The sequence below is a fragment of the Notothenia rossii genome, assembly GCF_949606895.1.
Source record: "Notothenia rossii genome assembly, chromosome: 10".
In the NCBI taxonomy this organism is placed as follows: domain Eukaryota; kingdom Metazoa; phylum Chordata; class Actinopteri; order Perciformes; family Nototheniidae; genus Notothenia; species Notothenia rossii.
In genome coordinates this window covers 10,822,537-10,966,715 of record NC_136908.1, presented here as the reverse complement: position 1 = coordinate 10,966,715, position 144,179 = coordinate 10,822,537, and the positions used below count along the sequence as shown (strand labels likewise).

The window sequence follows — 144,179 nt, the reverse complement described above, 5'->3', positions numbered from 1 at the left end:
TTCACGATCGGACTTTGTTGGAGGATTAACGACCCCCAAAGATTCAAAACAACTTTTAAGGATTGTACACAGAAAATCCTTTTTTTTAAACTTGGTCTGATAAGTTGAAACTCAAAGTTGAAACTTTCTTCTAAATCATATGTTCTTCTAGGAGAAAATATGAAATATGAAATTGTGTTCCCATAGAATCATGATTTCCTAATGAGACGTGCAGAAGAACGGAGACAACATTTAAATTGACTAAGGAAGAGGGTCTTTCTCTTGTGGATTTTTCTGAGAAGCTGTCAGAGAGGGGTATCCTATGGTGGAGGAGGAGAAGATCCCTCCTGTCCCTGCAGGCTATAGAGGGATGAAGGATGGAAAGACGAAGGGATGCACAGTTTCGTTTGGAGAAGATTATGTCAGGGCAGAAGAGGAAGAGCCTTGACTAATTATAGTCATCTATTACAGACACAATTAAAATCGGGCTAATTTACTGCAGCCCGACGCTCGCGCACCCAGCTGATTTATCCCAGAGCTCAATGACACCCGGAGGACACACACGCACGCACACATCGACACACACACGCACACACACAGAGATATGCTGGAACTTGCATGAACGACAAAGGGAAGATATAATAGATGTTTTTTTGTTGCATTTTTTAAATCCATAGGCCTTGTTTTGAAACTTGTATGACCAACTTTTTCGTGCAGGATATTTTGACTGGATCAAAAACAGCATTTAAACAGCGACATTTCATGAGGGAACTACTTCATTTGAGATGCAATTGTCGCAATTAGTGGATTTGCTTGTGAGCCAAAGCAACTCTCTCCATTCACCAGAGGCAGTGCAGACCTTTGAGGGAACAGAAAGCCCAAATGGAGGTAGCTATCATAAATGAACAGCTATGTTGCACCAACAATTTGTATTTAACCCTCATTTCTCATTGTAACCTGTTCCACAAAAGAAGGAGGCTTTCCAGACGAGGTTCATCATATGAATATATTTAGAATACATTGTGATTGGTATTGCTTCTGTTAGTATACGAGTGAACCCAGTATTTAGCAAACATCGTAGCTCTGAGAGCTACATTCCTTCCGGTTAAACTCTTAATCAGAAAAAACCATACCATCTTGAGGATTAAATGCAAGGGGCAATAAACAACACAGTGCAGCCAACAGTATCAACTTACGCTAGCATCTTCCATCTGTATGGTGTCAAATCAATTAGCTACTAGCAACAGTAGTTTGCCAAGCACCACGTCAGGCTGTGCAGGACAAGCACAGGTGTAACTCTCGAAATTAACAATGGTAGCATGCACAAAACCAGGACCTTGCAGATGGCATTGTTAATTTTATAAGTTACACCTTTGATTTGTGATGACATGTCAAAATAAGCTCCTAAAAAAGATCTGTGATGTATGATCTCCTGTATGTAATGGGTGACCTTTTGTGTCAACTACCCCTAAAACACAGCTAGGTCAGATCAAAATACAGTGTGTGTGTGTGTGTGTGTGTGTGTGTGTGTGTGTGTGTGTGTGTGTGTGTGTGTGTGTGTGTGTGTGTGTGTGTGTGTGCTTGTTTGAGCGTGTGAGAGGGAGAAAGAGGGATACAAATAGAGAGAGGGGCAAAAAGAGATACTGAAAAGGGGAAATGAGGATGTAAGGGGAGTAAAGAAGAAGAACAAGAGCAATATGTCAGCAATTGTCTGTCCTCCAATAGGTAATCAAGGTGTGGGGTTGCTGCGGCAACCAGGCTCCACCTCCTGCCAGGATAGGCCATGTCAGTCTGCATTAGCTCCTCCCTTAAATTTACCAATCAAGGGGAAATTCTGACAAGAGACCCACCTATCTGGGTGGCTCTGCCAATAGAAATATCTCTCTCTCATTCTCCCTCTCTCACTCTCTCTCTCCCTCTCTCTCTCCCTCTCACTCTCAATCTCTCAGATAGCAGCCCTCAGGTGATGCAGTGCTTTAAGGGTTAAGTCGGCTGCATGCTGGATCTCTGCAGAGGTGACAGATGCTTCCTATCCCACCCAGCACCACAGGGGAACCGGAGACACTCAGCATACCAATGAGCCACCGTCTGACACACACACATGCACACAGAGGCATAAATATGCATATGTGAACACACAGAGACCTCAAACGTATCCAAACACATACACCCCACATGCATATGCTCAGATGCTACCTGCTGGGGTATATAAAAGATGTCATGGTTGCATATTTATGATAATCATCTATATGGGCATCATTTGAACATCTTTCTGCTTTGTACGACCGGCTCTAAAACAAATAGATGGGCATGGCTTTTTTCCAGGGGGAGTCAGGCAGAGGAGACCCTTTGTCTCAACACATGACCTGCTACAGAAGGCCACTGCACACAGCTTTACAGTAGCAGTTACACACACTCACATAAAGGCCCACATGCTTGCAGATACATTCAAACATATGGTACAAACACAGTATATGCACACAAGCAGACGCATACACAGGCTATAAAATTGACAGCTGTCGTTATGATGGAGCACTCGGAGAAGGGGAAGTGAAGGCTTATCCACCGCTCAACATGGTGTCGAGAAGACCTGCTATTCATTTTCAGCTTAATATGTTCCAGCCCATTGGAAAAACATTGCAGCATATAATGTAAGCAATTTCATATGCGCACACCACCTCTCACAGCTTTCTCTCCGAAGCGCCCGGCAAAATGAAGAGACCAGATTTAGCTGATGGTTGACTGGTTTTCAAAATAACACAGCCTGGGAGTGTGTAGATGTCTGCTTGGTTTGTGTATGTGTGGGTGCGTAAAAGCATTGGGGTTTATCTGGCCATGTGCGTGGGTTTGAATATGTGTGTGTTAATTAATCAAATGCCATTCATGTCTCTGTTATGCATCTCTGCACATTCACTCTCAATCGCAGCATCACTTGATTGTGATGTTTATCCACCAAAGCAGCACAGATGATCAGCAGAGTGACACTGGATGAATGTCTCTACCATCACAGATGCAAATGTAATATAAACATACAACACACACAAAAACATTTGCATACACATCCACACATCAAGCATCGCCATTTGAGGGACCAAAGTAGTCATTCTCTCTTTTTGAAAAACAAAACATTACTTTACACGTGCACGTAAACACATTCCCATGTGATGAATACAATTATTTTTCTCGCTCGACAAAAATGCTCACACACACATACACAAACAAGCACAGTGAGCCCCAGCCGGTCCCCTAGCATCTTTATATGGGTAAATAAATGGTGTGCTTGGCAGTGGGTAAATGCATGTGCTCTCAGCCTGCGGGCCCAGATGGCAGCACAGTCGTTTGCTTTACCTTGTTTTGTTTAATTACTACAATCAACTCTCTATTTCTTCAATTAATCACCACCAACCTGTTCCATTAGTCTCTCCCTCTCTCTCTCTCTCTCCCTATCTCCCTCACATGCACACACACACAAACAGTGTTATGCACACATCAAATATAGAAGCATGGCAAACACACAAAGACATGTTAATATTAACAGAATCCACAAGGAAGGCATTGATATAAATGACACACACACGCACACACGCACACAAACACACACAGCTGTGCCCCTTGACAAGTTATTAACAGTTTAATGATTCAACTTTATATGAACCTTATGAAGGGAAAGACAAAACAGGCAGCCGGATGAAACAGTGATGGAGAGATGGAGTGGAGAGGGGGAGGAGTGGAGCATCAAGGCGGCGTGGAGGTGGCTGACAGCGGCCGGGCACACGAGAATAACGGGGCGGAAAGCACTTCATTACGTCCTTTTATTCCGTTATAATCACCGCACGGCCATCACTCCTCGGCGACACCGTGGCCCAGGCACTGACACGAGGATTGATGCACCGGAAACGCAGGGCTCCTGCAACACAATAAACAACACCATTAAGCAACGTGGCCCCGTCGACGCAGTAAACAGTTCATATTAATTATAGTCTGCCCGAAGCGCGCCTCCACGTTGCATTTAACCCGCCCTAATATGAAGATTGTCAATTATGGTTTTATGTGTAGATGATCTCGGATGCAGGTTTAGCAGCTTGTAATAGAATTAGATGGAATCAATTTGAAACACAAAGCGGGGCAGAGATGAATTGATATACAAGCAGACCTGTAATGTGATAATCAAACAACGATACATTTAGCCTTCTCCAAGTAAACACTTAATACTCACTTCAGAAATTGGCTTTCTTGAGTAGAGAGCACTTTTGTGAGTGTCCCTATGTGTTTGGATAATGAGGTGTACATGAGAACTCGCTGATGCATCCCTTTAAAAGCAGACCTAATCAGTTTTTTCTCGATTATCAAAACGTTACAGTGTTCGTTTAGTGTAGAAACTTTAGAAATGTGATCTCTGAGTCTGTGTGTTGGGTTTAAGCAACCAAAATGTGAAATGAGGGCACCATTACCTCGTGTTAGGAGGTTGATCACTACGCCACCTTGCTGTCAGGTTGATACGTGAAGCAGCCGCTGGTTGTCTTCTACTGCCATCTATAGGACGAACTACAATACCCTCCCTGCAGATGCTCAAAATTCAGGTAATTTAACCATGCCTCTGTAAAAATCTGCATCTATATCTTCTCATGACATATTATATTGCCAACCTATTAAACTGTAGTTGCTTTGACAGTTATTTTGGTCATAGATAAAAAAACAGGATCATTTTTATTTCAGACGTTTCAGATGTTTCTGATTTTCATGTACAACTTATTAGAATATTATTCAATCTGTTCTTTGTCATTTGTTTTTATTGGTTTTTCTTTTTCACATAAAAAGCACAGGTGCATTATAACAATGTCCTGTTTCCATTTAGATCGGTCAGTTTAAGGGGCCTGGTGTTGTGCATGCTGACTCACTCCCTTAGAGCATAAGTGTTACTGGGACACTTGAATAAAACAGAGCTAACATTAATGGTAATATTAACAACTGTGCTTTTCCTACTCCAACAAATCAAGATGTTTGATGTGAATAAAGTGTATAGTGAAGCACCTACTACGTTCTAATATTCATTAAATAATATAAGTAGTAGTGGTAGTAAGAAGAAGAATAAATCAGTACCTCTACCACAATCATCAACACAGTAATCCCCAGCACAAAAAAGGTGGTTACTTGAATACATCATCTTCTTTGCATGTTGCACTTATTATTTAGAGGATAGTTTACATGTTAAATTGTTAGGAAATACATACAATAACCTTTGCATGTGACCAACTAACACAGAAATCATGTGAGGGCTTGATGTAAAGAAATGCATTTGAAATATGCTTAATTTAGCTTTCTTTCATTTGCCCTGATAAAAAGGGAAACATAAATGAGCGATTCCTACAGTTTGTTGACATCAATCAAACTTCAGCTTTAAGGGTTTTGACACTCCGGTGTTTGCTTTCTATGTAAACTATCCCAGAGGAAGAAGCCTCTGTAAACAATGATCAGCAGCATGCATATCTCTGCAAACCCGACACGCTGTTCAGTTGGTTTTGCGGCTGCAAACATGAAACACAAAACCTCAAAGCTAAAATATAGTGAGACTTTTTGGTTGTAATGATTTACAACCACCTCTCCACCAAGCTCAGTGCAAAGGTATTTCCCGTGTGCTCTTTGACCTCTTGAAAGCAGCAATATTCAGAGAAAATATAGGCAGAGGATTGACCTACTGAAACCCCTAGATTTACATTTGCAAAACCATAAAAAGTTTCAAATCCATTCAAAAGGAATGTAAAAGATAACAAATGGCCATTAGAGAGCATTAAAACTCTAGCTCATGTTTACTCAGCAATTCCCAAAGGCTATGCAGAGTACAAACTCGGCACCACTCCCTGCTTACACAACTTTCATTACTGCAGAGCCATATCAGGATGAAACAATGCAATGATTTTCTGTAACTCTATCTCCAAAGTGATTGTATCCTTTCTCATAGGGATTCAATAACCTGATAGGAATCTTTTGTTTGCTTGCATTATAAACAAACTGTAAAATGATCCAGCCAAAGATGCATCTGAGGCCATCTGGGAAACACTTTCCCTCACACTATTAACAGGATCTGTACATATTGTGATGTTGGAGCTGGTGGAAAAACTCATGTCAAACATTTTGGGATGGTGATGGCGGCTTATATTATGAGCTGTGAGTTATTTCCTCATCTGTTATATATTCCCTTTGGTGATTTCAGCCTTCTAATTTCCATTGTATCAAAGTTTGAAACTGCTTTATGCGGCATTAAAAGTGAGGAATTACAGATAACTGTGATTTTCAACATCAATATAGAGTGAAATACTGGCACAAAATAAACTGTTATCGCCCTCCTCTTATCACATTAGGAAGACAGTAACACAATCTCTAGCAACATTACTGCTTTCAATTCAGTCCAACGATATGGCCTTGGCCTACATGTGCAACCCTCAGTTATAGGCAATAACCCCCGCCGCTCTCTCACACACACGCACACACACACACACACATACACACACACACACACACACACACACACACACACACACACACACACACACACACACACACACACACACACACACACACACACACACACACACACACACACACACACACACACACACACACACACACACACACACCACACACACTTAAAACCTTTTGCCTTTAGCCCTGTTAAACTCAGGATATGAGTCCTGAGTGAGAGCAATAAAACCAGTCCAATAAAACAGCCCTCTGTTTCTACTACTCATGCAGCTCCTTCTGTTTGTTACGTACACTATATTTATATATATATATATATATATATATATATATATATATATATGTTAGTGTGTCTATCTATCTATCTCTCTACTGTATCTATCCATCTATTAAATTGTATTGTACAGAGTAGTCTAACACTGAAGTAATCCGAATGTTTGGCTATTCAAATAATAAAACAGCAGTACTTTCAGCGACCACTATGTATATATCATATCTCCTATAGTCCCTTTTTAGAAATTTGAAATATACAGTATCTCTTTTCCAAAATAACCTGACTCACTGTTGGCTTAAGTGTTTTTGCCTAATGCAACAGGACACATTTGAGGAATCTTGCCTTACATATACTTGCTGCAATTTAAAGATTTAAAAACACATCTTTATGTACTCTTTAAAAGGAAATGTACCAACATTTTAGCCGAGGACACCAACATACCAACATGAATATAATGATATTCTTAAAGGAATATTTCGAATATACAAAATACTTAGCCTATACTCACCCCTATTGCTGTAAAAGTAAATACTTATGGGATAACATCAGAAGATTATGCTGTAAGGATGTTATGGGGATACCGTCATATAATAAAAAATACACTGAGTTTGAAAACGTTATCCATCCACTTTGGTCTATCTATGGTATAGTATCTCTATTTTGTGGATAAATACAGACTCTCAAGACTCACATCTAATGGTGTAATTGCGTTTTTACCGTCGGTAGATGGCAGACTTGAATGAGTAATTGTTGCAGGAGCAGAGGAGCGCGCCTGGAGCCGCAGGGAGCGCGCAGCCACAGACCGCCTGCCTGCTGTGCCTGCCTTCCTGCTTGGATATTCAGCCTCCGTGCGTCGTCTCGCCGCCGTGCCTTGCCCGGGTGAAGAGTTCATTGTGCGGACTCGTCGGCGGATGATGCGGGGCCCATGTCAGAGTCTAATCTCATTCTGCAGCGCGGTGAGACAGCGACATGTTATATTACTGGAATCAGAGAGGGGACCTAAAGATGCATGCCAATAAACAAAAGTAACGGGCAGCCTCTCATTTATAACTATTAGGAACACTTAACCTTATAGTCAGGTTATGGTTACAGATAAATCTACGAGCCATTTACTGCAGCGTTTTATTGAGAGGCTACATACTGAATCATCGATATTAGATTTAAAAAATAACACATATTTTATTGAGCCTATTTGCATCTTTTAGTGTCCACTGCAACTTATGATGAAATAGACTCAGCTCTCACACATGATCCACACACACACACACACACACACAGAGGAACAGACACTTACCCACAGCAACAAACACACACACACACACACACACACACACACACACACACACACACACACACACACACACACACACACACACACACACACACACACACACACACACACACACACACACACACACACACACACACACACACACACACACACACACACACACACACACACACACACACACACACACACACACACACACACACACACACACACACACACACACTCAGATGCATTGAATGATTCCACTTTTACTCACAGTTGATCAGACTGTCCTTAACAAGTCAAATGCAATATTTTGTGCACCTGCTCACTGTTTATTCCAAACGTGAAGTTGTTTCTCCATCACACACACTCACACACGCACACTCACACACAGCCACAAATTGTACCATGGTGTCAGAGCCAAACAGGGTTTGCAGTGTCCTTCAGTGTAAAGATGCACTTGAATGATAATGGCCAGCAGAGAGCACTCTGTGTAATCATAATGACCTATCTCCTATGAGTTATATTAGTATTTGTCCATATGAATCATGTTTCTGCATCATATACATACATTTGGGATGACAAAGTCGACTTTTTGGTTTCATCAGAGGTGTGTTGTTGTGCAGTGGAAATAGGCGAAATTGCTTCAGATAAGATAATAGCAATGGTCATTCTGTTTGTTTGGTTAGCATGCATAAAACAAGATATAGTTTGATTGTATTGTCCTATATTCAGATATACATATTGGATTTTGATGCAATATGTTTCGGCAAAAAACATCAAACTATGACACAACAAATTGAGGCTTAAGTGCAAAAAGTCAAATTTAAAAAACTGTATTATAAGTCACTCTTATCGGCAAACTCAAAAGGAAATATTTGCATTATTTAAAAACATGTGGGTACAAAACAAAAGACTAGAATCTCTCAATCTTGGACGGAAGTGCATTCAGCAATAGCTTTAGATTTCTGAAAATTAAACTTTCGTATAGTGTAACAAGTTGTATTTAATATAGCAAAATAAGATTTTTAGAAAACTTTGTGAATTTAGAGGAAACAGTTGCTGCTTCTTTGCCTTTAAATCCTTGATAAATGGTCCTACTATCAGCGCTGATGCTTTATGTCTGGATTTAATCCAAGACTAATAAGAACTAAAGCTGTTTTGCAACGTGGACCATCTTTGTACATTGCATTTGAAATTCTTAGATAGCTTTTTTTTACCAAGGGTACTGCATAATACACTCATGTTGTATACACAGTGCTTAGGTTTTACTAAGAGGGAGTGAGAAGAGGCTCTTCATATTCAGTGTGAGTTTCTGCTGTTCCAATTGTCCACCAATAGTTGGCAGCAGAGGACTAAAGCTGTGGATCATGGCCTCATCCAGAAACTCACTCACACTTCCTCTGCCGCTAACATTGTTGCATCTTCATCACTTTTTGCACCTTTTACATGCTGCTAACTTACATATTTTGCTTATGCAACTAATATATTCAAGACTTTGTGCATATTATTCTAAGAAGGGATTTTAGTGTTACTGTTTTAACACTTTAGCAACACTGTTAATGAGACATTAGAAGTAGATGTGAAGAAGGCTGAATTGAAGGCTACATTAACTTCTATTCCTCTTCTACTGCAGGGATGGGATTAATGTTCTTTCCCACATATAACAAACACGCACTAACACACATGCATATACAGACACACACATGCACATGCAGACCCACACACACACACACACACACACACACACACACACACACACACACACACACACACACACACACACACACACACACACACACACACACACACACACACACACACACACACACACACACACACACACACACACACACACTACAAGAGAATAATAGAATTAGGCAGCAGGCTGTGCTGCATGTGTCACCGGTTTGACCCAGACTGCACTTCCTGCTCACCAGACAACCATTGCCCAGCAGTGACACACACACACACACACACACACACACACACACACACACACACACACACACACACACACACACACACACACACACACACACACACACACACACACACACACACACACACACGCACACACGCACACACGCACACACGCACGCACGCTCGACGCACGCACGCACGAACGCACGCACGCACGCACACACACACACACACACACACACACACACACACACATACACATGTACACACACACACACACACAGAAACACACACACACACTGACTAGAGCCTACACCAGATGGAAGTGCTGACATAGACAGAGCTGATAACGGGGTTACCCTCATCATTCCCACTTACACCCTGACGACTAAGGGCCTCACACAAGAAAACACACACACACACACACACACACACACACACACACACACACACACACACACACACACACACACGCACAAACACACACGTCAGTGTGTTATCTTTGGTCATCGGCCCCTGCTCACGTCACACCCCTGTCCCCTTATCAGCTCCTCCTTGCCCTGAGCTGTATTACTCGTCCTCCTGAGAGAGACAGTGAGACAGAGCGAGTGTGTGTGTGTGTGTGTGTGTGTGTGTGAGTGCATACAGTATGTGTGTGTTGTGGAGAAAGGGGTAGACGTGTGGATGCCGGGCGAAGTGATGGAGGGAGGAAGTGTGAGAGATAGGGTGGGTGCAGAGGCCAGCAGACAGACACCCAGCCTGGCAAGAGAGACGTTGTGAGGGAGGACGGCGAGTGAAACTGGAGAGGATGTGTGGTCTGATTACTGAGGCGACTGTGTTGACGGCCAGATGTGCTACACCTCTGTACGTCTCCCTCGCAGCTCCCCTGCAATTCTGTCTCTCCGCAGCAGTCGGTACTTTCTCACTGACTTTGACTCCTGGCCTTTTGCTAGGCTCGGTATCCTTCCTGCTGCAGGGCCCCTTCTGCCTTCATTCTTTCCCACAGCCGCTTTCACTCATCTGTTGTGTCCTCTCCCCCTTTTTTGCTGTAACTATCTCAGAAAAGGAAAGGAAAGCAAAGCATTAGGGAGTAGATCATTATGTGCTGTTTTTATTTTTAAACTGTGAAAAAGGAAGTTACAAGCAGCTCAGGCATGTTCTGTCTAAATCTGAGTTTTTTTCCACCTCAGAGATCCCCTCGTCTCTCACCTTCCTCTTCCATCCCCCACCTCTCTCTGACCATTTAGCTCGAACAAGTGCTCTCATAGTTAATGAAATGTCCCTGTCTTTGCTCAAATTTCTGCGATTAATCTTACTGTCCCTTCTCCCACTTCTCATCCTCTCACCTCTTAATAAAATCCCACCTCCTCTCCTCAGAGAAACTCCTGCCTTCCTCTCTCATCTCTTCTCTATCCCTCTCCTCTCCCTCCCCATCTTAATGTGCTTGTGTGTAATCATATGCACAGAAGAAGAGGATGAGGAGGAAGAGGAGGAAGAGGAGGACGGCTCTGCCAACATTTGCCTAAGGCTCCGCAGCCTGGATCGATAAGTGGTCTTAAGTTTATCTGATTTTTATCAACGGAGCCGACAGGGGGGCAGGTCGATGGGCTGTGCCCGCGTCAAGTTGACCTTTTCAGGGACGACGGCAAGAGAGCTCCCCCCGGGACCCCCACGGTCCCCTGTCACCGTCTGACTGGCACAAGTCTGTTGCGCTGCACGACAAAGTCTGCAGAGACGTCTATATCAACGCCCGGTGCGGCTGACAGGGCCTGGCTGTTGTATTTATAAACTGTCCTTTGGCCATGACACTTTGCCAATGATCAGGCCCTAATTTATGCAGGCAAATCTCCTCGGTGCAAAAATGAAAGCTAATAGAGTCATTAGCTGCTAATTCGAGCCGGGATACCTTGTATAAATTGGCTTACTTTGTAAAGCCCTCCCTCGATAATACCCTCCCTCCTCACTCCACCACTCTCCCCCTGTCTCTCTTTTATCTCTCACCCGGACCACAGCATAACATCATCTGAGCACACACATTATTTTAGTGGCTAAATGGTTGATGGTGTGTGTTTGTTTAATGGTGTGTGAGGCAAGATATCTATGTGTGTGCTTGTGAATGTGTGTGGTGCAGAGCAGAGGTTGTTTCCACCTCCATATCAAATATACATACTTAATGTACCAGAGATGTAACACTAAAGAAGTGCCTGTGCATGCATGTGTGTATGACCATGTTGCCATCCGGCCGTCCGAGACCGAGAGCTGTTAGTGCTGATGTGTTATTGTCTCGCCTGATGGCTGATTATGACATTAAATGTTTATGAGCATTGATCAGCGATAGCCCCAAAGTGAGAGCCATTTCATATCCTCACTGGCCACTGCTTAACGGCATACTGATGGATGCACAATAATCTCCAATACGACAGAGACTTGCACACGCTGCATATAAACACATGCACACACAAGCACATCATCAAACACATACACAGCCTCATAATCAAACACTCACACAAAGGCTCATAATCAAACACACACACAGAATCATACTCAAACACACACAGGCTCATAGACACATACAAAGACTTGAACACCCATGATAAAAGTTACTTAAAGTTACATTCACTGTCTTCCTGCAGGGTTCGATACTGGTGTGTGTGAATGTTAGCTTACTTGAGTAAATAGCCCATTGCTTTGTATGAATTAGGTGTGAAAGGGTGAATTATGACTTATGACTATGACTATGACTATAAATGACAGACACCATTCAGTTACATTATTTGTTTGTGAGAACGCACAAAACGGTGCTGCATGTGGCGACTAAGTGGTATGTTTGTGAATATTTTCAAAATTTCCCATAGAGAAAGTAACTTTTCATGAAGTTAGTATAAACAGTAAGTGTGAAAGTCTGGTTGGTTAGGCATGTGGCTTGTCATTAACCTGTTTATTTACCTTGATTATAATCTTTCAGTATAACCATAACCAGGCATTTTAGTTGGTTTACCTTAAAGGCAGAATGAGAAGGAGTGTCTTAAAAACTAAACAATGCATTAATTAAACGCGTGCATGCCAGATCCTAAGAATGCATCCAAGAGGAAGCTATAACATGGCAGAAATCCACTGGCAAGCACCATAAACTTAACCACCGCCCAAACAACCACAATATAAGCGTATTTATGATGTGAGTAATTGCACATTTGAAAACGCTTTCCATTAGAGTCAATGTAAAGTTACAGCTCTAATGCCAGCTATGACATAAGCAGAAGCTCATGGAGGAAGCGGACGCCAGCTTCTGAAAAGAAGATCCAAAATTCCTGCTTGTTTTCCCTGGAAAAGCTTTCAGTCCTGACAGCAGGTCCAGGAAACATCCCACACACCCCGAAACAGCAGGCAGCAGATGGAAAAAGGCAACGTGGAATCACAAAATCTATTTCCAGACGCATTGGGATTCACATATGGGAATAGGATTACCGACTTAACTCTTCATTAAGATAGTTAATCATCCGTATTATTAACAATATGAAAAAGTGAAACAATTGTGTTTGGCTCAAATTGGAGAGCTCATGGGACGGGCTGTCCAGATGTTCATTAATGTGATTATCTAAATAACAAATCATCCCCAAACTTTGGAAACCACTTTCACTTTGTCATGTGCAGGGATCTGCTTCTAAACGTCCCTAAAATGTACAGAAAGAAAGTAAAATATCAGGGGTTTATTTGGCTAAATGAATGATACATATACTCGATGCTTTTGATTTGTATACATGAGCAACACTGACTAAGAATCAAAAAGCAGAGCACAGCTCACCTCATTGCACCCCCTAATTTGAATATGCAATCAAACTTTTCTCTGACTACAAGGATTGAGAAATAAATAATTAAGTCAATCCAATTACTTAATTAATTATTTCATTAATCATGTGCTCACACATTTCCTTCCCCTCCATTCGTCATGCTGCTCAATGGCTTCATTACGGATCAATGTGGAGCCGTCCACATCAAGAGTCGCACTGTCATCGTCAAGATTAATCAGGATGTTGCCTGCATGCAAAATGGGCATCCGAGCCATTTCTATGGTAACCAGCGTGTAACACAGATGACAAATTGATTGAATATTTGCATGAACTTACCAGTGTTAAATTCCTATTATGGTTTTGTGTTTGTCTGGCAGAATAAATGGTAGACTATTATATTTGTTATTAGTTTAGGATTAGAAAACTCATCAGTTGTTATAATCAATGCAACACAAGCAATGTACATTGAATATAATATGTTAACGTAATTCATTTCAGTTGCTGTCAGTGCATCTGTCCTGTACAAAGTATTTTTGAGGTCACTTGCAAACCAATATAAAAAATACACACAATGGAAGCCACATTATAAAAAATAGGAAAAAGTGTGATTAAGTAGCCAATAAAAAAAGCTCCATCTAATGCACAGAGAAAATGTAAAGGAAGGCAAGCTGGCTGCAACAAATGTTTGCAAATATAACTTGGATTTCCCTCTGCCAAGATTGTGAAGAGGATATTGTTCAAAGATTGAAGAATAATAGAAAAATCCAAATTTCACCACTTATGTTATCACAGATTGGTAAGGGTGTATAGTTTGGTCGTCTAAAAACAGCCAAATGCTACATCTTTACATCAAGAGATCAGTTTGTTCAATATCAGTCTGTTTTTAGCCATTTACAGCAACTGGGGATTTGAAGTTCCGTAAAGATCAGAGGGAAAAAAGGAAATATTTGTATGCATTTCAAATGCCTAATGCGCAGGCAGTCTCAGCCTCACTCCAGCTAACACGACTACTAAGCTTTATGCAAGTGTCCTTGTAATGATATGGCCAATATACAGGGCCGTCTCTCCCTATAGGCCGATCATGCAGACTGCGCGGAGCCTCACCTTGCAGAGGGGCCTCACCTCGTGGAGGGGGCCTCATCTTGCGGGGGGTGCCTCAACTGAGCATCTAGCACCCCCCACCCCGTCGACGACGACGCTTGCAAAACAGAGGGCCTCATCATATTTTTATCTTTGCGTGGGGCCTCCAGTTGGCCAGGGACGGCCCTGCCAATGTGCAAATGATTGAATGCTTTCATCTGGCTACTTTTGGAGCAAGTGCTATACCTACTTTCATTAGAAAATAGATTGCAGCCTTGCAGAGGACACTGGCCATAAAGCAACCCTTCATTTTCTCAGAATAGCATGAACTAGTGGCAGACAGGATTGTATTGTAAAAGTGAGGCTTTTAGGGAACCAATGTTAACACCATACTGTAGTTGTCAGGGAATAATTTCACCCACATGTTTACCTTTTGCCCTCTGATGCAGATGCCCAACTTTGGGCAGCCGCTATCTCCCTTAAGGAGCGGCAGCCCAAGCATTTTGTTGTTGTTACCAGTTTATGACCGGGCAACTCTCGGTCAGAGATAGTTATTGTTGTGGGACACCTGGAACACATCCTTCTTGGGGTGTAGATGACCCCGAGCCATAAGCGACAACAAATGTGATTCAGTGTCCTCAGCTGTTTAGTCTATCTATTGAAGAATGTCGATTATTACACTCTGAACTAGTTAAAACCTGGAACTACAGGAGGGTTCTTCAGAATTTATTGTGGCATCTCATCCGTGTGGTCAGATCGTGGCCCTATAACTTGTCTTGTGAATTCTCCGGCCGAAGCTCCAAATAAACCATCAGTGTTTGCCATCAAAGCTCCAGCTCTCAGTCGTGTCTCTCTTTGAGTCCTGACTCCAATTGCTTCAGAAGTTTCCCCCACAGTAGTTGCTAGTCTTACATTGTGCAATCAACATCTACTAACTCAGAGAGGGAAATTATTTGAATGTATAGGACTCTAATACCAAAAGGAATCATCAATACTCTCAACATGTTCAGAGGCTTTGTATTCAACCAATCACTTTAGAAAGTTTAGATACTCCCTCTTGTGACTGCCTCCACTGTACACAGAAAAAAATACAGCCTCTGGAGCAATCATTATCACATTGATACAAAATAGCATGCTATGGAGCATACCATAACATGAACAGCAAGATCATCAGTGATGCTACAGTTGTCATGCCTGTTAGCATTTCAATGTCAAAGGTCTTACCATTTTACAATCTGTTGACAGAGTAGGAATTGAAATGTGTAGTTTGACCAGACTCATAGGAATTTTTTTTTGCTTGAGTAAAATGTGGATGGAAACCTTTAAGTAAGACATTTGAGTGCCAGCAGCAACCCACATTTGGTCAGGAGTAAAAAATGGATTGACTGAATAGTGACAGCCCAAACTAAAAAAGTAAATGAATAGAAAAAAGGTTTGATAGCTGCTTCTGAGGTCCTTGCTGCCTTCCCTGTTACCTTGCAGGAGTTATACGTTCATGAATGCGTTCAGTGCATGTTAGTGTGTTTCAATCTGCTAGTTTGTGTGTGTCAGAGTGAAGCAAGAACAAACGCAGGAGCTGTGAGACGAGAGAATAGACGATAGAGGAGGGAAGGGAGGCAGAGAGCTTCCCTGTTTATGTCTAAATTCCTCGTTTATTTGTTTGATTAATTTGCGCAACGGCACACTGTAACCCCGTTCTGTCACATGCTTCCTTCACTGGGGTTTATTTTAGCAGGGCGGTAAGTGGCCCCATAATGTCACTGTAATACTGGGTCAGGCTTTTCCGAATGGAGGCATGGGATTAGGGGGAAAGAGAGAAGAAGGCATGAGAATGTGTGAGATGGGAGGAGGAGGAAAACGTCCCTCGTTCATCTTCTGAAAGTGAGTGTTAAAATAACACCTGGCCTGACTGGATTCACTGTGGGTGTGCTGGATGGATCTGCACAGCAGGCTAACAGGAACTGTCAGTGGAGATGCACACACACTCACTAAGAGAGAGGCCGAAGTTGATGCTGGATATTTAAAGTCACAATTTGTGTTGCTCATACAAATACGAGGGACCTGAACCTGCAAGCCTTCATCCGTCAGTATCCTCAGAGGTCAAAACCTCTCGGTGATAATGCAAATGGTTAAAAGTAGCATTCACAGGGTTGTGTGTGTGTATGCATACATCAGTGAGCGCATGTGTGTGTCTCTGAGGTAGATGTTGGAGTTTAGAGGGAAAGAAGGAGAGACATCTTGCATATTCAACGCTCTGTCGCCTGGCTGTCATCGGCCAACTGAGCGGTGAGGAGATAGGGAACTAGTCAAATTACCGGCCATGCTCGATTCTGTCTCCTGCTGTGACAAGTGTGTCAGAGATGGGATTTAATCTCTTAATAACGAACAGGGCTTGGGATGTTTTTTTTCCCTACATCTCTTCCTCCTCCTCCTCTCACTCTTTTTACTTTGAATGTCTTCTGATCACATCTGGTCATGTCGGCAAATCACCCGCATCTCGGAAAGAGAAATATCCATGTCTGAATATCTTATATTCCCCACTCTCTTCCTCTGTATCTCTCCATCCCTCCATCTCTCCGTCTCTAATACAAGCTGTCGTGCTAGATCATGATTGATCAGGGCCTTAGTGGCCAACGCCAGCTCTCCCTCTCCCTGCTGCGGAAATGAATGGGGATCAGATGCGCTCTAGCTATGAAGTTGGACGCTGAGTTATTGGCGACGCGAGCTTGTGAGAGGAATAGAAGGAGAGAGGAAAATGAGGAGGAGGCAGATGAAACAAGATGAAAATCTACGGTCTGGGATGTATCTCTTGAAGTTTTGTGATTTCCGGGAGGACTTTGGAAACACTTGAATTCTTAATGTCAAGTCCTTGTGACTGTGATATAAGAAAAAGCTCTATCTCTCTGCATTTTAGTTTGAGCTTACACTAAAAACACATTCCTTTGCACACGATCCTGATGACAGACACTATACTTAATGGAGTTCGATGTCTTTTTGATAATGATAATCAACTGAAGCACTATTGCAACAAGCAAACCAAATATATACATTGTCCATAAGTAATCCTCCAATTGCTGTACAGTGGACCACAATTATTTGCTGACCTCACAAAGATCTGGTCTTTGCCATTAGTCACTGATAAAAATCTTATTGCTTTATTTGCATCAAATGGAGTGCTTGTCAGATCGTATAACTGGAACTGAAAACCCTATTTTTCGATGGTGCAGGTGTGTGGAGCTGTGAGAGTTAGCAATGATCGAATGCGGAAACTGTCTTTATCATTCTTCACTCCACTACTTTCATAGCATTTTTCATTTTCATCCGATTGAGGAATCATGAATGTCTTGGAGGAGAGAAGGTTTGAGAGTTTGCACTAACTATTTTTTGCAGGTCACCCAAAATGTAAAGCCAAGGGAACTTCAAACCACCTCCTCCTTACAGGAAACCTGCTCTGTAAAACAACTCAGATTTAGCTTTTGTATTTCGTGTTACTATCTGCAATCCACACAAATGGTCCGATGATCAGAAAGAAGATACAAACAATTCAAATGAAAGTTACCGTTAGGTCTTTAAACTGTGATGGATGCTTACAGCTTCAGTTTTGATAATATCTTTACTGTTCATTTTCAGGATTGATTGCTCGTGTTTGTTGCTCCTTTCCAAGACACCAACATACTTCAGTTACCACCATGTATCACCATTGCCTACAGACACGATGAACAGAGCAGAGAACATTAAACCAAACTTAAACTAAATCCTACATTTCCGCAGCCAATATGTGTGACAGGTTAAGGTTATTAATTTATGAATATATCAGACAGAGGTTTGTTATACAATAACAGCTTTATTGCTAGCTGTTTGATAATATAAATGTTGACACACTTCCAATTCTCAAACCACCCCTTCCCACTCCTACCTGCTGGCTGTGAACTCAGAATCATATTGTTCCAATTCCCCCAGAGCTCACATATGTATGGTCTACACCTCTCACCCTCAGGGATACAATTTACCCCCCCTCCAATCCCTCCATTCCCGTATGGAAGTAACTATGGCGACAGTTGTTACTCTGGTGATTAATGCCCCAGGAAATGAAAGTGTTGCCAGGGACAATGTGGGAACATTGTAACTTCCTGTGTTCCACGGGGGCTCGAATGCTTTGGTGTCCGACATCAAGCTTTTAGCTAATTAGCTAAATCAGCTCGCTGGGGCTTAATTAGAAGCAGCTCGCAGACACACCCGTGTCCAGGGGCTCTTTAATTACCCTCAGGTTCATTAGGAGAGAAGGGCCTCGAGCTCTAATTAACTGGCTCTGTGCACTTATCAGTGTGTGTGTGTGTGTGTGTGTGTGTGTGTGTGTGTGTGTGTGTGTGTGTGTGTGTGTGTGTGTGTGTGTGAAAGCATGCTTGCCACCCTTATGAAAACTAAAATGAAGTGTTCCACTAAACTGTGCTGCAATATGGTAAACATATCACAACTTTTCATTAACACTCAGGAGGGAAGAGGATATGCAGTGTGGATAAAAGAGGGAGAGGGATAGAGGGGGAGCGAAAGAGAGAGTAGTGAAGGACAGGGTAAATAACTGGATAAGAGATTGTAATAGAGATTTCTGCAGCCAGTGAACGACAGCTTGGTAGAGGGCTAGAAAGGGGATGGAGAGACAGAGTGAAGGAGTGCAACAGAGTGTGTGAGAGGAAGTGATGAAGATGGAAGGAGAGAGATGCTGCCAGTCTTGTGTAAAGGAGGAGTGTGTTATCTGTCCTTTCATGGTGGTTGTCAGCGAGAGAGGCCAAATGCCTTCATGTTGTCTCACCATAGACAAACAGCAGTAATTGGAGAGACAGGCTGATGGAGTGACAACACACTCACACTACAGTGAACTACATTATATACACAGAGAGCTGTGAAATAATATGTGTACATACATGATCATCTGGTTTGGAATTGCTTATTAACCACGGAAGATAATTGAGAATAGTCCTTTTTCAGAGTGGAAAAATGCACCTTTTGTTAGCAATACAATTTACAATGGCTTTCCTTGGTCAAACTTACTAGGGAGGAGGTCACACACAAAAGTAACTAGGCAGGAGATACAGCAAACACCACAGTATGGTTATTTAAAGTTATTAACACTTATGTAGAAGTCACTCCCAGCACTTCCTACTGCCATGCCCTCAATAACTCACTGCACTGCCACAAAGAGCAGCTTTTTATAGCCCTCCCCTTAGATCCATATACCAAAACAGGGGAGCTATAGTAATACCTGTGTTACATAGACAACCAAAACACAAGTCACACATGAATAAACAAGACATAACATACTTAACAATGACCTATACAATTAATACATACAAAATTACAACAATTACAACAAAGCTACCGACCAAAAATCTGACACATTTATGTTGCACCCATACAGTCCTATTGATTTTCACACCCCCCCCCCCAGGAACAATATAGCCCATAGGTTTTAGTTTCCCCGGGAGGCTTTTCTTCGCACACCATGGGAATTGGAGGGAACCAGGGAACACTGTGGCCGTTTCTCAATCGCAAGGATGCTTGCTTGGTAGCACATGTCTTCCGAGTCACTTCCTTCAGAAGCTAGGCAAGAATCCTTCCTGGCATTCTGAAAACGAAGAGTGGAACAGGCTAGCAAGTGTGCAGGTGTGCGTCACATGAGAGGCCCCGCCTTACATTTTCCGCCCCAGATTTGGGGAAATTGGTCCGTGCGCAAAGCCTTGTGGGGATTTGAAGGACGCGAAGTCTACCCATGTGCAGCCTCGAAATTACCCCCAAACCAAGGACGCGGCCTCGGTGGGATTCCAAGTATGCTGGAGATTGGAACAGTCCTTCGGCGACACTCAATGACGTAGTATCCTTGAAATATTGGCTTGGAAGCCAGTTTCCTCGCGATTGAGAAACGACCTGAGGCCGTTGTCCCTACCCGATCTGCAGCTCTGCCCGATTTGCAGTGCGCATGTGCGAGGTGGTCCGCCATATTGGACAACTCCGGACGGCAACCCAAGAAGGACACTTGACACAGTGGCTTTTGGCAAAGCTGAAAAATAAAACTCGAGAGAGATGAGTTATTGTTATTACAACGTGACTTCACTATTATTTAACAACTCTTTTTATTGGGTTCTTTTATTTGGGGTTAAGTACATTGTCAGAATAAGTGAGAAATGGATTTAACTTATGTTAGACAGCTATCATACTGAATAAATATTTACCGTGAATGTATGCAAAAATGTATGGCATATGGCTGTCTAACAGAAGTTAAATCCATTTATTCTGACAATGTACTTAACCCCAAATAAAAGAACCCAATAAAAAGAGTTGTTAAATAATAGTGAAGTCACGTTGTAATAACAATAACTCATCTCTCTCGAGTTTTCCTTTTGAGCTTCAAAAGCCACTGTGTCAATGTTGTCCTACTTGGGTTGCCGTCTGGAGTTGTCCAATATGGCGGACCATCTCGCACATGCGCACTGCAGATCGGGCAGAGCTGCAGATCGGGTAGTGAAGGTAGTGACAGCCGTTTCTCAGGCCCAATCCCAAACCACTCGCTCGACCCTACCCCTCCGTGACGGAGTGAACTCCTTCTGTAGCCACACTCGCAGCTCAAAGAGGCTCCCTCCTGTCAGATGGAGGGAGTAAATACAGCGGCAAGCTTTGAGACGGCCTCCCCTCTCTCCGGCAGAAACAGGAAATGCCGTAACGGTTTCAAATCAGCATCTCTTAGACAAAAAGTTTAAATTAATAACTCAAATAAAACTCCAAACATCTTTCATTGTGTTTCAAAGCTCTTTTAGTTTTAAACCTGATGTTTATAAGCTTCTTAGTTTTTGCAACAGTCTGTAAATATACACAACTTTATAATAAAATGCACACATTTACCCAGTGTTCGAATTACCCATTTGCTTTCGGGGTAGCGCTATTTTTCAGAGCACATCCTGCTACTAAATATATCACACGCACGTTCTGTTGACTGGCGCAGCAGCGCAGATTCGATCAATTGCTATAAAATCACTCTGCTACTACTACAGACGGTGTCACTACGCCGGCGGCTGTGACCGTTGTTGAAGCCTCTTCAGGCTCCGCATCGGCAGGCCTCTCCCTCGGTGTGGAAGTTGAGTAAAGTTATAACGATATTGGCAGATTCAGATTTCACGGATCAATAACTCATGAACAAAACGTTATTCAGACACAAATTACGTCTCCTAAGTACCGTGGTAAGGTTGACAACGAATTACAATCACATGCTGATAAAAAAAAAGCCAATATATACGTGCTGTCCTCCAAATTGGACTCATTAAATTGGTCTCTTTCCGCAGCCGGAGAAGAAACGAGTGCTCAGGGACCGTCTGCAAAGTGCAACACCGAAAAAAGAGAATACAATAATATTCAATCACTTCACTATTATACAGTATATTACTACCAAACTCACTCCACACATCAATAGTCTCCTGATGCTCATACTACAGCAGAGAGTTTGTAAGAATTTGCTTTTGAATAATTTTGGGGAATATTTCTAATGTAAAATCTTCAATAAATATGGTATAATCTTGATTTGAAACCGTTATTACATACAGTTACGGCATTTCCTGTTTCTGCCGGAGAGAGGGGAGGCCGTCCCAAAGGGTTATGGCTAGAAAGGATCCGTCTTGTGTAAATATGACGTCACGTTCTCGTTGTAACTCTCGTTGGAGCGGCTCGGAAACACATCTACAGCAGTAACATGATGCAACATACACATTAATGCAGCAGGATAATAGTAAAACAATGAAAGGGAACATTTGATTGCACCAGGAGCTATCTTGGGACTTTTACTGTGACAACGTTGACTTGCCTGTGAATAAAAAATAAACCATAGAGTTGGTGATCTAAAGTGTTGTCATTCTTCTTTGAACAGCAAGACCGCTAACACCCTATTTCAACAATCACACTCCCTGATATTGACATAATTAATAGATAGTTTAGCTTCTCACGATCATTTGCTGTGGCCCACTGATGTTAACGATCGTAACTGAAAGGCTGCCTGCCAAACGTAAACATTCAGCCACGTGACTTGCAAACTCTCGCGAGAGTTTTACACTCGAGGGATCCTTTCTAGTCCCAAAGCTTGCCGCTGTATTTACTCCCTCCATCTGACAGGAGGGAGCCTCATTCAGCTGCGAGTGTGGCTACAGACGGAGTTCACTCCGTCACGGAGGGGTAGGGTCGAGGGAGTGGTTTGGGATTGGGCCTTAGTTTTCCGAATGCCAGGAAGGATTCTTGCCTAGCTTCTGAAGCAAGTGACTCGGAAGACATGTGCTACCAAGCAAGCCTCCTTGAAATTGAGAAACGGCCTGTAAGTGTTAAATTCATGATACACTGTTTACTTTATCTTTACCTTTACATAAACGTTTATATACTGCATACAAGACACGTGTGTTGTTTGATTGACTGAGCCACAGAAAAATCGCTCTTAGATCCAATAATCACATTACGTAATTATACAGTATCTAACAGGTGTGCCGCGGAGAAGTTAGTTTCAGGTTGGATATCCAAAGAACATTAAAAAGCATCTTGCAGGTTTTTTTTTAATACATTTATGCTTAAACTTGCTTGAAAATTAAAATTAAAAAAGTGAATCTAGGATTTGATATGTTTTACGAGACATAAGGGCAGGAATTCAGAGGGAAAGGAGCAATTTTGAGCTCTGCTCTTAAAAAGGGCTTTTTTTTAAGGTCATACGTCAAACGCGTCATATTACATCACAAAGGGTAAACATCTCCGCTCTCTGACCGCGGGTATAGTTAGTAGTTGCGTTGAGTTGAGCGGTTGTGTTTTAGTGAGCTGGTATTTTTCGGTAGTTTTACATTGTATTTCACCATTTGTAATCATGGTGCAGTATTGTGTTTGTGCAGGTTGCACAAATACCAGCCTGTCAGGACATCGAGTCCACAGTTTCCCTCACGGGAAAAGGACCGGAGCTAGCGTTCGTTCCTGGGTGCGTTGTGCATCCACCTCCCTGCAGCACATACTATCCACAGCTTTATCAGGAAACCGTATTACATCTCTCTCCCCCCCCCCCCCCCCTTCGCTGCTCTCTCTCTCTCTCCCCTCCGGTACACGGCACCGTAAGACGTAGTGTGGAGTTGCATTAGGTAACGCTGTGGTGGCTGTACTGCTCCAGCCGTCTCCTTTGTGTTTGTTTGTTTCCCCCTGTCTGTGTTGTTTGTGTGTGCTGGCTGTCACTCCTGGCTCCCGGCTCAACCTCCACTCACCTGCTACAATCAGCTGTGCACCCTCCCCGACTACACACCTGCTTTCCATCAAGCCATTTCCAACGGCATATCAACGGAGGCTCCACAACCTTTCTCCGCCAGATCGTCAAGTATCAGCCGTATCTCGCGTCTCCCCTCCGGTACACAGCACCGTAGTGTGGAATTGCATTAGGTAACGCGAGATACGGCTGATACTTGCGCATTAGTTTCTGTTATGGATCAGTATCAACAGTCCTGCCAGTAACGTTACTATATTATCAATGCTACTTTAGTTATAGCCTGATATATGATAGCTAACTTCACAATGTTGTGATGTGACGTTAGCTAACATTCTGTAGCTAACGCCGGTCACTCACCAAGATAGCTGCCCAGTTCTCCACTGGTTCTCCTCACACCACAGCTCAATTTCTCTCGATGGCCGTTATTTCTTCTAATCCTTGGCTGCTCATGGTCTCTTGGACGCCTAGAAGGCTCATAATTATAAGGTTGTGGTCCGTCATATGCATTTGAATATTCATGTTCAACTTCCTCTGTGTTTTCTGTATCGAATCTAGCATTGGGATCCATGTTTATTAATATGTTACACCGGCCGCTCTCCCCCTTGTTTCCCCCATGTTACGTCACACGCGGGAGGTCACGTGCCGAGGCTTTTTTATGCGGAAGTGGACATTTCTTACAAAAACGACGCCAGATGTCACTGTAATGTATATTTCTGTATATTTTTTTGAAAATCTAGTGTATTCATCATTTTCCTACACATTTATTCACAGGTGTCTTTAACCTAGAAGTTGCTCTTTAAAGGTGGGGTAGGTAATTTCGGAGAAACCAGCTCGAGTGCGCTAGAATTTGAAAATACACAGCCGGAAGAAATCTGCTACTTCCTTACAGAGCCCCTCCTCCAACACACACGAACGCGCACATGACCAATGAGGGCACGAGATAAGTTTGTGCACAGATGGAAGGCTGACAGGCAGGTAGGCCATCAAGTTATTTTAGTCAGGCCGGCTAAAATGATTGGTCTTGCTTTTTACAGTACTACGGCTTCCACAGATGAAATGTTTGTATGGATTTTTTGTCAAAGCACTTAAGATATTCATTGCTATTGGGATGTTAAGAGCATTACATTTCTTAACTCAGTTTTACAGACTGTTGTATAATGTTGCAAACCTTTTTTGATTGTTGGTGTGTCATGAATTGAGTTTAGATAAATACAATATCTTAAAAGATAGTTTCGGGTTGTTTTCCATATTCTCCATGTCTTGTGATCCAGGGACTCCCAATCCATACCAATGATTATGAGTACACCGAACTAATAAGACACATCTCTTCTTTTATTGGATTTTAGTCCAGCTTTAATTATAATGTATGTTCAGCTTCTTTTTTTTTTTAAATATCGCTTTTTCTCTCAATAGCCTCCATGTTGTTTGACCGATTGACTGCCAATCCACACCAACTATATCACTACACTGTGGTAAGTTCTTTATGACACACAACTTATAATTGGAGTTTAAGGTTTCTGCTTTATAATGTTTTAATACAATTCAGCTCTTTTATTTTTCTGAATTGAAGTCTCACATTGTTTTAATAGCTTCTGTCATGCCCAATACCTTCAAATCAATACAGCATTATTTTTACTAAACTAGACAAGAAGGGCATAACTGTTTTATTAGATTTGAGTTAATCTCCTATCAAATATGAATTTTCATTATGAATAACCATTTCCTGTTATTGAAAACTCTTGGTTCTTTTAATATAACTTCCATATCATGTGATTGTATGACTTCAAATCAATGCAGGATTATATTATATACTGAACAAGTATGACACCCTTTTTCTATTGATGTTAGTGCTTTTGCTATTTCATTAGAATATTGTTATTCAGCTATTTCTTTTTAGAAAAGTGCATCCAAATTCACCTTTGGAGAGTAAGCTGGCTAAATCTGATGAAATGGCATCCGCACTGAAAAGTCTGTATAATCGAAAATCTGAAAATTCACTTTTTCCTACTCTTTTGATCAGCAAACATAATTTAGCCTCATACACCAAATATTAGGATCTAATGGCGCATTTCCACTGCAGCGGGTAGCCCCGTTTAAGCGTCCTCAAGCGGCCAGGCCAGTATTTGGTGGCCTTTCCATATAGCGTAGCAACGGCTAGCGGTTACTTTTTCCCTCTTTTTCCGGCCCCATAAAATCGTGGTTCTATCAGGCCAGGGCCAGGGCTGAACTAGTGAGGTCAACACTCTCGACTGCTGATTGGTCAGAGAGAATCGTCACAAGATCCCGCGCGAGATCATCCCTAACGTCGCATATATATCTAGAAGCAAGCTTGCAGCATTTTTATACACAGCATTTTTGTAAACGGAGGAGCTACAAAAAAGGCAACGTCAAAGAAAAGCACACCGTGGTCGACCGAGGAGGTGACGACGTTCCTACATCTCATTGGGGATGATAAAATCCAGCGGGAGCTTTACGGAACCACTCAAAATGTGAAAGTGTTCCACGATGTCTCTGCACAGATGCCCCGCCTACACTGCGTTGCTACCCCAGGTCCTAAACTAATGGAAATGCGCCACGGCCTCGGACGGCCAGCGAGGCAGCCTGAGGCCTGAGCGAGGACGCTTAGGGACACTTAAACGGGGCTACCCCGCTGCAGTGGAAATGTGCCATAAGTAGTAGTGGTACCTTGTTACTTGGGTTCCTGGTGCTGACTCTGTTTGCACATCATCCATTTTAACTCTACACTGTTTTTTTTAACTGAACTCCTTGATGTTGTTGTCTTTGTTGACATATTTTCTGATTCTGTTGTCAAAACGTAACCACCATGAAATAGTGTTGTGATTATAGCTCATAAATGCTGCCTGTTAAAGACAAACAGTGATACCTGCGGTGCTCCAGGAGAAATCGGAGAAATCTCCATTTCATCATTGCGGAGTCACAGCTCTTTGATAACGGAGAGATGACGAAGAAACAGAAAGTTCTCGTCTTAACTTTACAGCCCCATTGCATATATCCATACCAGGCTGGCGTTTTGGGTCTTTTAAATGCTTTTAAAAAGCTCCATTCTTAGGTATTAAAATAGCAGGCTCAGTGCGTACTGGGGACCAAAACAGAGAGTGAATCTGTTTCAACAGTTTTGGAAACCCCTGCTCTCAGTGTCTAGCAGATATGTTGTGAGACTCAGAGAAACTATTGCTTCTACACTGTGGTAGGTCCCTGAAAGGAAAAACAACTGGATTTATTGGCCGAGGTAGCAACAGTAACCAAGTGTCGAGGCTTTGGAGGATCCACATGTTTAACGTCTCGTTGTGTTAGCCAGTAGTGGGAAAGAAATAAAGGAACTCTTCGTAGGTGAGTTTGGGTCACTAAAGTAATTGTAAATGCTGTGATCCGAGCTGACCAGAGGGAACTAAGTCAAACTTCAACATCATAGTCTGTGCCATTGTTGTGCGTGTGAAAGGTGTATCCATGTGTTTTTGTGCTCTTCAAAAAGTGCTGTGCCATACTGTGTCAGGCCCGGGTGAGACACGCCTGGTATGGATTCATTGATTGACAAGATGACTGGAAGCTGCCAGGATTGAAGCATTGAGTTAGTTCAGTCGATTTGTCCTTGGCTGACAGAGAGGACTGTGATGACACACAGAAAGAGCGCGTTATCAAAACACAGACTCAGGGTAATAGAGTACAGCAACACAGAGAGTGATGGGAATGCATACAAGGGGTGGAGAGGGAGGTCAGAGGTTTGATAGTATTGATGATTGTTGTAATGGTGATGAGGGTGAGATTGAAGCAATGATTTTAATGATGATGAAGTTATTGAGGATATTAATGTTATCATAATAATTCAATGTGTCTACTTCCAGCTCCAGTCATTAAATCATAGTGAGCAAATAGTGTCCATGCAGTGAGGTATGCAGATTTTATATTTCACGAAAACAGAGTATTGTATTGGTTGGGGTATCATTAGAGAAAAAGTTAGATCATTAGGGTCCACCTTTGACAATGGTAATGTCAATGATGTTGAAATAATGATGCTGCGTTGGTTATGACAGTAATGATGATGATTGAGTTAGTTATGATCTTGGTGATGATTGTGATGGTAAAGTTAATGCCAATGATTTGGATTTTGGTGTCTTACGTAAAGATGAAGATGTTAGTGACGCTGCTTTAAATGAATATTGTAATGATAGTCATAAATATTGAGAATCACATTGATGATGACGAAGTTATGATGCTGGTGATGATGAATGATGATTATGATATTGTAAACAACAATACGATAGTGCGGATGGGGAGCACGAAGATGATTATAAAAGTATTGGCGATGATGATGATGATGATGATGATGATGATGAAGACGCATGTTGCTACAAGGATGTTAATGGTCATGATCACGGTGATGTTTAGGGGGACGAAGATTAGAATAGAGTTGTCAACAAAGAGGATAATGTAGATAATCAGGTGATGACGATAACTTGTTGACCATAAAACTAATGCTAATGATGATTATAAAGATGTTGATGATGCAGATAGGACAAAAGCCATGATTCTAGTAATGATAATGACGATGGTGGTCATGATAAGCAGAGTGTTTTCTCGGCTAGGATCCACTCGCTCTTTGCAAAGAGTATGGTAATGCTGGTATATTTGATGGTGATGCTATTTCGTATGGTAATTCTGTATGCATATTGTGGATCTAAGTGATCCTTAGAGTGCTAGTGATCACACACACACACACACACACACACACACACACACACACACACACACACACACACACACACACACACACACACACACATATATACACACACACACACACACACACACACACACACACACACACACACACACACACACACACACACACACTCAGCGCACCGTAGCAGCCTGACAGTCCTCCCTCTCCTACCGACTGTAGAGAACGCACCTTCAGCCATTCATCAGTGTCACCCTGTCGCCGTCGGTTACAGCCTGGGGCCCGTCGCGTCTTCATTACGGTCCGAATAAATCTGAAATAAAACCACAGATGATTTATTAGCTTCCGATGGCGTCGCGCTGGTTAGCATGGTCTGCCGCCACTCGGGCCTAGAGAGACAGTCCTCAGAGTTGAGCAGCAGAAATCCGATGTGACAGGGAGACGTTTGTGTGATGATATCAGTCTGTGATCACAAGTTCTGCCTGATGAGAGGAGGAGGGCATCCGGGAAACTGTCACACACCAGCAGCGTTTATTTGCTGCATGTACAGTGGGATATGTTGTCAGTAATGCTCAGACCACAAGGTGCCTTTCAGAGGAAACAGAGCTTTCGATTAATATCTTGGCCTGTGTTTATGCCTAGACACCCATCAGTTTTTTCTTTTTTTTTTAGAAATGACTGATTGATATCCTGTTTATTAATTATTAATTTAACATTTGAACAGGGAAACGTGTAAGAAGTTGCTACTTGCTAATGCTAAAAAGGGACTTTTCTTGAGCCATGAGAAAATCCGATGGTCAACAGATTTATCTCACGATCCCAAAATTGAATCAAAAAAATAGCTGTTAGAGCCAAAGATATTTCTCGCATTCAGACGGTTCACTCGCATATCAATTTAGCTTGACTTAGCCTGCTAGTTTTCTTCATTTGATGTTATCAAAGAGTAAAACTTACGGAGCTAACTTACTGACGGAGCGCTAGTGCATAACTCGTGGCTCAGCCCACTCTCTGTAGTCTGCGTACAAATGACACGACTTTGCAAAGGCGTGCAATAGATACGCAGAAGTCCGATTTTGCGTGCATATGATACTCCCACGTTACGTTTGTTATGAACGTATCTTAAATGCGTTTATTTTCTACATATCTTTGCCATTTATTTAACCCTAACCCTAACATATATCCCAATAAGCTGCTGTGTCGTTTATTGCACCGCAAACATTAAAACTGTCATTGGAACGGCGATCAAGCCTGAAGCCACAGAGCAATATCAGCGTATCACGCAAAATCGGACTTCTGCGTATCTATTGCACGCCTTTGCAAAGTCGTGTCATTTGTACGCAGACTCTGAGAGTGTGTTGCGTGGCTGGTAACTCAAACCTTAATTCTAAATAAAGGCAGATTATTACAGATCGGATAATTAAATCAAAAGTTATTCGAAAAAGCGGTTCAAATATACAAAAAGTTAAAGCGTTTTTTTGCTAAGTTAAGTAAAAACATGTAAATCCAAAATATCCAACAACATTGCGGCCACAATAATCTTCTTGTGCATCTTTTCAACATAATTTTTGTTGTACTCCACTTTATTATATTTAAGTATGCATGGGATTGAGTGTGGAAAGTAGCTGCTCTTAATTGCCACAGTTATTTATAGTATGAAGTGTATGTCACATCATCACTTGTTCTGTCCTGTGTCGTGGCTTGTGTCCAGCTAAAAGACAAAAGGTTAGTATTTTGACTGATATTTGTGTTGTGCGCAGTGGAGCCTCTAACCCTGGATCAGTCCCAGAATGGCCATTTCATCTGCGGCCAGTCCAGATGACAGAGCTCCTGCTGACTCCAGGCCAGTTCAGCGGGGAGAGACACAGCTGAGACCTGCAGGTGTCACATTGTCCTGGTTGTCACTAACCCAATTACACCTGGATCGCCAGGGACTCACTTGCTCCAGTGTGCAACGTGAGAGCACAGACGCATAAACACACGGCATACATGGGGAAGGCATCCATGTGCAGAGTGTGGGGAAAGATGAGGTAAGCCTACACCTGACATCTAGGAAATTAATGTATTACGTGTCGTTAATTAATTATGCATTAGAAAAAAGGCAAATAGAATAGATGATGTCAAGAGAAAGAGACGTTAAGGAAGCGTAGATTTTTTGTAATACCCTTCCAACCTCCTCTATATCTTCATCCGTCCTTTACATCATTGTTCTTCTCTTTCTACCGTTGCTCTTTTACCTTCAGCTCCAACCAAACCTTCTGGCAGTCACTCTCCTGCACTCTCTGGTCTAATGGTGTGTGTGTGTGTGTGTATACGTGTGTGTGTATACGTGTGTGCGTGTATACGTGTGTGTGCGCGCGCTCTAATGGTGTTTAATGCCCAGACTAATGGTTTCAGCAGGGAATCCTTGTGCGGAGCTTGAGTCCAGGCTCGGGCTGATCGCTGGCAGGACCATCCCTCATCCTGATACCGCATGGAGGTGAGAGTCAGGGGAACACGCACACACACATTCATGCACACACACACTCTCCCACAAACTGTCTCTGCTTCTCTCCAGCTTGCTTGCTCACACTCTCAGATTTGCTTCCTTTGTTTGCCTCTCATTCTGAACCTGCATCTATCGCTTCCTCTTCCTTTTACACTCTTTTTCAAATCGCTCAATCTATTCTATGTTCAGAAGATATTATTATATTTTTAACGTTCTTAATTATTAGTTTTTGACACGAAAAAAACGAGAGCTAAATCAAATACACATCACACCAACACACCTTTCAGTAAAATTAGCTGAAAATTGTCATTGCTTTGGTTTGCTTTTTTCCAGCACCTATCCTTTAGGATATTAAAATGTATATCGTTAGCCTAATAATATAATAATAATTAATCATTGGGGATGAATGAAACCCTCTTTAATGGTCACACATGCAGAGCACAGCACACACAGTGAAATGTGTTCTCTGCTTTTAACCCATCCTAGTACCAGGAGTCTAGTACTAGGAGCAGAGGGCTGCTATTGTAGCATAATTGCCTCAGTCTTATAACTTACTATTAAAGTATAAATTAAAAATTCTTACATGTTTGCTTAAAACCTTAAAATATGACTTAGGCAATTATGCTATGAGGCAAACGATATGTGGCACTAATTTGATTTCACTTGGTAATGTGTTCCAGAGTTGCAGCCTTTTTTGAAAATAGCTGATGTTCCAATCAGGATCAACGTTATGATATTTTACTTTCACCATGAGCCTAGTTACTCTTCTAATAAGTATGTGTAGCTACAGCCTGATATAACTTAATCCCTCTGCTCTCATCTGTGAGAAACACAGAACTTTGTTAATAAGAGCATGGCTTTATTTTTTTGTCGTTTACACACAATATGTATTCATCCACATTTGAAAAAACTTCTTATCAAATACACTGTTAACTTTTGAGCAAAAAAACAACAATTCCCCGCAGTTTTATGAGATTATTTCGTTTTTTTCATAGTATAGAGTTTAAAGATTTACATTAGGGACACGAGAGTCACAGACAGGATAGTTAAGTCTGACGATGACAATCTTTTCATGACATGTGCAAAATATAATATAATAATATTGAATAAAACAAGAATATTTTTTATATACTGTATCTTGGAAAAATGTATGCTTAATATTGCTCATATTGTTTACTTATTTCACTACACTACAAACACTGATTAATACAAAGAAAAACACGACTCCGTGACCCTCGCCCAAAGTATACCTGCAGAGAACTAGAGAAATGTCCTGGTTGAAAAATAAGCCTCAAGGTTGCTTGCTTGTAAGATTAAGGGTTGCTTTAGACCTCGGGGACTTGGATCACATGACCTCAGCTGGCAGGTGGAGAGGGCTAAAGATCCTTTTAGATGCTGGAGCTGAAGTACAGAAGAAGCTTTTGGCTTGGCAAGTGTGATTCCTTGTGTGTGCGTGAGGGAGTGAAGAAGATACATTTGGAGGCGAGCTGAATCAGATTAGGAGAAAGGGTTAGTGTGGCTGGTGTATACAGAAGAGGGATTGGAGGGGTCATAGCTTGTGGGAAAGAAGAAAAACAGCGAGGCTAAAGGTGATAAGATCAAAACAGTAAGGCTGCACAGAATGGATTGAAAAGGAAAGGTTAGGGGAAAGGAGCAAGATGAGGGAGTGTGGAGGGGAGTGCAATGGAAAGATATACGGTGGTGCTGGAGTTTGGGGACAGGGGGAATAGGAGTGGGAGGGTTGGGCCAAGATAAAACAGGAGGCGGTGGAGTACAAGGGAGGCAAGACTGGTGAGGAAGCAAAAAGGTAAGGTGTGTTGTTGGGGGCGAGAGAAGGGCAGAAGGTAATGGACTGCAGGGGGAGGAAGTGAGGGGAAGGTAGGGGGTATATTGGTGTGTGTGTGTGTGTGTGTAGGGGTGTATACGGTATGGGGGTACGCTGGAGCAGGGCAGTGGGGCTAGGGGGGTGTGTCAGTACAGATGCTCTGTGACCGGGTGTCACAACTCGGGCCAGGAAGCTGAATCCAGCGATTAATCACCGGGCCCCTCCGCTTGTAATCAAACGGGCTCTAGCCATGATGTATGAGCCATGTCACAATTACTGACTCACACTCGCACGCTTGCACACACACACACACTGCACTCAGAGTTGATCATGTGCACACATGTATGAGGATGAATACACACACACCCACACACTGCACGTTGAACAACCTCTGGCGGCTCACTGGGATTATGGCTGTCTTCCAAAAGGCCACTAGGGCAGACTTCAAAGACACAAACATAAACATCCTACAAAGCCAACACATTATAATCTTAGTCAGCAACACAGGGGGAGCAGAGGAGAGACTGTCAGCATGGAGAAAGAGAGGAAGAGGAACAAATAGAGAAAGAAAGTGAAGAAGTGAGTCAATGTGAGTTCAAGCCTAATGAGGAAGACAGATATACTGAATAATGGGAGTAGAAGAAAGACGGATGAAAAGATAGGAGAAGTAAGGAAGACTGGAAGCGGGAGTGAGGGCGAGAGGCTGTACATGAACGAATCAGGTGAGAGATAATGAGGGGAGGAAGTGAGGGCCGAGGAGGGGATGAAGAGGTGAATCCGTGGGGATGAGGGTAAAGCTCTTGGTCAGCGGTTTCCACAGCGATGGTGGACAGGCCAGCTGACAGGATGAATAATTTAGGACGAGGTGTGGACATCGATCCCACAATGCACTTCTGCCTGACCACATTGTCCCAAGCAGACACACTGGATGTACGCACGCATACACACAAATCATCCTCAGCAGATCCTCAGATCAGAGCTGACCTCTATCAGGCCGACATCCAGACAAATGATTGCTCTGTTGCACACCTTGCCTTAGACACCAGCATTCAAAAAGGTTATTTGAGCAGAGATGGAAGAAGTACTCACATCTTGTACTGAAGTAAAAGTAGAACTACCAGAGAGTAGGTTCAAAATCTTACTCAAGTAAAAGTACTAGCATTAATATATACTTAAACTACCAAAAGTAAAGTACTCAATATGCAGATTGGCCCATTTCAAAAAGGATTTATATCATATGTTTTGATTATTAATATGTTTTTCAGAGCTGGTAAAGGTGGAACTAATTCTTTGTATTTTATTTACTGCTGGGTAGTTTGTGAATTTAGTCCGGCGGATAAAGTATTATTTAAGTCTTGATTATGTTTTATATCATTAATCTATATGTGCAAAGCAACTAAAGATATTAAATACATGTAGTGGAGTAGAAATACAATATTTACCTCTGAACAGTAGTGGGATAAAAGTACAAAATAACAGTAAATTGAGATACTAATGTAAAGTACAAGTACTTCTACTTAAGTACAGTACTTAAATTAACTTAGTTACTTTACACCCCTCGATTTGAATTGTTTTTTTTTTTGTAAAGATTTGATAACACATTTAAATCATTTGAAATTAGACGAAATCCAGGTTTTAAGTATAGTTATAATGTTAAAACATACATCAATATGTAGATATTTAAGATATAAGGTAACACATAATCTAACCACACACACACACATACACACACACACACACACACACACACACACACACACACACACACACACACACACACACACACACACACACACACACACACACACACACACACACACACACACACACACACACACACACACACACACACACACACACACACACACACACACACACACACACACACACATACATACATACATTCTATTTTCTGTCCCGTGCTGACAGACACTGATGGCTGTGAATGCTGCTGGCTTTCAGTAGCCTCCTCTGCGTAAAGTCCTTCCTGTTTGAGACACAGACTTCCTGTCTATTGCAACATGATACTTCCTGGTTGAGTCAAATGTCTTTGACCCCACCGGCCTGCCGTCCAAACCAAACAGAGCCACTTCCACCCTCACTTCTCCTGTAGGAAAAAAGATAATGGACATAGAGAGGGAGCACATGTTGTATTCTTCGTTTAATTGCAAAATCTCTCACTGGGCAAATCTGCACAATGGAATGGCTAATGTTAATATTTTATGAGTTTATTACTTTGCCGAGGTTGATTTTCAACACAGAATATGATGAACATCCGTTTGAGTTGCAGCCTTACATTTTTTTTGTAACATTCCCTCAGCCTCTGGCACAACACAAGACCATTTTTAACCCTGTGGAACAATGTTTCTCCCAAATCTCTCCGGCTTTGCAGGCACCTCTCCTCTTCATTCATCACACAGCCTGAACGAGTGACCGGGGAATGACCTCGCCTGCGCGCAGACACACACACGTTAACACAAACACACACACACGAACGCACACAACCCTATACACACACGAATCCACAAACATGGTATCAGCTCACACAAAAGCATGATTCATTAATCACAAACGATGGATACCTTGGAACACATGCTCAAACACGCGTGTGCCTACACACACACACAAGCGTACACACACACACCTAAATGCACGCACACTCACACGCGGCGGTTTCTATCACATCCGTTACAGATGGGTTCTCCTCCTCCTCAGTCCTAAATGAATATAAATATGTCTGTTTGACATCATTCATCTGCCAGAGAGGAACACATTTACCACATCCAGCCAAGAGAGGCAGTGTTACTCTGCTTTGCTGGGGAAGGATGCAGATGTAGAAGAGAAACTGAAGAGAAAAGAGGAAAGGCAAATGGAAGCAGGGATGAAAAACACTTGCAGAGATAAGAATGATCTAATAACATTTAAAAAGTAGTATATTTGGCTTAATAGACTAATTTAGTTTCCCTTTTTCTTTCTTTCACATGCACACATACATGCCGCGAGACAATATTCCCTCTCTTTTTAAATACACTTTATTCTGCCTCTGTCGTCCCCTAATCAAATCTGATCCTATCTCTCCTCTCTTGACAGGTTGCATTCACAATAAAGCATTTGAAAGCCCATTAGCTCCACTTTCCAGTGGCGTGAAGCCAACGGCAATCCGATATCATCAGTAACAGTCCACCAGAAGATGACGGCCAGACGACAAGTGAGATGTGGACGGGCTAAAGGAGCTGAGAGAAGTAAGAGATATCGGTGATGGGAACAAATTGGAACAAAATGGCGGGTGATATGCCGCGGAGAGATGCTTAGGGAGATGTCATACAGGCCAGTGGCGAGAATTTACAAAAGAAAGTATATCATCCTGTGGTGTCTTAGAAAATGATCGCAGGGAATTTATGTTTTTGGAATTGAAAAAGAAAGAAATACACCTGTTGAGAGCCACTCATAATGAGATGTAAAGATGTTTAAGGTCATGTAAAGATCCTCTCAGTTATCTCCCTTAACCATTATAGTTCATCAGACTTGACCTGTGTCTTCAGTCACGATGTCTTCCTAATGCAGTGTTCTCCGAGCCCTGAGGGAGGCGACAGTGGTTTCAAAGTGAGCTGGCTCCTGCTGCAATCTGTGCTCCATATGTCATTAAGCCCATTAGGGAAACACTAGGTTAACATTACAGCTAGAGCACCAGCCTTTGCTATGGAAGCAGCCGCGGGTCGACATAAAGACGGCGCCTCACTTCGTCTATCTTTTTCGCCGACCGCTGTATTAACAAGACATTGTCTTTTTCTCACCACTACGCTTTCTGAACTGCATCCTCCATTTCCTCGCCTTCAGTCATTTCTCTTTCACGCAGCCCTTTTTATGCTTTTTGTTTCACCTTCACTGGGCGTACAATGCGCCACTGGGGGCAGTAGAAGAAAGGATGTCGGCTTTTTTGGAAAGCATTAAAGCAGCACTGTCTGTCAGCGTGGAGTAATGACGTCCAATGTAAATGTCCTTCCTCATGCTGTCTTAGAACATCTGCTCGTTCTCTTTACTGTATAAAAATGCATATGATCTTGTACGGAAACATTATAAATGTGTTAAAAACTGCGAAATTGAATGTGGCAGAACTAGTTGGGACAAAAAAATGACCAATCTCACACCAGGAAAGCAGGAACCCAATACTGCATGTTCACCTAGAGGTCAGGTGGAGGTCAGCCTGGAGTGTCATGCCTCAACTCGACTCCCCCTTCTTCCACTCCCTCCTCCACCTCTTTCCCCATTCCTGTGACAAAGGGAGCCAGTTCGGTTGCCAGGGAAACAGGCTTTTTCCATGGCGATGTAGGAACACGTGGGAAGGGCAGGGCGGCTTTGTTTCGCCAGCTTGATGAAGAATTCTCCCCATGCATGTTTAATCGGCAGACTTATGGTCCCTAACCCAATAGCCGAGCCCATCTACCACAGCCTGATTATGTTCAATGGAGCTTCTGACACCCTCATTTTGCCAGTTTTATCACGCTGTGCAGCTCCCTCCGCAGGCACCTTAGCTATTGTTGCACGGCGTTCCTGACGAGTACAGCTGAGACAACAGATAGTCAGACCAAACAAGGAAGGTACGCATGGGTCTCTTTAGCATTAACCAAAATACGCCTGACCAAATAAACACACAATGCATACTAACACTCTGAAACATACATAAGACCAGGCACACAATCTTCATTGTTTTTAACCCAGTATCTCGGCACCCACCCACCACTGTTTGGCTTAGCAAAGTGGGGGGAAGAAAAATGGCAGATCACCATAGCAACGGGTGTGTGCCGTTCTGCTACAGCTGTGATGTATGTGGTGACACTTTTGACCCGCTAGTGAACTCTATAATGCAGAGTGTGGAGAGTGTTTTTCTTGCATATCCCAAAACGATAGTGTGCTGTTAGCTCCATATTAACCAATCAGACAAATTAAAGGATGTATGCCTTCGTCCCCATAACAAAATACAATCTGTGACAAATACTTGTATAACAGGGAACATTTGGTTTTGCGATAAGGGCAATTCTTAATAGACTTTGTAGATTACAATGTAAACATGCACTTTCAAGTCACTGTATACATTTCAAAGTGTCTTCTTGTGTCAAATATTTAGAAAGGAGTCTAAGGTTGACATCAGATACAGATCTGCAACATTCACTGTCTTTACCTGAAAGGCAAAGGCAGTCTGTTTTGGAGGATTCAAGGTTTGTTTGGCCCTGGCGCTTTTGTTTCCGACTCGCATCACAGTTATGTATGCCCTTTATTTTCACACAACAAAACACTTCTTCAGAATGTTTTTGTGGCACGCCATTTCCACTGACATTTACAAATCATGCACACTACATACATAGAAAAGCCCAGATGTGACAATGAACACTCAGTGCCAAATATAGTCTTCACATACACACATAAGGGATCACACACAGTATTGTTGTGTGATGAGACACAGAAAAGGGACGTATGCATGCGTGCCTCTTCAACCACCACCATCACATATACACGAGTCACTGCCACTGCTAAATCACAACACACAATAACAAGGCAATGCAATACAAAGCAACACTCCTGCACACAAGCTTTCTCAATCAGCACTTGTCTTCTCCTGTCTGGTTGGTTTTGCAATAATGTTGCACCTTTTCTGTGTTTCCACCACTAGGAGTGCTGCAGCTTTGCAAAAAACTAAGTGCTCCCCAAATCTGCCACAGCTGCTGCTGCCTCACACTAAGCCGCTGTGGAGCAGAAGAAGGGGAGCTGACACCCAGTCAATGCAGACACCTTCTTAATCATTCACATTGGCTTTTTTATTAAGAAACAATTGGTTCCAGATGGTTGTAGGCGCATGAAACATATATAATATGGGACATACTAAAAATACAGACAAGTGGCTGTGCTAACACCAAAAATGTGTTCACAAAGAAAAAGCGGCGCTCTTAAAATAAATCATTTTTTCAGTGGCTTAGAAAAGAAGAATAATGCATCCCCAGGTAAAACACAGAGCTGCCTGAGCTTTTATAATTTCTGTAAAAGCCACAATACAAATGTTACGTAAACTCTAACTCAGGTTGCCAAGAAAATGTTTTCTTTTGCTCCTGCAAGTGCAAAGGGAGGACATTTCCACCTTTTCAGCAAAAATTGTTAACCAAAACAAAAGGGACATTCCATACCCTCTTGTAGCTTCTCGGTCCTGTTTGTCCAGGTCACAGCCTGGGAGGGTCGTGACCCTGTAAGATACACTCAGACCTGTCATACCACTGAGAAGTCAACCTGCAGGTTGGTAGAGATAGAGAGAGAATGTCAATGTTAATGGCCTTATAGTGATTCATATTCAAATAGTTGCATGGTCTGATTATAAACTTACATACTCTACAATTAGATTCTGCACATGTTAAAGGACAATGCTGTTTTTTTTTACAACTCGGATCTCCTTTTTGTTGGCTTGGCAATCGGTTACACAGGTTATGACAACAGTAAAGTTGTTAAGTTAATTCCTAGGTTATGGGAACATGATGCCAGCATTGCTTATTACACCGTTAATTCTCAAAGTAGGAACCCTTATTACTCATCCAAATTACCTGTAGACTAAACTCTTGGTCTAACTTCAACAAACGTTACTTTCTGCAGTTCCTTTAGTTTCATTTACCAAGTAGATGAATACTTAGATTGCAGAGTTTTCCTCCAACTAAAGGTGTCTCTACACTGTGGGCTTGTTTGCAACCTGTCTGAACGATCAAGTTTCTTGCCCAGTCAGGTTTCACCGTGTACACTACCCAGTTCTTCTTATTACTTTTGTGAGTACAGTGATATCATAACCAGTAAAGAAATGAAGTAGGAAACTACAAAATAGGTCCAGTTGTTTTACAATTGAATTATCCTTTGTCAATTTTTGCATGTGCTCACATACATGACTTAGATGACCCTGCCAATCACGCCCTGTCACGTTTGGGGACAGTCCCCTTGTCACGTCCACCCCTCCCTGTCCCTGCTTGTGGCCCTGCCACTGATGTTGAGCGGGTGACCTTTTCTCTCAGCTAATCCACACCAAAAAGCCCTAATTACTGCTGCCGCTCCACCAACCTCCCCTGGCCCAATAATCAATACAGCCGATTGGCTGGCGGATCACCCGTCAGACACCAGCGCTTTACATGTTACTCGTGGTTGTGTGTGTTTGTCAGGATGCAGTAATGTGTTTTTATGGGCAAGAAACAAGCAAAAAGAAAAAAACAATAGAAATATACACATTGTTAGAGCCACAGAACATTTGAAAGAGGATTACTGCAAAGTAACCATCATACCAGCACAAATACACACAATTGTACACACATTCCTCCCTCCAACCTGAGTGTTGTGACACCAGTTGACCTTATTGAGCTACTGCTCTGTAAAGAGTCCCTGATTAGAATATCTTCCCTTTAACCTTTAGCAGAGTGACGCGTCTCTCGAAAGCAAAGAAAATAAGCCATCGGTTTATGCAGAGAGGGGAATGCATTCTGTCGTTCTTTCATTAAGCTTTGACATTTCACAAAACTTCCTGATCACATTGCAGGAAATGCTGCTTTTCAACAGTAATACTTTCCTTTTAATGTTTTCTTTGAACATGCAGGTGTGCGCTTCTGGAGATGATGAGCTTACACTGTAGAATGTACGCTACCCAGAGAACTTGTGCTCCGATCACTACATTTCTTTTTTTGTGTGTGAATATCGCCTGAGGACATTTCAGAAGGCCAGACACAATGTTATCAAGAGTAAAAGGAAGTTTCAGTTTAGATGCAGCTGCCTGAACAGAGTCATATCTGTGAAAAGAAGGAGACAATCTCTCTCTCCTTCTTGTCTTCTTTTTCTTTCTCCTTCTGTCACTCTTGCTGACAGTCTTTGATTGTATGAGACAAGTTAATGAAACGCAACACAGAAGAAACGACTGGCAGCCCTTCGTGCAGCCTGCACCTGCCAAAGTGTATGTCTGTGTGCATACCTGCCAGTGCCTATGTCTGGCTGCCTCATGTCCTCAGGCGTGCCAGTCAACATGATGATGAGACAGTAAGAGAGTGATGAGAACTTCGTCCATAGCTGCGGGGTGAGGTCCGTTTGGCAGCTGTGAAATGGTTATGAAATATTTTCCACACACAAAAAGTGAAGGGAACAAATTAAAAGATTGTATTGCATTGAGAGACCCCATCATTACTACTATGTATTACTATGTAGGAGAATGGTATATCACATGATTGAACATGCATTGTTGTAGTATAATAGTCCATAAAAATTGGTTAACTAATTGAGGTTATTATAGAACTGCAGGTACATTGCATATCATTGGTTAATGGTCTTATGCAGCAAATTAAATGCACAAAGACCCGCTCAAATGGTCCTAGACACGTGCAGCCAAAACAATGCAAAGTAGATGTTGTCAGTGTGTTTGTCACTGTAGCAAGAGTAACCTTAAGAAAAAGGTCCTCAGAACTGTGAAGAGCTCAGTATTAAAACAATTAGTTAAATTGACCCAAAATATCTATAGGGACATTTCTGATTTGGGTTCCAGGTTTGAAAGCTGAACCGATCAGAGCTTGTGTCCGGACACTTCAGTATTAAAGCAATATGTGATGGAAACAGCCGTCACAACTCTACTACTGATTGCTACTGACAAACTTTTCCTCAGAAAGGTACTGTACACACAGTGGCTACTAGATTTATGATTGTTTTGTCTACAAGTAAATCATTTTTGTCAGTGGCATCAATACTTTTTATCTCAATAACTAAGCTACTTTTTTTCTTCCTATCACCAGTGGTTGGGGAGACCTGAGGTCGGCCGTGGTTAATCTATCGACTCCGGCTGGCGACCAGGTCAGGAGTTAATAACTTGTGAGTATCCACTGTTGTGAAATTGCAAGTCGTATTCCTAAAGTATGTTAACATGTAAACATAGTTTCCCTGATATGTTGTAACTCTTGGCAATATAGTGTTCTGCAATAGTCATTGATGATGAAATAGGGAGCTCAATCCCATCCAAGTTAATGGTAGGCATCCAGGCTACACCTCAGCATCTGCAACAATAGGTTCATTTAATTGGAGCTCCACAAGATGGAAATGACTATCCTATATGTGTTAAAGCTGCAATAAATAAAACACAGCACACATTGACTAAGTATTTAGAAGTTAATGGACATAGCAGTGTCTCAACTCTGCATACTTCAAAACATTACATGAAGTCTTAATCAGTTGATGTTGCAGGTCCTTTGTTGCTGATTGAGGTCAAGTTGAGCCACAAATTACTTATTGACTCTTTTAAGAAGAAAAACAGTGAGCCTGCATATTTAAACCAACCCCACAACTTCTTAAAGAAGGGAAACACTCAAATTACGCTCAGGATCATATTGTTTGCCTAGTGGTGTCCACATAAGCAGAATCTTACTTGCACATTAGTCTTGAAACATTCTCTTGCACTATTTTTATAGTTGCTTTTGTTTACTTTATTGTTGTGTCTTATATATATTATGTAACAATGTTGGAGGAGCTTTGGACTTAAGATGTCCATTGCCATAACTACACTGCTATTGTGCATATTAAATTACAGCGTTTGAATCTTGAATGTTCGCAATAAAATCAGTAAACAAAGTGGTTTATAAAGGGCTTCATAGCAACAATTAAAATATATTTTAGTACCTAACATTTAAAAACTGGAATTTCCCCCTTCTAACTTAAAAATGATTCTGAAGGATTGGCAGTAGAGAGTAGGCTACATGTGCTCCTGCCAACAAGGGCATTTATAAGCATGTGAAAGTTTCTGTGTGATTGTAAGCCGTGTGAGCATATGATGGTGGACTGAAGACAAGCAGCCCCACAGAGAGCTGCCCTCGTCAGCCTGGCCTGCTGAGTGAAGCCCTATGGTAATGTTTAGCTTAAGGGGTGAAAAAGAAGGTGAGTGGGGGGAAAGGAAGAAGAGAAGGATGAGAGGATGACAGGGTTAGGGGGGGTCTGTGGGTAGACAGAAAGGGAAGAGAGCGGTAGCGGTAGAAGGAAAGGAGGGATGGGTCACGGAGGAGTGACAGCGAGAGGGAGGGTAGGAAGGATGAAAGGTCCAACCGGGACGGAGCGCAGGAGAGGTCTCGTCAGTCAGTCGTCTCTCTCTGACACCTGAACCTCCGCTGACCGGGTCGTGACTGCCTCTCTGGCACAGGAGATATCACTAGGGGGGCTGACCCTTGACCTTTCACCTCACCATCGCCACCACAGCCCTTGCCCCGCCTTCTCAACCACCCCTTCACTCGCTTCCCCGCCTCAATTTCTTTTCAGCACTCTCTCCTTTGCCCTTTCACCAGCAATTTGTTCACCCATAGCTTTAGAAACGCTACTCGGCTGAATCGTCATTGAAAAGTAACAGTCAGATCATTTCAAATATGTTTTTCTAGCGACACAGTGTGATTTTGATTTTAAAGATTATGTAAAAACTAAATAACTGGCATAGCATAAAAACATATTCAGATATGTTATATTTAATTATAGCCTTCCTTCCATTACACAATTTCATCTGAAGTATGCCTAGGGCCGTGTTGAGTCAGACATTAGCAACGCACATCAAAAGGCTGCGCCACATTCATGTCAATCATGCTGCTGTGTTGACATAGCTGGGATCCTGATTGCTAAACAGGTATTCATACTGTTTGCCTGGTGATGAGTAATGGAGGATACAATTATTAACACTGTAATAACTTGTCAGACTTGTAAAAGTAGTGCAATAAACTGCAGTGTTTTTATACGTTGAAAAGCCTTTTAACACTTAGATTCATTGTTTAACTGGCCTTCCTGGATAATGTTACAACATCTCCCCAGCAGGCCTATCTAAAACAACACAACCCACCCCCATATGTATTTTTAGCACAGTGGTGTTTTGGGTCTCAAAGCCCCTTTAAGACACCATGAGTTGTTGACTATTGCAGTGCTATGTTGCATTTTACAAGTCAGTCTCCTTATTACTGTATTGTGCAAAGGGTTGAGCAATCTGGCAGGGCCATATGCAATCCTGTTGGATTACACTGATGGAACACTAGCACCAACATGCCGAGAAGTAAAGCAATGAACCTGCAAAGGCAATTTAGAAGTTAGCTAGCTAGCTAAGAAGGATTACAAACAATGCCCAATTTAAATTATAAAAATGTTGCAATTGGCTTTGTTTAGTGAGGATGAAAAGGTACACAACCTATTTGCTAGACCTCAAGGATAATCCATAATATATTTTGTTGAGGAACACCACCTCCTGTTTATTGTCCACAAAAAACATTACATTAAGTACAAAAACTAAACATATATAATGTAGAGATGCACATTTTACACATAATCTGTGCAGCAAGCTACTGAGACCTTACATGCTTTCAAAGGCAGCCTTTTCAGAAAAGAGGACATAACACATACACACACATCCCTAGAGAGTTAGGCTTAATCCCAGGTTTACATTGTTAGGACAACAGGGATAATCCTGCTAACAGGGTGTTTATCTAGAAACGGCAACCACTGAATCCCAAACACACACAGTATTGACCCAGAGAAAAATTGAAAGGGAGTGAGAAAGCAAGACCCGAGAGACAAAGACATCGTAAGACAGGACAACGCAAAAAAGATGAATAATGAAAGAGAAAGGGCATTAAGAAGAAATTATAACAAGAGGTTGCACTGGATGAAGCCCACAGACAGCAAGATTGAGGAAAGGGGGTTGGAAGAAGGAAGAAGAAGGTCTGTGCTGTCAGGTATGCAGATGAGATTGTGATGGCATCAATGCAGGAGTGGACACAGCTAGTCCCTCAGGATCAACACTAGAGCCAGAACACACACACCAAATGGCACACTAAAGAGCATATAAGCCTACATTAGAGATAGAAAACACGGACGCATAAATAGAAGAGAAGTGTCAATACAATAAGCTAAGGTTGAGATAGAGACTTTCTATGGCCAAACACAGGAACTTAAAGGAAACTCATTTAAACCTCATTGGCTGTAGGGCTGCCTGCGTGTTTAGCCTTAGCCTTGTGACAGGAAGGTGGTCCCTTTAGTCACAACAAGTAGAAGATATAGAAGAAAATGAAAGTACAGACGGTTGAACCTTCCCAGTATGCCCAGTCATGACTTATTTTGCTTGGATTTATCCATGAAGTTTGACTTTGTATTGATGACGCTTTTCTTTATTGTTTGGCTGAGGTTCCTATGACTGGTTATGCTAACAACTGAATTTGTCTTCTCACACAAACTGTTGAGTCAAATGCAAAACACATTGTTTCCTGTAGGGTAGAGGATATTTCTTGAAGATGTTATGAACAAAAGTTACAAAATGTCATTTATTTTTGGTATACTGTATCTTTCAGGTACTGTAGCTGCATCCTCTGCTTTCTGACTGCATGGGATGATCCAGTATGTGAGTATATCTATTGTGGAAAGATTTGAAAAAAGTTTGACTTTTTCACACAGAAAATGTTATTTAAACGGAGAAGGCTACCTATAATCTTTTCTTTAACAAAAGTAACATAAATAATGTTCCACAAATGAAACCAAATGAATTATTGACATCCGATTGCTGCTGCACTGAAATAATAGTTGCACCACATATTCATGCACACACACACACACCGTCTATACTTTTCCCTACAGGGGCTCGAACTTCAGTGGCTAACTGCCATTCCGGTATCTGCTGTCTGAATATTGCGCTGGTTGGCGTTAACGTCCTTTTGGGGGAGGTAAGGCGAGCAGTGGGGTTTATCGGCAGAACAACGGCAAGCTTTAGCATGCATGTCAGGGCCGGGGGACGCTTGCTGAGCCAAATGCCAGTCTATAGATCGCAGAGGGGACTAAAGATCACATCATCGTCCACCCGGACACGGGTGACACCGGACAGCGGACGTGGGAGCGAGGGAGGACCAAATGATCCCTGCCAGGACGAGCCGTTATAGACAGCCGCTGTCATTACAGGGCAAACATGCACCCGTACGAGAGCACAAGCGCACACACACACACACACACACACACACACACACACACACACACACACACACACACACACACACACACACACACACACACACACACACACACACACACACACACACACACACACACACACACACACACACACACACACACACACACACACACACAGAGTAACACACACACAGAGTAACACACACACGTACACGAGCTGTGACGACGCCATTATAGACAAGCGCTGTCATTAGAAGAGTCTCTGTGGAGCTCAAATGATAACGAGCGAGGGGGAGTGAGAGGAGGGGGGTGAAGACGAGGGTGACTGTCCAGCTGTCTGCAGGTGAGCATGTGTTGTTGGAGAGGTCAGCTCCCTTTAACACACACACACACAAATATCTACTTTCAACAATATAAACTCTGAGCACCTTTCTTATATGTGCTGTTTTTGTACTCCTTTATCAACTGATGCTTAAAATAACATTTGGTTTCTTGGGGAGTTTCAAACTGTTTTACTTATGCTGAATGCTACTTTACAGAAATGTTAACCTTAGGGACTAAATAACCCTCAGATCCAATGGTGAAGGTGTTTATATACGTCCAACAGAAGTGAGCAAGCAGCAGAACTGGTTGTGCTACATAGCAGGGTTTCTGTGATAGTTAACCAAGCATCTGGTGGGGTAAAAGGAGGAGGGGGTGCTAGGAGGTTTGTAGTAAGTAAGCCAGCGGGTGCAAAATACTTGGTGGTTAGTTTAAAAGTTATAATACACAAATATTGTAATCCCTTTGTACTGCGAATGTTTACACAGATTGTAATGTGATTTTAAAATTGAGACCTTCCATATCTTTCTCAGTTAACTAAAACAGCCTTTGGACAGATCTCTAGAAGCTTCAAAACTGACACAAGACAGGGTCGGCCAACTAGATAACTGTAACCTAAGCTATCCACAGGTTAGCCAGCTAGCTGTACTTTACCTCTGTGGTTGTTGCAATGGTTTCTTTGAAACATTAGCTGATAAAGGTCCAACTAAGATAAAGGGACATTACAGATAGGGACGTTACTCAAAATGAAATTCCAATGTAATGACATGTTAATGTTTTAGCTGATGATCATAGCTCTAACTTGCTTTTGGGAAATCCGGCCGTGGTTCCCGCTAAGGAGAAAACTGCAGACTTAATTACAAAAGAAGAAAAGAAAGAAATCCGGAAGACTGCTTTCCCAATATCATGGTTTACGTAAGATGAGGTTTTCTGATGGCCGCTGCTGCTCTGTCAGCAGCTCAACTGCAACAGCGTGATTAAAAGCTTTTATCTGGTGTGTTTACACAACCATAAACATACAGTATCTCACAGATTTTGAGTGAGAATCAATTTGTCTTGCTAAGCTCACTGTTACGAGTGTTGTGTGATTCAAATCTAGACTGCTCTTTGCCTGAAGGGGAAAGGCACCCTATCAGTGCATAGTTTCACTCCGCCTCTCAGACTCCCACAGTGTGATGTGCTTCAGGGCGTGTACAAACGAGAGGCTTAGAGTTACACTGAGCCTTACATCTGTCACTGAAACATCTCTGTCATTCTTTAAAATAACAAGCTGCTGTATTAACTCTGCCTGCTTTAACACCCATTGTGGTTTTACATCTTGTGCGTGTGCCTGTGTGCGTGGGCCTTTGTGCACGTGTAATTTTTCTGGCATCAAATCACTAATGCGTTAAAGCAGATGAGTGTTTACGATCTGAAAACTTGAATGTGTTGTTTGTTTGTTTGTTTGTTTCTGAAAGAGGCAGTTATAGTTAAAGCTCATTAATGTTGAAATGTTTATCACCGCTATTGGTATCAGAAATGCTTTAACATGTCAATCAAACAGCTACAAGACTGAACCATCTTGACAAACGCAACTGTGTGAAATGTTGCTGAAAATAAACGACATTTCTTAATTAATGTGACCTAGTATGCTAACTCTTGTCAGCAACCATTAAAGAGGTCGCACGCTGCATTTTGTGTCAGTTATCGCACAAATTGCTCACTAATCCCAGCAGATTGTATTTTCAGTGGTTTTCTGTCACAACACACGTGAGCACCATTGCTCTTCCTATGGGGCAGACTGACAGGTGGTTCACAGGTAAAACAGTGTCAGGTGAGCTCAAAACGTCCTGACAATCGCTGCATGTCACCCCGAGCAGAGTCTAACGCTCACACGCTCTCCAAATTCTCCCTGACATGGAGACGTTTAATCTGAGGTGCTGAAACCTCTCTTCTGCCCCGCAGCTGTGTGTGACAGTAGTGGCGGTTGTTCTGTGTTTCTTTCTGTGATGTGCTAACTATGGCTATCTGCTTGAGGCCATTTTAACACAAGCTTCTTCACCTGTCTAGTTATTCATGAGACCAAAGGCTCAGGTCCTTAATATCAAAGGCTTGGCTCAGGCTGTACTCGCTTATTGACAAGCACTCAGGAAATGCTGTCGGGTGTTTTTGCTGGCTTTGCCGTTTAGGGTTTGGGATTATGTTTTAGCTTTGTTTGTCTTTCTTACATTTTAGGCTCAATAAGAACATGACAACAAGAATAACAAAAGGAACAACAGTGTATAAAAGCCCTCAGTATTCTCTTCGAAGTGGCTGGTGAAAGATTGATTTTAAGAAGGTATTTTTTGATACTTATGATTATTTAAGGCACGCTGAGGTACTGAAGTGTCATGATGACTAAGCATTTCAAGCTTTTGAGGTGTCATTTATGGCTTCCTTCTCCACTTCACAACTTGTCAAACATGGTCGCACAGCTGCAGTTTAAACATGGGGCAAATGTTGTGGATAAAAAAAAAAAGAATTTCTTATATTAAGGCAACAAAAAGATGTGGTTAGTTTTAAGAAGATAATTATGTTTCTTATATGAAAAGAGTTCTATACTTCAATAGCAGTCAACATAAAAAGGTCAACAGCTGACTTTTGGTTTTACACGACAAGAATAGCGGTCTAGTTGCATGGTAAAGTGTCATGTGTTTTTTGACTTATCCATCCAACCCTTCCTCTTCCCTACACTCTGTATGCAACTCTGTTGAAATAACATTCCCATATGACTAAACTGCATCTCCCCATATTATGGAGGAAGCTCTAAACACCCGGTTACCATTGTTATTTGAAGCTAAATTAAACAATAGCGTTTGGTTGACATTTGGTTTCCAACCAGACACGGATAGCGGCATCATGGTTGAAAGTCCTATATAATGTTTTAGGTTTTAATACACAATTGTTGATATCAGGTGGATAAATTAGCTTAGCCTACATTCAGTTGGTTAGCTATGAATTGAGGACAAGACTTGATTGCAGTCAGTCACCGAGCCTAAGCTAACATGAGATGTAACGGGATCTGTTCATGTCTCCTAACATTAACCTGCCTGTTTGCTAATATACAGTGTCTTTGCTTTTATTTCCACACCTACAGAAAATATGGAGTGTAGTTTTCGAGGACTTTGGATGAGGAAAGATATTTGAGAAAAATGTAACTGTTGAGTATTTTAGTATTTAGTAACACAATGTTAATTATTGTTCAAAACATATACGTACGACATACCAGATTGTTTGTGTGTGTGTGTTTTTTTCAGAGAAAGACTGAGACACGGGATGAACAGCCTGTCTGTCAGTTGTTACTCACATTAGTCACGTAAAACACAAAGGATTGTGGGAAGCGATGAACGCCAACACAAAGAGCATCCAGACTCCACTCAGCGTCACCCGATCTTTTCTGTGTGTGTGTGTGTGTGTGTGTGTGTGTGTGTGTGTGTGTGTGTGTGTGTGTGTGTGTGTGTGTGTGTGTGTGTGTGTGTGTGTGTGTGTGTGTGTGTGTGTGTGTGTGTGTGTGTGTGTGTGTGTGTGTGTGTGTGTGTGTGTGTGTGTGTGTGTGTGGGTGGGTGGGGGTGGGGGTGTGTGTGTGGGTGTGTGGGTGTGAGTAGGTAAGTGTGTGTGGGTGTCTTTGGTGGGGGGCTTTCTTTAGGGGGTGCGGGCGCCTCATTGGCTGCCCTGCTGGGGTCAAGCCGAGGTCAGGACATGTGTGATGGATGGACCTCTGTCTCGAGACCACAGCCCTTCTCCCCATTCCTTCTCTGGGCCTCGGACCTGCTAAAGCGTCCCGGCTGTGCTCTCTGTTCACTGAGAGTCTCCCCACAATGCAGGACGGCTTCTCCATACAAAAGGAGCCTAAAGAAAGCTGCAGACAAGTCTTTGAGGTGAGTTCTGCTGTGGACGTACAGCGCTACAGTCGGCCTCTAACCTCATCTCATCTCCACTTTTCCTCACTCTAAACACCACAACACTGTTTCATCAAACACATACAACTGACCACATGATGTTATCTCTCCTCTCCTTCCCTGTCTTCTCTTCCTCCATCATACTGTCAATCCCTCTATCGGCTCTGTCCCTTTATCGGCACTTGAAGACGCACATCTGTCGATGGAGGAATTCATTTTGGCTGCCAATCACAACAGGGGAGTGGTCAATGAGCTTGGATTTGCCAATACCTCGACTAACCTGATGAGTGACTTCTGTCTGTCTGCCTCTGTCTCTCTGGGCTGCCTTTACTGTTGTGTGAACAAATGGACAAAGAAACTGTGCCTTGTTTTTGGTTTTAACCATGCCCATTATCTGTGTAGCATAGTACCGCAGCTGACCATAAACAAACCATAAGATCTACATAGCACAGACTGATCACAGCCAGTATATTTTTGTCCATACCACTGCACTTTCCATTATGACCTAGACACATAGGATGTCTGCATTACCTCACAGAAATTAGCCTGAACCTAAAACGCCTTCCTCAGTTACAGTAGGTGTGATGACAAAGCCTTTTGAATTTCCTTTTTCTTGTTCTCACTGGCTTTTCCTCCTCCAATCCTTCCCTTCGATTTACCTCCCTGAACTTCATGGGGATTTCTTCCATCGTATTCCGGAAACACAAACACACATACACAAATCCTATACAATTATTAAAATGACATCAACAAAAACATTATTTGGAGGCAGAGGTGGTTTGACACTCCAACCCTAACACTATTTATCCCTCTCTCCAAGTGTCTGCACCTGTGTGTGTGTGTGTGTGTGTGTGTGTGTGTGTGTGTGTGTGTGTGTGTGTGTGTGTGTGTGTGTGTGTGTGTGTGTGTGTGTGTGTGTGTGTGTGTGTGTGTGTGTGTGTGTGTGTGTGTGTGTGTGTGTGTGTGTGTGTGTGTGTGTGTGTGTGTGTGTGTACCATGCATGTACTTGTCTCTGACCTTAATGTATTTAAGCACCTATATTTGTTTATATTTGTTTCTGATAACCTTCATTACAGTACAGTATCACAGGTGATCATTTGTGTGTGTGTGAAAGTGTGTTACTGGGATGAATACCTTCACACTCAGGTGGCGGCATTTGAGTCTCGTGGTCAATTCGCATGCTTCCCCTTTGGGTCTCACAAATCTTCTTTATGTCCACCGATAATGCTGGAAAAAACAATCAAATTATCATAAGCTTCTTGTTCTGTCACTGCTTCAATTCAGTTTTAATTTACTGATACGTTGTTCTGTGATGCCACAGGAAGGACACTTTAGTTTTGCTGACTGAAGCTCCCTTTTTCACAGCCTTCAGATTTTGAGCAACATTACTTAACATTTCTGGAACAAGATATAAATCCACAAACAATGCTTATTATGTAAGTAAAACAAATAAATAAAATAATATAAATAGATATTCTATTCCTGCCTTTATTTTTATTGCACAATGTTTTTGTTGAATGTTATTTTTGCTGTTTGTTGCATTGGAGTGCGAGACTGAGGATTTTCATTTCCAAAACGCTGTAGCTATTGTGCATAGGCTAATTTAAAAGCCTTTGATGCTTTTGAAAGGCTTTTGACATCCTACAAAAAAAGTGACAATTCACAATTTAGATTATATTATTATAATGTTACTATACGTTATTAGTTAGTAATATAATAAATGCACATTAAGTTTTTAATGATGTGGATAAGATAAAGGAGAATATAAGAAAATCAATTTATATGTTTTAATTTCAAATATTAAAAGACTACATTTCCCTGTGATGATTGGAAAATGAATAACATCCACTTTCAATTCAGGTACCATTTACACAAAAAATGTAAGAATGTTAAAATAAATCATATAAAAAACATAGTTTTAAAAAGACAATTTTCCTCTCAAGTTGAGATTTAAAACAAGTTTCTAAATTAGGGTTTTGTGGCTTTTATTTATTGGTATGCAATCGGAAATGGTATTTGATTTAAAAAAACTAATTAAACAAACAAAAATTTGAATTCAAATATGTTTCAACACCTCGTTTTTTTAAAGTATCCTAAAGACGTCACTGGTATGTTTTTCTTCTAAAGCTTCAGAATATGTATTGTGTTTTTCCCGAGCTCTTGAGTGAGATATTTAAACTAAAATTCAGATGAATGTATTTTAAACAGGCATTTACTTATTTCCTTCAGGTCAAATCAGCAGCCTAAACTTTCTTTCCGTTTGTATAGTTATTATGAAAGCTTACTTGTTCGACCAGTCTTTTTATTCTTATGTTGTAAACAAATCATTTCCATGGCACACATTTTAGTTGGCTCAAGGCGCACATCTATTTCAGGCCCATCAAGGACGCGCAAATGAATCCTCCATCTAATTTCTGCGTCACCCCCTTAAGTCAAAAGCTTTAAACATATATTCCTCCTTCACAAAGCCTTAATGGTTTTCGTCAAACATCTGTCATCGTCCGTGTGTTTATCCGAGGGCCCTAATGGGAACCATCAGCCGCGCGGGGGAATATTCTGGCGGTCGGGCCAGTAAAGACGTCCTGATAGACTTTCTTTGAAACGCTGAGGTCATTTTTAGCATTTAGAAGCGAGTGTGAGGGTGTTTCGGTCAAATAGGCCGTCGGAGCTGGACTGTGACTGCGTTGTTGAGGAGCTTGTTTGCCCAGTGTGGTCTGTAAACTGTTGTTTAGGTGTGGGTGGTGCTATGACAACAAACTCAAATTGCGACCGAAGGTTGACCCCAGGCTTTCTTTTGAGGATCAGCTGCGTTTCTAATCCACTCTGTGTGGCTCCTGCATAGCGCACATGGGCCTGAGGGAAAACCGTGGAGCTTAAACTTCCCAAAAATGGGGTCCGGGGATACCCAAGGGTCCTTTAAGAGGTCTGGGGAAGTCTCGAACACAGGCTTTCATTTTTACTATGGGGTTACAATAGAAAATACAATAATACATAAAAATGATATGTCTTAAATGTTTCATGAGAAAATGACACATTTCATTACAACTTCTAATTTGTATACATTTAGCGTCTTAAATAAGTTTTGGACTCAAGAAAAAAAACACATTATTTACAAGGTGCAGAAAAATTAGTAACTACGCAATGTTGTCCCTGTCTTATTTGAGATTGCAAGCAACAAATAAAAATACACCAGATGTTTAGACTCAAAGGAAATACTAAGAAAATATGTTGCATGTTGGGCTTATGATTAAAATAGAATTAGATATATGAAAAATACAATTTGTGTTGGTCTTAAATGGAAATAAAATGACTTGATAATACTAGTTGAGAAAACTCAGATGAGGCGGAAATAAATTGTGCAGAAGCTTTTAGTTAAACATTTTCTGTTTGTGTGAAATAATATGATGCATTTTGATAATAATTAATTGTTCGAGATTGAGCGTTGAAACAATACGCTATTAAAACAACAACCAACGATACCCTTTGTTTAAAAAAAATACCATTGTATTTGAGTAACATTATTTTAATGAAACCGTGTCAATCTAATTCAGGTCGTTTCCTCGACACTTTTTTTATAACCCTATAACACTTTTCAAATGTGCTAAATAATTTAGCAAAAAAGCAGAAATGTTGAAACGATATTAAAATAGGGAAGAGCAAATTAACACTTTTAATTTTGCCTTAACATATTTACAATCTCCTAAAAGATATAACGCATTACATTTTGTTTAAAATAAACGAACATCTTAATGTATTTGCTGTAAAGAAAGAGCATGGATTGTATTCTATCCTTTTCAAATATATGACAATGTTTCACCTGATTATCCAAATTGGCCTAACAAACACAAACAGGGAGGTCTGTGTGCTAACTTCACTATGTATACTGAAACAACTCCTCTAACAAAATGAGGGTGTCTGAAGTTACCAAACTAACCTCGTCACAGGAGCAACAACTGAGAAAACACCTTAAAGAAATTCATAACCAATATCAACAAAGAGTTCGATAAGATTAATACAACAGAGGTTGGCCAAATAACTTACTCTCTTTGCTGAATTAGACTGAGCAGCCTCAGCAGGTCTCCACAGCTACGAGAAAGCAGCTCCTGCAGGTGGATCGCAGGTAAAGGTGAACGTCGCTCATTAATCATGGCTCTTTCGGCGTTTTTTGCCCTTTTATGGTGTGATGGCCTCGCAGCTTGCACACCAGGAATTAAAACAGCTAGAGAATCAGGAAAACCCCCTTTTTTTTGTTTGGAAATTGTCACACGATATAGGCAACTTTGAAAAGGGCAGGTAAAATAAAACTGTTGAGAGTCCATTAAGATACACTAGTTTGTTTGTTTTTAAATAAATTGTATTAATAATGTAAGCTGATTTTAGAGACAATATTCACTCTCAACCCGTTATTATTAAAATAGCAGATTATCAAATCCGGTTGAATTGGAACAAAGCCTCAAATAATAACTTTTGTCAAAGCACAATTATGGAACTGATGTGTGACATGCAGTGCTGTAAGTTTTCACTGTTCTTCTTGTCATCAGGTGGGGATGATGACACCTTGTGACTTGGGGAGCTGAGGGGTTAACGCTGACAGGGCCAGAGGGGCACAATCCTTGTCAATAGCCTAACCTCGATGTTTTAATCGATGAAGTTTCTTTTTTGTCCCCTCAATAAGCCGAGGGCTCAATAAGGTTGTCATCACAAATGACGCTGATGTCCGCGCTCTCATCTCCTCCGTGGATAAACATTCCTTTATTATGCCAATAACTCTTTACCCCAGGGATGAGTGCGCGCACGGCCGCATACATTGAGGGACTCTGCGGTGCGTAATACAGACACGTCCAGCTTCTCAGGCGATAGTAAACATTGACACATAATTCATGTCCTATCAGCAGAGCTTAAGATAAAGGTCTGATAGTTGGATTTAGATGGAAGCTTGACTTTGAAATCCTCAGAAATCTCTCTAATTATGTCTCTCTTAAGATTCCCCCTAAGCAATGACACATATAAATAGTGTTTTTAGAGGTAAACGCACTTTAATACACATGATTGACCCGTAAACGTCTCTCTGGACAAACACTTTGTATGTGCTCCACTGGATTAAATAGATAACAGATAAAAGCCTGGAACAAATATGGCCTTACATGAACAGTTCCCCAACTGATAAAACTCAGCTAATACATGAAAGCAATAGGCATCATGCAAATCTCACACAAAAGACATTCAGACAGTCGTGACACACAAACACGCAGGCCTTAAACACAGAGGGGACAGTGATTAAGGAGGTACTATAACAACGCACTCTATAACGATTAATAAACGAGGTCACCTCGCTGATTGTGATGGCTAATTGGCGACATTCAGTGCAATCACAGGCCGTGGCCATTACGCACAACTTTGGCACATTTGAGGTATTTGTTTGTGGGTGCAGCTGTGTAACTTTACATTGTCACACTCTGCAGCACTGCTCGGGAACAGGTGTAGGGTTCTTGCACCGTCACATTAGTGGCACAACGCGTATTTTACGTAAAATGTTAAAGAAAGTGGTCTATGGTTGATTGAACAGCAATGTAATCGTTCTTCCGAACACAATATAAAACAAATATTTAACTCAGACACAGTCCATATTATTGTCCAAAGTCCTAAATAGTGCATTAATTCAGTCTAGATGTCCACACATCCATTAACCAGGACTTTGGCTTTGATGCAGGTTATGAGTTTTGATATACAGGCCGGCTGTGGCCTAAAGAGTTAAAGAGGCAGTTAGTTCTTAGTTGGACGAGTAAGGATCAGACACAGTGGAGGGTGTGGGAGACGGAGTAGATGGAGCTGAAAGAGATTTATCTGATGCTGCATCGTCAATTTTCTCTTGTATGCTCTGTCCCGGGTCTGAGGATGAAGCTTTGGCCGGAAGCAGCCCTTCTTTCTCCCTCTTCTTCTGCTTCATCCTCCGGTTCTGGAACCAGATCTTCACCTGAGTCTCATTCAGCTGCAGAGCTGCTGCGATTTCAACGCGGCGCGCACGTGTAAGGTACTTGTTGAAGTGAAACTCCTTTTCCAGCTCCGTCAGCTGCTTGGTGGTGAAGTTGGTCCGGACCGTGTTCGGCTGACCCCCGTAACCGTACTCCCCAGACCGGCCTGCAGACAGAGAAACAAATCACTGTGAACTTATTGTATAAGGTTCCCTTACATGTTCACTGCTCACAACACACATGGGGAAAAACAGGGTTTGGATTAGGTTAAACTTTTACGCAGCAAAAAGCAGCTTTTACGCAGCAGATCATTAATGTTAGCTGCTTTGAAACATGCTGTATTACACATACATTGTCTAATATAACACTGAAAGATAACATCTGCTACGTTATTTAATATATTACAAAAATATGAATTCCCAGCCTTCTGTCGTTCAATTAACAACAACATAACAAACGTGGCCCATTCAAACACGAGTTGTTGAATATAAAACCATGTTGAACTCAGAACGCTCATTAGACATATTTGTTTATACTTTGTACCATTGGCACTTTGCACCCACCTGTTTTTGGTGGGTTCCTCTTGACTTTCATCCAGTCGAAGGTCTGAGCAGAAGATGCACCCTCAGACAGAGGCGAACAGCAAGCATCCAGGTGGGCTGCATGCAGTGGTGACAGTGGATTTGAGCACCCAGGAAACGGGGCAGCTTGCTCGTGCCCGCTGCCATAGGCAGCGTGGGCATACTGCAGCTGACCCAGAGGGGCGGCACTGTAACCTTGGCGATGCTGAGAGACCATTGATGAGGAAATGTTACCCGAGTACATTAGTGGACTGCACTGGGGGAATCCCGCTGTGGAATCTACTTCCTGATTGAGCGCGTAATGGTTATACGTAGCACAGAAACCTTGGGGTCCATAGCTGGAGCTGCAGGCCGGATGTGCTCCATAGGCGAGACCCAGAGAGCTCGCAGACTGGTATGACCCCGGCTGGTGAGGAATGCCGTCAGGGGAAGCCCTGCTCCCCATGAATCGGTCATCAGTCCCGCAGTTGTTGACAGTTACCGCGCAAGACTGAAAAGTTGTAATCCCGTGATCTGAGTGGAAAGCCCTGACAGAGCACGAGCCACCTTCACCGTTCATCACCGAGTAATCTAAGAAGCTGCTCATTGTAGCATTGTTCGACCGGGGGGCGAGGGACAGTCCGCTCGACAGACACCCTCTGATCCTCTCTCCCCACTTACCCTGAGTGACCGTGCCAACCTTTACCTATACTCTGTTCCTATCAGGGGAAGGAGGGGGCGCGAGGGCCGATATCAGTGAACGGGTGCTGTCACGTGGACCGAGGTCAGCCAGTGAGGTAGGCCTACTTGTCCTTATCCCCTTAGCCGGTGACAGATTGGTGTTTGAGTGGCTATTTAAATTCCAGGCGCTCGTCGATCAAGGTGACGCGCGTCGCCACTAATGTATTGGCCGAGCAAACAATGAGCTGGGAGGCAGACGGCGGCGGACAGCACCGGGGTCGCATGAAGAGTGGGGAACGGCAAACACAGCGTCTTCTACCCCCTGCTGTGTGCTCTCCTGCCCGGGGAAAGATGAACGTTCACCCCCTGCAACTTCCCCATGAGGACGACCTAGCAGCCTGACCTCAGGTACGGTATTTTTTGTAATAGAGGGGAAAGTGTGCATGCGTGTGTGCCTGGACCTATTGGTGTGTATGCTTGGAAGCTGTCGTGCATGTGCCCCCGTGCGTATCCTCTCGTGCGTAACAGCCATGATCTTATGTATTATGGTGTCATTCTCAGCTGGATGGATAGCTCAGTGTGTACGAGTGTGTGTGTGTGTCACTGCCACAGGCGATGTCCCATTCCAATGCGAAGTGTTTCACGCTTTAACACTGTGAGGGATTTGCTCAGCAAATATGTTCACAGTGAAAGAACTCCTGTCAAAGAGAGATTTCCCAAAACTTTGTTCCTCATCAAGGTCGAGTTGGAAATGTTTGCCTGGTTTCTGCACTTGCTAGCAATGCTAGGAGGTCACAGGTGTAACGACAAGAAAACCTATTAAATGTTAAGATGATTTAGTGTTAAATGTTCCTATCCCGGGGTCAAAGGGTCTGCTATCTTCTCTGATTTCACTCCCACGTGTATTCATTATGCACGTATAGTGATCAAATTATCTGATAATGCGCAGCCCGTCGTGGACCTATTATAATGTATAGCCCGAGGTGCGACTGTGGGCTGATTATCCCGTTAAGTTCATCAAATAAAGCTGTTTCTTTATTGCCTGAAATTAATGGCGGCGAAAAGCTGCGCTGGAAGAAAAAAAAATAGACAGAGCTGAGCAGGGGAAATGTGTGTGCGTGGGAGAGCTGCTGTGTATAGCAGAGTGCAGAGGCAACCTCTCACTGAGGAAGGAAAATAAATGGGAGGGGAGGAGGGAGGGGAGGAGGGTGATCATATCGGGGGAAGAGCGCCCCTAATGGCTGTACGTGGTCAAACACTTTAAATGTTTTCAATCCTTATGGTTTATTCATGACAGTCTTCAGATATGCAACGATGGATGCATTGATACATGCAAAGGGCTGGATAGATAGATAGATAGATAGATAGATAGATAGATAGATAGATAGATAGATAGATAGATAGATAGATAGATAGATAGATAGATAGATAGATAGATATACATGTAGGCTATGAATTGGTATTCTGCTTAAATGATTTGCGCTTATAGTTCTTTATGTTAAATATGACTTAACTCTGTCATGGAGTGTTAATTAAGTTTTACTCTTACTTTTTGGGTAAATTATCTTAATACTTGTTCAACCACTGCTTTAAAATGTAGATGTAAACAAGGATAACATTTAACAAAAATTGAGTATTGATACCAAAAGTTATGAGCTATTGCAAAACTTTCTACTAGTTAAAAAATCGCAGTGGGGTCAAAAATGCCCCCCGACTCCCTTCTCTCCCCCTCTTCTCAGCTGCCTCTGCAACAGAGTGAGTGAGTGAGTGGGCGCAGGGGATCCTGTCTGTGGAAACTTCGCCAGGCCTTGGAGCTTTCTTGGCTCTTTGTGTGAACACATGTGAGCAGAAAGGGCGCGCTGTCTCGGAATGATTTGGTTATACTGGCCCTGTGGTTGGTCACTGGGCGCTGGATTGCAGAGGAACTGCCCCCCTCCCACACATTTTTCTTTACCCTCAAAACCCCCCTCCTTAAATACACACTCACATTGCACACACTCACAGTTACCCAGTAGGCTAATATTAAACCATTCGATTGGCTTCTTATAGTTTCCAGATTATTCGATAAACCGCAGTTAAACCATTGAGTTTCTGAATCTCAGATCAGATGAGTTTCTGAATCGATCCATGAGGCAGCGTGGCAACCGGTGGTTGTTTTTGCTGCTCGTAAAGCTGTTTACGCTATTTCAAGCTGTGCATGAGCAAATACCCGATTCCCATAAATCATCTCAAGTGCAATACAATAGAGCAAAATCATTCATAATCCCTATATTACTTCAAGACTTCCGAAACGAATATAACTGCTCCTCCAACAATGTTGCAAAAGCCCCCAAAACAAACTCTCTTGATAAAGTTATCCAGACATTGCATAATGAACCTCTCTCTGAATCTATGCTTAGTTCATTTGTGTCTGATAAATTGCTTCTAATCCATAAGTAGTCTGTTTTGAGTTTGAGCTACTTTAACACTCGGGGAAAAGTGCAGCCTCACACCCTGTTACTGCAGGCTGCCGCTGTCCCCGAGCCAGGGCCGTGTTTAAACAAGCTATAAAAATGAATTATTACCAAACGCATGCAGAGACTCAGCCCCCTTTTAGCACACGAATTGGGGAGTCCCGTATGAAAATGTAAGTGGAGTTTTATTTGTGCACATTACGCCACAATTGGTCTCCTTAATGTCCGTCTCATTCATGCCACGGAGTGATTTATGAGCTCCTGAAGGCAAACATGGCCTGGCTATTCCGCTGCAACACGCACACAATGTTAAGAGCCCTGTCAGACTAGGATTCGTGCAGACGTGTTTGCTTTTACTCTCCAAAGTATGAAGTGTGAAGGTGAACATTAAAATAATCTGCATTAGGGTGTAGGAAGCTTGTGCCAATAAGATACCTGTGTAAATCTAAGAACATCTAAAAACAATTCCAGCAAAGCAAGTTACACTTTTTAACTCATTATTAATTGTTAGTTTCTAAACTACAATTTTTAAAAGTTATTTTACTACCTTTAAAAAAAAGTTTATCTCTGAAAATTTTAATAAAATATGTTTTTGTGCCTTTAAAAACATGTTGTAAAAATTATTTCAGTAAACTATAGTCATATTTAAAACAATTCCCGTTTTGTTGAAATGTAAACTTTACAAGTAAATTCCAATCATGTGTGTGCCTTCACTACTGAAATCAATGCGGACTAGGCTATTTATATTCATTGCCAACCTGTTGTTACATTTGCATAACGTCTCTATATTTGCCCTACTTCTTTGATTTTGCATATTTTCAACATGAATAATTCTAGCTAAAACACCCAGTCTGGAAATAGATATAAAAAACGACTCAAAACACCAGGAGAAAGGATTGTAGCAAGTTAATTGTATTCTAACAAAAATATCCAAGACATTGGAAGCTATACAAAAATAAAATGACCAGGATCCATAGGCCTAATATTGTATAATTATTCACATACACTCATAATTTCCATTCCATTAGATCAATTTGTTATGGTAATTACAAGTCACGTCTTGAGTAGAGCCATTTCAGTGATTTAATTTCATCCTTACCTTGTATTAATCGTCAAGTCAAATATCAACAGAATAAATGTGCCGAATATACAAATAACATCAGAGTTAATACCATCGTAGCCTGATATGTATTGTCCCGAGAGAAAGGAAGAAAGCTAGTGTGATTGATTTCAGTTAATAGTTCAGATGCTGCAGGTCGATTGTAGTTAGGGACTCCGAGAAAAAAAAGAAACTGTCGGTAGAAATGTCTACGGAGCTGTCCAGAGACTCTGACAGGCTCGGCGAAGCTGCATCGGAGAGCTGTAGGCAGGAATCCGAGGAGAAAGGTTGAAAGTCGTGTATAGAAACATCCAGGGCCGGGGGACTGTCGCCATTGTCCGGGCCAGATGCCGAGCCTGGGCCCATTGTTGACATGCATCCCGGAACAGTGGGTGACGGGTTGGGAAAATGTTTCAGATTTTTGTCATTGCTGTTCAGCGGCGCAGCAGCAAAGCCCATGGACTCGCCATTGTGGAGCTGCTGTATGGAGCTCAGTGAGTTATTCTGAAAGGAGCAGGTATCTCTCTCCAGCAGGGCCCCGCTCCTCTCGTACAGGGGGCCCTCATCGTCCTCCTCGTCGTCGCTGTGGAGGTCGTCCTCGGCCCCCGGCCCTTTCGCCTCCCCGTTGTGGTTCTCCTTGCTCTGGTTCTGTCGCTTGTGCTTCATGCGCCGGTTCTGGAACCAGACTTTGACCTGTCGCTCGGTCAGGTCCAGCAGGGCCGCTATTTCCACTCTCCTCGGCCGGCAAAGATACTTGTTGAAGTGGAACTCCTTCTCCAGCTCCAGCAGCTGTGTGTTGGTGTACGCGGTCCTCAGCCGCCGGGAGCCCCCTCCTCCCCCTCCGCTCTCCACCATCTCAGGCGAGTCTGGAAAATAAGCATTACGGTAGCATGGGATTAAAAACGCAGGACACAACAGTTACATAACCCCGCTGCCCGTGAATCTAACATTATGGCTTTCCCAAACCACCAGAGAGAGGCTCACAACATGCTGCAGCAAAATGGCCGCTGGAGCTACTGACCCAAGCCTGTAAACCTTTTTATCCCAAAAATCAATACAACATAAAGATACTAATCAGACAGTTTTAAACACAACAATAATGTCCAGCATGAGTGTGAAGCTAACACAGTGCACTAAAAGCAGTGAGGTCCAGGCTGCTGTGGGATACTAATGAATGCTCCAGCTGCCCTCCTCGGCAACGGCACTCCATCACTCTTCATTACTGTCACACATCAAAACTGCCACGGCTAGGGGAATAAATCATCTTACATCACCAAACTTTATCCAAACTTTTTTTTTTCTTCAAACACAATCACAGCAAAGCAGTAACCATAAATCTACCAGAACAAAACGGATGTAGCCTGTTTGATATTAAGGAAAGGCCTGAGCTCTTATTTAGCAAAAAATAGTCTAGTCAACATATTTGCAGAGAAGGTTCCCTGTTTGTAAATACACACCTTTTGGGGAAAAACACACAGGTCCATTGGAGATGGTGGTCGCGGTGGAAGTCGGCAGGTGATTCCGCTTGGAGGCTTTCTTCTCCCGCATCCAGGGGTACTCCGGGGGTAGAGAGGCTGTGGCCAGCGAGCTGCATCCGTCAGGGCTGTGTCTGGGCCGGCCGTGCCGCGGATGGCTGCCCGGATTCAGGCTGGGAATGGTCTGCTCAAAGGGAGGAGGAATCAGTGTCGGGCGTGAAAGCGTCGAGCTCTTGATTGATGAACTTTGAAATGAATCAGCGACAGGGGGGAAAGATGTCAGGCACTCAGCAAGCGACGGCTGACTATTGATAAAACCGCTCTCTCGCTCGAATTCGTAATTCATCTCCGCTCCCTGAGAGCCGAGGAAAGTTTGCACGCGTATTTTTATAAATGTTGCGGCTCAATGAGGACGAGAAAGAAAAAATCATTTAAAAAAATCTCCTGGTGGTGTTTTTTCTATATCACTGATTACGGCCGTATGGGGACCGAGCTACTATTAAACTATTGAATTCATGGAGACAAGGTTGAAATTGGACCGAATTGCCTGTCACATGATTACCTCTGCCCAATGACAATTTGGGGTTTAATCAAAAGGAGCCACTGTCTGCCTGATTGATCCAAAAACTCTGATGAAGAACGCCTCGCTCAGCTGGGGGACGACTGTTTTTATTTACATCTTTGTCCGCTCAGTTTATCCTCCTCTCGCCCTTCCAGTCCAGTCCACTAAGCCACAAAATGTGTTTTTTAAGAATGGCTGACGCTCACTATTACAGGGAAGGAACCCAGCCTGGGTGCGCGGATTCGTGCACTCCTCTTTCTCGTATTGTTTGAGGATGTCAGTCTAGAACGCCCCCACACCACACACACACAGACACACAGACACACACACACATTTCACGCCAGCTATTCAAATAAGGCAAGAGTCTGGCTTTAGATGTGTAAAAAACATACCCCAAAAACTGATATTGAGACTTTTCGACAGAAACCTACCCCAACAATCCAGTCTGCACAGTGAGTGTGGACTCCAGAATAGATGGGATTTTTCAAAGATGCATAATAATGAAATATGAAGTGCATCCATTGACATGTGTTGCAATAAAAAGCCCATCCATTGAGTTAATAGTGACGGATATGACATGTACAGACCATTTTGTACACATAACAGCTGTTTAACATTTACAGATCAGGTCCAGAAATGTGTACGAAATTACACACGCACATATTTTATGTATGGGTACCCATAAACATTGTTTTACTATACACTTTAATATGGACACTTTGGATATGATATGAAAGCACATACGTTTTTCGTTTATTTCAATAAAGCTCGATTTCGAAACGAGGTCATCCCCGTCCATGTGTGTGCACAAACCCACAGACATGAGGTCAGAAAAACAAGGAGCATTTTTCTAATATGATAGGTAATTTTCTAATATTTCGATCACCAAAAGCTGCCATTGTTGTTTAAATATTGTGTTAATAATTTGAAGAATTTCATGTAACTGTTAAGATTAGAAACCCACAAAGCACATAGCAGAGTTTACTGGGAGGACAAGAGATATAATGCCGAGGAAACCATCCCTCTGTATTTCCAGAAATCAATTCTACCTGAAAATGCAATGAAGCAAACACCGTTACATTTACAATCGACCATTTGCAGCGTTATTATTTAAATGATATATTCTTATTGAACGGCACTTCCCTGCAGTGTGTGGTTTTATAACCCTTCCAGAGTCCTAGAAAGCCACATTTGGGATGTTTTTCGTCAAGCAGTACATGTTGTATTTTCATTTCCAAAAAATGGTTTGGAGAGTAAGAAAGAGGAAGAGGAGAAGTGGTAGGCCTCTCTCAGTTTGTTGCTTATATACCAAACAAAGAGTCCTGGAAGCCTGCGCGCGATCAATCTTACTCGCCAAAAGGTCTGACAGCTCGGTGCCCTCACAACACATTTAAGGCTTCTAACTCTCCCCCGGATCAAATGCAGCCAGGAAGCGGCGAGAAACACTGGCCACTCAGATTAGAACCAGTTTCTGCTCGCAGTTGTAGCCGGGCTGTCGCTGGAGGGGTATTTTAGAAGATACATAAGAATCCATCTACACAAGATGTGACCATTTCCTTTTTGAGGAGGCTGTAATGCGCCAACGGTGAGTATGGCGAAGCAGCTTCTCCACCTGGCTTTTATCTTTAAATCGTGAATGCATTCACATAAAAACTTGCATTTGTCGTTCTAGAGGACATGCAGGTTTTTGAGCGGACCAGGGGCAGGACAGAGTTGCTAGGGAAGAGATGGATGGCTTTTTTGGAATTACGCACAGGCTTTGTGTGAAGGAAAGGAGTGGGTGGCGGCATTTAGTGGACCCCAGCCTGTCCACTGGTCTTTACATCAGGATTGATTTAGGACCACTTTCCCACGGATGGATATGCATAAGAAGAAATACAAATGTTCTGTTTCAGTTCAAACGTTATTTATGTGCTACCTGTTTATGGCACATATGGGTCACCAGTAGCTTGCTGTGAGTGCGTGTATGCAGCGTGTCTGTGTTGGATGCAGATAGTGCATCAGCTTTTTCTTTTTTCACTGAGACACATGGTTCAATTGTTCTAGGTGTCCCTGCTAACCATATGTCAGGGTTAGTAATGTTCATGCCCTCTCATATTAATCAGATTGGGCTGACAATTACTTATAAGTGTAATATCAGTTACGACAAATAATACTGCAGTTGCACAAAGGAAAAATATTAAAAAAGAAATACCATAGTGCAAAAATGGTTTTGGTAATTTGATAAGACAAACATGTGAATAAATATCTGTGCATTTTTGTCATGAAAAGAAATACAAAAAGCATTTTAGCTCCATGTATGAATGTGTTACATTTCTTTAGGAAATTACTGCAAACAATTGAAACATGTAGAATAATTCTTATGCAGGCCCTTCATTTTATCAAAAAACGAACACAGATGAAATCACTGTCGTGCTTCAGCTTTTCATGATAATGTGCTTTGTATCGACACCACTGAGGTTTTTCGTTTTGAACTGGCTTTGACACTGGCATCTGTAAATCTGTAATATTATGAGACAAATAATCCCCCTTACGATTTCTACTTCAGTCTGTATCCTCTCTGACCGAATTTGAGTGACTGAACACATCAGGAAAATATTTTTCAAACGATTTCTCATTTAGCTTGTTGTCTTCTTGCAGAATCTCCAGAAGGGCCGGGGTGACATTTTTATTATTATGGATGTGCCCACGCGCATGAGAGGAGGGGAGAAGGCCACCGAGAGTTTTCTTCACGTCGAATATAAAAGGATAGAAAAAAGGGAGTATATTTTATTCAATATTTGACTTAATCTGAGGCCAATTCCTTTTCTGTTTTTGAATATTAAATATGGCCACGGATTTCACATTATTTTTAAGCATAATACAAAATATAGAGATCTACAAATGTTCGTCCATGGATTATTATGCTATTGTTATTGTCTTTTATAATGGCAATTTTGCAACCATTTATTTCCCCCTTTTTGTGATCACCAATACAAGTATAAAACGTCATGAAATATATAAAAGGAACCATATGTAATAATGGGAAATGTATTTTTGAAATGTTTTATCGAGAAATGTCTTGAATTAAATGTGTTGTGTAATTGTATAAATGCTTATGATGTGTCTGAATTAAAACTACAAGTTTTATGCAATTGTATTTCAATTATTTTATTTATTTATTCGAACTGGGAGCAGCGTGGAATGTATGACATCGAAAAGGAAATTAATGATGCCTGTTTTTTTTTTCTTCAACAAAAGAAATTGCTAATGTGTGTCCTTCTTTCCACCCTTATTGCATGACTGATTGATTTTACATTCACTGAGAAAATAAAAACACCTCCTTGAAGAAAAAAAGAGAAAACATAGCCTATAACAGCAACATGGTGCTTCTGCTACTGTGGAGTTCCTGCACGCTATGTATGGGCTGAAAAAGGGCTGAGACGCTTACTTTCCACCAACCTTGTCACCACACATAGATCGCATAGGTGTCAAATAATACTAAAGGACTCTTTTATCGTAACACCGAACACAAATAAATAACATTATAAAGTCCAATAGAGCAACATAAGCAAGGGAGGTTGCGTGTAAGCTCATGACCCTTGTTCTTGAAAATGTTTTCCCCTCATAATCCCAACTCGTGTCGTTTGAAGGATCCTTGCAAGTGCAACAAAATGCAAAACACAATTCTTCAACTGCGGATAAATAAAAGACGAACAAATTCACATTAAAAATGAATAACATATGTTCATAATACCCTGTTTGCGTTTCAATTTTAAAACAATATTTAAAAAAAGATTAAATAGTCCTATGCTTATACTGTGCCCTCCTCCCTCCCACTCTAGACGTCCTACAGCTCAGTCTTTGTGAGACAATGACACGAGCAAATAGAAGAAAAATTCAAGCAAGTCGTGATTATTTACCCTACGCTACTTCACACATCAAACTATAGAAAACATAAACAAAAGCAGAGAGAAGGTGGACGCCGTTAGGAGGCGCAGAAACAAAGCAGTAATGTGTCTGGAGGTGGACAATGGGCGGAGTGATCCGGGCTGCGCTACCGCTACAGATGCGTCAGTTTGGGCGCTTCCTGGATTCTTCCCTGAGAGTAGTGCGCTGTTAGGTCTGTGTATGTCGGTGTCGGATCACACACTCCGTGATGCTGACTGTTACCCATTGTGATTGCTCCATTGTAGTCCATGTTTGTGGACGGCGGGTGCGATAGATGGGTCAGACCGAAAACGGAGGTCCCAGAATTGGGCATTGAGTCGATGTAACCTCCACCGACATACACGGGGCTGCCCTGCATGTGACTCCCGTAGTTGCCATTGCCTTGAAGAGGATGCGCGTCATACTCGGGCGTGGCCGAGTCGGTCCCGGGATACCGCTTCTGGGAGGGAGGGCAGTTGTTGAGGGAGTTGTTCAAAGGAGGGGGATATGACGTGGCCATACCGTATGCATTTTGATGAGGTTTATTGTAAGACGTCGGCGACTGGGATTCGTAAGGTACACTGTTTACAAGAGAATGCATAGAGTTGAGGTATCCTCCACCACCGCCAACCCCGGAGCCTGGGCCCACGGGACTCCGAGGGGACTGTCCGCCAGGGGAAGGCATCATTCCGACGCCTTTCTGATCCTTCTTGTATTTCATCCTGCGGTTCTGGAACCAGATTTTGATCTGTCTCTCGGTGAGGTTGAGCAGGTTCGCCATCTCCACCCTCCTGGGTCTGCAGAGGTACCGGTTGAAGTGGAACTCCTTCTCCAGCTCCACTAGCTGGGCGCTGGTGTAAGCTGTCCGGGCCCTCTTCGATGCTGCTGACCCCGGAGGACTCTTGTCTCCGGGGCAACTCTCCACTGTCAGGGAGAAGGAGAGGAGGATGTCAATCAGTAATCCATTACAGACAGATAGAGAGAGAGAGACAGAAAGAGAGAGAAGAAGGGGGGGAGAGAGAGAGAAGATGGGGGAGAAAGATAAGATAGAGAGAGAGCCAGATAGAAAGAGAGAGAGAGAGAGAGAGAGAGAGAGGCAGTGAAAGAACACAGAGTGAAAGCAAAACCATCTGACAACACTCAAGCTACTGATAACAGAACTTTCAACCATAACGAGGGGGGTTTACCAGATAAATATGCCCTGTTTCACAACTTAAATAGGGGTTTCATCATCTACTCTTTTTCTTTCTCCACCTCCTCCCACCCTTTATGTACGAGCGTGCATGTGCGCGTGTTCCAAACATATCACAATTTTGATAAATTCACTGTCATACTGCAAAGCACAAGGGTTATCATGGGGGCTCCAAGACAATTAACAATCAGTGTATGGGCACTGTGTCTGTGCACCAAGTGCAAAGAGAAAAAAAAGTAACTGAAGAATAGTGGGTCAATATTTGATATGGGACTAACCTGAGATTTCCTACTAAAACATGTTGACCCTCATCTTTCCCCGTAGTCCCACGCGTAATGCAAACACAAACGTTATGTATTCCTCAGGGTGTATAGAGCTGCTCGCTCTGCCCTCACTGATAAGCCTCCCCTTCGAAGCAGGAGCTCGGCTGCAGAATAGCAAGGTGTTGGTCTACTTGCCGCTGTGGCAGGCAGCCAACACTTAATAAATTTCACTACCTGTCGCAGCAAAAGGAATGCAGCATGACATAACCTGACCCATTAGATTATAACGGAGATGAAAGATAACTTAACACGAGGAATAGGGATACCCATGAATGTAGGGCCAACACTAACGATTATTATTTTACTTCTTAGGAATTCATTTTTTTAAGGATAATAGCTTGATTTATAAAATACTCATTTTGGAAACATGTTTGTTAAGTGTAGGGTTGTCATTTTCTGTCTGGTGTATATGCGTAAAACGTACGTAAAAGGATTTTCACGAATTTAGCACCTCAATGTGTTGTATAAATTATTGAAAAACCCTTCCTAAAGATAAATCACACAATGAAGGTCGGCTAACTGATTTGCATTCATAACTCTTACAGCAAAAATATTACAAATACATTAACCCATTTGGCAATATGAGAGGGCCATGGGAAGGTAAGCATTTATCCATTTTGGGATGTTATTACATAGAACAAAACAAAACAAAACAAAACACCATGACCCAACCAGTTCATAATCAAACAGCATGATTTGGCTTTAAATCAGTAAAGAATGTATAAAACACCCCATTAAAGGCATGCACCAGTTGTTTCCCTTAATATTATAAACAACACAAACACCCCACTCTGACCTATCACGTTTGTCTGCAATTAAACAGCAGGATGATGCCTGCATAAGTGCCTAAAACGTGCGTAAATCGGTTTCCATCCATGTCAGCACGACAACCTGTAATCAAAAACTGATGAAAAATATTTCCTTAAGAAAATTCATATTCAGATCACCTGGATTTGGATTTCAAACTTTGACTGTAATAAGTACCCGTTTATGGTGCAATAAGGACGTTCATTGTAAGATAAGCATATAGTTATGTTTACGTAAATTACTCTTAAACCCCACAACCTCACCCCGTTTTCCTTTCATCCATAAGTATTTTATTAGCACAATTCTAAATCAAGCACCCAATAAGTTCTTTCAAATATTATCTTGATTCAAATATTTCCTACAACATTAAAAAAAAATCATGGTAGGATGAGCATCTCTGAATTTTAAGATTGGCTCTGTGTAAATAAAAACAGTTAAACCCAAACCCCCCACATGGTCCACCAAGTTTCCCTCTAATCAAAACAGCAGGACAAACTGAAACAACTGTTGTCCGTGTTTGTTTGTTGTCTCTCTGGGAACATTATGTGATCAGTGGAGATTTGTGTTTACAGTAGGGACGGGTCAGCTGCAGGGCATAGGAACAACACATGGTGGAATCTTCTCCCAATGTAAGAGCACATACAGTCTTTAACCTTACAGTGAACTTATATTTGTTAACATTTTTTGGTATTGATTGATAGTCATTACAGGATGTGTTATAATGAAAGTAACACTTCTAATGTGGATCGTGTCAGGAAGGAGTTGATTAAACTCTGTGGTCATTTTTTGGCTGCATTTCCTGAATAACTCAAGGATCCCCCAGTGGGAACACAATATAAACATAATATATATAATAAACATCTGACTTGAAAAATATAGATGAACACCTCTCTGCCCCTGGAATAGGGAAAAAAACATTTTAATGCTTACATAATTGTCCTATTTTGCACTGCCCCCTATGCTCATACCTTATTCCCAACCCCCCCTATATGTATTGTGTCCTCCCTCAAGTAAACTTATGCACTTTCTTGTCAGATGCTATCAACTTATGTGTTTGCAGCAGCAGTGTTTTGGTTGAAAGTACCTGAACTGGAGCTACTGTTGGGTTTCTGCTTGATGTTCTGACGGGATTCCTTCATCCAGGGGAAGATCTGTTTGCGAGTAGCAGAGGTCGGGGAGCCGTTCTTGGCACTGGGCTGGTTGGACCCGTTGCTTGTGTTTTGGCTGATAGCACCAGGGGATATTGAGGGAGGGGGCGGGCCTGACACTGGCACCTGCGGTTGATTGCTTTCGGGATGAACCTTGGACTGCGCCGCCTGAATGGCTGTGGTCCTGTCGCAGCTCTCCGCCATCTCCCCCGGCTTCTGTAGAGCCACGGAGCCGTCAGGAGACTGCAGGGAGCAGGCAGGTCGATGGTACTCACTTTCCACATGAGAGGCCCGGGGATATTGGACCTGATTGGCATCATAACTGAAGCCATTTGCGCTTTGATATGGGTAGCCACTGTAAATTGCGGAGCTGTCGTAGTAGGTTGCCTTTTGCATCTCGCCGTTTCCCAATATTTATTTCAGAAACTGACAGGGTCTTGACACCCTTGTAGAATAACATTGGCACCCCGTGGTCACGTGACGCCTCTCCGCCAATGGCCTCCTCGGGTGAACCTAGGGTTACAAGAAGCACTGTGAGGAGAAGAAATGGTGGCGATCCATCTTACTTTTCAATACAGGCCTGACACTGGAGACTATGGAAGCAAGATAGGGCCAACAGTCCTGTAGACTATTACCGTTTACCTTATGGCTTACACAGGGCACAAAGGCACGCACTAACCTTGCATTACCATCTGTGCCAAAGCACATCAAAACAAAAACCTGTTCAAACCCTTTTCAGATTGCCAAATCAATGTTAGGACCCAACCAGAAAATACAATACATTTTAAACCTGGTTGCCTATTAACAATAAAAATGAATGTAGTAACACAACACCCTTTAGACAAAATACTGGATAAAAGTGGTGCTGTAGGGAAATCCAATTAGCGGGTTAGCACAGGGAAATAATATTTATGTTATATTGTTATTCTACCAACAGGGCTGTCAACAGTATATCTAATTTCCCATGTAGCAGGTGAATGCATTCCGTGTGGTCCACAATTTTTTAACCCTTTTTGTTTTCACTGAGTACAAAAAAAAATCTTCCTTCAGTAACAGGATAAACCTCAATGCGCTGTGCTTCCACGGCCACCTGACGCAAAGCAAAAGCACCCGCATTCTCTTCCTTCTCTTTTCTTTTTTGTTTTACTTCTTTGCATTCTGGAAGATAAATGAAAGGGCTACGAGGAAACCTGAAAAACCGGGCGGGCATCCGTGCACCTCTATGACCACGGTGTGAACTTTTCCTTGCAGGCCTATAATAATGGCTGCTGTCGGTGCTGTCTGCTCGGCGGCCCTTCGCCGTGATATATTGGGGTCAGTGGACCGGGACGGCCTGCTCGGAATGAGCGGCCCGGTGAGCAGCCAGCCCGGTACTGAGAGACAGAATCCCGGCATGGCACAGCTAGAGCCTGCTGCTAAGACACTATAATTCACGCAGGTAACCATGGGGATCACCCTCTTAAAGATTATTGGGGAAACTATAAACCATAATAGACACAGTAACAGGGTCAGCTTGGGGAAATCTGTTATAATGTGGAATTATTATTGAAATAGTGGAACATTTAATGTGGATTCCTGTTGTTTTAACCAATGCCATCAAGAAATAGTACGCAATGCATAATAATAATAATAATAATAATAATAATAATAATAATAATAATAATAATAATAATAGGCCTACTTATAATAATACTAATAATAATAATAAATGCAGTAATAAATATATAATTAGAAAGATAATTTACTTTATTTTTAAGTTAAGGAAATAGTGTTCAATGCAAATAAAACATAAATCCATCCTGTTTGATTACTATGAATGTGAAATCATGCTATTCTTTGCCAGCGTAGATGCAACTATTGCACAAGAAGCGGCCAAGGAAGCAGCTCATTTTTGGAAATAAATACAAACTTATTAAAATAAGAATATGTTTTGGAATAACAATAACTTCACATTGTAATTGCTTGAATCAATGGATCCGAGTTTAACATCTACGAAGTTGTGCAATACAACATATGTTTTGGAATAACAATAACTTCACATTGTAATTGCTTGAATCAATGGATCCGAGTTTAACATCTACGAAGTTGTGCAATACAACATATGATTTCAAGACAAATAGGTGTATAGTAGTTCCGGAGCATACATATCTGATGCATTTTCTAAAAACGACTACAAGGAAATGAAAGGAAAATGTGGAGCAACTCAGGTTTCATGCAGCCGTTTAAAGCAAATCAGTTTAAAATGAGCTTTAAGATTGCCTTCACTGCAGCTTAACCGCATAGTGAGAGAAGGTGCCTTCGCTATATCTGCACTCACAATGACCTGGAAAAGATATCAGAAGGCTTTGTAGTGTATATCTCCAGGCAAGCCATTGCGATAGTCATAAAAGACAGAGAAAGAGAGACAAATGACAGGCTTTCTGCTCAGCCCTCTGCTCCGCGTTAGAGAAATCTGGCTGCCTGACTGCGTGTGTGTGAACTCTTCCTGAACTGAGATCTAAGTCATACGGTGATAAATCACCGAGCGACACACAAACTCCGCCATTTACAACCGAGGGAGACTATTCCTGGCCTGCTTACCTTATCCTCTGACGACGAATGCAGAGCACCAAGCGATATTTTCTCATTCAGCGACGAAATCGATCAAAGCAGTAATCCAGAGAAAAAGTTTAAGGGCAGGGCTGGCTGGGTGAGGCAGCAGCAGCAGAGTGCTCCCTGCCATGCACCAGGCATTAGCAGCCACAACAAAAAAGGGAAGAGCCGAGAGAAACCCCTTTCCTTTCCTTTTTTTCCCTACTCGACGTGGATGGGTAAACCGAGATTACGAAAGCAGGCGTGAGCAGTCGGGTCAGCGAGATAAGAGTTATCTGGCCTCAAGATTGAATATATCGTCATGCTATAGAGCAATGCCAGGGCTTCATAGTGATATTAAACTGAGCCAATGCAATGCAATAGACTATGTGATCCTTCACCAGTACCATGCAGACACCACTGAACTGCCCCGAACCAGAGCGTCACCATAGACAAAAAAAATTATGCAAATAAGAAGAGCCTTGGAAAGCCAGTTCAAATCAAGTGGTCCTTCTCCTCCTCCCCCAACCAAATGAGGTAGTGTGTCTAGAAAAAAATTATGCCTCGTTACAAACTAGCAAAGAATCTATCCCCTAAGTGTTTTAAATCTTTTTAGTTATTATTTACTCCACGCTCTGCAGTAGGGTTATGAGCCCAGTGGATGAGATGTAAGAGAGAAGGGAGAATACAAAGGAATAATCGGCCTCTGACCATGCTGCATTTCCATTTCCACGGAACATAAAGGGCTTCTTTCTGCGGCTTAATCATTAACCCAGATTTTTACATAAACTCCTCAATCTTTTGGGCACAAGGGACGCGCAATTCGTTTTCATTCCAGCGGCAGGTATTCTGCTGCCGGCATGGCTTCTTGTATGACACACTATTATTTTAACATAAGAAATCACAACAACTTGAGATCAAAGCCGTGTTCTATGTATATCAAGAGAAAAACCCCACCATGAGCAGGGTGTGAAACATGGGAAGAAGGTTGATCACCAAAAGGCAGAGAGGAGGACATGCAGCGAGGAGCAGGGGAGAATAGAGCCGGCAGCAGGGGGAATCCCTCTGCATGGTAATGCTTCACTCTTGCAGCCAAAGAGAGAATGTAAAAAAAAAAATAGATTTATGTCTTCTCAGCTGCCACAGGCTGTAAACACGCTCATAACCGCAGCTTCTCTGCTGGTTTCAGGCTCTGGGACAAAATTCAATGACACAATTAAAAAGGTAGAGCACACGGACGGCGTGGGAGGGTGAGTGGGACAACAATTCACGTGTGAGGTTTCTTTTTTTAGCCAACTCGGCTTTTTCTTTTCGAAACCAAAGTAGTCACATTGTATAATTATTTACTTCTTTGTGTTTTGCTAAAATGCTGACTCGTCTCTCTCTTTAATTTAGCCCTGAGCTAAGGGTGAAATGTCAGCGAGTTGGTGGTCCTATACGGCCGTGCAGAATGTGCGTAAAAATCTAGGAGAAAGAAACAAAATCTGAACATTTGATGAAAGAAAATATTTTTTTAAAACTATAGTGCATTTAACTATAGCAGCTACACACAGATGGCTTTCACTGAAAGTACTTTTTGAAAGGAGTAAGGCACCGCTCCAAGAGCTGAGATTCCCCTCGTCACTTTTATAGTGACAAATTACACCACAAAGACAAGTGGAAGAGAAGGAATTATTGCTTTCGGGCTGGTCATATTGCTGCTACAAGGAAATGTACAAGCCCTGCTTCTCTATTCCTGCAAGTGCTTTGGTGGGCGTGTGTGGTACTTATTAGAAATTGAATAAGGATATCACCATCAAGCATTCATAACACAAATCAATAAAGATATATGGACTTACCGAAGGCAGTTCAAGGTGTCTTGGAGAGCGTGCGATGGCCTGAATTCACTCGGCTGGATTTCTGCAATGAAAAATAAACACAATTCAGAAGAAAATAAAAACTTTTAATGAGGACAATCACACGCTTAAATGCTATTTTAGACTAGCATCTCCCTATATTGTTAGAGAATTAAATGATAAATAATTCGTCTAATTGTACAAAACACAATAGGCCTTCATCTAAAAATACGCAAAATGAAACGTTTTGTGCAAACCAACTTAAATTAGATGCAAGTGTTTTAAATATAATGGTTTGGTTTATGATTTATATTGCTACACACTGCTATATTTAGGAAGGCTCCAAGCCTTTGTGTTATTATCTGTTCAGTTTAGAGAAACCATTACAATCTAGATTCCTTTTAGCATTTTGCTACACATTATCAACCAAAATATAGCCATCTGTAAGAACAACAGAACCATACAACAATGATAAAAAAAACTGTATAAATAAAAACCAGAATGCAACGATTCTCCTTCGACAAATATAACAATACAACCAAATATTGCTGCCTGTATCAGGGTAATAACATAAAAAGGGGCCAATGCAAATAGTGTTTGTTGTTTCCCTGCATGCCGGTAAGCATTTTCTCAACAAACGGATCGAATAGTCATTAGCTCTCGCGCACCATCTTCCCCAAGTCCCCGCGACCATAAATCAAGCTGCAGCGCCGTGACCTCAGCGGCCGCGCGGTCCTGGATGGCACTCCGTCTTCCATTATATCCTCGTTTCCCCGGCGGAGCGACACAACCCCACCGCTTTCCCCTACATGTTATGGAGCCCATCTTGATGTATCATTTACGCACAAAAACCTCACGTAAAGACACGGGATGTTTTGGCAGTGTGCACCTTGGTCTGGCCGTGCTCTATGTTTGGAGTTTTTCTATTTATTATACGGCTGCTTTATTTACAAACAGTTGTACAGGCCTATTTATCATAATTACTGCTTATGCTAGATATAAATAGAGCAGAAATATTTAATTATTTACTGCTCTATTCTAAGAGTAAAGGGAAAATAATATTGGCATTATGATGATTAGCATAGGAAGCATAACATAACAATAGTATATGTCGTTGGCCCAGACAAATCGTTACAATTACTATAAATACTAATACTATAATTGCCATGTGTACATTTTAAAGGCCTATTTATGCTTGGTTATCTATGATAAATCGGATATATCACTAGGTAGGTGAATATCGATAGCTTCTTAGTACCTGTCTAGTTTCTCGCCCTGCAGAAACCCTGGACCCCTATTTTACTGACCTCTGCCTCGCGCAGCAATAACTCACGACAGTAATGAACAATTGGCGGAAATACCTCAAAATAAAATCCATCCTCCCAAAGCTCGGGCTCTGACTCTGTCCGCGTGGAAAAACATATCCGTCCGTGACAGCAGTATAATACATCCACAACCCCGGGATCCTCTTTCTCTCTGTCTGCCTCTCTTTTCTCCCCTCGGTAAACAAACTACAGAGCCCGGACTCCCCTCACGGAAAGTGGGGGTAACCCGCATATAATCAGCATCATATGGCCAAACCGGGGCTCCAGTTTTCTTCCCCGTGCCATAACATCTCGCAGTATTATGCGCACCGCTCACGTGACGCAACGTCAACTTAAATCCCTTTTATTTGAGCCCGTGAATCATTAATGGAGGCAGTCATTGCCCCTGAGGAGAAACGGATCAGTTTGGAGGGAGAAAAAAGAGGGGTATGTGACACTGCAATGTATCTGGCAGAGGAGCAGGTCTCTCGCAGAGAAGCAGCTTTTCCACGTGTCGCCCATTCAGAGCCAAAGACTGTTCTGTCCGTTTTAAAGTGCCATATATTTGGTGCCTGTTAGTGGCTGAAAAAAGAGCTAATCCTGCCTGCCTGTGTGCGGAATTTCAAGTGCAGCCACAGCTCGGAGCCAGGCTACAAACCAGTGTTTTGCACTGCAGCGTGATAATTCGCACTATCTTAGATGGAGAGGGCTTTCCTTTACAAAATGCCATTTAAGAATGGCATAATGATTACTCATCACTCCAGCAAAGGGCTACTCTGTTCTCTTTACAACACAGCAGCCAGGACTGCCGAGAGCTTTACTCAATATCGCCCCCCTCGTCCACAGTCCGGTTGAAGTACCACTTAATCAGCATTTGGTTCTCCATCAGGAAAAGCCTGCATGCCGTTTGCCAAATGGGGTAAAAAATGTCACACGTTTACCTGTCCTACATAAGGATGGTGTGCGCCCTGGTGGTCGTGGAGGTGTCTGTCACTCAGCAGTAAGCGGAAAGTGGAGGTGAGGTAACCAAAGAGTGGCTGCTCGACCCCGCTGATCACTACATGGACCCCCATCCGACCTAAGTGCGTTTATGCGTTTCCTATGACCAGCTGAGTGATGTTAGAAATTATAGGTTTGTGCAACAGGAGAGTATTTTAGCTTTTGAAGGGGGGTTGGGGCTACGGTGGCAGAAATGCCAAAAGACACAATTGTCCTATTGGCCAAACCCACTATAAAAACAGCATAGTATATATTTAACTTTTGCCACTCCAGATTTTGCCAAAAGTCTAGCCCAGAAGAAATATCTTCTATCGGCACCGTTTGGCGCTTGTTTTCCGTCAACACAGAGCAGCAGGCGTGGAAAAATCCCACCACAACTATTAATCATTCGGGGCGGACATAGACAGCATCCCACTCCCACACCAGCCTTTGTCTTCTCAAACTACAACTTGAGCGGTAAACTTTTAAAGACAGGAACGGAAGCAGACCAGCTCTTATTAATTCACATTCAACACTTCTAAAACTGATGAAAAGAGGAGGGATATTAATGATCACGACAAAAAAAGGGTTTTACGCACAGGTTTTAGACTCATGTTTATGTAAAGAAGACTATTTATCTTTTGTTAAACATTGTTTGACTCTGCGTTGTGTTAACTTTCTCTTTGTTTTTCTACAATTGCAGATGTGGAGCTGTCACTATGATTTTATGGCTGTACATGACCGTGCTCTGGAAGTTAATCCCATGTTGCATTTTGCCACCGCACCTGAACTTTTCCCTGACCCGAGCAGAAGCAGAGAGTCGAGTGGGAACTTATTTTGGGATCACAAACAAGGAGACGATGGAATCCATGAGGCCCTCAGCTGGTAGTCTACTTTTTTCGCATTTGCCCTTTCCTCAAAAGTAATAGTTGAGCAATTATGTTTTTAAGTTTACATTTTGTTTTGCATGAAACAAATTTAGAGTTATTTACACAAATCAAGGTTCCTGATCACTGTCAGCGAAGAGGAGATAGAGGCGCAGACCTCTGGAGGTTGGCCAGACGGCGGTCCATATCTTCCCACAATGTTGACACTCGGAGCTCTTAACAGCCAGGCTTGGGTTACGGATACACTCAGACAAAGATAACTCTTTCTGCGAGGTTTACATCGGCCAGTATCAAGGCTAATGTGAAATTCAACGCCTTAAGCAAACTTGGAAACATCGCTCATGAAGGCAGACTGACTAGGACAACTTAATTGTTTGCGTAAAGGTGGTTGTAATAAAACAATTTCCATGTTGAACTAACTGGCTCTTTTTTATGACTGAAACTTATGTATAATATGCTTTTGTTTAACAGCTGTAACAATTTGGAGGTAAGTGCAAAACATCCCATAAATAAAAATAAACATTTGTATTGTTGACATTGTAACACACTCTAAGGACTCTGTTAATGTTTGACCTGTGTCTATATTCTCTATTGTGTTCATCCTCATTGAAAGGCTCTTTCAAGCAGCAGATGTAATTTGCATTGATATTGCTGTTTTAAAACACTAACTCAAATTACATTCAACTGTGAAAGTCATAATACAATTAACACATAGAAAATTTGCCACAGTCAAAATCCATGAACAACAACTATGGTTCCATGTTAAAATGCAAAGTGTTTTCGAGGTTAACTTTGCAAGCGCAAATGCAGTGTTGCTTCTTGTCGTTATTTTGCAGATCAACTTTAAGTGATTTTATTACTAAATACTCAGAAACGTTTTAGCCTCATCTGTAAGATAGCGTTACTTCTGCAGCCACATATCAACCTATTTTAAAACACATTTGCACATATTTTATTTGTCTCTTTAGTCTCATAAAGCAAGTATTTGCTCAATGAAGGTTGTTGTGATTCACCTATACTTTATGTAAACACACGAGTTTGTACTCTGGGCAAAGTGCATCTGTTAATGAGCTGTCGATAACTAAAAAAATATAAAAAGAAGAATAAAAAGAATGAGGGTTGAATTGTATCATGCTAACTTCTCCTGGGTTCGAACATTTAGGGGAATTAAGACCAGCCGTCTTGTTAAATATTTACTGAGATGTCCAAAGCAATGTTTTCTGTCAATGAAAATGCTTTTCAATCAAATAGACTTATCAAAATAGGACCGTTTAAGTTAAATAAACTTAACCTAAAAAAGATCAGATTAGAAAGGCTCCGAAAGTGCAACAATGTTAGGTTGGAAATAAAAAAATATTGTATTTTATTATACATTAATAGTCGACAGAAGATAATTAAATCACGCCCACTTCTAGGATATTTTATATTGCATATATATATTTGTTTAACATCTACAAAAAAATTAAGAAGGAAAAACAACCAAATCTACTCACAAGTTATGAGGGTCTGTGTCCCGCAGACAGAGTTCTGTCAGGGGAGAAGAGATCTGACTCGCACCCTGCAGAGGATCACTTCAAATGATAATAAGGTAGATTTTCAGATCTATTTCTGACCCCGGGGCATTCATTATTCAACAAGTCACGTGAACTGGCGAATTAAAATTGCAGTACATTGGAAGTGACCTCTATTCGCGAATCAAATGACTTGACATCTTGTAATTTAACTTTGGACTTGTTGGAGTCAGCGCAAAATCGGTCCCAATCAGCCTCAACGCCATGTTCTGTACAGCCTTCATGTCTACAGCAACTGACTCACAGAAAGATGAATAGCATGGTATATTCTAAGAGCGTTTTTATTATTGCCGTAGGATTATTTATCTAATGTGCCAAACAAGTGAATAAATGTAAAAGATGCAAAAAAACGGTATATCAAATAAATAAAGCTTCTACTGAAAATGTGTCTTTTACTGTAGGAATTTTGGTGAATATCAATTGTATCTACTTTTAAATGCAATACAACTCCATTCATGACGCTATTGGCATATATATTGAGCAGAAACCATCAGTGCCACAACATATTGGAAATCATAATAAATTGCATGCTAAATGCCAGCATGTTTCAGCTCATATCTGCACTATCTACCCTGACAGGAGTGTTTCGGTGATATATTGCAGAAGAGCTGTCTCAAAGAATAACTTTGGGACAATTCATGGCTCAGATTCACACCTTAAACCCGTTTTTGTTTCCGCGCTGTCTCTGGGTAAATCTTAAATGGGAAGAAAAAGCTCGCGGAGGTCTCAGCACTGATGTATGGTCTGAACATTGTGTGTGTCGAAAGGTCAGGGGGCAGAAGAAGTGCTCTGAGCCAGTGATTGGCCAGAGCCTGCCGTGTCCCCTGGTTGAACTCCCTATTGTTTGGATGAAGCAGGTAGCGACCAACACTCACACTCCGGTGCACCGAGGTTGGCTTCGATCTCCTTATAATGGCAAGAGATAACAATATGTTAGGCCGGATACATTTAAAAATGTAAGGTTGGTTTGATTTCCGTGAAAGTAGAAAAGCCAGCAATGCTAGAGCAGCTGAAATCTGCCTCCTTAATTAAAACCTCGTCTCAGCTTTATCCATGAAATGTGCATGACATTCTTGCCCATTTTACGGATTTGAAAAGTCAGTTGAGCATGATGACATTATTCAGTCAGCGAAAAAGTATTTATGGTAGATAGGGAGACGCTTGCCTAAACATAAACATGTTACATTAATTAAAACACCCGAATATGTTTTCCTTTATGTAAATCTTTCTCTAACATAATTTGCGTGATTAACAAGTTAAAACTCTCTGAAAATAACATCAAATATAGCAAATATGTTTTGATTATATTCAGAGAAAGTAAAACATATAAATATAAATTATTATGCAAGCGTGGGGCAGTAAATTATCCAATGCTTGGTGGCATGCAATCACAATTTTACGCACACATCTCCAAACACAGATAACGGATTAAAGGCTTTAAATACAAGTAATAAAATAAGTCCACAACCACGTATTGAATTGAAAGAATAGCATAAGCACAAAATATATGAGTTTGGAAATGCAATCTCCCTCTTTTTTTTAAAGGGGGAACGCCAATGCTTTGCCATGTCAATACGCGCGGCTTCGCAAGTACATGTTGCTCTCAATTGAAATCAGTATTTGCAGGGACAAAATATCCAAAGCCAATTCGACGTTATTAAGTGAAGTACATATTTATTTCACAAGGACACATTGAACCTACACTAGCCTACATCACAACCACAATACTGGGACAACACATACAAATATTCACAGTTTAGAACACAGCACAACATGGGACGGACTAGCACAAATAAACCTAGACTTTACAACACCAACAAACATAATTCTACTTGACGAAATGCTTTCCTTATTGTGCCTTCATTATGATTTGCCTATGTACATTAAATGTGAATGTCACCTGGACTACATTCAACAGTAAACCAACCCACTCAAACACACAAACACTGTTACTCTGACTGATGCCTTACCTCTAAATCAGCCGTCTGGTTTTCTAACAGGCATCTAGAGTCTCGCTAAATATCTTTCAAGTATATTAGAGCTTTCCATGAGCAATAATAAAAAAATAATGAAAAAACAATACTCAGAGAACATAGAAAAAATACTGTTTACCTCACTGAATGTTAACTGTAATGATACATATTGATCCTACATTTGAATGTGCGTTATCCTTCTTTCATAATAATAAACAAATATAGAAACACTTCAGTGGCCACCGTGGCAATAAAAGGTGAATTTCAAGCTTATATGAAGAGGGCGAGGACGACAGGAGAGGGAAAGGGTACAAAGGACGTGACAGGGGCCCAATGGCAGAGGCAAGGTGAAATAGATAACACCATGTGTGTAAAATACTGAGAATCGGTCCATCAAATTCCACTTGTGATATTTGCCATCTCAGTCTGGATTGGGTTTTGTGGTACGGGGTTAATTTCAGCACTATAGACCTGCGGTGCACGGCGTGGGGACAAGCTGCTGGCCTGTTTTGATCTGCTGCTGCTGGGGCCCCGAGGCTGAGGACGAGGCCGAGCTGGAGGAGCGGATCTTCGTGTTGGGAAGCTTGTGCTCCTTCTTCCACTTCATCCTCCGGTTCTGAAACCAGATCTTGACCTGGCGCTCGGACAGACACATGGTGTGCGCAATCTCCACCCGCCTGCGCCGGGTCAGGTACCGGTTGAAGTGGAACTCCTTCTCCAGCTCCAGAGCCTGCTGGCGGGTGTATGCAGTGCGGGACCTCTTGGGCACTCCTCCAGTGTAATTGGGATTGACTGGAGGAGAAAAAAGCCATACACAGGCATGCAAGCAGGTGTTAAACGCAGGCTGATAGCGTTTAATCCAAAGCCCTAGTTCCTCCAATGGACACATTACATGGTTGAAAAACGATAAAACATTTCTGGGTTTGTTGGGAAATCACATCCGCTCTGTTTGTTTTACTCTCAAGCCTTGTTTCAGTTTACGGACATGACCTTAATGTGGAGATGCCGAGTGTACAAGCACTCGCATCCAGGGACATATCAAGCTTAGAAATGATTAACAAAACAGCGGGGTTGGATATTACAGTTTGGCTCGGCTCCAGTGGTGGAGGTACTTTGGGTTAAAAAGCAACAAAGGCACATGGCCCCGACAGACGAACACAGGCAATAAAATTTACGAGGGTCCTTAATTACCGACCCTGCTGCTCGATAGTCGTAAATTGCTGTTGTAAGGGCTGCTAGTGCTGCCTCAATAGGCTTGCGTGTGTTCCAGTGGTTGTTTCTCAGTGGTTCTGCTATTAAACCGTGACGATAACTCACCGTTGTTAACGTGGACCTTTTTCATCCACGGATAGACCACCGGCTCCTTGCCCTTCGCTACGCCGGGATATGCCTCACTGGTGAGGCTGCAGTCTTTGCTGGCATTTTCCCCTGCGCCACCGTCTGGGGCCGCGGAGAGGCGAGGACCGTGGCTCTGTGGAACCGGCTGCGGCTGTGCGTGATGCCCATCCCCGAAATCATCGAGTCCGGTAGCAGGGACGTTACCGTAATCGTATCCCGTTTCTGTGTAGTTTGACCTCGGATAGGATGGTTCTTCGTGATGGGGGAAGCCCGTATCTTTTGGCCGCTCGTAGTAATCACCAGCGTTGGGGATGTATCCGCTCTGCTGATATTCGTCGCATGGAGGAAAGGAAGGCTCGATATAGTTGGAGTTTATCAAGTAGGAACTCATGGTCATTAATTTGTGAAGTGCAACAATACTAATTTTTATCGCGCTGTCGTTTTTCTGATCTCCACAAAACCCTCCTACTCCCTGTCAAATGTACAAAGTTGCCTGGTCACGTGTGAAGCGCCACCAATCACGGCGTGTCCTGTGGGCATCATGTAAACAGGAACCAATGGAAAGCATGGCATTGGTACCACCAACACTGCTCGGACTGGCTTACGTTGATGTTTTCCTTATTAAATCACCGTATATAAAGCAAAACCAATCAACTAACTTGTTTACTGCATGAGGCCAAACTTATGTGGGAGAGGTATTCCTGCTTGTGCAAAATAATTCCACCTCTTCTGAAACAGAAAGTGAATATGAAATGAAAGCCCTGACAAAATAAAGGTTATCACAAACAAAGGAATATTTCTCACTGTGACGTGAATGTCTGTTGTTGGAGTTTAAAACGTGTTGAATCCCAAAAATGTCGCTGAACAGGGGCACTGACAGCATGACAACATCAGTGCAAACTATATTGTTGTATATCAGCTTATTTAAATGATCAAAAAAGAAACCCGTGCACAAGCTTCCTCCAAGCAATGACATTATCACTGCGGACACACGCCTGCATATAAAGCATAACTCTTGTGCATCCTTGTGAATACACGCCTATGACAAACACACAAACACAAAACACTCTTCTCTCTCTTTGCACACCGGCGTACATGCATATGACCCCTTTTTTCGTTTCAAATGCAATGATGTTTTCTGCACATTTGCCAGGACATAGCAATGATGTCAGACTTGACTTTGAATTTATTTTACCATATGAAAGTTATCAGGCTCTGTTGGCACGGCCATCACGTTTTACCAGTTATATGCGTTACCTGCCATTGAAAAGCAAATCCAAACACTGAACAAACACTTGCAAGTGGATCTTTCATTATGGCCACACGCCAAACCAAGGCGTGGGATTGTGAAACAGCTCAGACATTTTATTTTTTAAGACATGCCACAATTCTCTGTCCAGCACAGACAATGTCACACCCAATACAATTTAACAAATCTGTTTGAATTGTGAAATATATAAAAAGTTATCCAGAAACAATTTTCCACTATTTCAATACAAATATGCAATATCTTGATCCGTCTCTCCTACGCGTGCCGCTGCACCACCATGCAAACAGCCAGGCAAAGATTAGCCACGATGTGTTGTAACTATCAAAATATATTACAAAGATAGTGGGTACTAAAAGTTAAAAATGGCAAACATTCAGGTACATTAAGAAAATAAAAATAATAACAACATTTAATATAATTATGTAAGGAAAGACTAACCTAGATTTTAGAATAATTTAAAAATAATTAAAAAAAAAAGTCAACTGCACATTTTTTAAGGTAGAGTATTATAAAAGTTTCTGACCGTGCTCCTCGCCATCGGCCATCACGTCCAGGTCCTGTTTCTTCTCCATGTCCGAGGGGCCTCACTGTATATGTGTCCCAAGAAGATGCAGCAGCTCTTCACAAAGCTGATCCACACTGTCCACGTCAACAAGGCCTCTGCATGGAGAAACAAGAGGCCAAACTTCGGAAATATTGAAAGCTTTCTTTTCTCTCCTTTTTTTCTTTTTTCCCTGGTCCCCCCTATTCTATTCGCTCCTCTAAACAGAGATAACTTCTGCCTGACCCCAAAGTGACACCGTTTCCATTTTGTTTCTGATTAATCTTTCCCATTGACAGTCTTTGTTAAACAACAAGGCGTGCCCCCTTTCCAAAGAGGCGACATTTTCATATCTGTTAGACGCAGTGACCTGAGGCTCACCCCGGACTTGGACTTCAGTTTTGCATGGTCTGTTCAGCTCTGGGGAGTTGGGGGAGTACTTAGCGCAGGTCAGCACCTGGAAAGGTCCCTAAAGTATTTTAAAACATGTGCAAAAGACCTCAAACTATCCCGAAAATCACACGTCGCCCTACGAGTTAGACAAGGTGGAATAGGGGTCTTCCATATCTGCTGCAAATGGGCTGATATATTTAGAATAAAATACAGCAGATTTTTTCTTCAAAAATCACTGAATCTAGATTTTGGACGCAGAATATTTAAAAACAGGTGAATTATTGACTTCCCCACAGCAACGAGAGACATGCCTCAGTTTATCCTCCTCAAAAATTGCTTTTCTCTCATGTTCACTCTGTTGCTGCAAGGCAAAGCTGCTCCTATCTCGTGTATCTTACAGGCTTTCTCACACCTAACTCATTGTAAATGGCAGCTGATGTACTTTCCGCCATACATCCACTGTATCCGTATGGCCGAGAGACCACCTGAGAGGCAATATGTCAACATAATGTCAGCGGTAAGACTACTTCACATCATATCTAAATTTACAGTATGCTGCCATTCTATTATATATAGGTGCTGAATAAATATGGGCCAGATCAGCCATTATCCACTCTGATTTTACAGGTCATTGCAGCTACTTGTTGCTATATGGACCACTTTTTTTTTCTTTAATAACTTTATTAAAACATATTATTGTGATTCAAAAATCCGGTTCAGCCATACAAAAGAAGAGTTTTAGATAAGACTGCAGGTAATATCTCCGTTATCTAGTCCAGGCCTGCAAGCTGCCGCTGTGTGTTTCAATATAAAGCATCTGGAAATCACTCGAACTATGCACAAAATATAATAGGATAATAATCCTCCAATTGACCATTGGAGCAAAAGGAAGCAATGGCAAACTAGCTTACACGTTCTAAGCAATTTTCCACTAAATTTAAAAATCCATTTGACTCATAATGTGAATAAAACCCGTTAGAGCTGTGCGTTATGGATTTTATTTAAGGTTATAATAATCTAACAGCCAGATCACGGTGTTCCCTTTCAGAGCATATACTGTGAGGTGAAGGTCTATTTAAGCAATATACATCATGCTGACAGTTTACTGTAAATTTAGATTATCAGTGAAGTGCTGAGACGATAGTGACAGATTGCAGATGGTGCTCACAAGGTTTCCTGTCTATACAGATCCCTGACGGTGGGATAAAAAATCTTCTTTGCATCCAAGATGTGGCAATGATTCGGGCCAGAAAATACCTTTCACAGCTTTATGGACATATTTTGATACAGGTAAACGCTCATAATAAAAATATTTTCTTTTAACACTTGTGATTGTCCTTTTAAACCACTTAACAGCAAGGACTGGCAACGGAACGACCTTTCACAATAACTCAGGATGGGCACTAGCTTTTATATACAGCTGCAAACTTTGATTAGACTAATAACAGTGAACTTCAGGCCTCCAATGATCTTTAATAAAGGCAAAGACAAGCTGCTTCTTCCTTTAGAAAGTGCATAGACAACTTCTTTATTCTTATAAAATAAAGAGGGCGTTTCAACTGATAGTATTGTGCCAGTATATTTCCGAGATGGACGACACAACTAATGTTCCCAAAATGGTTCCAAAGAGTACATAAACTGATAGGTTCATGTGCACTTTGGAGTTAGTTAACAAGAAGACTGTCAACGTTTGAATTAATAATAATTGAAGACATATGAAATTGTGCATTCTGTTCAAAAATGTGGATTCATTTGGAAAGTATTTAGCGAAGATAGCCGTCTATCTGGTCGCTTTCATTCTTCATTGATTCAATAAACAAAGTTATGAATTAAAAAATGACTACATTTTCAGAATTTCATTTACACATTTTTGCATTTTAACACTTTTCAAAGTGCAATATATGTTGTGTCCGCGTGTGACGTGTCTACAAATGTGCTAAATGAAAAATGAAATAAGATTGTCTAAATATAACTTTGTTTTATTTGATGCTCAGATAACAGTTAAAAAGTTTATGTCTGAAAAAGTCCGAAATGATTGGGCCTTTCTATAAAAAGGATCCAAGATTTAATAATTGTTTAGTTTTGGTTGGATTATTTTTTAAATAAGTTGTTATAATATTATGTTGCGTTCAAGAAGGCATGCGATTTTGCCGAGACCCAGTTTAAGCTGGTGTAAATTAGGTTTAGTTATAATCTATATTTGTTCACATTTATTTGTAATGGGGTCTCCCTACAAGCATCTAAAGGTTACACAATTCAGTTATAAGAAATTGCATTCATTCCCCATGCGGTAAAAAAAAAAGGCCCAGCAAAAATAATTACGTAGCCTATATAGCGTAAAACCTATTTATTAACAAAAAATGTGTTTTTTTGTATTTTCCCTCTACGATTCAAGAAACATCTGTGCCATTTCAGTTTTCTTAAAAGGCTTCTATTCAGAGGATCAGGAAGAGAGGGGCTAAATGTTTTTTAAGGGGTCCGGGGGCTCAATTTGGGGGCTGTGGGTCTTCCCATTACCCTGTGACCGGGTCGAGAGTATCAATCCTCAAAATGCAAATTTTGCCCTCGTCCCTAAACATATCAAATGCAATTTATTCAAAGGAAATTCACCAATCAACCGCCCTAATAAAACGTCAGCCACTCAATCTTGTTGCTGGGGACGGGTGGGGGGTCCCCTCCCCCGGTCCCAAACGCGAGGTCACCGCGCTTTCAGGGTTCACCTGGAGTGCACTGTGCAACATATGTAATTCAAAGCTATTCTGTCTTTTGTGTGGAGAGTCAAGATCGCTATTATAAGGCTGGCATCAAGCTCCGAGTGAACAGATGACGGAGACTTGTTCAGCGCGTAAACTTTTGACCCCAATTTTTCCTCCTCTTCTGCAGCTATCTCGCTCTCATCTGTCCCAGCCCAGTGAGATATCTGCCCCTCTCAACGAAAAATTGATTTGAACAATGTGTATATCTCTTGCCATCACGATGATCATTTTCACAATTTTCATAATTAGAGGAGATGCCAGCACAATACCTAAAATGCGATTGTAGCTTTATGATGTTTCCAACGAGGGAGTGAAAAGATAAATCCAATAGGCTCCCACTCAAGACTAATAGGGTTGTAAAATATGCAAATCATTCATTAGCTTATAGAGAAAATAAAAGCAGCCAAAAGTCTTTGTTGGAGGCAAAACGTAAAGTTAAACTCCCCTCTCTCCAGTTTCTCCTCCAGTGCAGGATGTTACCACAGGCTCTGTGTCCCTCGGTATATTCATTTTAACGCATTAATGCTTATTGGCAACGCCAAGCAAACTTTATTATCACGTCATTAACGTGAAGGCGTGTGTGCGCTCGGTACCGTGGATGTGTGAGTAGTTTCCCTCTCTCCATACTGCAGGGTGACAGTGAACTTGGCCTAAAGCGAGCTCTGCTGGTGGCTCTGAGAGGATGCAGATTTATGTTGGTGCTATGGCTGACCTCCAGATGAACCTGCAACGCTTCTCTCTCTCTGCCTGGCAGTATGCCGCACATGGGGCCCTGTCGAAATGTCTCCTCATGAAATATTGGCAATGGGTTTATTTTCCAAATAGCCGCATTCTCAAAGTGTCTTGTTTTATTTTCAGTGTGTCTAAAATCGAACTAGAAAGATGCAGCATCTTCTTAGAATGGACTCATATGCATAACAAACCGAGCGATTGCTGCAGATTTGTATGGTGTTCATTAAATAATCAGTGCACACCAACATACTACTGCTTTCAGTTTGATACAAAAAGAAACAAGGAAAAAATGTAATAGATTTTGGGAGAAATCCACCTTGCATTTCCAGGTTTTTTCCCCACAATGTTGCCAGATAATACATACCGAATTGGTGGAAGTCCAAAAACTAATTTTAAGTAATAAAGAATATTTTACCACAAAAATGCAATGGTTCTAGACATAATGATGCAGGCAAACACAAAGAAAAGTGTTTAGGTTATGATGGCTGGCCGCCCAGTCACTAACTCAGACAAATGTAGTCACAAGAGATTTTCTCCAAAAACTATAGGCACAAAAAGGTAAATCCACCAAAATGTATATAGGATTTCGTAGTTGGCCTCGAGGTTTCGAATTAGAAACGGCCGCACCGAGTCACACACTATTTAGTTTAACAAATACGCAGGAAACTAAAATGAAAATGAGTTAAAAAAAAGGTCAAAGATTATATATTTTTCCCCCATTTTAGTCCATGGTCTTTTGGCATCAGGGTCCGGCTGGTGGCTGGTTTGGCCCCGGCACTGATCGGACAAGAGGTCACCACAAAGCGAGAGTGACTTTTAAGAGGTAATTTGAACTTTTCAACCCCAAACACAAAACAACGAGGCTGACACAAAATGGAATTCCTTTTCAAATGTTTGTTCCCATGTTGTGTTTACTTTACACTGTTTACAGCCTTTCCTAAAGCCATACACTGTGCCAACATGTGGAGCGCAGAGATCAGCACAACAACGACTGCAACTTTTTTCCATGGATGGACCTACAACTTCCAAAAAGTTATAAGCAGATATAGAATCCAATCAAACAGAGCTAGCAGTAAATCTGTAGGCCTGCACTAACGCCTATAGCTTTATCACGGAAACCTCCACACACACTTCCCTTTTAAACTTTCTGATTCACGGTCTGTGAATCCTCCAATGTAATAAAACGACAACAACTAGAAGTTTGTGGGGGTGGAAATGGACACTGAGATAATTATCCAACATGTAAAAATGGATTACGAGTTACACCACAGATGGAGGGAAACAAGTTACACGGGGAAGGAAGCAATTAAATAGCCATGAGCCGGACCCAACCCTGCGCAACATCTGCCGAGACCAGGATTCAGCACTGCACGACTGACGAATTAGTGTAATGGACTAATAGGGACAGATAGAGGGAGCAAATACAATAATAAGGCTGTTTAACACAGGCGGGCTGTTCTCTGGCTACCGGATAGTCTGCAGAAACTTACCCAGAGTCGCGGTCCTCATCCTGGAGAGCGTCCGGTCCATTCTGAGCAACACAGAGCAATAGACACGGTCTGTACCGGTCAAGTAACACTTACAGCCTGCAAAGAGAGAGTCAGACTAAGCTTCGCCGTCAGTGCGATTATATGTTATGTGCAATATACTGTCAACTCCCCAAAACCATAAAACTTACTTTAATGGCCACCACGTGACCGTTTATGGCCAGTGAGCCTATCTGGCCGCGCTCTGGATGATTTTTACGATCTAATTCATAGACAAAACCCCCCATTCATTTAGCACCCAAATGTCAGAGAGCCAGAATCGGCCCTAATAAAGTTTACAGCTGAAAAAGTCGAGCTGATTCTCCAAGAATAGCCCATGAGTCTGTGCGCAAAGGGGACGCCCGGCCATGCAGCCGGTTAATGGCCAAGGACCCCAAAACACCCCCATCTCCAGAGCAAGGTGAGTGAAATATGAAGTTTTCATTCGAGGGGGACCTGTTGAATTCAAGGATTTGATTTGACAATTCTCTGAAAGCTCACTTAAAGATTTTAGACCAAACAGCAAGGTCTGACTCCTCGCTTCTTTTACGCAGTCGTGGCAAATGCGTAAACGAATCTGGATTCTACAAAAAAAGTTCACTCAATATAATGTTGCCGTTCCAGTAGAAAGTTTATTATGGCCATCATCATCATCATCATTATTATTACTATTATTATTATTATTATTATTATTATTATAGTATATTCTTGACTTCCAGTCTTTGAAAAAACATTTACAAAAAGCTAAACACGATGGAGTTATACACATAGGCAATGAGATTTACTGTGGGGAACCTCCACATAAAAACAGCTATGATAAAACAAAGATAAAACACGTTTTACTCAGATGTTGCGTCCAGCTGAACAACGCAAACAGCAGCAAAAGAAATAATACAAAATAAAGATGCAAGGCACAGCTATACTGTACATACAAGACTGAGTCTGCACCTCTGTCCATACATGTGTTTACAATGCACACAATGACCCACAAGGCTCACGCTCTGCTGGTTCTACTTTTGGAAGCAAGTTATCTGACAAATTGATACAATACATCACACAAATAAATACATACATATACAGTACATATATAGAAAACGAAGGCTAAACAGCTCAACCTCAACCCTCTTTTTATTAGGCTGGTATTGTTCTTATCACACAACTTTTACTGGATTTATTTGCGGTGAATAGGTAGCATTTCAAGCGTTTTTCTTTTTTTTCTTTGTCTGAACAGGAAATAATTTAAACAAACATTTATTTTCTTTCTTTTTCTTCTAAATCTAGACATAACTGTACATAATGTATTTTTTTCCCCTTACATAAGCATTACCACGGTGGAAATAAAGAGTAAATAATATTAAGGAATATAATGGGACAGTTGCTGGACATACAATGGGCTCAAGTGGGGTGTCCCTTGTCCCGCACACGGCCCGTTCACAAGTCTCTGCGCTTTTTGAATTAGGAGGAGAATTTGATATGACAATCTTTGTTTTATTTTTTTTATAGTGCTCGTTATCAGGGGTAGAGGAGTGAATATCAAGGCCTGTAGCCTCCCCCGCCTGCAGACGCCATGTTCATGCTCTTCAGCTTGTTGTCTTTCTTCCACTTCATCCTACGGTTCTGAAACCAGATTTTGATCTGTCTCTCTGAGAGGCAGAGGGCATGGGCTATCTCGATCCTCCGCCTGCGGGTCAGGTACCGGTTGAAGTGGAACTCCTTCTCCAGCTCCAGGGTCTGGTACCGGGTGTATGCAGTCCTGGCTCTCTTACCCTCTGGTCCTGACAAATCTTTTTACATAAAGAGAGTGGGAAACACATCAGATACAGTAAATGTAAAAAAACAAATAGTGCAGCAACTTTGTTTTATTACAATTCTTGCATTTTTTTTTAAACGTTGCATGTTTTGGTTTGTGGTTTTAAAGTTGGAACACGACTAAGTAGATCCCTTAGTTATTGCAGAAACAACCAGTAGCGTTAGTAAGATTTACACATTTTCAACTGCACCTTACGAAAAGTAATTCACATGGTCAACTTTGGGTATTTGACCTTAAAATAAATACAGTATATTTCATTACAACAAATTCTCAACGTGTAGGTTATATCGAAAACATTTGAACTGACTTTAAAGTTATATTTTATCTCATAAAATGATTGCGTACCTAGTATATGGTAACAGTACTGAAAAGCACCAAACAGGTGAGATGCGCATGGCGCCACATGCCCCTTTGTATAGTAAACATATTTTCTGCTAAAATAATCCAAATCTGTCCTGTTTTGATAACATTTAAAACGTCTCATAATATATAAACACAATTACACCTTAACCCAACAATAACACAGCAACAGATCTATAAAATCAATACAACATTACTAAAAGAAAAGCACTTTACCATGATTTATATGAAGTTTTCTCATCCACGGGTATATCTGTGGCTGTGATGAGTCGGTGACATTTTGAGGAGTTGTTGGTGCGCTTCCCGTAGGTTTCTCTTCCTCGAGGGGGGAAGATTTGGACACACAGTCCCGGCTGAGCAGCAGCGAGCCTCCGTTAGAGCTTGAACACGGGGTGTTTATAGAGTTTTTCACGGCTCGGTGTTGAGATTGAGTTTCGTGGACCGGGGAAGAGGTGGCGACCGAGGAGCACGGTAGTGGGTCAGGTGGTGGCGAGAGAGACGGTGTCCTGTTGTTGCTGGCAGACTGGTTGTACCTGACCGGCTCCACCGAGGGTGTTGTCGCCGCTGAGTGACTCGGGGAGTAGCCTGGTGTCTGCTCGTCGCCCACAAAGTGTCCGGTACCGGTCCGACCAACTGTTAGGTCCATCCCGTTGTAGCCATAGCCATACCTGTTCGAGTGCATGGCTGTTGAGTCTCTGTATTGCTCGTTTTCCGTATTATGGTCTCCATAATTATGTAACTGGAAGTCCGCGCCATTGGGATACCGACCGCAGAATGAGTTCACAAAATAGGAGCTCATTTGTTGACAATTCCTCCGTTCGCTCGTAGTAAGTATTGTTGTTGTTTTTATGAAATTCAAAGGTAAAATACTAAACCTGTGTGCTTGATTTGTGGCTCTTATGGTTTAGCGCGTCCTATAGCACCCTTGCACAATTTATGATGAATTATGGAAATGAGTGGGACATGGACTTGATTCTCTCTTACGTAGGCACCCAAATATGGGGTACGGCATAGTATCACGTGCTTTTGTTGACCAGTCGTAAATCCTGCTTGGTGACCTCCAGAGGTAAACTCGTGCACGGAGGAAATACTGGGTGGGATGAGAAGGGAGCGCGCCCCCATGCGCTCGTGGCTAGGGCCAACTCTGAGCTACGGTTTGGGTGTTTTGAATTGTCGTGGTGCGCCATCCTCTGGCCAAACTGGTGCACTGCCTGTCTGCGGAGCTCTATGAGGCGTGGGCTCCACACGGGGTCATTCGGAGGTTAACGACCATTGCGGCAAAAAACAACGGGCTCCTAAACAATACAACAAGTGACATGCTGAGCGTGCAATCTCTGCGAGGACAGTGTATAGAAATAATTCGATCAGAATATGTTATTCATGTAATGATGAGGATATGAGTGCAAATAGTGTGCGCAGTTAATAGAATAAAAGCCCATTCAAAACAGGGCTGTGTTTTTTCTCTACACTTTCTTTTATATTCATAAAACAACTGAAGAGCGACGAATATGGGAACATGTGAATAAATATTTCGGGTAGGATAAAAGCTAAACATCACATTATCGAATATTAACACATAAACTTCCATTCGAGGCCTGTACTTTATGCCACGTTGAAGAATTAATACATTTAAGTATAGGCTATGAACGCTCGTAAAGCCACGATACTGTCTATTTTAGGCTATTTAAAATGTAAAGATTTCCAACAACAAGCTCTCCAATTATATAATAAGTTGTTGCGTGCTACTGGGTTTTATTACACTTTCGTATGAAAGCAAAACCTCATTATATTGAATTGAACACTCAACATCTTTTCAATTGTTTTTTGTGTGCTTTTATGCTTTGGATATATCAACAGATCGAGAACAAAACCCAATGTGTTCTATGGGCAGCTTGGTGTCGATTTGTGTGCAGTCACCGTTCAATTTATAAAAACAAGAGACGCAATTTGAAGTTATTGAGAAAGGAAATATTCGAAACGATGAATGGATGAAATGGGGCCAAAATGTTTAATGCAAAATTATTTCCTGCCTTATACAGATTATAATTAATAGTTTCGATATTTGCATTGTGCCCTAATGCATCCATTCGGATGGCTGAACGTTACATCAAAAAAAGGTATCAACGTAGTATTTTATGTTCCTTTTATTGCGTTACATCTTTTTATGATATACCATTTTTTGTGATATTGCCATCAAAGTTTTAAAGCAATTGTCTCATCGGTCGATTACAATACAACAGAAGCATGAGATGGTTATCAAAACATAATTCAAACTCTCAGGGAAAACGTTGCCTATACGTTAGAAAAAAACTAAGTATTTCTGGCTCTAAATGTACCCTGGCCAATGCACACATTATAAATCATCTACTATTACCAATGTTCACCCTGAGCAGGAGTACAAAATCAGAAGACCCGCAAACAGACACGACGCCTAAATGGTGGCATGACGCCTCGTCCGTTTGGTTTTCTCTTTGTGGAATTTTTATGGCACTTTCGTCTCTTGAAGGCAGCGGCTTGTCCTTTGCTTTCTTTTTTCATGCTGTTTCCCAACAGCAGCCCCTTTACACAGCACAAGCCCCATCATGTGTTTCTGACAAACATAGTGAACCAGATATTATTTATTCTGCTACAGGTATGTGCTCCCTTTGCGGTAACAAGCCCCCAGAACGCACGGTGTGAGGAAGGGTGAATACCGTGCTCACAAAATCCAGTTGGCCCACACTAAGAGAAGACCTATGGGGTGTGTGTTCAGTCATGCTCCAACAGCTGATTTATGGCTGGCCAATGGCAACAAAGTTCCCACGAACATTATTTCAAGCCAGGGACACACCCAGGAACTAAATAAGGAGCAAAAAGAAAGGAAATGAAATAAGTGAGTGCGCACTCGTGTCAAACACGTTGGGCTGGGAGCGAGGGGGCCAAAGCTGCAGAAAACAGGAGGGCAGTGCACTCTGCAGGCACATTTGCACACATACACACCAGCGTCTTAGAGTATAGCAATTAAATACTTACTGAGAATATTTTAATTGCACTTTATGCCTAAATTACGCACGGCTGTAAAACGTCTTGAACGAACTGTATTCACATTCAGGCTAATTATTTAGATAGAAACATATATATTTGATAGAATACGAACATCAAAGCGATCCTCAAAAATACTGGAGAAAAAAACGATTGGATATTGAAAGCAAGAACAGTCAAAGCAAAGCTCGATTGGTTTTGTGCATTACAATTGTAATATGCAGATTTCGGATATGGACAATGCACACCATATTTGATTAAAGTAACTATACATTCCCTTTTGCAGGATTAATATCTTGCAATAATCTGTCCATGCTTTGAATTTAAATCTTCAGAAGTTGATCGACTAGTAATTTATCGCAAGAAACAAATCACTGCAGTGTCTCAATATTCTACATTGGGCTCGCTAAATGCATTCAAAGAAACAGCATTAACCATGTTTATGTGCAATTACAGAGTGCAAATAATTTATATCCAACCGAAATGTTTAACTTGTCTGAATTCGAATGGAGGGAAGCCTCTATGTTTATTTAAGGTCATTTATGCGATAAAATAATCCTGTTTTTGTCACTGAAAATGTGCCTGTTTATCAATTCAATGTGCATCATCCAGCATGCACCTGTGTGATTAATAACACAGTAAAGCATGGTGCATTTAAACACACAAGTAAGTTAGACTTGTCTCTCCAGCCTGCACTGCAGGACATTTGCAGCAAAAACGGACAAAGCTGCAACCAAAGCAACTCCAGTGTGTCCACAGGAGGGCGTTAAAGAGCACCTCTTTTAGATGGCATCTGCCTAATGATTTTTGCATCAAAAGGTCCATCCACATTCAAATCCAACAACAAACAAATACGGCATAGAAAGCATGCAAAAGCCAACAGGAAGATAAAACAGCACTTGTTAACTCATCTCCGCTTAATCAGATCTTAAGCTTCCGCAATTTAAATCATAATCAAATCAAATAACATTTAACCATGTCTTCCAACCGCTGGATATTTAACCAGAAAACAATAAGTAGCAATACTTGAACACAACTGTATTATTCTAAAGGTTGATCATTGTAAATTGATAGAAAAAGCAAACAGAGTAATACGTTTAATTTGTCTTACCTTGTGATGGTTTCTGCCTGTGAACAGGGGGAGGTGAGGAGAGGGAGTTGGCAGGTGCTGACGGCCGGTGACGGAGGGAGGTATCCAGCTGAGTCCCCGGACGGAAACTGGGAATCCTGGGGGTCAGTGACGCAACGGGGCTCCGTCCACCCATCATGCCCAAACGACAGCAGGGCACCCTCAACGATCCAGTCATGACACAAAGCAAGCTCCTGCCCGACCGAGAGAAAACTCCAAATTCCAAAACCGGTATAAAACTGTAGAAGGTCGCTGGTGGAAAACAGCCGCATTGAAGCCCGAGACCGTTAAATGAAAGGCTGCTCTATTCCGCTATTGGAAATTATATATAAAAAGTTCATGTTCATGGCTCCCTGCCACGTGACAAGCTGCGACCAATGGGAAGACGAGTCGGGTCGTAAAGTTGTATTGCCATGTTGTAAATTTTCATAAACAACAACGGATTTATGACCCAGTGCTGGAGGAGATGGGAAGCGAAGGGAGGGGGGGAGAAGGGGGAGAGAAAGGAGAAGGAAGGGGGCAGGTCACCGTCAGGCGCCATCTTACCGAGGACAGAGGGAATGCAGAGTTCAACAGCAATTTCCCTTCATCTGCAGCCTGCCCCATCTCGCATCCTCATAGTTCACATTCCCAAACTAAAGTGTTTACCTTACACTCATAATGGACTGCAACAAGTTTCATTACATGCAACATGATATTGGCGTCAGTCAACAGCACTGACTGGAAGCAACACAATTACTCAACCGGTACATGTTATGACTGATGATTATGATCATATTTGATGTGGGTAACTTAATATTACATGCAAACAAATGCTTGGTAATAGAAAAAGCATGTAATGTCATTCAAATATATTTTCATTATTTAAAACATCCCCAGAGGTATACGTTTTTTTTTAAATATTTATTGGTTTACATATTACTTATACAACTAAACGTTGGCACTAAATAGGTATACATCACAGTTTTTGCACATTTTGAGTTTACTTATTGTACACGAACAAAAATAAATGCCTTTATAGGCTACTAAAATGTACTGCTGTTAAAATGAAAGTGCATGCGTTTATTTTTGTTTTAGCATTCACAGACAGCTAGTCATTTAACCTGAACATATTTCTGAATAAAAAAGGCAAGAATAGTTTTATAATTGCACGGATAAGACTTCAAACGTTCACGTGAGGGTGTTGCAATAATAAGCTATAGCTGACTTTCCTGGAATCTGAGGTAGGTTACATATGAAGGTCATATCAAAACAAAAAAATATAGTTATGATGGGATGTATGAGGGGCAAATAGTAGCCAGGTGTCGAAAACAGGTACATTTACATTCTAAGTGAGTTATATTTAAAAATATCACTAAAAAGTAACAGTTACTGAAATGTACAGAACCATCTAAATCACAGTTGGATGCATTTAACTAACAAGACATTTATTTGTAATTCGCCTACTCAAAATAAGGCACATATGCGCAAAAATAATAGCCTACTTGTTTCATAAAAGTTGCAATAGTCTGTGGAGAAAAATACTCGAATAGGTAGATTCGTTTATTTTACAATCAATTTCAAATTGCGCTGAATTCATTGTGTCGGTGTTTTAATGCAAGCAAGAAAATGTGAAACATAAAATAGGTAGTCTTTCGTTAAGGAATGTTAATTCAGTAGATAATCAGGTTACATTTTCTTGCATATTTAAAAAAAATATATCATATGGATAGGCAGTTCATATCGGTATTCCATGCGGAGTCTTATTATGTATTTTGGGTTTGAAATAGTGGCATGCAGCCTACTGTTAAATGTTTATTACATTATTGCCTTCAGCTGTCGTGTAATTAATCAGCATACAGCTCTGAGTGCATGAATGGCATGGTGAACATTTGGGATATAGGCTATCCCTTACGCATTCTAATGTTGTGGTTCTTCCATTTAATCCTCTGTCCGTGCGTGTCTTTTGTTACTTTGCAGCCGTTTCTGACTCCAAACCGGGGCTCCGGGTTTCACCAGCTTCGGGCTCTCCGGCCTCTGAAACCGCCTGGATACCATCGTCCTTTTCCCCGGGGGCCGGCACCGGGCCCCCCTTGTTGTCCTTCTTCCACTTCATCCTGCGGTTCTGAAACCAAATTTTGATTTGCCTCTCTGTGAGGCAGAGGGCATGGGCTACCTCGACCCTCCTCCTGCGGGTCAGGTACCGGTTAAAGTGGAACTCCTTCTCCAGCTCCAGCGTCTGGTACCGGGAGTACGTCTGCCGTCCCCGCTTTCTGTTCGGATCTGTAAGATAAAATGCACTAGCTCTGTATCATTTCCAATAAAACATTTGTCTCGACATGTATGAAATGTGACGCTTCATAAAGCATTTATAAAAAAATTAAAGTGGCGTTGAAATTGATGACGACAATAAAAAACGTGTAGGCTTACTTGGAATTATTGTGGGGCTCATTAATTTAGTTGTGACTGCGCAATTAATTGTGGCTTACATTTGTACATTACACCAAACCAAATACACACTCATACGAACACACTCCTCAAATCAGTAGGGGATATTATTATTTTTCAAATGTCTCTGCATCTATTTAAAGTAGTCCTGCTGGGATACTTGGTGCATGCCTCCTTTGAAACTCTGCATGCTTTTCCAATTAAAAGCCAGCGATGCTCTGTGCACCTAAGGAGCCATAAGTAATTAGATTACAGCCTCAACACCCTCACCCTCAAAATTATAACAAATGCCAATGTTCCAAATTATTTTCATTCTAAATCCACTTGACTTCTTTATGTAACAGACACTACTGGTGCATATTGATCCAGCAATGTGCATAACAAATAGTTTTAGAAAATACCAGAGCCTCTGCAGTGCAGACCCAATTAGAAAGGAGCTGCAGAGTGCAAGAGAACTGATTTACACAACATGCCCTCTTTTTTACAACCACAAAGGGGAGAAGAGGCTATAAGAGTAATAGGAGTGCAGAGAAACCCCCCAGCGGCAAGGTCTCTGCGTACTGAACACACAGAAGCGCTGGCCAAATGAATTTATGGCTGCAGAACTCATTAGTTGCGCAATAAAAGTTTTACGATTCTTCCCATGCAACACCAATGGCTTCACGAAATTAATTGAACCACTAACGGCCAATGTAAGTATCCCAATGTTTTGTAAAAGCATTGACCTGAGGGGCTTTCATATAGCATAAGAGACAGTATCAGCAAATACCTGATCCTCTCATCCAGGGGTACATCCGGTATTGTTTGTCCGGCGGCGAGGTGAGGGGTCCCGGCTCCGGATGGCAGCAGCTGTCGGTGAACAGGCGGCTCTGGTCAAACAGGCTGCAGTGCAGTGGGTGTGCGTCCTGCCCCCGGCCATATCCCGAAGTAAACACGGGGCGGCTCTGGTACACTGCATTGCTGACGCTGTAAACTCCGGACAGAGACGGTGCAAAGGCGATGGCCGCAGCTGTGTGAGCCGAGCCATAGTCCTCTCCACTGGGTCCAATACTGCAAGAAGCCCGCTCCACGTTTGGGAAGAGAGAAGTAGCCGTCGTATATTTACTAAGAAGACCATCCACATAATAAGAACTCATATTTTTTCTCTCTGATTTGTTGGCCCAGAATCCTCAGTGTCGTTTTTACGAGGTAGCGTGATATATGACAGCAATACAGCCTAGATTTACACCAAACCCCATTTTTACTCTGGACCAAAGAACTCATCCACGTGACGCAGGCCTGGCAGCTCTCATCCAATCAGCATGCAGACAGAGGTTTCATTATGGTGCAAGACTGCAGAGTGGGATTAACACTTCACACACAAACACATACATGTAAACACACACGAGAGAAATTATCACAATCCCAGTGATCTAGAGGTAATTTAGGTTGTATAAGGTCATGGGCTTTTGTCATATTTCATAGTAGTCCACTACAAATAATCATCTATTTAAAAAGATGTATTATTTTATTTGTGTTTACCATCGTGGAATACATTGTGCCTTCCTGAAGGTAATAATCGACACATACTCGTTCATATACACTTATAAACAATACATAATAGCTGGATAATATAGTTTGATATTCGAACTAAAAATATAATAATTCCGACAGAAGGTGATTTTTATTGTTACTCTTCTAAATCATAAATTGGCCTACAGTCGCTTGCTAAAGAAAATATGTTGATTATATCATTTATGTAAAAAATATCGGTAGAGAAATAGTGCACAATGCAAGTTTCTATTTTTAAGTTTAAACAAGATAGTGTTGAATACTTTCTTCCAAAATATATTTCGAGATTTTCTTAGTTGAGAATTTAGAAACATTATACATAATGTTTTATTATAATAATAATAATAATAATAATAATAATAATAATAATAATAATAATAACACCTAATTCATCCTCCAAATTTGCTTTGATTTTAACGGCTTAACAATGTTATCTCAATAAATTGGCATAAAGCATGTCTTTAATAAATACGCAGAGTTACAAGAAAGCAAATGGTTATAGTAACAATTAAAAATAACTATTCAAATTTGAAAAATAATAATGCATAATATACCCTGAATTTGACAAATATTTTAAGGTAAAATATTGATCTTAGGACATGGAAAACTGATTGCGTTATTATGTGTTCATAATTAAAATTGTAAACCCCTTTATGGAAATAGTAGATTTTAGGACATTACTAATACTTATTCATGTTATATTTCATCTAACTATTGCTTTACTATTTCTACTATTACAAGTTCAGTTTGAAATGATATGCGTCAATTAAGCCGTCGAAACCTTAAAGAAATAGAAACATTGAACAGAAAGCGTTTTATCTGCAGGGCGGCAGCAGTAATCCTGCAGTCTGCGTGCTCACTTCTTGCTTCTTCTCTGCTGAGCCATAGGCTGGAGAAACAGTTTCTGCACTGAGATTGTAAAAAGGTGTGAAATTATTTGCGTGGTCTCTTAAAAAATGTTACTACAGTTTGTTTCCCAGTGCAGGTTCATTGGGAGGAGTGTTAAAAATGGTGGGGTCATGTTGTGGAACAGTGTCGCCACCATCTGGGGACTTGTGGGGACTGCAAGGTGGAGAGGCAGCATGTGTACACGCAGGCGTTGTGTTTTTCTGCTGCAATCAAGGATTAAATACGAGATAAAAAGGGAGAGAGACATATCTCAAAATGTAGCAGTATGTTTCTTCGGTTGTGATTTTATCCAAAGTACCGATTTAACAGAAATGTCCAGATGTATTTTTGAATAAGCAGTATCTGTGTTTGGAGCTAGCTGCTGGCTTTATGGCTCTTTCTCCTTTAGGAAGGGCCAAGCTAAGGAGCAGAGGGCGGAAGGTTCCCAGGTAGAAACAAAGGATCTCTCCAAATGACCATGAGTCCTGAACGTCCCCGTCGGGGAGAGTCCAATAAAGCTGATCATTTCCGCTCGGCCTTTTGTCCAGGGTGCAGTCCCACGTAAAGAGAAGAAAAAACAAATGGGTGCCATTCTGGAAACGGCCTAATTGTGTCTGGACGGCCATAAAGCCATTACAACTGGAATGCCAGACAGTGTAGCAGACCAGGCGTTTTATTGCACTGTCTCTGCTCGAGCCTTTGAAGTTTGGGTCCATCTGCGTCCCCTAACGCGTCACAACAGCACTCCAGTTAGTTTGACTAAAGTCCTATTTACCCTCTAACTACAGTAATCTCCCAGTAGATGGGTTGTGTTTAAGAGAATTTAACAACCTGGTGTATGACAGAAGCATGCTGATCGAGCATCAGATGTAAAGCTCTGCAGCTAGCTGAAATGTGATTTGTTGCTTCTCGTATTTGCTATGTCCTTGTGCCAAATATTTTTTCCAACATGCAGAGACTTGAACCGGCCTTGCAAACGTCCTGTTTTAAAGGTAGAACTCTTCTCTAAAACCTTTGGTATTTACCTTTTGAGTACAAGCTGCCTTTTAAATCCTCTGAGTTGTTATATTTCATAATTTTAGTGTTGTAGATTGGTTATGTCGACATGTGCTAATGATGGAGCTTTTTGCTGAGCGTCCTTGTCATATCTGAGCTGAACAGCAACACATCGGCTGCATTATTTCGGGCTTCAGCTGTCGAAGACCTCGATGTCTTTTTTTGTTTTGTGTCCTCTCGCCTCGCAGCGCTTTGCACCCCATAAAAGGTTATAGCGGTAATTGTCTTTTACGGCTGTATACAGCTAACAACATCCTCTGCCAAGACGCAGCTCCGTCCCCAATCCAGGAACACGCACAAATTCCCCTTTAAGTGTGTGCGTTTATTAGTGTTGGTGTGTTTTGGTGCTGCAAAATGGAAAGCTTTAAAAAAAAATTAAACACATTTAAGATGTTATCTAATTTTATTGGGCCTAATTCTCCATAAATGAATGTCCAATAAATTGATATTTCTTTATTGCAAAATGAAAATTATTGATTGATGTTATTTATATATTGTAGTGTGTGTGTGTGTGTGTGTGTGTGTGTGTGTGTGTGTGTGTGTGTGTGTGTGTGTGTGTGTGTGTGTGTGTGTGTGTGTGTGTGTGTGTGTGTGTGTGTGTGTGTGTGTGTGTGTGTGGGAGGGGGGGGGGGGTGATATCTAGTTGACAGCAATAACCTTCATATTAACCGGAGTGCAATCAGCATCCAAATAATACTTTTTATGCAGCAAGCAATCATTTATAAAAAACTATAATTTCAGTGTGAAGCCGACGTGAAATAAAAATGTGACGTGCATGCATTCGCAGATATAATTTGTTTTATTTAATAAATAAAGTACAAATTACATTTGTGAACCAAAAGTCAGACGGTCAGCAGACCGTGAGGTATTCATTAAGTAGCCTACAGTGTTTTATTTAAATTTCTCTCACTAACAAACAGTATGTACTTCCAAAATGTTACTCCCTGAAATTCCAGCATCTAATGCAAGCAAACCTAGCCTATAATCCGCCATCGAAAAAAAGGTTATTGTAGGTAGTTGAAAGACATAGGTAGTCAATCGTGTCGTGTGATTTAGCTTCCATAACATCTTTTAATTTAGTATTTTAGCATCTTCAAGAGGTTTCTGAGGTCTATTCACCACCTACTTCAAAATGCAACCAGTCTGTAATACGGCGCCAATGTAGATTCAAACTCAGGGTCATCAGTCATAGTTCTAAGCAGTAAGGGAGAAACAACAATAAAATTAATACATTTTTACAAACTACGCTCAGGTGACTCTGAGATGGACAACAAATATAGCTAAGAACCGGAACACGCAGCTAAACATCCATACACAAACGAGCACATGGACCAGGCCAACTAATACACTTTAACGAGGTATTAATTAAAATCAAAATAATAAAAGAACAAATACAAAACGAGTGGGCACCGTTAAAATTGTGCAATATAAAGGTAGTCGCATCAAACTAAAGCCCAACATGCTTTTTTTACAGGACAATTAAGCCTAATAGCTTCTGTTATATAGAACAATAAGACAATGAAGTTTAAAAACAAGGTCCAGCAGAGTTAAGAGCTTCCAAGCACAAAGCTCGCCAACAGCCAAATGTCTAAAGGTTCAGTCAATCCCTTTCGGTGCGCCCTCTTTATTAAACTTCTTCATCTTCATCCTGCGGTTCTGGAACCAGATTTTAACCTGTCTCTCGGTGAGGTTTAACTGCCTCGCCACCTCATACCTACGGTCCCTGGTCAGGTAGGCGTTAAAGAGGAATTCTTTCTCCAGCTCCAGGATCTGGTACTTGGTGTACGGACAGCGTTTTTTTCTCGTGGCACTCGCGTGGAGCCAGTTGGCCACAGGGTTATCTGGAAAAAGTGAGGGGGGGGGGCGAAATTTGTGTGAGGCCTCGGTGCTGAGTAACCCAATTCGAAAACAAACATTACTCATAATTGGACTCAGAAAAAGAAAAAAACTCTAAGATGAGAAGAAAATGGCTACACCAAAGCTACACCAAATAAAACTATTTCTCTCAACACACGGCCACTTTAAAAGCTGCGAAAGGTTACCTTATAGCAATGGGAGCTGGGCCATTAACAGTCCCCATAAGGAAATGGCACGTTCAGAATGGCATCTGTTCAGACGCGCACCCCCATCACGCACCCAATCCTCACAGCTAAATGTGGTATAAATAGTAGACTATAAACATTGGGGACTCTGCAGCGACTTACTTGGATCCAGGCCTGGTTTCTCTTCAGCTTCTCCGCTCGTGTCCCCTGCGTGGACGGACAGTGCGTCCTTTTCCCCCGGTGATGCCGTTGCTACGGTTCCGTTGGCGTAATCAGAGAGCAGCAGCGCCGTGTGAGAGCCAGGCAGCGCGCCGTCAGCTCGCGCCCCTAGACCCTCCGGTTTGATTCCGTAGTGATGGGTCGTCGGTAATCCGGCCATGGGCAGGGAACCGGACATAGGCTCCAGCAGCCATGACTGATAGCGGCTATCTGTATCTGCACCGACCGGGCCTTGATGATGCCCGTAGTGGTGATGGTACATAGAGGAAACACTGCCCGGGAACTGAGCCGGTACGTGGCTCCATGATGGCCCGAATACCGGAGGTTTCGACGGGAAAGTGCAGGTCCCGAGCTCGCTGTGGTCGCTGATGGAGGCGGGATGCCTGGAGTGCTGGAGCCCAGGACCGGAGGGGTATCTCGGAACAGAGAGCTCCTCGCTCTCGGGCAGAATGAGGGAATCGACGTAGTAACTAGTTAGTGTTCCGGATGTCGACATGGCAGAGAAATTACATGTACGCAGTCATACAACAGATACATGCAAAAAGTAAAACGCGCACACACACACCACACACACATTCACACGCAGTAAAGCCAGCCTCACAAAATAACAATGTGAAGAAATCAAGTAGCAACTTGGCCCCACAGAGAACTACAGTGGGCTAGTAATGGGGAGACAAGCTGCCACGCCATTGGGTAGCAGTCACACGTGATCATAAAGGCTGAACAATAAAGGATAAATCAATCCCTTTGGTCATTAAATACTCACCCGCTCTCCTATAACAACCTCTAGTTTTAAAGCTAAGAATTATGAATTCATACGTTGGATCTGTTTTCTGTAAAACAGAAAATAAAAAAGAAGTGATGAGTAAAATAAATGCTACAGTATCCTAACCTGCTTCTGCTGTTAAAATCCCTTCTTGGTTGCACAAAAAGATACAGTATGTTTTTAGAGGCCTGATTTTACGAGGTACTTTATAGGACACGTAAGCACCCTACTATTGCTGCTCACCTAAACACGTTTCAACCACCACTATATTAAAGAAACTAAGCAGCTCAAGGCTGAAAGAGCGCCTTTATCGCAAATAACTTTACAAAGTGCATTCATTTTATTCGGCTGTATCAGATGCAGACATCTTCCAATGGCCTTGTTCTGCATTTTGCATTTAACACATTTTACGGACAAAACTGCCAAACACCAACAAGTTATGCAGGTCATCTAAAATAAGTCTAAAATACATATTTTCCCTCTCACATTTACTTAAACAATGTAGTTTTTTTGGGGCCTATACTAATTTACACACTTTAGACGCATTTAAGCATAATGCATATATGATGTATTTTTTTAACAATAACCACATTTTGTGATTTAGACAAGATATTTCCACATCACTGTAAATGTGCAGGCTATCAACAAGTAATGATTCACATTACAGCATATGTAGTTTTACGAAGATATTGCAGCACTACATTTCCAATAGTCAAAAGAAAACAAACACGAGATTACTACTTTAAAAATGAATGAAATTTTATTTGGGAAAATGTGAATAAGATGAAAATTGAGCAGAAATAGTTCAGTTACAAAATGTGTCTTGTTAGTTGCAGGTATTAGTTTGGCAGTAATTACGATGTTAAACTATACCTATATACCAAATAAAACAGTTACTGGATATTAAATAATTGCATTTTATATAATGTAAAGTAATATTTGGGTTAGGGTTAAATATAAAATATAGATCATATATTGAAACAAGTTGTGAAAATAATAAAATTCAAATGTATAAAGATATTAAAAATAGATAAACAAAGATGAACAAAATATGCAGTATTTGTGTTATTGATCCACTGAGTTGATTCACGATGGCCGAATATTTATGAAATAAGTTCCTAGTACTATTACTGGTGGTTCCCGGTTCCTCCCTGCTTAACCCTCCGTTAAACCCGTTTATTATTTACACTGCCGTTATCACTTGTATGGGCCTATATCTCGCCCTCATCATCACCCTCAACAAATTAACTCTGATGACTGGGAGCAGCCAGTGCCTCGGTGTAACGTTACACTTAAATAGAGCTAAAAATATGTGTAATGTGGTGCTTGTGGTTTTCTCCTTTTAAAATCAAATGGTGCGAGCAGTGGTGGTGAACACCAGGAGACAACAGCACATTTAAAATGCATGTTGTAAATATTGAGCTTGTAAAATTTAACAGACAAATTCAATTAATGTTATTAAACAATGAGCCAATTGCGCACTAGAGGCGTTAACATACAAAAACAAATCTAGCTTTATATTTGTTGGAGTTCTTAATAGTTTAGCTGATAATAAATGGATTACAGATTGAAATAATATAAAATTAACAATATACTGAGATTGATTTTATTTTAGAGAAAATGCATTCTTAACTTCATCTTAATGTGGATATTCCCAAAAGGGTTTAACTGTGTGCGTATTATTATCCACATTATCCTAAACCTTTCCCAAAATCGCAGATCACGTCTTCAGAGCAAAACCTTGAGTTCTCGCATATTACGCTGCATTTTTATTTATTTATTACCATCAAAATAAACGGAGAGCTGGGCCAACACCCCACAAGGCCACAGGCAATTCTCATGCAGGAATTGTTTCCACTGTGTTCTTACTATTTAAAAGACGAAAAAATACGCACAAGCTGTCCATAATGTGCATACTGGTTGCAAGCTATCACCTCTGTGGTACTTGCACTTTATTTGGCAAACAGACATCAAACAACCCGAGGGGGGGGGGGGGAGGAGCGGCTGTGCGCCTATTTGTGCACTAAAACTTAGAATAGACAAACACCTTCAGAGGAGGAAAATACGCCAATGGCTCCCAGGCTGTAAACCTAAATCAGGGTGTTTTTTCACCCAGTTTACCACAGGGGCTATTCACTTCTTTTGCCTCTGGAGATAACAGCCTGTCTGGCGGATCTAAATATCGCCATAAAGCCCTTCCCCTCCTTTTGTCTGAGATACTATTGCGCAGCGGAAGCATCCGGTCTCACTGCCCACGGAGGTCGCTGTTGCCCCATTCACCTTCCCCTTCCCCTCCACTGCAGTGGTCGTAACCGAGGCCTTGTCTGGCGTGTCTGCGTCACTACTACTCACGGAAAACACTCACGGCTTTACCCTTAATCCCAAATCCACGACGCATACTGCAGTTCAGCTTTGATCACATTTTAAATCCAGCACACATGGCCGCATAGGCTTATTTTAACGACGAAACCCAAGTAAAGAAGTCTAAGGAAAACATTACAGGAGACAGGTTAAGAACATACACAACAGCCAGTCACCACTCCCCGGTTTATAAACTAGTGGGGTTTAGAACATGATTCCAAAATACTTCTCCACAATTTTCATCAAACCCGATCATCTGTATGTCCCTGATTTGCTTTCCTTTTGGTTTCGAAGAGTGGAACTGGGGCAATTAAGACAGTTTCATGTTGCAGAGTTAGAAATGGACCCCAACAACATGAAACTACCTAAACCACTCGACAGTCGATCCGGGCCTCAAGTGAAACACAATCAGCCAATTCATAATGCACCGTGTTCGTCGGTCCCGTCATCAAGTGTCCAAAACATCGTCTGCATTAAGAAAGTACATCTGTTTGTAAACACTATCGTAAAGCCGGTGCAACAAGGCTAAAAATGAACACATTCCCAATGATAAATGGACTTACCCGATCCTAGAAAGGTTAATCCCAGTATTCCCAAATTAAAGCCGCAGGTTATGTTTTATCCATTGTATGAGTAGGCTACAGTTAAGATTTCTAGCTGAGAGCCAGGCCTCCTCTCCGTCTGAAAGGCTCTCCCACGACTGAAGCAGCTCTTAGAGGAGAGGGAGAAACCTCATATACCAGCCAGTCATAAAACTCTACAATAGCCGGCTGAGCATGCAGCTAGACGGCTTATAGCCTAATATCTTAATTATTTCCGATGGCCATTACATTAGCATCTACATTTGTCAGCTGGTTCACACAGTGTGTCCCCATTGATGGAGGCCAAGTTATTTGGGGTTTTGCATTTCAAACAGGAGGTTTTTTCTGCTTCTGTAGACTTTGCCTTTAGAGATATAAATACAAAAATACAGGCAGCTACTCTTCTCTGCGAGCTGATAATTTATTAAGCATTACACAAAAAACACAATATGTACACAGAAATATACAATAGAAACATTCCTATTTCACTTTGCACACCTTTTTCGTGTAAACGTCCTCAACGTGATTAAAGATCCGACTCATACATTTAGCTCGTACATAGAATAGGCCTATACCATGGTGGACTACATCTAATGATCACAGGTGAATTCTTCTTCTTCCCTTGTGGTACATGGGTGTTATATTCCAGAGTGATTGAATAACTACAAAATAAATGTATAGGAAAATGTAATATCATGCAATTCAAATTAAAATAAAAACAAATTCATATTTGTTTGAATACATTTACGAGTATTTGCCAGCAGTTTGGGAAAAAGTGGAACATTTAAGCCACCTTCAAGTGCACAATGTTTTTAAATTGCGTTAATTTAACTCCACTGACGACACTATCCAACCATACGACAGAAGGGACAGAAACAGGTAGATGATACAAAAACACAATATCAGAAAGCAATCAAATAAAACTCTACATTCAATTTTCCCCCAAAATTTCTTATTCTCAATATAACGCACAGAGGACGATGCATCGACTTTAAGCGTGTCTGGAAATAAAAGAAAGTAGTACCTCACAGTGAAATTAGTCTTAGGTGGACAGAGTGGCGAGGAAGGGTGTGGGGGTGCTGGAGGAGGGAGGGTATCATTGATTTCACCAAACATCTTCTATTTAAATTTGATCACCTTGTTCATCATGAAAATCCGTAGTTGGATGTGAGCTCCCGGATCCTGTTTTCCCGCGTCATTTTCTTCAGTTTCATCCTGCGGTTCTGGAACCAGATTTTAACCTGTCTGTCCGTCAGGTGGACGCCTTTACTGATCTCTAGGCGGCGCTCTCGGGTCAGGTACATGTTGAAGAGGAACTCCTTCTCCAGCTCCAGAGTCTGATGCTTGGTGTATGGACAGCGTTTCTTCCTGCCACTTTTTGCTGTCAGCCAGTTGGCCGTGCTATGAATTTTTGCGTCTCCTAAAGAAAATGGCAGATACATGGTTTTACGCACTGCAACATGGGGGACTGTGTGTGTGTGTGTGTGTGTGTGTGTGTGTGTGTGTGTGTGTGTGTGTGTGTGTGTGTGTGTGTGTGTGTGTGTGTGTGTGTGTGTGTGTGTGTGTGTGTGTGTGTGAGTGTGTGTGTGTGTGTGTGTGTGTCTGTGTGTGTGTGTGTGTGTGTGTGTGTGAGTGAAACGATATAGAGCCTGCGTGTGTGACACCTGCATATAATAGATAATATGGAAATCGTTTTATAAATTGCTTGGCATACCAATAAAGCTATTGTGTGAATCTGTGAATCTGTGTTTGTGTTTATGGTTGTGTTATACGCACACACACACACACACACACACACACACACACACACACACACACACACACACACACACACACACACACACACACACACACACACACACACACACACACACACACACACACACACACACACACATACACACACACACACACACACACACACACACACACACACACACACACACACACAATAGCGTAACATTTGCGTCCTTTATGTGTGTGTCTCTATGAGTGTATAAGTGTAGTTTACGCGTAAAGTATGGTTGCTTTGTTAGATTAATCATATTGCACATGTTTGAAAGTAGTATTTTACACAAATCGTTCATTTAAAAAGAGTGTTTTGTGACAGAGAAAGTGAAATATTAAAAAGGCATTATGGCACAGACAATATCAAATGGCCTGTACATGAATATAACGACTGACTAGCCTGCATTTTACGCAGTACTCAAACGAAATACTGGTTCAGTTTAGGTAAATTGTAATTGATATACATGTAAAACCTATATGTTATGCATGTATGTATTGAGACAAATTATCATAAAATCGTTAATACCTCTGTTGGGCTTTTTAATCGAAACAAACTAAGCTTAGCCCTTTAACTTGTTTTTTCAATTTTACGCATAATCTTTCTGGGTTTATTCATACACATACGTATATACATCATATTGATACCACTACAACTTAGAGAACAAAGACTTGGTGACTATAAATACATGCAGAGTTACCATGAACGTGAGTTGATGCATCACTGCAAGTCTAACCAGTGAAATAGAACTTCACAGGTGCCTTTAAAAAAAGCCTCTCTCTACCTGCGCTGTATGCAAACAAAACAACAGAACAGGGCCACACCTATGATGAACTGTGATTACCTTTGGTGGCCTCTTTGTCATGCTCTTCTGTCTCGTCGGCTGAGGAGGCTTCTGCCTCCGAGGACTCGCGTGCCTCGTCGCTTCCCGGTGCCGCGTGAGGCTGCAGGTCTGCTTTTCCCGAGGACACGGGCTCTTCGGTGTTCCTCCCCTCCTGCGCCGTGGCTGGAGCAGAAGTCGAGGTTGGTGGCGTGTTGAAGCGAGCGGGAGCAATGGGGTGTAGGCCAAAATGAGAATGGGAAGGGTTCGGCTGGGGGCCGTTAGTGTTGTAAAGTTTATGAGAATGTGCGTGCGTCTGAGACAAGCGGAAGTAGCCCGGCACAGGCACTGAGCCCCCGCCGCCGCCATCGGTAACTGTACAAGAACTCGAACCTAGGCCAGCTGTTGTTAACCTCGAATAAGTGAGATCTTCCGCGGTGGAGGCTTTAGGACACTTTGGCTGCTCATACAGGCAGTAGGTGCTCTCCTCCTTAATATTCTGCGGGAATGAGCAGGGCGCGACCTGGGGACCCACCGGGTGCTCTTGGTCCATTCGACATGACCTCTGCGCGTCCATCCACATCTCCATGCTGGGCATGTACGGGCCAGAGGCGGAAACCATGTTTGGAGGACCCACTTCGCTTCGCTTACCCATACCTGGGAAGTATCCATAGTTGTGTAGTCCGTAAGGCACTTCGGTAGCAGTGCTGTGAGGCACGCACACCGCGCTCCCATAGTGACCTCCGGCGCTTTCATTGCGGCCACTGATCAGAGAATCCACTAAAAACGCATTTCCTGACGGGCTGTCCGAACATGACATTATTGTGGTGTATTTTGGCGAAGGAAGAAGATAGCCCTTTCTGGCTGACATTTCTTGTGCAAAACATGCTGGATAGGATATGATTAGAGGCACCCCCCTTTCTGCCGTGCAGAATGTAAAACCAATGGAAATGCTGGAAGATGGGCAGTCCCTCCCACTCAGAGGCTACGTAGCTGCCGGAGCGATATCTATCTTGGAGCTGAGGCAGAGAAAGGAGGCAGCAGAGCAATCAGTGTTTTCCCTCACCTCGCCTTAATGCACCACCATTACCGGGGGCGAGGTCCAACATGATGCAAAGTTTAACAACTGCATAGCTGTAAAGGGGGGGGGGGGGGGGGGGGAAACATGCATTTCTTTAATACATTCTTTAAACAAGTTTTGAAATCCCATCAAAAAATCACTGACTGATGTCTGAAGCTGATTGCTCCTGTCCTATATTCAAATCAAAATGTACCACACAGCTGAAATAGGTGCAACGCAGTATCAGCGTTTCAGATTTAATTTACCTCAAGTAGGAGTCGTGGAACACAACATTATAATAATATTACCATCTCCTTTTGTTAAAAAAGCTCTAAAAAAATACTTCCTTACATGAGGTAGATATGGCCCTAAGATTGCAAATCAAGTATGGCACTGCAGAAGCCACAAACGACAACAAAGCAATGGGACTTAAAGGTAATAAAATGTTTTAACTGTAGGTAGAATTCGCCTTTAGCTAAATGACTTGGCAAAAAGCTGTTTTATATGGTGCATCCTCTGGCCTTAGGACAGCCTGCTCTTCCGCACTAAAAGCAAAGGTGTTAATGTAGTCTGAAGAAAAGAAGAGTAATATCAGACATTCTTTGTTCTTCTCTTTAGATGTTCGTTTATGTTTTGTTAGACACAAGAGGACTCGGAATGATTCAATATCAAATGTACATCCTTGAACTGCCTTGTTGTAATCCATCAAAAAAAAATCCCCTTTACATCAAACATAACACTTTTTGATTTAAAATGTTGGACTTATATTTATTTATGTGTAATTCATTAAGATGAGGAACGCTATGCCCGTGCGTAAACAACGTCAAACCAAATCTTTGTGATCAAGAACTAAAATAATTTGACGAAAAAAAGGTTTACAAAACAGATAGTTTCCTAAATGTTAAAGGAGTTTCTTCACATTGTAAACATCTATTTATTAAAATATCATTTAAAATCTATACACAGTAACGTTTTTATTAGACCTCGTTACTTTTTCTCTCTGGTTGAATATTAGTTATTTAATGTCTCAAAATAAAACAAAGAGGTATTTTTTTATAAAACTATTTGTTAACAAAATTTGCATTAATAATGGTTGTATTTATGTGTGTTTTCAGTCATTTCGGATATGGAAATGAGTTTATCTGCACCCAAAGTCATTACGCATGGGACAGAAAAGGTAAAACAATCACTTTCGTTCAAAGGCTGTCTGCACAAAGATGATTATAAGAAATGCAAATAAATACTGCGGCAGCCTACAACATGTTCAATTAAAAACAATCTAAAATGAGCACAGTATAAGCATTTTACTTGTTAAACTCTCAACGTATTGATCGCGGTGTTGTACGGGGAGCAGGCACAATGTGCGAAAGGAAAGCAGACATACAAGTCATCCTGTCGGTCCAATTTGGGGCAATAAGAGCCACAATAAAACTCTCCTTCCATCTCCTAGTGTCCTTGGCCATGTGCACTCTATTCTCTCTCCAGGTTGAAGTTAATCTCGGCCAGCTTTGCCATTACCAGGCCCAGGTGGCCGCTAACCCCCTGGGTTCGTATCCAGCCTGTTGTACTGAAATGAGAAAGATTGAGGGGAAATTCATAAATTGAGCCCATTTAGGTTTTCAAACGCTCCGTCAATGACAGCTCACTGATGTACACTGGCTTAGGTTTTTAGCGCGTCGATGGTGGACATTTGTCAATCGCTCCTGCTCAAATCTCACATACTTCAAATTATTTAAATTACTATAACATGATTGAAGGTTATTTATGTGTATACGAAACATAATACAATGCTTTATTTTAAAGCAGAGTGATATGCTGTAGAAATATATAATGTAATTAGTATGTTCAGTGGGGAGCTTTAACAAGAAAGGCCGTGCGCCAAACGTTTGTGCCTGTATAGCAAAATCCCCCAGAAACATTTTAAAAAACCAATACAATGTTAACCTACTACAAACTAACTAACATAACTAGGTTTAAAGCAGCATGTTTTCTCGTCCTGCAGTGTCCTGTTGCTTGTAGGACATATGAGCCACTAAGGAAACTAAATACACCCATTAATTATGTGTGCCCATGTTACATTATGTTGGCCTGCATTCACTTCATGGTGTTGTACTGGTAGGGGGGCCTATCGATATCTTCGTGTTACAGTTATTAATTGTAGCTATTAAATCTTCATTTTCACAGCTGCCCGGCTATTATATCCTCAACACAGTTTACTCTGACCACTGGCTTTGATCCGGCCCATATAATAGTGGCCGGAGAGGCCGTTTGAGTTGTATCATGTTCGTCCCGAGTGCAGTTATGAACAATAATGCGGCGTTTTATTACATCCAGCGGAAGCATTTATTTTTCACGAGAGACAAAGGAGAACGAGACTAGGTCCGCACGCATCAAGGTTTAGAATAGCCACTCGCACTGACACCGAATAGCCTCAGCTCTGTATCAATGACAGGAAGGAAAAGGAGACGCGATTGCTGCCTTATCATAATCAAATCGTTTCTGTTAAAAGCACTTTTCATATACTTGGCACGTAGAGGGAATAATGTGATTTGGGAGGACGCTAAATGTTGTTAGCGGAACCTTTGAAGAGGAAGGAGCAATACAAGAGAAATGCTCTGATTTAAGATGAGCTGCATTAGCTTGAGAATGATTTCAACAATTTATTCATTTGTTTTGTAGCCAGCACCAGATGCTTACTGCTGTGCCGTTAACGTACCAACTGTATCACTTTTGTATTATTATTATTATTAATAATTAAGGCAGTCCTCTCCCCAAATCCAAAACATTTGTGGTTAGACTGTTAGTTGCAGACCTCTCCAGGTACATGCCGGCCATGCTATACTTCAACCATTAAAAAGCTCAAGCTCAGCTAAATGAATAGCACATGCAGCAGAAGGCATGGCACATATGTGTTGCCTTATTAGGGCCCCCAGGAAGACTTTCTCCACGGCACGGCCCAGTGAGCACCAGAAATGTGGAAACTAAATACAAACGGCTCCTAATTTAAACTAACTTCGTATGCAAGAATATTTTTCTAAGGGATGAACATATAAAAAGGTTTCCCTAACGGAGCAAACTGTTTAAGCTGTTTAAGGGTGACAAATACGTTTACCTGCTTGCATTCGAGGTGAGTTTGGAGACGAAAAGATCCACGGCCATGACATTGGTCCCAATAGCGCCGCCCGGTGGTGGAGGTGAGTCTAATCCCAAGAGCAGCACCTAACTGACTCGAGGTGGATAAAGCACACGAGGGGGAAAAGCCTCCCAACTGAAGTCGATGCAGCGAGCAAGCAGAAGCTTTTCCTATCCGTCCTCTCACTGTCGTTGCTCTCGCCTCCTTGGTTACACAGTTAATAACCTTGGGTCTCAGACGGTTTATTGCACTGCACTCCAATTGTACAAATGCCCCAGACTCTCAGACGGGTTTTATGGCAGCGTTGCTGCGGCAACGGGGAGGATGTCCCGTAATTAGGGACGGAATTCCAGCGCGCAGTAAAGGATGCGCGAGGCAAGGCCGGACTATGGCAGAGAGAGGCAACCATAAACTTCAGCCTCTCTCCCCGCGTTTATGGCCCTTTTGACTGTCATATATGAACGCCAATGCGCTGCGGCTAGCGCCCATAAACACAGTGATAACAACAGCAAATATAGCGACCCTCGCCAAAGGAGACTGCTGTTGGAACAGTGTTTCCAAAGCCAATCAGCGAAATGACAGTTTGCACACACACACACACACACAAACACATACACACACTACTACAGAGAGAGCAAGAGTGTGGAGCTAATAAAACAACACGATGTAGGTAGCTAAATACTGAATGTTTGGCAACATAAATGTTCTTGTGATAAATAATAATGGATATATAAGATATCAACATTGCTAGCAAAGATGTATTTTAGGTATGCAAACGTTGTAAATATCTTATACATTTCACAAAGGTCTGAGACATGTTTCAAAATAGTTGAAAAACAACAGCACAACAATGTGGAAACACATGAAAGTCCTTGCTTTTTAAACTATTTACTTTTATTTGATCGATACTATAATTAACTAGTTAGTAACTAGTCTATCATTAAATATTTACAGTAATTAAATAGCATTTTTCAATACTTAACTTAATTAATAAATATGTTACTTACTTACTAAAATAATTTACATTGTGTGTGTTCCTGGTTGAACGGTTCACATTTTGCATGTGAGCACAGATTTGCTCCATTTCACTTGTTTTGAATTGTTTGCAACATATTAAAGTCACTTGACTTTAATATGTTGCAAGCGAGAGGTAATTCTGTTGTTATTGCGTGCGTAAAATGTTTCACATATGCCTAATTGTACTCACCAAATGTTCATATCTAAAAAAAATGGACACGCTAGGTGGACAAACAGAACAAATACAACGCACATTTATTTTTTTCAATGATGTTTTCATTTTGTTTTTTATTTGGAAATATAGTATAATACACAATAGTTTGGGCATATCAAGCAATTGATTCAATGCGATGACCCTGACCAGCCTTGCCCTTATAGCACACTTAAAAATGTAGCATTTTTTTTTGCATTTGACTGCAAGTAGCCTACCAAAGGATCACGAGTCGTGGAAAAAGATTTTGTTATGCGTATCAATATAAGACTGAAGAGGCCCACTGCATATATACCTGTGTGCATATGTTGGGCGTGACCTCAGTGCAACTCCACAAGGATCCAGCTGGCAAGCTTATCTCTCTGGTTTTGGCCTGCAACATCAATTCTTGATTGATAGTCTCCAAAAATCAAAAAGGACAACATGGATTTGGGTGTTGAAAGGTACGCAAAATATATATACTTATAGCCCTAGCTCTGCAGTCTACAGCAGAGACGAAAAAAGCTCCTTTTGAAGTCAGCCCAGACTCGACACGGAATCACAATAGTCTGCTTGTAATAAGGGACTTTCACTTAATTAGCCGTGACAATAAAGGAAATAGTAAACGAGTGGCCACACAATAAATAAGCACACAAAACAATAACACATTACATTCTCATCCATTCGGATTCATTATTTGGTCACACCAATATAGATTCAGTTATGAAAGTCACATAGTCGCCAACATCCTCAATCCCACTTTTCTGATTTTAAAAACAGAAAGAAAGTTTAGCAAATCTTTTGATTACAAAATACACTGAGTCAGTCAATTAGTGACTGCATTTCCGCCAACGTGAAAGGAAAATAAACAAGGCGTCTGTGAGTCACAATAATATTAACATGAGCCCTCGCAAGCACAGTCTTGGCAAGGACAACAATCATTTTCTACATTTTCCTCCAAACAGTCTTCAGAGCGAAATCAAAGTCCACCGATTGACTTAATTCATGCTCAGTTTTTAGGTCATTCAGATCGCAGGATACTGTTGTCCTCGAACTTGAAATTAACCACTGAGCAATGTTGCTGCTGTATCGGCCATTGTGGGACACAATGTTCACTGAGTCACAGCCGGAGTCAGGCGCTCTGGTAACGCATGGCAGTCCCACGGCAGAGGGCTGTGGACGCTGTGGCGGTGTTGTGTTGATCCCTAAAGCAGAGGATTAGACGTATAATATTGTAATCTATCTCTGTTCAGTTTCTTCTCCTTCATACGACGGTTCTGAAACCAAATCTTCACTTGTCTGTCGGTGAGGTTGAGCATGCGCGACAGTTGCAGCCGTTTCTCCTTGTTAATGTACACACTGAAAAAGAATTCTCTCTCAAGTTCTCTGATCTGATATTTGGAATAAGGGCATCTTTTCTTGCGGGTCCTCTGTCCACCTGGAAGGCACAAAAAGAAAGGTGTACCGGTCAAAAAAAAAAAACATTTCATATTAGCCACAATGTTACAAAAAGATTGTTAAACCCTGGATCTTGCAAGATTAAGCATGCACGGATTTCCTACATAAAGCATTAAAAAGCATATTTCCCCATTCAACTGTAATTTATTGTTATATTATATTACACTGTAAAGACTACCAAGCCATTAATATTGGTTTGTTATACTATACACTTGGGCTTTGACCTTTCCTACCAAATGAAAACAACAAGCTCACCTTCAAATACATGCAACGCGTTTTATTAGCTAGTTTATACCAAAATATTAGTTTTATAGAAAATATAAAGGGGAAAATGTACATATTGGAACACACTCTATGATGGCTTTCACACAAAAGCTATGTATGCTTAACTTTATACCAGGCACAGCCCTCATTACATGCAAGTGCTCTTTTAACGCTTACAAACCGTGAAACAAGCACGTTAATAATACACGGAATTAACGCAGGTTTGTGTAAAAATTCACATTCATAACTAAGTGCTTTTTGTAAACGTCAAGAGGTGTTATAGGAAAATCACCAAACTGATTTCTTTCACGGCCAATTTCAATTCCAAACGCGTGATCCTGCAGTTTATAACAAAGTTGTGTTGGGGGGTGGGGGGTCTACAAGCCCTCTATAAACCTTATATGCTTATAAAACAGCATATAAAAATGTTAACAGCAGCGCGCAAGATTGCAAACTTTCTCTCATAACCAAGGCGCTGACTTTAATACGTACTGCTGCTGCTGGATTTCTCCTCATTGTTGCCGGAAGATAACTCCGGGCTGCTCGTCTCCTCCCGCGTCTCCTTCGTCTCGGTGTCCCGGCACGACTGTGCGTCCTCCGGGGCAGAGCTCGGTTGCTTGGTCGCTTGTTTATCTCCTGTGTAGCCATTTGTGGAGGAGCTCTCCGACGCATTCCCGTACGCGGTTTCATAAAACTGGTCGAAGACTTGTGGCAGCACACCATTTCTGCCCACGTTCCCGTAGAAATTGGTGGCAGCGGATCCGGCACCCGTATGGTGGTGATGGTGGTGGTGGTGGTACGCCGCGGCAGAGGCTGCGGGACTGTTTTTACCAAACATGTCCCCTACGACGGCTGTCTGAGCCGAAATACAGTCCCGGTGCACCATGTCTTCCGCGGTGGGGTAGCCATGGGGCAAGTTCCCCCGGTGTGGCCATTTTCCGGACGCTTCAATGGCTGCATAGTCCCTGAACGTCACCTCTCTGACGGGCTGGACCTGCGGCAGGTTAGAGGAGTAGGAGTATGTCATGGGGCGGGTGGACGGGTTTTGGGATAAAAACGAGGGAAGACCGGAGAAATCAGCCCCCGCCGACACGTAATAAGTGCAGCTGGGCAAATACATGTTCGATCCGACGGGGACTCTTTCGTCAAAATCCATCATCGTAGTTCACCCTCTGCTATAACTCTATGTTGGGCTTTGATTCCTCTATAGCCGCCCTGAACATGGCTCTGAAGCCCCGTGCCTCCTGCCTCTTTGAAGCAGGTTCGCTAAGCAGACATTTGGAGACGTAGGCTGACGTGGAGAGCCATCTCCATCCACTCTACGGAGGAGGAGGTCACGTGACCACGCGGCAGAAATTGACAGATTTTCAGGCTGTGTATAAGTGTGTGCGTGCCTGCGTGTGAGCGTGCGCGTGAAGGGAAAAGAAAAAGTGTGTGTGGAGTGTAGGAGTGTAGGAGTGTGAGAGACGTGACTGTGTGTCCTAATGCTTGACATTGGTGGTTTATCGGTATGTGGGCTTAAAAATGAATTCCTTAATATGCTACGTCAGAATTAGAGAAAACTAAAATGTAATGATGTTTTTTAAAACACAACAGAGGTATTTAAAATCAAAGCAAATTTAAATACCCCAGATTTATTGTGCATTTCTAGATTTGTTGTGCTTTCCACACAGTCTGCTCAGAAAAGATGTGTGCGTAATTTAAGCATTTTAGCTCTGCTATATAAATGATGAACACGAGAGAAAAACAAAAAGTATTCTGCAAGATAAAGTGTCGCATTCCTAGTTGACACTGACATTAACTAAACCAGCATTAAAGTGCTTTGATAACATGGACCTGGACTGGAGGAAGGAGACAACCATCTTATCTTAATGTCTGCTTTTAGAAACCTCTTAGTCATCATCATTTGGTGGTTTTACAACATAGCATTTGGCCTAGTGGACATTTGGTTATCAGGGTCATGTTCAAAGTAGCGGCTAATGTTTCAACTTGCAACAGCCTTGTGTTAGTAGCAATATAACAAAGAACAAACTGAAATTCTGACAAAAATAAATACACGATATCTTCTTGAAATGTTTATTGAACAGAACACGAATAAAGGGTTCAAATGTAATATGAGCCCAGACAATTGAATTGTTTTGTCCTGTACGACCTCCATTAAACAAGTATTTTGAATGGTAACGTTCAGTTTTACAACTACATTTTAGTATTGTAACTTTGTTGTGTACTTGTGATAAACAACAGAAGGATCCAACCTATACCTCTCAAAAAAGACTGGCGGTTCACTGAGAAAAATGTTCAAGAATTGATAGTCCGTCTCCTTGATCCATTAAAATAGTCTGCTTGAATAACCAAATGTTACAACCCCTTCAGAATACTGCATTTATTTTTATTTATTTTTAAATTATCCTCGTTTTACTGGTCTGTTTTGCCTCATGTAATGGTTGCAAGAGTCGCAACGCTCGACCCGGCTCCACTTTTACGCACGGCCATTTCTTTATGTTTTAGTGCAATATTTATTAAAATGTTCGTTGTTTAGCAAGAAGACATATTCCAGAAATGTAGACAACATTTTAATGGTTTTATGAATAATAATTTTCATCAAAGCCCTATTTGTTTCTATGTATTCCCATAAAACATCTGAACACACATTTGCGTAAATCCAAGTCGTATACATTTTTTTCTAAATGGATCATGTTGCGCAGGATTAAAAAATATCCGAAGTTCTATTTCACAGTCAAAGCTCGAATTTTACAAGCAGAATTGTCTTCGGTATTTAGTTAAAAAACTGCATGGTGAATAACCAAAGTATATGGAGCCTATAAATTGACATACAGGAATTACATGTTGGAATATTATGTTCCACTGAAAATGAAGCAAATAGGGATAACAAATACCCACAATATTAATTGAATTAATTAAATGATGTCTACAATTCAATTTGGTAAACATGTCACCGAGCACATTGCCTGGCTCTTTGCTATATGGCCACCGTGGAGTTTGATTTGAAGAGGCTGCAACCTGACTCTAATGTGCTGTGAATGAGAGACCTTAGCTCGGATTAACCGCCGCGGCTGGCCTGGCCCCACAGTCCGATATGCACATGAGAAACCAAGAGGGTTCTAATTGCAATTGTGAAACACAACCTTAAAATATCACACACTCTAAGACGGTGCAAGCACCAACTATCGCCCTATGTGTACGAACACAGAAAAACAAAAGAGGCAGTCTGCTGGTCACAGTCCTGCTTGCAGGCCATTTTATGTGGATAAACTGCAGGGGCACAAACAACTCGAGCGTCTTTGCGACCACACGCTCCGCCTCTCAGTCAATCCAGACAAATTCTATGACTTGTCCTGAAGCTTTTAAGCTGTAATTGAGCACAGGATGCCCAGGAAAACCAAAGGCAGCTCTGCACAGACCTGCGTTTTTATAGCTGCTATAGTATTCTGGTGCACTTTTTTTCTCCCTGGCCAGACAGACACCACAAAACAGGCCAAGCGTGTTAGGAAGTCGCCACCTACACGGACTCAAAGTCAGCAGCTGAGGATTTCCAACCACATAAAAAGATATCATGTGTAGAGTAATAAGGTAAGATTTCTTTGTACAATATATATGCCCATTTCTATATGAATACAACAACAAAAAATGTGTTCTTAGAATAGACACATATTAAAAACCAAATGATAATGTAATGTTAAATGTTTTTTTTATTAAAGATAGATGTTATATTAATCCTCTGACCATGCTCCCTGTGCTGTTTTTGGGCATGCAAACTGCTGTCTGGCTCTGCGTAAAAGCCCTCAAAGCCAAAGCTTTGTCTGTACGGTCGAATTCAAGTTCGGGGGAGGGAGAGGGTCCTTTTCAGAGAGCAAAGGGCCCTCTGTGCCCCGGATGGAGTTCCTTTAATTGCTTCTGCATTTACGTAGGCTTAAGGTTACAAGATTAGTCGATAGTGTGAGCCTGTAACTCTAAGCTGAGGAAAAGTCTAATGAACGTTACCACGTACTAATGGTGCATAATGAAACACGTAGGCCCTTAATGTACTTCATTTCGTAGGTTTGAACTTAACTGGAAAAAAATCACTAAATAGTTAACCATTGAGTCTTGTAGTTTTCGGGAGAATAGTTTACATTAAAACCCTTCATGTTGAAATGTAAGTTGACTTTTTGCGCTTTTACGCACAGGCACTAATTCGTTTATTTCAGATTTTGATCAGATTATGGAAACATAAAAATATTAACATTAACGAAATTACTTTTGACTATAACATGAATGTCATACAGGGATACAGATAGTGTTTCTACTTAGGGATACTGCGTTAAAGGTAATTTAGTCAAAATAAGAGCTTAATTCCTTCTAACTTTCTTTCTATGTTGTTGTACCTTGACGCAGATACAAATACTATCATAAAGAAATAAAGAGACACTTGCACGTAACTTAAACAACACGCTCAAATCCAATAATTAAATTGATTCATTGGTAAAAACAACATATGCAAATTAAATAAATAAATCAGCTTTGACTTTTACTAAAGTAGAAAGTAGAAGTGAAGTGATTTGGTTTCAAAGAGAAGCGACATCCACAGGCCAATCCGTGTGCCATAAAACCTTGTCAGACAACAAGTAAACAATCAAGTGTGGGGAGGATCTGCAAGTACATTGCCACGTCAGGTAGGCCTGTGGGCTGTAAAGCAGACTAAATGGGCGCTTTCAGTGTCTTGCAAAGAAACCTCCTGTAGTTTTGAACCTTTAGTGAAATAAAAGCCCAAAGCTTTAGTAGAGGCTGTTTTTGTTTTCGTTTTATGGTAGAAAAAAGGCCACCACACCTGCAACTCAAAGCTTCTATTCACCATGTTATTTATCTTAAAATGAAAAAAAATAAACATCCTAGTTTGCTGAGCGTGGAGGCCGAAAAAATACACAGGAAGTCGTATACAACAAACAACGAGTACTAACTGACCTTTTGATGCACATACTCTAAAAAATGCTTTTAAATACCAAACATTACAATTTAACTGCAAACATGGAGGTACAATGCACAGCGTACACGGAGCAGTGGTCGTACAACCAAAATACAACTGGACGAAGCTATTGTTACCTGGATCATTTTCAGACAAAACATCCAATAACTGTTTATAATTCAATTGCTTGCGTTTTGCATGTGTATATTATTTACACAATACTATTTTTAAGTATTTTTGAACTTGAATGATCTTGGCTCAGCTGTTAAGTTGCTGGCTACATTGATACGAGTCTGCAGAGGCGGGGGGGATTATAAAACCATCAGACTGAAACATGAAACAAGAGCTCGCACTTAATTGCGTAAATGAACGAGCAGGAATATATAGGCCAATATATCAGTACATTTGAACCTGATTCACCAAACAACTGTTGATTTATCCACAGGTGACAAATATGTGGGATAGCAATGGCGACGACAGAGGCGGACCACACAGAGGCCATGAAGGGATACTGAGCAACTCCACGGTCAACGCGAGAGGATCTGACTTACCGGTTGGAGAATCACGCGATGATGGGCTTGCCTGAAGAGGGAATCCTCGGTACAAGGCGTCAGCAGGAGCAGGCCTGCATGCCTGCATGGACAAAAAGGACATAAACTGGACTTCAGTGGGAGATTATATGACATTTGACAAAGAAAAAGAAAAAGTACAAAGGTAAAGAAAGAGACGGAAATGTAAGTGTAATGGAAGGGTTTCAATTTAATTGGAAAAAAGGAACCCAAAATGTACAAACTGGCTATTGCGTCAAGCAATCCTCGTGTTTGTTGGGGATTTTCTATTGATTGGTTGAACAAAAATCAGATTCAGAGCTTTAGAAATGTAATGTCTAGTTACATTCCAGTCCTCCAGTGCGCATGCTAAACTAATACTTTACTAATCTGAATAAAGAAAAAAAGATGGTGAATAGCCGAATTTGAATTATTTTCCTTGGATTATTTCATTTTTGAAATAATTGTTTAAACATGGTCTAAAGGCTACTTAAGACATAGCCTATATATTCAGCATCTGCATTTGACTCTAACTATTTGATCTCCCACGATATAAAATACAAATATTTAACAGCTGCATATGGTAAACTGGCATTTGGGAGAAACCATCATAAGTCAAAGAAACCCTTCGCTTGTAGGCTTTGTATCTAAGTATGATTTTTCTGATATTTTTGCTATCTGACATTACGTTTTTTAATATCCCGAAACAGGCTGTTTTTCAGAAGGTTCCGAACGGTTACGACGCAGCAAATTGTCTGCGTCTTAAATAGATCATTTAGATTAAACATAATATGACTCGTACTAAACAGGATTATTCGATTAAATGGACGAATTTAAATAACACATCACTACTGAACTACATTTTTAACGTTTACATTCTTATTAAATAATGCACAGTAGAATATTATTTAGCCACGTGTTTCGCATCTTTTTTACCCAACCTCAATTCATCTTGCTGAATGAACTGGATATTAGAAATACTTTATTCATCACAAATTGTCGTCTTTTGTAAATAGTATTTGAAAAATAAACAAATATTCAATATAAACATGTTTTCTGCAACTCAACCGGAATCATATCTTCTAGAAATGTATGTTTGTTCTCGGATGTAAATAAACGTACGATACATTTTATCTTGAAGGGATATAATTATTCTGTATAGGCAAACACAACCCACCCAAGACCCATTGCCTCCACTGTTATCCATGACGCAGACTCACACACAGGCTGTATCTTTCCTTTAAAAACATAGGCTACCCCTTCACAAATGAATACAGTAAATGATGTGCAATTTCTATTTCAAACCACATGAGATCAAAACAGAGAAACCTCGTCTGTGGAGGAAAAAGGCGCCGACTGAGGCTTTCGCATAATCTCGGTCAAGTGCTTCTATTTGACCGCTGTCACGGTCTCGGATAAATGTATGTCTGCTCTGGTCTTTGTGGTGTATTACGAGATTATCCTCCAAACTCGTGCTTTCAAGCTGGACCAGAGCCATATTGTTGAGTGAGTGAAGGTTATAGGCCCAACCACAATTACGCACAGAGACAGCGAAGGTCAATGTAAAGAGCAAAGCCCAGTGATGGCCCTTTCTGTGTTCAACCATGTCTGACAGGCAGGAGAAGGCCACACAGGCCTGCTTATTGAAAATGTGGTCCATCATATAGATATGTGATCAATTTGATTCATTAATTACTTTGAAAACACCACACGGTAACGGTTTATTTGAATAAACAGCTGTGTGTTATTTAAATCCTATAAACTTCCTGAGGATGAGGATGCACAATCGTATTTTCAATTAATCTGAAGAAACATAACCTTTATCTCTTAAAAAAGCAAGTTAGTGTAACATGGTTCAGGCTTTGGTTCATTGATATTTTATATTTTTTGAATGTCCCTAAATAAAACGATTATTTCTTTTTTTACTTTTTCATCCTTGGCCTATTTGTTTGTAAAGTAAATGATGAATTGCCCATGCAGTTAAGGCTTTATAAAGCAAATAATAGGTTTATTGAACCCATTTCAGAAGCTATAACTGTAATTCACTTGTTTTGCCTGATGGAAGAACTCAAGTTTTGCACGGTTATCAGAACTATTATTATTTACTTAAATGGTGTCTTCCTCCTTTGATTATTTTATCTTGAAATAATTATTTAAACCCACCGAATCCATTTAAGTAGCTAACGATATTAAATGTAATTCACTATGTTTGCCTTAGTGTGGCGGCAGATCTCTATTTTTGCGCAGTGATATTCCCTGTTCCTCCTGCCACAGCCTGAAGGCTCATGTGAGGAGAGGAGAGGCGGAGCATCGTGCTGCCAGCTTTCTTTGGTCTGTCACGTCATGCGTCAGGGAGGAGGCGGGACTCAAATGCTTGTTTTGGTTCTCAGCAAGCCAATCAAACGCTCCTATGCTTCCTCTCAGCCAATGAGCTGCCTCGCTGTACACTTCCGCTCTTTAGCCTTAGCTCTTCCGCTCCTTGGGTTTTTTGGACTACAAACTACTCTTCGCAGTCAGACATCTTACTCTTCTCCTATCTTTGAGTTTATTGCATACCACGTGTGCACCCCGCCGTGCCTACGTCAGAGGACGTGAGAGCAGTGCGAAGCAGCAGCAGTCTGTGCTCGAGGATGTACGGTCTCACATTACTGTGGTGACTCTCTGCATTAGCCAGCTGGCTATGAGCATATCGTAAACACTAGATATCGGACTACTAACTATATTAGAATATCCCACAATCCAGCCTGTAGTAGATAGTGTGAATAACCCCAAAGTAATCCATGTTGAAGTTACTCGAGATTTTACATTTTTTAAGAAAGGTTCATTCAATTTTTCAGCAATAACTGTTGCAACAGATTTTATATTAGAAGTAATCATTCAAATCTGAAAACAACGCCCATTAAGATAAAACGATAAATATAAGTTACAAACAAAAGAATATGGCATATATCTGGCTAAAATTGACCACAAATGATTTAATCATCACTCAAACTAACACTATTACTAACATTACTAACATTATTATTATTATTATTATTATTATTATTATTATTATTATTATTATTATTATTATTATTATTATTATTATTATTATTATTATTATTATCATTATTATTATTATTATACAAATTCAGCACCCTGGTTTTGGAGGAGGATTTATAAAGAATGTAGCCTACATTCTGAGTTTGAGAGAACACATTAAATCCGTCTCGTAAATATTTTAGTGAGTAAAGCTACTAAAAAAGGACACAAATAAATGCATACAACATATAGGCTACATAAGTTTCGTGTCTGTGTAACCCATGAGCTTACCCTTATTGGGGTAAGTAACATACGTAGCCTTATGCGAGTCATCCACATTGCCTATGTGCTTAATAAATATTGAGACAATACATAATGCATAAACAAACATGTTTAAATGTACAAAAACTAAACAGACATGTCACACAAACAGGTGGGAAAGCCCGAGGAGCTGGCGCTCTGGACGAGGAGGAGTTTGGTTTCATGCCTGACATTTGACAGCCAGCAAGACTGAATCATATTTATCAATTCAGCCAAAACAAGCATGGTGGGAAGTTGCAATACTCTTAGTCACTCAAAACGGAAACTACTTTAAAATGTAAATATTCAGACGCTATAGTTCGCCTACGTTATAATGAACAATACGAAGGACTGAGGACGCAATAAATACGCAGCACAAGCATTTCAATTTTGTAAACTGCCAACGAATCTTAGAATAATGTATCTCAAATATAACCCTATTGATACAGCACACATCGTTTCATAAACATTGTCTTAATCATCCAAAAACTACACCAAATTAATATTGAATAACATTTTTAACAAATGTAAATAATGTTCGTGAGTACAGGCCTTCAGATTTAGCTTGTTCCGGATTAATCCAACAATCACAGAAAGGCAAGAAAAAATTAACAATTATAATAATAAAAATATTATTATTTATATTGCATTCTGAAATGTATTTACCAATATAAAAAGTTGCACTCATGTTTAGAACTTAAAACGCACGTAAATGTGTCTCCTTTTACAAAGTAGATGGACACCCGGCCCAACGCACCGTTTGCACCCTGTCACCTGAATGTCGTTTACTGCAGTGACCATTTAGGGAATAAAGCAGACAAATCAATATGTATTTCACTGATCAAAATACAGACACATAGCAGACACAAATACACCAACGTTCAGCGCAAAATAGCTGCATATCAGTAACCACAAACGACTCAAAGGCCATGTAAATATTTTAAAATATATGAATATAAAAGATTGACTTTATGGGATTTAAAATGTAACCTAGTGTATGGATTTCACCTTTTTTTGTATTTATGAATGAAACGGAAGCACGAAGAATAACGTTAGGAGAAAAATAGCTTACACCCTGCCTCAAACCTAAACCTCTTATCAATAATTTAAATATGTAACAAAACATATTTGTTGTACAGAAAATATACATTTTCCACTCTCACCATAAGTGAGAAAGGTGATTGTAGTTTATTAAAATAAAATGGTTTCCTGCAACGTTTAACTGTTTCTGATTATTGCGGATGCTGTCTCTGTCAAAGTAAATGAATAATAATTTAGATTTTTTTTGGAGAAATTAAATGAAAATGAAATAATTGTATTATAAATATTATTTATAATCTTACATTTGTTTTTCCAGTACGGGTTTATACTCAGTATTTGATTATTTGACCACTGATAATCCACCTGAGTATCTCACAAAGTCGCCGCTAGATGGCAATGTTAGCCCATATTTCAACACAGATCAGCCTCAACTGACTCAGGCTATTTCCTCTTTTCCCAGAGCCAGCAGAAATCTACTACACATGACAAATATTGGACTTCCAAAAATATATTTGAAATGTATTGGTGGCCTAATTCCGGCTAAAGGAAGCTGCTACAAACCCAGCAAAGACTGCGCGAGACAAGTTTACTATTCAAATATTCGCCACATGCAGTTGGAGTATGGGCCTACAAGACTGTTTTAGCGATAATGGAGGAGAACGTCTTCCAAAAGATGAAAAAGTAACACAAAGCTATGACTACAGTGCCATGCAATAAAAACATAACCTGGATCAAATTCAACAAAGTCCATATTTTATTGGGAAGGACTTAAACAACACAGGACTCACACACAAATAATCAGAATATCATGCCGAAATTTACTTTATATACAACCATGAAAACGCACACATCATAAAAAGCTCATATGAACACATATCCCGAACGATTATCTAAGCATTATAATAAGAATTGCACCATGGATCGGATATGAATGAGAGCACGGGTTCACATGATAAGACTAAACTTCATACAAGCTAAGCATGTGAGTAGGTTTTAAACAAAAAAGGAAGCAAGGAGAGAGATTAATATTTAACATTCCCAAGGTCCAAATCCGTAACACCGTCTTTCTGTTAATCTTCGCATTTTTTTTATCACTCTCGTTAAAGTTGCAGATAAAGGTGTAGCTCGGTGGCGCACACCTTTCTGAACTGGGGCCAGTTTCGTGTTGAGAGTGAGCATGCCAAAAAAAAGAAATCACAAATACTGCTGCTAAATATTTTTTCCACTTGACTCCATTAATAATATTTATAAACAAGTGGCAGGAAATGGAGGGTCCATCTTGCACAGGCCTCAAATGTTGATCCAAGAGCTCCATGAAAATATTTGGCAACATACGAACAAATCATATTCAGTCAGGAAAGATTTCAGTTGTTCCAATCCATGAGTCCAAGCGTGTGTGCGTGCGTGTGTGTGTGTGTGTGTGTGTGTGTGTGGGGGTGTGTGTGTGTGTGTGTGTGTGTGTGTGTGTGTGTGTGTGTGTGTGTGTGTGTGTGTGTGTGTGTGTGTGTGTGTGTGTGTGTGTGTGTGTGTGTGTGTGTGTGTGTGTGTGTGTGTGTGTGTGTGTGTGTGTGTGTGTGTGTGGTAGTTTGTGTGGTAGTTTATCTCCACCAGATATTGTCCGTAGAAAGAAAAAAGAAACTAGCTGATGGGTTTCAATTTGTGGACCACTTTCTTCTCCTTTACGCGTCTGTTTTGAAACCATATAGTGACCTGTCTCTCGGACAGGTTGGTCTGGGCAGAAATCCTTCTCCTTTTGTCCTTCGTGATAAATTTATTGGCGCCGTACTCGCGCTCAAGTTCCTTCAGTTGCACCTTGGTGTATGGCACGCGCTTCTTTCTTCCACGTCGATAAGAGCCAGATTCTCCTCCGGAATGGGACACCGCGTCTGAGGAAAAGAATAGACAACATGTTATGAACTGCTTCTCAACAACAAGTGGTTTAGCTTCACATTTATCTCTCAAAATAATATGTTTCTTTCAATAATTGAACAAATATATTGAAAACAGAGCAACACATTTCGTGATTTAAAATGTAATATATTTCGAGATTTTCTTTCTAGAATAATGCGTAAAATCCCTAAAAATAGGACAGATAAGCTTGACTACTCTGTGGAAATAGTTATTTATTTTAAATAAAAATGAATTAACAATCCGCCGAGATGATATCTTTACTTCCTTTGTTTAAGGAAAATAAACTATTTTTTACTTTGCGTACAAGAGTATCTGTTGTGCTGTTTGTTGTTCAGGATCACACAACAACTGATATTAACAATCCCTATTCTGAACAAAGTGCCTCATGTGTGGTAACAAACTAGTATATGGAATGACTAGTAAAGACTGGACACTGGGATATGAAGCTTACCTGGCATGGAGGATTTCCACATGTGTCCAGGCTGAGGCTGCTCTTTGGCGCAGTAAACCTGGCCGTTCCAGCCGTTGGCTGCGAGAGTCCACGGTTGGTAGCTCTCCATAGGCATCAGGGTCTCGTGCCTGGAATCTGAAGGCGCGCTGATCGTTGGCACAACGGGAACGTCCAGGTAACTGGGGACAGGTTGGTATGGACCTGAAGTGTAGGTCGGATAAAAAGCGAATTCCTTTGCCCGAGAGGTGAAGTCTTCGCCCGAGCCAGAGGTATCCATGTATTTTTCCCCATACGCGGAGGGGGGCTGTGTTCCGCAAGATTTTATGCTGCTGTGATGCGACATTCTGCACGGATAGTAACCGCTACCGAAGTACCCATAAGGCAAAGAGGCGCTGGAGGAATTCTGAGCTGCAGAGCAAGGGCTGCACTGTTTCACTGGCTCGCTCATACCAGACGTGGGCAAGTCGCTGGAAGAGTAAGCCGTGCTGGGTGCCAGGGACGCGGGGTGCGCCATAAGATTCCTACACTGGCTCGCTGCAAAGTTGACACCAGCAAAACCCTCCATGTTCTTGGTCACTTCATCGGAACCGCCACCGTTGTCGTAGAGGAACATTACCGAGGGGTCGACCCAGCGCGGACGGAGGAGCAGTGACGTTGTCATAGCACGGCATGCAACATTGAAGCTTCTGGCTCTTTTTTAAAAAGCCCTGAGACTGAGAAAAGGAGATACTGGTTCACAGAGAGTAATGCCACTCTGACGCGCACAAGAGCGCAGAGGTTGAGCTGTCATTGGCCCAGATGTTACCACGTGACCGGGCTATGCAAAGAGGACGGTAAACATCACCCTTACAGATAATTAAATGGAGAAAAATGCGGCGAGGTAAGGTGACCATACCTATTAGGTGATTTATATTTTATCGTTGCTTATTCAATTCAGATGGATATTGTGCCTTACTCCTTAAAAATCAAAATAAAACATCAGAGTAGCATATATAGCCTACTTTTATTCGCAATGGATTGTATATATCCGAAATGCTTGTATTACTTGGTTAAAAATGTTTATTAATATGTGTAAAGCTCATATAGGAGTCGGTTATTGAAAGGTGGTCAACAAAGAAAGTTGTACTCATCTATTTACATTATATAACTAATATATACACAGGCCTTTACGCACGCACACTCATCAGCCTTTGTCTGCATCGTAACAGGAGCTGAGTATCATTCTACAGCCATTTACAAGAGGAGATTCACAGTTATACAAACATAATGTACAATTATATTGTGTTCCAATGTTGCACACGATCCACAAAGAACTAAACATAATTACGTCACCCCCTTAAGCGTTTATATACGTCGTATTGAATACGTTTCCGTACTACACCAAATGTAAAGGATGAAAAACTGCTAACCGTATGAGTCGATGTATTTCATATAGGCCTAGGTGAATTTGTAGATGCAAATATACAAGCAGCTCTTTTAATAGCTACATATACTTCAGGTAAAAACAAAGAAAAACGGATGTTACATCCTGGTTTAAGATGCTATTTCACAAACTAGTTCCCACATGTTTACAATATGCAAAGCTCGAAAAGAGCCATGGACTAAGCAATGCCTGTGTTTTTACATAGGAGTAGACGCGGCTGGAGGCCAAGGTCAAGTTGAAAGTTGCTGTCTAGCCATCCCGCCTGTCGCGCTATTCAGGCTTTGAAGGGACGTCTGAGCGCTTGAAAAGAGCGGAAGAGGGGTGAGAATTCCTGTCCCAATGAAAGCTATTGGAGGGCATTAAATTTTACTATTATTTTGTTTTCTCCACCGTTCATTCTCACGAGCCAGTCTGTGCCCGCTTCACTTGGGTGGTGCCTATACTTTTGTATCCCAGCGTTGGAAATATAAAAGGAATGCTGGTGTTTTTTTATTTGCAGATCTTGTGGGGGTGTTTGTGCCACATATGTGTGAAAATGATCTTGATCTCTGAAAATAGGGGACCGGGTAGACTTGTCGCTCGTGTGTGTGTTCTTGTGTGTGTGTGTGTGTGTGTGTGTGTGTGTGTGTGTGTGTGTGTGTGTGTGTGTGTGTGTGTGTGTGTGTGTGTGTGTGTGTGTGTGTGTGTGTGTGTGTGTGTGTGTGTGTGTGTGTGTGTGTGTGTGTGTGTGTGTGTGTGTGTGTGTGTGTGTGTGTGTGTGTGTGTGTGTGTGTGTGTGTGTGTGTGTCTGGTCTGTTTATTTTTTACGACCAGTCGCTATTCGTCTATTCTATGTTGGAGGAAATGGACCTGGTGGAGCTTTCACTGGTTTTGGTACCAGAGTTTTAAAATTATCCATAAGATTTGGCACTATTGATATTGGAGCAAGTACATTAAATGAAAATAAACAGAAGCTGCCTCGTGTGCGTAAAAAAGCAGATGTTTGCTTCCCGCCATATACGTATGTACATCTATGTAAATAAAATAAAAATACAATAAAAAAAGGATATTTGGTCTCATCTTATTTCTTTCTTTGGCAAAGAGAAATCTCCAATTTCTGAATCTCTACATAAATTAATCTTAAATTACATTTCAACTCGTTTTTAATGATACAGAAATTAAGACTAAAAATACAATATATCAAAAACTAAATTTCAACGCACAAAATGATCAACTACGAACAATGGTATAGGCTATTCACAGATGTATGCCTAACATTTTTGAAACCATTCCAGTTTTGTGTAAAATGGGAATGATATGGGAGCTTTAAACATAACAAATGCCTATCAGAGAAAAAAATGGCGATTTAGATTATCTAACTCAGAAATAACAAAGATTGAATAGTATTTGTATATATCCACAATAATGTGGCAATATGGGCTGTTTTTCTAGGGGAAGTGCATCATTTATTTGAACTATACGTGGGAGTATTTTTGGGGTATTGTGTAAATTAAATAAGAAATATAGGGTTGAAATATTTACCATCATTATGTGTGTTTTAATCAAAACATGCAAAAAAGTAGCTTATTGATACACAGCCTTTTAAAAATAACAGTCATTAAACATAGGGTTAACCCGCTTGTTATAGTTTCTTAGTATAGCCTGTTAATCATGCAAAAACTCACGGTTAGAAAACACAAAAGGCTAATAATATATAAATATGGCATCTATGCCTTTAAATAATGTACATGTATTATCAGTTCACAATTTATCAAAAGAAGTCTGTTTATGTGCAATATTCTTAATAAATTAAGTTAGATTGTCTGTATCACGTTTGCAATTTTGAAACAGAAAAACACAGCCGAAATGCAAAGTGATATAAAGTATGATTCACTGCAACCTGGATGCGTCATACAAGAAACGCTAATTAAACCATACAGCAGCAACATGCAGCAACAACTATGAGTCATGGAGTAGCTGCACAAGGCTTAGCCTGTTGTCCATTTCATCAATGTAGGCACAGCCTCAATATAAACAAAGTTCCATAAATCATTAACCCTACCATACATTGGCATGTAATTTGTCAAGATACATTTGACACCTATCTGCATTATAGCCAATGCATACATTATTTTTGTTCAACTCATAAAAAGATCTCAACATGGATCAAACACAAATCATCCCTGAATGAAATATCCTCCCTACAGCATAAGAAACTAAAGTCCTGTAGTCACAACAACAATGAGCCCTCGCCAAGGTGGCCGCTGGGCGCACATGTGTTCAGTCCAGACATGAGACATCCCAAAGTACAATGGACACACAGGCACACTCTTTATTGGAGTGGCTCACACAATGTCCCGCCAAAGGGACACGGGATACACGTATAACACGCACAAATATCATTGATTTGGCACTGATTTCTTAGTTATCTTGAGAAATATTTGGAAGATAGCAAGGACCCAACAATAAAAGTCATAATTTAATGTTATTTTTATAGCATCCAAGATAGTATTTGATAGTGGATTTAAACCATCACTACATTCGATATGAACCCTCCCTTATAAATCACAGTGATTCCTGGAGGTCCCTACTGCATTTTGGGAGTTGGCTGCACATTCTGAAGACTTTTCTCTGAGGTCATAATGAAGGTTCAACCCCCTGTTTACACTGGCATCTAAATTACGCAGCGCGAGAGAGAAAGAGCACATTTATTTCCCGGCCTCAGCGCCTGAAGCCTGGGTAAAGTAAGGAGAGGTCCATATAAAGTTATGCTCAGCTATAAATTTATATTGTTAATAGTATAAAATCTGTTATAAAACAGGCTGCTTAGACGATCTGCATGCAGCCATGTTAGTCTGGTTGATGATGACACGTGTTTAAAGTATACGGTTGTCAAAAAGTTGTCAAAACATAACAACCAATATGTTTTTGTGGTCAAAGCAGGGAACCACAGGGCGGTCCCACACTTGACTTTTCCATATTTTCTGGACGGTGGCCTGCGGTGTGATTATAAAGGATTGCATAAAAATAACAAGAGAAACGGACCCACTTCAAAATCCGAAACACACACAGGCAGCCACTAAAAGGTCTACAGTTAACTGGAAAGTTTCATTCCTAAGGTGTTCTTAGTGCGCGCCTTTGATTCACGCTCGCCGTTTCAATGTCTGCGAGCTGCATGTGAAATAATGTATTGGCATGCAGGAATCTATATAAAACATAAGGTATATGCAGTTTGTTTCATTCACAGGCTTGAAAATGCATGGATGTAGAATAGGAATTAGTACTCTCTTTAAAATGCATAATTATTGCAGTAATCTTTGTGCCATTGTTACTCCGCTTTCCTTCAAGTAACCACACGGTAAAAAAAAGAAAAAAAAAAGACTTAATATTAACGATACAACAAATGTAAGTACTCGTATACTTTTCCTATACGGAAAACTATACATTTTAAACCTGCTCGTCATATTATTAACATCATTATTACCTGCATTTGTATCACCATTGATGCTGTTGCTGATTTCTTTGTTGTTAGTAATTACCTTAATCATCATCGTGAGGATACAATGGCATATTCAGAATCTGCCATTTTGGCCTACTGCTCCGTAAAGCACAAAGGCCGAAATAGAAATATTACTTCCCAGTCTGCACTGCACCTCGAATATAAGCTGCAAATAGTGTATAATAACATAGAAAACTAATGTAATAACATTATTATTATTTTAAATAAGACAGTGTCCTGGGACGAAACGCTTACACCTGTTATATTTCAGAGGATTTGTTGTTTCCTTGTTTAAAAAATAAAATGCGTAAACAGAGAACGCATGTCGCCACTTGCATTTTAATAGATGTAGATCTAGTCAAAACAAAACGAAAATAGTCGCAAACATTGAGTCAGCTGACCTGCATTTAAAGATCGACCAATCGTCACAATGTATATATAAAGGAGATATCGCTTAAAAAATTAAACTGGAAACATTTGTACCTCTTTAAAAACTGGATACTGAGGATTTTGAAAGGCATAATAAAACAGTAAGTTTATATTTAAGATACTTGAACGTTTCGTTCAATTTCATTACTTATAAAGGCATCATCAAATTATAGAAAAGGTAGCTAGCTTTCCCCCGTTTTTTTAAATGTATAAATATGTGATGTAGGTTTAGAGATAGATCATTTTTAAACAGCATGCTATTTATTAACTTTCGCATTCATCTCGACTCATCCATTAAAATTGTATCAGGGCCGAAACATTTTCAAGATGTAAAGTTATTCAAAAATCTTACTCAAAAATATTCCAAGACTTATTTCCAAGCTGCTATCCATGAGTCACTCAAGTCATGGCAAACGCAATATAATTTATCATTCAACATAGCAAATCAAAAAGCTACAATTAAGAAGCACAGCTCTCTGTCGGGGCTTTTAGTAACAAACTTTCAATCCAATGCAAATTAATTGAATGTCAGTCTAAATGCTACATTGCACACGGACAACATCAGCATCTCCATAAGAGGATAGTTCAACAAATTATGCACAGAAATCACCTCAAATCTACCTCTGGCCAATCCATAAGCAGCTAAAATCGTTAAACATATTAAGAAACAGTGGGACACACACTTGCAGAACACTCTCTAAAAATAAAAACCCATTTTCAGCCAGGCAGACTTATAAATATCACCTTTCTCAAATATGCCAGGGACGCAGCGTAAAGCATTGCATGCACTCTTGTGAAACGTCAGGGCTTTGCACCTGGTGTGTTGCCTTGCTACTGCTGAATTGGTGGTAAGCCATGCCAATGATGTTTGCCCCTTTAATAGGGTGATACAGGCTTGATCTCAGAGGCTTGCTAAGCCATTTGTGTGATAGCTTCGCAGGATGGAATAGCGATAAAAGTGGGTCTTACAGCGCGGGGACCTCCAGCTGTAGGCTACAGTCATCAGGACATGTTTCGCTCCAAGGTCAGCGAGTTAACTCTCTGGTAGCCGCGTCATCCTGCTTCAAGGCCAAGTTGAAGCAGCGGAGATGGGAGGGGCCACGATAATGAAGGAGAGGCTAGATGGTATTTTCTTCCAGGTTCTGACTCCTTCTGAGAAACGCACTGCACCTCAGCTTGCTGCACACTGAACATCCACCAACTCCATTCATTCACACGATGAAACACTTTTTGTGCTAAAAAGCAAATATTCTGTCAGCTCTGCACTGCCAGGGCCAAAGATTGGATTACATGCGTACTGCGCAGGCTCCATGGTCAAGTTCAAGTTGGGCTGGCTAGTAAAACTGACGGGGCGCATTCTGCAGTGTCTGCCGTGGGGGGCACTCCCCCTCTTTGATCTCCCCTTTTAAAACTAGACACTGAAGCAGAGCCATGAATGCGGTCCACTTTCTGCACTTCTGCCGCCAAAAATGTGCAGAATTTGGACCAACATGTTTTTATCCAATGCAATGCATGATCCTTCCTGCCTGTAAATAAAGTATAAAACGGTTCCTCAATCAGCAAACTCTCCAAACCCATCCGCTGGCCTTCACTATCTAAAACACACACTATATAAGTGACACTACTGTAAACCCACAAGGTCAATCATCTGTTGCGCAAAACGCTTTCTAAGTGTTATCTCCGGATGATCACAAGATCCCATCTGCCCCGGACACAACCCATTGCATAACTCCAAGTAGCAAAACAATGGGACCTTTAGCATATCTGCAGTGCTTCACTGAAAGACTGCACGGTAACCCATCTTTATGATTTGGAAATCACAACTAAAATGTCGAACTACTATTTGTGTCTTTAAGAAAATATGGGTATAGCTTCGGGAGTGATCTGCCTGAATCCAAAAAGCCTTTGCAACTAAATGCACTGCTATAAAAACAAGTTCGATAAGGGAAATAATGCACAAGCTCAACCTTATTTTTAACAACTAGGCAATATAAATGAGCAGATTCACGAGTTTTACAGCATTCAACTAACCTTGAACCACAAAGACCAAAATCAAATAAATGCATTAGCTTTTCCTTCTTACTATATTTGTCTGAGAAATTCCTTCATGTAGTTCCTGTTCTTCAATAACAGCATGCAGAAAGATCTACTGTGTATTCGTGCTATTGGTTCTGTCTAAAAAACACAACTCACTTCAGTTTGAATACATTGGGAGTTTACGTCACTTAATCAGCATTCATTAAATAAAATGAGAGAAAGTTGGAAACAAAGGGAACTTTTTTTCTTCTATACTTCGAGTTGTAGCTATGTTTGCAAAGCAGCCTCAGATAAAAGTGTTTATCAACTGCCCAAAAGCAACAACATCCAATCGTCTGAGTGAGAGAGGTTTACTTTTTGCCTTTGCTGGCCAGATGAAAGAGTCGGGGGAGAAAGCCAAAGGAATTTCCCTCAGCTCCTCAGCTGGCTGGGGGAGGGGGCTGCCGCCGCTGGGCCTCTTCCCTCTTTCGGACAGGCGAGGGCGCACAAGGACAGCGGAGGCTACTGGAGCTGCACAGCCTCACTGCATCTCCTCTGAGAGACCAAATGACTCACTCTCTCTGCACGACATGGCCGTCCGAGTGTACCAACAAAACCTACTGCTGCTTAATCTGATAAGAAGTCGGGGGGAGAAGGCTGTTTCTAAACAGACCAGGTTATAAATTAATGCTATTTCACCAAAACTTGAAAACATATCGGAAGACAGAGTGGTTAGGGTGTTATTATAAATCATATGCTTAAGTAAGGAACAGGTGCAGGATTTAATACAACAAAGCAGCTTAACTGATCACTAATGCTGCCCTAATATCTTGCTGTTCTTCAATTACACAAAGCTCCCAGGTATAATTTGTCTTGTATTGCTTTATTATATTAAGCATAATGGATAACATTTAGCGTCACTTGAAAATGTGTGATAGCAAATGTCTCTATTCATAATATTTGTATGTGAAAAGGTGAGATGGCCCCCCTAAACAAGACAGCAACATATTGTATTATTGTATATTTATATGAATACTGTAGAAACTGCCTACTCAACTTTGTTTTCTGTTCACATGTAAATTTACAATGTCAGATCACAGGATATTGTAATATTAACTAAACTTTTTATTCCCTTTGAATTTGGAAAAAAGGTACATAAAATTATTTGCTGCAAACAAATGGAAAGAAAACATAATAGTTAGATTTTCTGATATCAGACTAGCATTCAGGTTGTAGGCACATGTGATTTTGCAAGCACATGTGTAAATGTTTTGGCCACTGAAAAAAAAGTTAAATAAAATGGCAGCCCATTTTAGTTAGGAAGAATAGGAGAGTGAACTCGATCAAAGCCTAAAGGGGCATTAAAACATTCAGTGGACATCGTGGGTACTGCATCCTTTACAATTAATATCACGCATACAATGAACCAAGATTTGACACAACTGTTAAATCCATATGAGGTCAGGGAGAGTATATACCTGTTCTCTAAAGACACATGAAGTTATTTTGTGGGAGTTCCTCACACCTGCCACAGTTTCTAAATGTTATTAAAGCCATGAAGTAACTCTTCATTCATTATGTTTCATAATCACTGTAAGACTATTTAAAATTAGGAACCAAAAAGAATAAAAAAGTCTTACCCATTACTGCTCTTTTTTAAAACCACTGTTACAGCTGCACGCCATTTGTATTTGTGGTTTAAAAGTATGTAGGTAAGGGAGAAATAAGTGCATTTCAGATTTGTTTTTCAAATAAAAAATTACCTTTTTTAAATGTAGGACATTGTGTATATTCCTGATAATAATACAAAAGACATAAATAATTAATTATGCTTTCTGCCTGCATGGTGCTGCTCTATTTTAAGATGATGACTTTTAGGACTTCATGTCAAATGGCTTCATATCTCTAAACTCTGACCGCAAGACTTGACCTTTGAGGACTTTACTTGACTCCACTTTAGGTGGAGATTAGGGAGGCACTAAAGGCAAAGAGAAGAGGGGGGGGGGGGGTGCACTAAATCGCGCATATAGAAAAATCCCTTTGATTGATACGTTTTATTTTTTTATTATCATAAACTCCACCATATGCATTGCAGCATGTTGAAACCGGTCAAATGTATTTCAATGGTATACAAATGTGAACATACATCTTTTTTAAAGCTTTTTTTCAACAAAAAAATTGGAAATTGTAGATAGATATATGTAAAAAAGATAGCTAGATACAACGAGATGGATAGAAAGATAGATTTCCATGGCTGCCTTTTATGCCCTCTCTGACACCCCCCACCTCCATTTCGACGCTGCCGTCTGTTTACCCATTCCCAATCAATGCGTGTCGTCATCAGGGGGGGGGACCATCATGACGACTGGCCTATTAAGAATGACAGCTCCGGAGAAAGAGAGAGAGAGAGGGTAAATGGTGATCCCTCCCAGAGCTCCCACTGCGCACTCTGGAGCGCTCCTCTCTCAGGGTCAGACCGGATAGCATCCCCTCTTTTCAAAAAACCTCTCCTTTTCCTTAGGACTCAATCCCCCCACCCACCATCACTACACACACACACACACACCCCTCCAACCTGAAAATCATCGCCTTGGTGTTGACGGCTCTTGCGAACACTTTTTTTAAAAGTCGTGCTTGTGATGGAAAGCAGAGAGGAGATGGTGATGCTGGCGGAGGGAGGTCAGCTTGTCAAGAGCGCCTCCAGTTTGTCCGGAGCTATCGGGAGCCCCGCAAGAGAACCGCAGGGGAAGCCGGGCCACAGGAGCTGTCTGAGCCCCGGCGCTGCGCCCTACTCCCGGGACAGAGCGCAGCTGGTAATGGAGGAGAGCGCACGGAGGAATATGCGCGCCGAAATGAGGCCAGTTGGTAGGTCTCCGTCCGGAGAGAGACACCGGAGAGATCATCCCCACAAAGACGGCAGCAGCTCAGACACAGAGTCTGACTTCTACGAGGAAATTGATGTCAGCTGCACGCCTGAAAGCATGGACTACCCCACAGCTAAAGGTAGGCTGGGAGCCGGATATCGCTGCGGGTTTTCTATGATTGCATGGTCGTGACAATGATCAGATTAAATACCAACGTGCATTATTGCAATAAGAAGCCTCGGTAAACACAATGACTCTAAAATGTGCATTTATTATATCTAAAACTGCACGATAAAATCAAAATGAGTCCTCAATGCAATGCACTATAGCGTCAGTGACATTAGAATAAAACCGCAGTCGGTGCTGCACAGCTGTTCTGTGAAGAGACCAGTGTCGCTGGAAACACGGTGAGGTGACACCCACAATCTTAGACATTTTCTCCCTCTGAGTTTGATAGGTAACTCGTACAAAGCAAAGCCTATGTGTGCATTCATGAGGAAGAATGCAGGATTTTATGTAAACCGCAAGCAAAAACCAAACGAGAAGGACACTAACATATATGTTGGGCATCTTCTTGGGCACAATGACTTAAGACTGCAATGTGCGTACAAATGTGTTACATCCTACAACGACAATATTTGAATAGACATTCAGATTATTATAAATAACTAAGTATTTCCAGCTCTATTTAGCTCAAACCAAACAGGTGGATTTTTACCAACGAATCACAACAATACAACCTGTCCTTATTTTTAAAATCATGCTTCAACAAATCAAATACTAAAATATGAATACAAATATAGCAGGTAGATGTTAAGAGAAAATGAAGAGTTGTCTGAGCTAAAATGATGTTAGGAAGACCCTTCACAATTAAAATTACGAACAGGGAGGTAAAACAATGAAATTAGCAAGCCTCATATATAGCTTATTAATTACGAATCGAATGAAATAAATTAAATATTTCGATGTGTTTTGAGTGGAACTTTTCTTCTGAATGTGTTTTAAGCATGCTTATTAAATCTGATGAATTATTCTGTATACTGTTTCAGGTCGAAATGGGGATTCTCCAGGTCACCCGTCTGAGACTTGTGCTGACCCGGGAAACATGGTCCAAGGACCGGGATCTATGTCCTACACAGCGGATCAGATTCGCCGGTACCGGACAGCGTTCACCCGGGAGCAAATCGGACGGCTGGAGAAAGAATTTTACCGGGAAAACTACGTATCCAGGCCGCGGAGGTGTGAGCTGGCGGCCGCCTTAAATCTACCTGAAACCACCATCAAGGTAAGATGCTTAAGTCTCAAAGGAGCAGAGCTGAATCAGGCCTCTTGCTCAGTATACACGACCACATATTCGAGCTTGTTTTTGGAAAGCTCTTTAAAAACGAAATCTCGCAGAACTGCTCATAAAATCAAATATTTCTCCAATTAATTTGCACAGTCTAAATGCAAGAAATATTGCAAAAACACCACAAAGTAAGCGAAAGACAAGCTCATAACCAACTATCGAGAATAACTTATAATATGCAGGATACATATAGGCCTACATGGTTTAACCATGCACAGGCCTTTTGTATACATATTTGTTTCTGTTTTCAACGAACAAATGCACCTTGTGAGAAATAAACGTCCATATAAATCACAAAACTGAATTCAAGAACTCTTTCCTGCATTTCAAGTCGTGCGTAAAGGCAGAAGTAGCCTATTAACTATCTGCTTTTGTTATTGTTGTTTGTCTTTGGATCAGTGTGGCCTGTGGTTAATATTTGACTCGGTGTGTCTCTGTCTCTGCCAGGTGTGGTTTCAGAATCGCAGGATGAAAGACAAGCGGCAGCGTCTGGCAATGACGTGGCCTCACCCCGCAGACCCGGCCTTCTACACCTACATGATGAGCCACGCTGCGGCCACGGGGAACCTGCCCTACCCCTTCCCAACCCACCTGCCGATTCCTTACTACTCCCACCTTGGTGTCGGAGCTGGCTCGGTTCCAACTGCTACCCCTTTCTCAAACCCCCTGCGCTCCCTCGACAGTTTCCGGATGCTGTCTCATCCCTACCCGAGGCCGGAGCTCCTGTGCGCCTTCAGACACCCCTCCCTGTACCCGGGTCCGCACCACGGCCTCGGACCCGGAGGAAGCCCCTGCTCCTGTCTGGCCTGTCACTCAAGTCAATCCAACGGCATCTCAACCAGGCCCTCTGGCTCGGACTTCGCTTGCTCCCCAACTAGCAGGACTGACGCTTTTGTTACTTTCACGCCTTCAGTGCTCAGCAAATCTTCACCTGTGACATTAGACCAGAGGGAAGAAGTGCCTCTGACCAGATAAAACCAAAACACACCAGCTGTAGTTATATATAAGCATTTAACATAAGCTTTTTTTTAACATCACAGATTATATGATCGGGACTGAAACAGCATGAGGAGGTAGCCTGTTAGCAGTGAAAACCAGCTTAAATCAGAGGCAAGATAATTAGCCAGATCTTCAGCTATGTGACGCACAATTTATCTCCCATTACTGAAAAATCATAATCCCATTACAGAGCCAGAGCAGTAAGCTGAAATGTGACGACATGGACACAAATTAGATTTTCAGAACATTTATTTGATAATTGACAGAAAGGGGAATCCAGAAGAAAATAAATGTGAGATGGATTGGCGTTAAATTTTTTATTATGGCTTCTCGTCTCTTTACGCGTCTAAATTGACCTACGTGTATTGTTAGTTACGCGAGAATGATGCTTTCCATGTCTCTTTTTAACAAGGGGATTTGTTAACAGACTGCGGCCGTCTCATTATAAAGCAGCTCTCCACACCGGGGCCCTCGGCTGCGGCCCGGCCCGAAATGTGCAGATGCTAGTGAAATTATTAAGTGATGTATATGTACGACCCGGCAATTTTTGAGTGTTGAATTAATGATAATACCAGGAAGGGATCGTTACTGCCAAAAGGTAACAAGGCGCCGAGGGAACGGATTACTACAGCCAGCACGGTTTGAAGAGGGGGGAAGAGAAGAAGAAGGACCCAGAAGAGGATGGAGAGAGAGACAGAGAGAGGACAATCAAAAATGATAAAATAATAAATAAATAAAAGTGAACATTTTAAGTATATAAAACACTCTTTCAGTTCCCTCCCTTAACGATACAAGAGACAGTTCTTCTATGAGATGAAAATGTGATTAATATATGCCTATAGGCCTCTTTTTAAATATTTTTATTGCACTGTGGCGCCAGTTTAGTGGCTGAGAAAGCGGACTAATAAGTGACTGTTTGTTTTATTTTCTTATTTTTACTGAGTTGTCCTAATCGTCTAATTTGCAATAAACACTGTCAAAGAATCAATTGAGTATTTTTTTCTAAACGCCTGATTCATTCAAAGAGCCCGTACAGCACAACTGAGAACATGAGAATTTAAAAACAGTATCTCTCAATAATTCAAACCAAGACAACAGAATACAAACTGATTTAAACTAGTATTTTCTTCAGGTATTTTTTCATTTGGGTGGTTAAGGATTTTCTACACTCACAATTGGTCTACCTCCCCCCTGCAATAATAAAACTAATTTGGTTCTCAAGTGGTTGGTGTCACAACACCAGAGCGCGCCCATATCTCCTGATGGGACCACTAGATTGCCCGTGACAGTTAAGTGGTCCCTGGGCTCCGTTATAGCCAC

The 144,179-nt window shown here is 41.3% G+C and overlaps 11 protein-coding genes and 4 long non-coding RNA genes across 19 annotated transcripts; 5 read left to right on the top strand and 10 right to left on the bottom strand.

Annotated features, from left to right (window-relative positions):
• The first annotated feature begins 24,649 nt into the window (after positions 1–24,649).
• LOC307022113 lies at positions 24,650–36,393 on the top strand. Its single transcript, XR_013803305.1, has 5 exons — positions 24,650–25,034; positions 25,473–25,531; positions 30,516–30,785; positions 31,153–31,234; positions 36,159–36,393. It is a non-coding gene; the product is annotated as an uncharacterized lncRNA (long non-coding RNA).
• Positions 36,394–50,034: 13,641 nt separating this feature from the next.
• LOC307021172 lies at positions 50,035–51,365 on the top strand. Its single transcript, XR_013803089.1, has 2 exons — positions 50,035–50,251; positions 50,461–51,365. It is a non-coding gene; the product is annotated as an uncharacterized lncRNA (long non-coding RNA).
• A 4,073-nt stretch (positions 51,366–55,438) lies between these two features.
• Positions 55,439–57,664, bottom strand: hoxa1a (homeobox A1a). The gene is made up of 2 exons (XM_079655270.1): positions 56,808–57,664; positions 55,439–56,410 (listed from the first exon to the last, which is right to left on the bottom strand). Exons 1-2 carry the CDS (start codon positions 57,409–57,411, stop codon positions 56,043–56,045), a joined length of 972 nt encoding a protein of 323 aa, XP_079511396.1. The 5' UTR covers positions 57,412–57,664; the 3' UTR covers positions 55,439–56,042.
• A 3,165-nt stretch (positions 57,665–60,829) lies between these two features.
• LOC307021164 (homeobox protein Hox-A2a) lies at positions 60,830–65,220 on the bottom strand. The gene is made up of 2 exons (XM_079653014.1): positions 62,495–65,220; positions 60,830–61,903 (listed from the first exon to the last, which is right to left on the bottom strand). The coding sequence occupies exons 1-2, from the start codon at positions 62,856–62,858 to the stop codon at positions 61,173–61,175; spliced, it is 1,095 nt and encodes a 364-aa protein (XP_079509140.1). The 5' UTR covers positions 62,859–65,220; the 3' UTR covers positions 60,830–61,172.
• A 978-nt stretch (positions 65,221–66,198) lies between these two features.
• Positions 66,199–96,547, bottom strand: hoxa3a (homeobox A3a). Of its 5 annotated transcripts, XM_079653009.1 has the most exons (6): positions 96,431–96,471; positions 90,093–90,188; positions 84,704–84,840; positions 74,863–74,923; positions 70,390–70,966; positions 66,199–67,907 (listed from the first exon to the last, which is right to left on the bottom strand). In XM_079653009.1, exons 5-6 carry the CDS (start codon positions 70,847–70,849, stop codon positions 67,117–67,119), a joined length of 1,251 nt encoding a protein of 416 aa, XP_079509135.1. In that variant the 5' UTR covers positions 70,850–70,966; positions 74,863–74,923; positions 84,704–84,840; positions 90,093–90,188; positions 96,431–96,471; the 3' UTR covers positions 66,199–67,116. The 5 variants fall into 5 exon arrangements, with proteins under 5 accessions (XP_079509135.1, XP_079509134.1, XP_079509136.1 ...); XM_079653008.1 differs by lacking the exon at positions 90,093–90,188 and having other exon boundaries at positions 96,431–96,547; XM_079653010.1 differs by lacking the exon at positions 96,431–96,471 and having other exon boundaries at positions 90,093–90,560.
• Positions 81,247–83,760, bottom strand: hoxa4a (homeobox A4a). The gene is made up of 2 exons (XM_079652653.1): positions 82,890–83,760; positions 81,247–82,364 (listed from the first exon to the last, which is right to left on the bottom strand). The coding sequence occupies exons 1-2, from the start codon at positions 83,305–83,307 to the stop codon at positions 82,036–82,038; spliced, it is 747 nt and encodes a 248-aa protein (XP_079508779.1). The 5' UTR covers positions 83,308–83,760; the 3' UTR covers positions 81,247–82,035.
• On the bottom strand, positions 90,741–93,255 carry hoxa5a (homeobox A5a). The gene is made up of 2 exons (XM_079653016.1): positions 92,515–93,255; positions 90,741–91,912 (listed from the first exon to the last, which is right to left on the bottom strand). Exons 1-2 carry the CDS (start codon positions 93,095–93,097, stop codon positions 91,662–91,664), a joined length of 834 nt encoding a protein of 277 aa, XP_079509142.1. The 5' UTR covers positions 93,098–93,255; the 3' UTR covers positions 90,741–91,661.
• LOC307021171 lies at positions 92,994–98,542 on the top strand. Its single transcript, XR_013803088.1, has 3 exons — positions 92,994–93,125; positions 96,458–96,679; positions 98,408–98,542. It is a non-coding gene; the product is annotated as an uncharacterized lncRNA (long non-coding RNA).
• On the bottom strand, positions 97,978–102,917 carry LOC307021169 (homeobox protein Hox-A7-like). The gene is made up of 2 exons (XM_079653019.1): positions 99,645–102,917; positions 97,978–98,710 (listed from the first exon to the last, which is right to left on the bottom strand). The coding sequence occupies exons 1-2, from the start codon at positions 100,009–100,011 to the stop codon at positions 98,397–98,399; spliced, it is 681 nt and encodes a 226-aa protein (XP_079509145.1). The 5' UTR covers positions 100,012–102,917; the 3' UTR covers positions 97,978–98,396.
• Positions 102,918–103,421: 504 nt separating this feature from the next.
• On the bottom strand, positions 103,422–107,265 carry hoxa9a (homeobox A9a). The gene is made up of 2 exons (XM_079653017.1): positions 104,575–107,265; positions 103,422–104,211 (listed from the first exon to the last, which is right to left on the bottom strand). Exons 1-2 carry the CDS (start codon positions 105,125–105,127, stop codon positions 103,967–103,969), a joined length of 798 nt encoding a protein of 265 aa, XP_079509143.1. The 5' UTR covers positions 105,128–107,265; the 3' UTR covers positions 103,422–103,966.
• LOC307021163 (homeobox protein Hox-A10-like) lies at positions 106,139–112,023 on the bottom strand. Its single transcript, XM_079653013.1, has 2 exons — positions 110,970–112,023; positions 106,139–109,759 (listed from the first exon to the last, which is right to left on the bottom strand). The coding sequence occupies exons 1-2, from the start codon at positions 111,814–111,816 to the stop codon at positions 109,485–109,487; spliced, it is 1,122 nt and encodes a 373-aa protein (XP_079509139.1). The 5' UTR covers positions 111,817–112,023; the 3' UTR covers positions 106,139–109,484.
• A 4,392-nt stretch (positions 112,024–116,415) lies between these two features.
• On the bottom strand, positions 116,416–119,370 carry hoxa11a (homeobox A11a). Its single transcript, XM_079653015.1, has 2 exons — positions 118,560–119,370; positions 116,416–117,783 (listed from the first exon to the last, which is right to left on the bottom strand). Exons 1-2 carry the CDS (start codon positions 119,224–119,226, stop codon positions 117,551–117,553), a joined length of 900 nt encoding a protein of 299 aa, XP_079509141.1. The 5' UTR covers positions 119,227–119,370; the 3' UTR covers positions 116,416–117,550.
• Positions 119,371–119,538: 168 nt separating this feature from the next.
• LOC307021170 lies at positions 119,539–125,503 on the top strand. The gene is made up of 2 exons (XR_013803087.1): positions 119,539–121,658; positions 123,476–125,503. It is a non-coding gene; the product is annotated as an uncharacterized lncRNA (long non-coding RNA).
• Positions 125,504–128,671: 3,168 nt separating this feature from the next.
• On the bottom strand, positions 128,672–131,069 carry hoxa13a (homeobox A13a). The gene is made up of 2 exons (XM_079655400.1): positions 130,303–131,069; positions 128,672–129,826 (listed from the first exon to the last, which is right to left on the bottom strand). The coding sequence occupies exons 1-2, from the start codon at positions 130,961–130,963 to the stop codon at positions 129,579–129,581; spliced, it is 909 nt and encodes a 302-aa protein (XP_079511526.1). The 5' UTR covers positions 130,964–131,069; the 3' UTR covers positions 128,672–129,578.
• A 9,218-nt stretch (positions 131,070–140,287) lies between these two features.
• On the top strand, positions 140,288–143,837 carry evx1 (even-skipped homeobox 1; the record flags this gene model as incomplete). Its single annotated transcript, XM_079654571.1, has 3 exons — positions 140,288–140,651; positions 141,562–141,797; positions 142,308–143,837. The coding sequence occupies 3 exons, from the start codon at positions 140,288–140,290 to the stop codon at positions 142,833–142,835; spliced, it is 1,128 nt and encodes a 375-aa protein (XP_079510697.1). The 3' UTR covers positions 142,836–143,837.
• Between the last annotated feature and the right edge of the window lie 342 nt (positions 143,838–144,179).

Coding starts and splice junctions, on each gene's coding strand:
- hoxa1a (XM_079655270.1), bottom strand. CDS start 57,411: ATGAGCAGCTTCTTAGATTACTCGGTGATGAACGGTGAAGGTGGCTCG. Junction 56,411..56,807: donor GAGGAACCCACCAAAAACAG/GTGGGTGCAAAG, acceptor CTCTGTCTGCAG/GCCGGTCTGGGGAGTACGGT.
- LOC307021164 (XM_079653014.1), bottom strand. CDS start 62,858: ATGAATTACGAATTCGAGCGAGAGAGCGGTTTTATCAATAGTCAGCCG. Junction 61,904..62,494: donor TGTGTGTTTTTCCCCAAAAG/GTGTGTATTTAC, acceptor CTTATTTTCCAG/ACTCGCCTGAGATGGTGGAG.
- hoxa3a (XM_079653008.1), bottom strand. CDS start 70,849: ATGCAAAAGGCAACCTACTACGACAGCTCCGCAATTTACAGTGGCTAC. Junction 67,908..70,389: donor CAACAGTAGCTCCAGTTCAG/GTACTTTCAACC, acceptor TCTCCCTGACAG/TGGAGAGTTGCCCCGGAGAC.
- hoxa4a (XM_079652653.1), bottom strand. CDS start 83,307: ATGACCATGAGTTCCTACTTGATAAACTCCAACTATATCGAGCCTTCC. Junction 82,365..82,889: donor AAAGGTCCACGTTAACAACG/GTGAGTTATCGT, acceptor TTTCTCCTCCAG/TCAATCCCAATTACACTGGA.
- hoxa5a (XM_079653016.1), bottom strand. CDS start 93,097: ATGAGCTCCTATTTTGTGAACTCATTCTGCGGTCGGTATCCCAATGGC. Junction 91,913..92,514: donor AAAACTTCATATAAATCATG/GTAAAGTGCTTT, acceptor TTATGTAAAAAG/ATTTGTCAGGACCAGAGGGT.
- LOC307021169 (XM_079653019.1), bottom strand. CDS start 100,011: ATGAGTTCTTATTATGTGGATGGTCTTCTTAGTAAATATACGACGGCT. Junction 98,711..99,644: donor CCCCTGGATGAGAGGATCAG/GTATTTGCTGAT, acceptor TTTATCTTACAG/ATCCGAACAGAAAGCGGGGA.
- hoxa9a (XM_079653017.1), bottom strand. CDS start 105,127: ATGTCGACATCCGGAACACTAACTAGTTACTACGTCGATTCCCTCATT. Junction 104,212..104,574: donor GAAACCAGGCCTGGATCCAA/GTAAGTCGCTGC, acceptor CACTTTTTCCAG/ATAACCCTGTGGCCAACTGG.
- LOC307021163 (XM_079653013.1), bottom strand. CDS start 111,816: ATGTCAGCCAGAAAGGGCTATCTTCTTCCTTCGCCAAAATACACCACA. Junction 109,760..110,969: donor TGACAAAGAGGCCACCAAAG/GTAATCACAGTT, acceptor CATTTTCTTTAG/GAGACGCAAAAATTCATAGC.
- hoxa11a (XM_079653015.1), bottom strand. CDS start 119,226: ATGATGGATTTTGACGAAAGAGTCCCCGTCGGATCGAACATGTATTTG. Junction 117,784..118,559: donor GGAGAAATCCAGCAGCAGCA/GTACGTATTAAA, acceptor TGTGCCTTCCAG/GTGGACAGAGGACCCGCAAG.
- hoxa13a (XM_079655400.1), bottom strand. CDS start 130,963: ATGACAACGTCACTGCTCCTCCGTCCGCGCTGGGTCGACCCCTCGGTA. Junction 129,827..130,302: donor GTGGAAATCCTCCATGCCAG/GTAAGCTTCATA, acceptor TCTTTTCCTCAG/ACGCGGTGTCCCATTCCGGA.